Genomic DNA, 144,179 nt, shown 5'->3' on the forward strand with positions numbered 1-144,179 from the left:
GCACGGGGTCCCTTCTGAAGAGGGCGGCCTTCGGATTGCTTTGATCTCGGAAGTTTTGAGCAGGTCAGGCTGATTCTTCTTCAGCTATTTGTCACTTACAAAACCACCCAAAGACATGGAAAGATGATGGGGGTTTCTTCCCCTTCCCTTCTCCTTCCCCTCCCCCTCCTCTTACCATCCCTCTTTCCCTCCCCGTTTCCCCCCAACTCACCCAGACTTCATGCAAATCCCCAATTCTCCAGGGGGGCCTGGATGAGGCCGTTGACAGGAGATTAGAGAGAAATGCCACCTTCTCTTTATGGGTTTATTTAACGGAGAGAGATGGACACTCAACCTAGTCTCAGGCACGGATGGATGGATGGATGGATGGATGGATGGATGGATGGATGGAAGGATGGAGGATGGATGGATGGATGGATGGATGGATGGAGGATGGATGGATGGATGGACAGATGGATAGTAAGGCTCCTCCCCGCCCTCCTCTCGCCTTGCCCAAACTTACAGCCGCCCCTTCCCTGTCCCACTCCCTTTGCATCCGGGGAACGTGGGAACAAGGCAGACCAGCCACACAACCTCCGCTGACTTTGAAGTCCTCATCCGGCGCTGCCAAAATCCCTGGCGGCTTTTTGGAAAGGAGCCGGAGCGCTCAGCCTTCCCCTGAGGTCGCCCCTTCAACCTCCCGCCCGCGGAGGGTTACGGTGAGGGTCAGGGCAGCCAATCCATTGCCCCCCCCCCCATTTCCCCCCCTTCAGGTCTAGAAAAGCAGCCTTTCTCTTAAGCGCCTCCTCAACCCCCAACCTCCTCCGATCAGCGCTTCGGTCTCCGGAGAGTGGTGAAGGCATCTGGAGGGCTGCATCTCTCGTATCTCCCGCAAGGGGGACGAAGCCTCACCTGGCCCAGATGTTGCCCTCGGTAGTTTGGGGGGGGGGGCGAAGACGGGCTGAGCTTCCGCATCTCCCCCCGCAACTTCCCCCACACACAGAGGATCCGGGTATTTTGGGGGGGGGGCCCTCAGCACAGCCCTTGACAGAGGCAGAAGGGGGGATTTTGGGTCCTGGGAGGGTTTGAAGGGTCCTCGGCTGCCCCTCTCCCCCGGGGCTCCTCCCTCCCGCCCTCAGATCCGCAGCCCCGACGTGACCCGGGAGGGAAGAGGCGCAGGGAGAGCCCGCCCGCCACACCTGCAGCCCGGCTGGGAAGAAGCCTGTCCAGCCGCCCCCACCGGCTCCCTGGCGAGGCTCCCGGCCAGCCCCGAGGAGGCTCCTGCGGGGACGAGGCGGCGGGAGGGGAGGCGGCAGGCCGGGGGCTTGAGTGACAGCTGTCTGTTCGGGCGACGGGGGAGGGGAGAAGGGAAGCAGCGTAGAAAGAACCTTTTGTTCTGGGGGGAGAATAAGGGGGGCCAGGAGCGCCCTGGGAGGGGCAGAGATCCAAACTTTCAAATGAAAGCCACATGGGTGACTTTGAGACAATCGTTAGAAGATTGTGAGTTCTAGTCCTGCCTCAGGCATGAAAACCAGCTGGGGGAGTTTGAGCCAAGGTCTCGGAGGCTCTGAGTTCTAATCCTCCCTTAGGCGTGAAAGTTTCCAGAGTGACTTTGGGTTGATCCCTAGGAGACTCCTAAATTCTAATCCCGCCTTAGTCCTTTTTGATTGCGGGTGTGAAAGTTGGAAATGTATTCTCAGATTAATGTGGGAGACCAGAATTGAGGATTCCTAGAGTGTGAGATGGCCGAGTGTCCAATATTGTGTGTTGTGATGGAAGAAAGTGAAATTGTGGGAAAAGACCAGTTCCATGTTGGGCAAAGCCAGAAGTCTCTCTGCCATCTGCTTGTGGGAGAACCAGAGGGATCTGTGTGCTCACTGTGAATCTTAGACTGATCTTGGTCTGATCCATCAGAGCTTTTCTTAGCTCCTTAAAATAGAATTTGCAAATTATTCACAATTAGGAGCCATTCTGAGAACTAAACATTGATTCCCAATTGATCAGCAATCTGTGTGGTTGGAGAGCAGAACAGCTTCCATGGGTGCCTCTCCCTAGAAACCAGGAAGTCCCCCCCCCCTCTATTCACCCCCATCTTGGACCTGGATAAATATTATGCAGCATTGAAGGTTTGTGACCTGGTCAGTGATGCGGCTGCCTTTAGACAGGATCCCCTCAACCTCCTCCTGGGGAGAGTCTCCAGGTCCCCTTTCTCTGGGCATCTTCTCCAGCCCTTCACAGACAAGAAATGCTTTACGTACAAATTGTAAAGTGGAAAATTAAACAGCCTGAAAACTGCTATTTTATTTCTCTGGTTGATGAAAGAAAAAATATACAGCTGAAATTTCTTTACACACTTTAATTTTTTTTATTTACTTTATTTTTTTTATTTTGGTGTAAAGTACCAAACAACAAATAAAAACAACCTCAAACTGAAATCCCAGACAGTTGTTCTGCTGAATTCTTTCTGCAAAGGAGGTTTTTATGAGGAAATCAACAAAGAATTATATAAGAGAGATGAAGATTTCCCTCCTCAGCTGAGAGCCAGTCAAACATGGCATTTCACATCATTCCGGCATTTTCACGGAGAGGATCAGGAAACCAGGCTGGTTCCCACAGCTTCCTCCTGGCCTCTTTTCCTCCTCAGTCTCTCTCACACACACACTTTTAGCTCTAGGAAGAAGTACCCGAATTATTTTTTATAAGGTGTCACATTCAATAGAACAGAAAATTTCTCTGAATGACTCTTACAGAGTTCTCTTTATTGAGCTGAAAGGGAAGAGAGCTAGAAGAATTCCAGTCATTCAACAATTTCCCATTTTGAAACATATAGAAATGATTTTCTTTGATTGCTGCATACTATCTAAATGGAAAGAATATCTCCTTTCAAATAAAGAAAATCTAATAATTCTTCCACTATCATAATGGTGTTATATCTCATGTTTTCACATTTGTTCTGGCTGTGAGCTGCTCCTTTGTGTTGAGGTCCGGCCTCAGAAGGATAATGTAGCACTTGGGGATGAAGATGCAGCCCAGCAGACCAGCACTGGAGGCCAGGATGGAGAAGACCTGCACAGCCACCATGGATTTCCCTTTGGTGCTCAGGTAGGTGGGCACAAAAGTCACCCAGACACTGCAGAAGACCAGCATGCTGAAGGTGATCAGCTTGGCTTCGTTGAAGGCCCCAGGCAGGTTCCTGGCCAGGAAAGCCACCATGAAGCAGATGGCAGCCAGGAAGCCCATGTAGCTGAGGGTGACGTAGAACATGACAACGGCCCCTTCGTTGCATTGCAGGATGATCTCTCCAGGCTGGGAGTGGAGGTCAGAGTCAGGGAAGGGGGCAGAAACTCCCAGCCAGATGGAGCAGATGATAATTTGGACAGCAGAAGAAGAAAGGATGGTGGAGTTGGCCAAGCTTTTCCCCAGCCATCTCTTTGCTCGGTTGCCTGGTTTTGTGGCCAGGAAGGCCAGCACCACCGTGATGGTTTTGGCCAAGAGAGAAGAAACGGCAACTGAGAAGATGATGCTGAAAACCGTTTGTCGGAGAAGGCAGGTGGCTTTCCTTGGTTGACCAATGAAGAGAGAAGGAGACAAGAAGCAAAGCAGGAGGGAGACCAGGAGGATGTAGGAGAGGTCCCGGTTGTTGGCTTTGACAAGGGGAGTTTCTCTGTATTTAATGAAGATGATTAAAACAAGGCCTGAGTTTAGGATCAAGAGTAGAGCAAAAGAAACCAGGATGATGCCCAGATGTTCTTCATAAGACAGGAAGGTTATAACCTTGGGGATACATTGGACTCTGTCCTCATTTGGGTATTTATCATCTGGGCACTTGGTGCATTTTTCTGTATCTGAGAAAAGGAAAAAGCAATATTTCCTCAATATTCCGTCCTTTACATTTCAAGAAATAACTTTTTTGGACAAAACCCGATTCCAGGAATATTTTCCAAGATATGTTGTTTAACCATTCCACAGGAAAAAAAATGATAATATAATTTTCTAATACTTTTATAGCTAAGGAATATGAAATCAGAGGATTTCTAGTGCATTTTGAATAAACAAAAAAAGAGTTGAGCTTCAATGCATGTTTTAATTTGCACTTTTATCAAAATGCTCTGGATAAATCCATTTCCACCCGGCCTTCGTTTCCTCTGGTATGACCCACCTTCCTGAGTGGAGAAGGTCCCCTCCGGACAAGGAACGCAGTCGTAGCAGCAAACTGGGTCTCCTTCTCGAACCCTCTTGTCAAATCCAGGATGACAACTTTCCACACATTTGGACTGAGGCAGGGACTGAGCAGAAAAAATAGGAATGGCAACGAAAATGTGTTAGGACTCTCCATCCATGGAAAATGGGAGGAGAAATGGACATTAGACAAGTAGCCTCTATGCTTCACTGAGGTAAATATGAAATCTCTGACTCCTTCCAAACAGGTGTAGGAGATGTGACCCTGGCAGGTTCTTCCATTAGTTCCTCCCTTTTGCTTCTGGCACAACACGTTGGAATAATAAAGGGCTTTTCTACTTAATAAATTCTCCACTCTTCATTCCTCCACTCTTCATCTATCTATCCATGGTGATGATGATCATAGTAAATTTTTAAATACAGTCATTGTCAAAGATTTATTAAAATATTTTATTTAATAAAGATTTATTTAAGTAGAGTAAAAGGTTATTAAAAAGGAAACTTCTGACCAGTAAGGTCTGAAAAGGTTTCTTCTGGACTAGTTCACTAGTTCCAAACAGTCTCCCCATTAAGAGACAAAGCAAAAATTCCTCATAAATTATAGCTGATGATGTTTCCTAGTTGGGTAATGAAATGTAAGAAAACAAGCAAGCTCAGAGAGCACCAAGGAGCCCTCATATCAACTCTGAGCTACCAATATTCTCCTTTATTAAGACTGAAGGTTTCTGCACAGTTTCTAGAACTGTAGTGAGATTGAGGGGAGATCATGAGGTGTCCCTGAAAAAGGTTAACTCACAAATCTTTGGCTGCAACAGAGGGGACATGAGTGTGAGTCCTGGGTCAGAAGGAGATATTTCTGAGGCCCATCCAGTTATCCAAGAAAAAGTCCTTTGTGTTGAAGAACTCCTATTAAGAGACTCCAACTGGCACGGAAAGACTGACCCACATTTAATAGTAGCCTTTCTCTAAGCAGGACAAGAGGAAGCTTCTTTCCCAATGGGACCCCCAGGAGCTCCATCCAGCCATGATCCAATTTCATCTCATTCAGTCCAAACCTCAGTTTAGGGTCTCTTCAACAGAATCCCCTTCTGCTTTGCTCTTTCAGGACAAGGAACAAGCGAACCTGAGGCTCTTAACAACACAACCTCCAGCACTTGAGGGTTTCTCATCCCAGGTTGGACATGGCTGAACCAGCTACAAAGAGTCTTCAGTATTACAGCAGCTGAAGAACAATTTGGTCTAAAGTACTGAAGGCTCCCAAGTGGCCTATAGAAAGAAAACTATAAGGTTTCTAGTCCCCATGTTCAATTCTCAGTGAAGGTCACGGACCCTGGGAACTAGGCTTAGTCCACATGAAATGGGTCCCAAATCTTTAGAAAAAAGAGGAAAGACCCCAAAATTTCTCCCACCTGGTTGAGCAACTTTAGCTGTGAAAGAGCTCCTTGGTAGATAGTAAGTCTCTGTCTTTCCAAAGTCCCCATTCGAACTTCGATGGGATCCCCCTTGGGGAGAATCAACCAGCTCACAATTGCCAGATCTGCTGCTACATCTCCATTTTGATCCAAGTAGAGTTCTCTCTCAGAAATATTGCAATACTCATTCTTCTGCAGGAAAGGATGGAACTAGAAGGGGAACATCCAGGAAGTTTAACATCTGAAAGCTTTTTTAAAAAATCCCATTTAGCCTTTACACATTTGAATCTTTTTTCTACAGCTGTCTAACATCAAAATATTCTTATTTAGAAAAATAGGTGTTACTATCTTCATAAATAAAACAAAAGTTCAGCAAATTGCTCAACCATATATTGGCAAAATATATATTAACAAAATATAATTGATGCAATTGGTGGGGGGGACATTCTAGAGCAGATGATAAATAAAATGAATCATAGGAAAAAAAAGATTATTCATAAACTTCTGGAAAACATCAGGTTGATTATGAAAAATGGTTCATTTAATGACCATTTCAAAGTTACAATGGCATTGAAAAAAGTGACATGATAGTTTTTCCCAGGATCATGGCAGCATCCCCAGGGTCTCCAGGTGATCAACATCTGAATTCTTGGCATCCACTTATGATGGTTGCAGCGTTTTAGGGTCGCCTGATCTCCTTTTGTGACTTCTGACAAGCAAAATCAACAGGGAAGCCAGATTCACTTAACAACCATGTTGCTGATTTAACAACTGTGATGATTCACTTAAGAAGAAAAGGCAAGAAAGTCATAAAATAGAGCAAAACTTACTTAACGACCGTCTTGCTTAGCAACAGAAATGCTGAGCTCAACTGTGGTCGTAAATCCCATTCTGCCTCTTCCAATAACTGGAAGAAGTTGCCCAGAAACTCCAGATCTCCTCCATGTTGCTCCAGAGGGAGGAGGGGATATGGGGAAATGAGCTCAGTCAGAAGGGAGGAGATTCTGGCTGAAGGAGAGGAGCAAAAGTTTATCAAAGCATCTGCAATTAGCACAGCCCCCCCCCCAAGGCTGTGTGTTCTCCCCACTTCTCTTCTCTCCGTATAACAATGACTGCATCTCTAAGGATCCATCTGTTCAACTACTGAAGTTCGCAGATGACAAAACAGTGATCTGCCTCATTCGAGACAATGATGAATCTGCATGCAGACAGGAGGTTGAACAACTAGCCTCGTGGTGCGACCGGAACAATCTGGAACTGAAGACACTCAAAACCGTAGAAATGGTGGTGGACTTTAGGAGAAACCCTCCCATACTTCCACCTCTCACAATACTAGACAACACAGAATCCACAGTAGAGACCTTCAAAATTCTAGATTCTGCCATATCACAACACTTAATGATAGTCATAGGGTTATAATTATAGTCATTAAGTGTTGTATCTTATGATTCTTGATGAACGTATCTTTTCCTTTTATGTACACTGAGAGCCTATGCACCAAAGACAAATTCCTTGTGTGTCCAATCACACTTGGCCAATAAAAAATTCTATTCTATTCAAATCCACCAGGTGGACCCGGATCAAAGCATGCAAGAGGTTTTATGCCCTTCCTCCTATCACTCAACACTGTCCTTGTCACAAGTAAATGCCTTATTCTCCATTATGTAAATAGTACATGAACAGGGTATCAGGGGTTAACTTATTCTTCACTTCTTAATGTATTCATACTTCACCACTCCCATATCTAGCTCCACCCATTGTATATATAAGGAGCTGCATACATCCCTTCTTCACTTCTATCTGTGAATATTCAGTGAATATAGAATGCCTTATGTAAATAAAGAGAGATATATTTGAACTCTTAATTCTCAAACTATTTATTGAGTCTGATCCTGAAAATATCGCAACAATCTGGTAGCAGAGGATGGTTGAATTGACTCAATAAAAACTTAAATATGTCTAAAAGAGATAGGCCCAACACCAGGGCATACAGCAAAGAAATGGAAACGGATCAAGAAATAATCGATGAGTCCACGAATGCAATTTTGAAAGAATCTGAAGAATACACCACAGAAGACGAAGAAATAATAAATGAAGATGATGACCAAGAGGAAAACGAAATAGAAAACAACGAACTCAGGTCAGAGATACTAAAACTTTTAAAAAGCCAAAAGAGCGATGAAAGTCTCATCGCGAACCTCCAAGATATACTAAAAAACAACGGAGCAGCGAGAGAGAAGCACATCGCTACTGAAAAGCCAAAAGACTCAAAAATAGTGAGTGAAATGCTTACAGACAAAAACGCAGTGAAGAAGAAAAACAACAATCCCGCGCAAAATTTCGAATGGCAGCCATCTTGGTTTCAACAGACCCCCAAGGTGAGCAAAACAGAGCCAATCAGAAAGCATGATTCAAAATTTCTGGCGCGAAAGGCCTTACTCGATAAAGAAAATGAAAAAGAAAAAATATATACTTCAGAAGAATCAGAATCAGAGAACGAAGAAGATTCAACAGACATGCAGATAAAGTCAGCAATGAAAACGCTTTTTGCTGCATTTGGACCGAAACTGAAGATTACTAAAAAATCAACCAAAAAACAAGCAAGCAAGCCAACACCTCAAAATCTACCCGCTCCTATCCAGACGACGAGAGCACCGACACCTGAACCCAGAGAGCCCTGCAGATACCACCCCACGCCACAGACTGATCCAAGGACCAGCGCCTTCAGCAGAAGAAAACGAGCACCTGCTATCACCAGGACTCCCAAAATCGAGCCGGAGACTGATTCATCGGAAGAGGAACAGAGCGAAAGAGCTGCGGCAGCGAGAACCTCTCACGACGACTCCAGGAACGAAATGAGCAATGCGCATGCGCAAGACTACGCAGACAACCCAGGAAGACATGAGATGCGGAGAGAATCATGCAGACTCGTAGCGAGCATTCCCACGCCGTTTTGTAACTTCCAGCATCTACGAGACCACGGACTACCCCCGGTTGTAAGTAATGGACCCAACAATGTTGGGAATTTACCCAGTGACTTCCCAAAGCTGAGAATAGATGGCATTAATTTGCAAGAATGGTATCAGCAGCTCCAGGTTGTCTTTATGAAAGAAAACTTATTGTTTTTTATCACTAACCCCCCAAAAAGACCTTGGACTCTAAAATTAGATTGTCTACACCATAGAGCATTTTACTTATTGATTTCCAGTGTGTCTCCTGCCATGTATCACAGCATTAAGCAAAATCTAACTGTCTCAGAAATTATTCAATGCATGTTCAATTTGTTTCACAGTGAAAGTGTAGCCACTACCACAAGAATGTCTAAAGATTTCTTCTCTTCTAGGATAAAGCCAGGGGTTACCATAAGTGAACATTTAATATCTTTAAACAAAATTAGAGCAGAACTGCATTTAAGGGGGGAGGTGATTTCAGATCAAACGATGAAAAGTGTTATCATCAACTCACTTGACCCATCATGGGATAATTATATGTCACATTTAGACACAATCAATCTAGGATACTTATCCATAGAAAGTCTATCCAATAAGTTAATAGCTGAAGACAATTCAAGGAGGAGTCGCTGTAACAACCACATAGAACACAAACAATATAGAAAGGTAGCATTTCAAGAAAGATATCATGAAACATTTAGATGCCACAATTGTGGGTCCAAAGAACATAATAGGAGAGATTGCCCTAAAATTCCAAGGGAAAGACATAGGTCAGAATATAGAAATAAGTACAACAACAGACAGTCTTCCATTGATAGACATAGGTATAGAAGTCCACCCAATTATAAGAAACATAGAGGGGGCAGAGATAATTCAAGGGATAGAAAATCTGGTTCACTGAATGGACTAAACAAACAAGACAACACTAAAATACAACAACCAGAGAACAATAATTGGCTTATTGATTCTGGAGCAACTAATCACACTACAAATAATAGAAATATATTGTCTTCATTTGTAGAGGATAAATTTGTAATCAAAGTAGCTAATCAAGAAAAAGTCCAAGTAATAGGTAGAGGGAATGTAACCTTACCTGGCCTAGGAAAAATAGAGGGGGTATTACTAATACCTGAAATACCTCATAACATACTTAGTGCCATAAAACTAAGCAGAGATTCTGACATTAACATTGTGTTCTCAAAGGGAAAAGCAACATTAGAGAAAAATAGAATAGATATAGGTACAGTAATAATCAAAGGAGGTCTACCTTATTTAATGACAAAGGAGAAATGGTTACACAACATTGATTCAAATATAGAAGATGGCAATGAAATAGATAATGGAAACAATAGTAACAGTGACAATGATGAATGTGAAGTAACTCATAATCACAAAGATACACACAATGAAAAAAAACCCAAAATAGGTAAGCCAATTCACGATGAGTGTGCTCATGTTTTACATAGGAAGTTAGGACATGCCAGTTTTCCTGTAGTACAAAAGATGACTGAACACGCAGAAGGTGTTAAAATAAAAAATTGTGAAAACTATTTGGAATGCTCAGTATGTAAGTCTACAAAGCTGAAAACTAGTCCCAGACCCAGAAAATCAACAAGGTCAACCAACAAAATTTTTGATTTGGTACACATGGACCTAGTTGGTCCACTAACACCATCAATTACTTATAAAAAACGTTACTTTCTAACCATTGTGGATGATTACAGTCGATATGGATTTGTTTACACATTAAAACATAAAGATGAAACATTTCAGAAATTTAAAGAGTTTTACAAACGTATAGAAACACAGCACAATATTAAAATAAAGCAAATCATGACAGATAGGGGATGTGAATTCATGTCTAAGGAATTCTCCCAATGGCTAAAGGACAAAGGAATGTTACATTACACATCTAGCCCATTTTCCGCATTCCAGAACGGAGTGGTAGAGAGAAAGAACTCAACATTACAAACCATGATTAGATGCACATTAGAAGATGCTGGCTTAGGCAAACAATTCTGGTCAGAAGCCCTACAATATTCTAATTACACACAAAATAGAACTTGGTCCAGCATTGTAAATAAGACACCATATGAAGTAATGTATAATAGGAAACCTAAATTAGCACACATGCACATATTTGGAGTCACTGCAGACGTACACATACCTAAACAATTAAGGCGCAAAGGAGAGAACGTATCCAGAAGACTTAGATTTATGGGATACGAGACAGGCACAAAAGGATACAGATTCATCGATAATAATAATAAATTTATAGTTTCCAGAACAGCTGTGTTCCATGAACAGGCCAACTGGTCTAAAATACATCTTAATGAAATATTCCCAAACACCAACCCACATAACAAACTCCAAAGAAAAAAAACTATAGAAGAACACAATAACAACATGCATAGAAACAAAACCAAAACATGGACAAACAGTCAACACAAAATAAAGACAGACTCATTAACAAAAAAGGAAGCAAGGTATTTACATGACAATGATAGTAAGCCTGAAAGAGCAATCAGAAGTAGCAGAAATCAAATGCCAAACAAATACAAGGATTATGTAATGTATATGGATGGAGAATCAACAACACCTAATACATATTAGGAAGTGTTAAAACTTCCTCCTGAAGAAAAGGAAAAATGGGAATCAGCAATGACTAAAGAGATGGATAGTTTACGAGGACTAAATGTATTTACACCTGCAATTGCACCAAAGGACAAAACCATCATTGGCACTAGATGGATATATAAAATTAAAAATTTAGAGGGAGGCAATACACTATACAAAGCTAGATTAGTTGCACAAGGTTATGCACAGAAATATCCCGAGGATTATACAAACACATACTCTCCCACAGTAAGAACGGAGAGTGTCAAAACAGCTCTAGTTATAGCATCAGCACTCAATCTCGACGTGTTCCAATATGACATACAGACTGTGTATTTACACGCAAAATTAGATAAAGAAATATATGTAAGAGCACCTCACAGTCAATACACAAACAAAAATGAGACTTGGTTATTAAACAAAAGTTTATACGGGTTGAAACAATCTGGTAAACGATGGTATGATTGTTTAGTAAAAGTACTTAAAACTATGGATTTCAGTGCCACCACTGCTGATAATTGTTTCTTTGTAAAAAAGGATGATGATTCCATAGAATTTGTATTAATCTGTGTGGATGATATTTTGTACATAGGTAAACATAAAGAGAGGAGAGAAACATTTGTAACAAAACTAAATGAACATTTTTCACTGAAATCTTTGGGTAAAGTAAATAAGTATCTTGGTGTTCAAATCAGTAAAACCAGAAGGGGATTCAAACTTTCTCAAAGAGATAAAATCATAGAACTCTTGAATAAATGTAATCTAAGTGATGCTAAGCCCTGTGATACTCCCATGCAAACTGATTTTCTAAGGAATGCAGACGAATCATCCCCTGAATTCAAAGACAATACATTTTATAGGTCAATCATAGGTTCCCTTCTTTACATTTCCAATTGGACTAGACCTGATATTGCCTTGCCTCTCAACTTATTGTCCAGACATGTCAGCAAACCAACACTATACCACTGGGAAGCTGTCAAAAGGATATTAAGATATTTGAAGAATAGTTTAGACTTTTGTTTGTTATTGGAACCTAATAATGTCAAAGAGCCCATCCTCACATGTTACGCCGATGCGGATTGGGCTGGCGATACTTCATGTAGAAAAAGCACATCTGGTTATATATTTCTCCTTAACGGTTGTCCAGTTTACTGGTACACTGGCAAACAAGATTTAGTAGCCACTTCAACAACAGAGGCAGAATATGTTTGTCTATCTAAAGCAACAAATAACCTTGTATGGTTTAATGATTTACTTTCTGACATTTGGAAAAAACCCACTTTACCATTTATCATGCATGAAGATAACAAAGCTGCTATCGAAATATCTAGATCTGATGCTATTGGACAAAGGTCCAGACATATAGATATAAAATTTAAACATGTGAGACAGTTATCTCAGGATGGATTTATCAAAGCAGTTCATTGTGAAACATCAGAGCAAATAGCTGACATATTAACAAAGCCTTTGCCGTCTAAGCAACATAAATACTTGACTTCTAAGTTACATGTTTTATATTGTTCTGAATCTGAATGTAACTGGTGTAATATATCGAATCGGCATTTAGAGGGGGATTTGTCACAAGTAAATGCCTTATTCTCCATTATGTAAATAGTACATGAACAGGGTATCAGGGGTTAACTTATTCTTTACTTCTTAATGTATTCATACTTCACCACTCCCATATCTAGCTCCACCCATTGTATATATAAGGAGCTGCATACATCCCTTCTTCGCTTCTATCTGTGAATATTCAGTGAATATAGAATGCCTTATGTAAATAAAGAGAGATATATTTGAACTCTTAATTCTCAAACTATTTATTGAGTCTGATCCTGAAAATATCGCAACAGTCCTGCTTCCCCATTGGCTGGGGACTAGCAAGCTCTCGACCTATCTGAAGCTCATGTTCAACAATATGGCCTTATTTTCCCCAGCAACCCCCTGTCTCCATGGCCTGGTGTGATTCTGCATCAGTAACTTTCCATTGCTCTTTTGCATAAATCGGTTATATTTTGAAATGTGTCCATTAAGCTCTTGCTCAGAAAGCCCCTCCCCCTTTTCTTTCTAGACTTTTCTGAACCACTTTGTTCACTCTAAGAACAATACCATTTTAACTAGTTTTTCAAAAAGTTCCTTAATATTCTAGTTCCTTATTTTCTTTATTTATTATGCAGAAGTGGAAGCTGTAATGAAACATTATTTTAGAAGCAATTCTTCATATCCCACAATATCGGAACCCCCATACCTGCCACGGCTGCAGCCTTGGAGCCCCCAACCTCCCTTTGCCCTCCTTCCTTCCCCTCCTCCATCTGGAGGAATAGGCAGCATTCAAGGCCTGGACCAGAGTCTGAATGATACTGTACACAAGGGGATAATTTGTGATCTTTATTCTGTTCCTTTTCTCCTGGGTCTCCAGTGGGGCTTTCTGGGTGCATCTTCTGCGGCCTTTGACAGAAAAGACGTTCTTTGAAAGAGAACAGCGGAAATAAAAATCTTGAAACTTTTCTTCCACAGAGAAATGGGGTTCAAAGGCTTCATCCATTGGCCTTTTTTTTAACAGATAACCAAAGTTCCAAATACTATGTATGAATTTGAGAAGTCTGTGATTTTCCAATGTTAATGTTCCCAAAGTTGTGAGGATCCAGACTTTCCCTTCAATGGGTCCTGGGAGATGCATAAATGTTAAATGGAAAGGAAGGATTCTCTCCAAAATAGAATCATATTCCGTGAAGTGAACAAAAACGTTGACTTGTCTCCACTTAGAGAGGGAATCCCTGAGAGTTGTTGTGTATCCAGTTGTTGAGAACAGTTGTGATATAACCACACAAATTCCATTCCTGACAAGCATAGGAGGAAAAATCCTCATGAAATTCTCTCCCTTCTCTGTGTCTGAAGCAAAGAGGCCAATCAGGGTCCATCTGAAATGGAGGAGCAGCTGGACAATTCCTGGGTACTGGAATCCTGCTTTGGGGAACATCTGGTGGAAAAAGGGGAATTTCCTTTTATCACTCAGAGCCTCTGAAACAATTGTATGACTGATCTGAAAAAGCAATGAAGAAAGCTGTGTTATATTGGGGGGTCAGATAAAGTCCAAAACTTTATTTTTTAATAAATTCAACTTGGTATTGATGAAGAAATTAAATAGATCATTGTTAATTAGCAATTATGTCATATCAATAAACAGAATATTAAGCACAGTGTTAACAACACTGTATATAAAAATGGAGCCCAAGAAACAAATTAAATAAAAAAGAATAAGAATAAAAAAACATATTTCTGTATCACAATTTATTGCAATCAGACCCACATGTCTATGGAGATTCTCAGTCGTCCAGGTTCTTCAGCTCTGGATGAGAAGCAAAAGGTCTTCAAAGAAAAACCAGAAAGTCCAGTTGCCTCTTGAAAAAAGCACCTTTGGGACCATCAGATCCAGATGTGCAGGTGTCAAGTGAGCGTTTCGTTCCAATAAAGGGCCGAATTATAACTTTAATTCTGACTGAACAGCAAATGTGTTGCTTTAACACAAGTTTCCCAATAGATTGTTTGTCTAATGTGCAGTCCAAGACTCTCATCTCTCTCTTTCTTATGCAGTTGACATTCAATATTCCAGATTCTTGGTGAAGCAATATTTGTTTATTTATTTATCTACCACTTTGATCATTTTTGGCCTTTTCTCTAGTTACACAAGAGATAAGGAGACCACAGCTCCTAATATAATTTGTCAGATTTATAATCCTAGAGAGCTTTATTTGAAATTCTGCATCTTCTAACCCAGAGAACTTGGGGACTCTGTCAGGTTCCAGAGGTTTAATTGTACACTAAGAAATTCAGCCCTGTGGAAAAGGAAGGAGACCCTCTGTGAGTTCCCTGGTTTCATGTATCAGGACACAGTAAAAAGCATCTGGTCTTCAGCAGTTCTTAAAAGGAGGTCAATGCAACCTCAGGTGAACAGCAACACAGGAGATATAACACCCTGTCCTCCTTTATTTTACAGAAAGAGAGCCGAAATGGAGGAGCCAGGTGTGAAAGGCTAAGGACACCCTGACTGCTTCCATAGGTGTGAAGAGGCTGAGAGGAAGCCTGGTGCTGCTGATCAAGGGACCTGGATTAATCAATCATCACAAGTGTGACAACCTCTTTAAAAGCCAAAGTTTCAGGAGTTTGCTGGTCTCCAGCACTGAGGTCTGTGTTAACACAATGCCAAAGGGCAAAGACTCCAGCAGCGATCTGAGAGGAGCCATTGTTGCTGCCTATCAATCTGGGAAGGGTTACAAGGCCATTTCCAAACAATTTAACGTCCATCATTCTATAGCAAAGAAGATTATTCAGAAGGGGAAAACATTCGAGGCAGCTGCCAATCTTCCCAGGAGGGACCATCCCAGCAAGTTCACCCAAGGTCAGACTGTGCAATGCTCAGAGACATGGCAAAAAAAGACCAAGAGTTCCACCTGAGACTCTACAGGCCTCAGTGAGCCTGGTAAATGTTCCAGTTCCTGACAGCAGAATCAGAAAAAGACTGAAGAAGTTTGGTTTGTTTGGAAGGGTTGCCAGGAGGAAACTTCTCTCTAAAAAGAACATGGCAGCACAGCTGAGGTTTCCCAAGTTGCACCTGAAGAGACCACAAGACTTCTGGAACATTCTCCTTTGGACAGACGAGACTTTAAAGGATAATGGTGTGAATGCATGGTTGCTCAGGTTCTCAGGGAAACTAGTAAAGAAAACATCTTCACACTTGTGTTTGAACTATCATGTTTCAAGAGTCTTTACTTTCTTAAATTGGAAGGAGAGACAATCCTTACACCTGCTCTCTATGTATCATTCTGTATGTGTGTCTCTCTATGTCTTTCTATGTCTCTGTATGTGTGTGTGTGTGTCTCCCCCACTCCCTTCGGGCCACCGTGCTCCTCCTCCCCCTCTCCTCTCATAACTCCCTGGCCGGGAGCAAAGGACAGCAAAGGGGTGTGTGGGGTGGGCTGCCGCTCGCTTAAGGAGGGTCTTAACAGGACACGGCTTCTCTCCTGCACTAATGCTCCAGTCATCGCCTGGCCATGTCATCGCCCACCCCTGGCAGCTCTTCAGCCGTGCGCGGAGGGAGCGTCTTTCCTGAGGGAGGAACTTGAACTCTGTTGAGGCCATTGAAAAGTTCAGGCAGATGTGTCATAGTTGCATATTAGGAAGTCATGGGAATTGCCAAAGCAATGTGTTCCTCTCTCTCTTGTCCAACATGGATAGGAATTACCTTGGGGATTTGTGTTGCCATTTCAAAGTGAGGCGGTTTCCTTCCTCTCCCATCCCTGGTTGGCCCCGCCCCTCTTATTTCGTTTTTTGGACTCCATCCCAAAGCGGCAGGAAGCGAAGGCTGCCTTAGGTGCAAATGTGGGACGAAAGCAGGTCCAGGGCAGCTTCGCTCCTGCACTCTCCAGGGACCCTCCTCCCCCTCCTCCTCTCGTAACCCCCTGGCCAGCTGTGGCTGAGCTGGGAGCATGCACACGCATGGGGAGGCCCTCCTTAAGCGAGCTGCTGCCCTCCCCGTGCCCACCTTTCCTGAGCTTTGGCGCTTGCTTGAGGAGAGGAGGGTCTCCCTGTGCCTGTGCACAGTCCCAGCTCAGCCACAGCCAGCCAGGGGGCCACAAGAGGAGGAGGAGGGGAGGAGAGTGCAGGAGCGAACCTGCCACATTTGCGCATAAGGCTGCCTTCACTTCCTGCCGCTTCGGGCTGGAGTCCAAAGAAGAAATGAGGGACGGGGCCAACCAGTGATGGGACAGAGAGCCGTGGCAGAGGGCCCAAAGAGCCACTTGTAGCTCCGGAGCCGTGGGTTGCCGACCCCTGGTCTACGCAATCTAACCCACAGGATAATTGTCTTGTACTATCAGTTTAAACCAACGTGTATTTAGCAAGTAGGAGCCTCAGTGGCTTGAAGACACTGGATCTGTTCCAGCAGTTTGAGTTCTACCACTGCATGGCGGGGTGAGCTCCCATCACTTGTCTCAGCTTCTGCCCACCTACCCAGTACGGTCGGAACGAAACAAGGGTTAAAAAATTGTGGATAGCTGCTGCTACAGTACCCTTTGGACGGCCGGCACAAGGCACATGGGATGCATCGCTTGGCCTCCTGCTGCAGAAGTGGTCCCAATCCATGGCAAAAACAGCCGTGCTTGCTGGAGCTGCCGGCCGGAGCGGCACCCATGAGGCAGCTGTTCCATGAACAGAACTGCCTGCTGTAACTCTCACTATTAGGTAAGGAGGGTGTGAGGCATAAAGGGTGCATCGCTTGGCCTCCGGCTCCTTTTCCAGCTGCAATTGGCTGCAAAAGGGGCTGCGCTTGCTGGAGGCAGCGGCCTGAGCAGCACCCGAGAATCAGCTGTGAATGGCGGCCTGAGCTGCTCAGCTGATCCGATTAAGGGGCCGAGAAGCCCTGAGGTGACCGGGGAAGGGAAGGGCTGTCTCCTGTGCTGGCCATGCCCTCCCCGTCACTAGGGCTTATTTTGGGGGGAGGGCATATATTTATGCCACCCCAAAAATCAGGCTTGCCCTTATTTTCGGGACATTTCCTATTTTCATGGAAACACGGTAGCAGTTGAAAAGCATGTGACAACACTAGTGGATAAATAGGTACCGCTTTGGTGGGAAACGTGGCATGTTTGGTACAGATGTCAGGCCCCTAACAATGCTGGACTTGCTTGGATGTGACACCCAACTGTGAGGCACCATCAGTGGTGAGAAAAGGCCCAGATGATGCCACAGGACACCTCTCGTCTTTCTGGTGCGGAACTGGTTCACCCCCTGTGGTGAACCCTGGAGAAGCTCATGGGCACAAACTGAATGGACTCGCACTCTTTGGCAGCGAAACAAATACTATGTACTAACATTGTAGACTCCTGGCTAATTATACCTTTGCCATATGCTAAATAAGTAAATATTTTAGCACTTTAGCCATATACATGAGAATCCTTCCTTAGTCCTGGTAAGTCATTATTATCCAGACTGAAAAACAAGGGTTCAAATATTCATTCTTCTGCGTTACCCCTTGGTAAGTATCGATCCTTTTTCTCATGGCTCCATTGAGCCCCAACCTCCCTCTCAAACAAGGGCTTGGATCAGGGCCAACAGGCTAGTTACATTTTCCGGGCAATCAATTTCCTCCATCATATTGATCTGCTCTTTGTGTCAAATGCTGCACTAACATCTATAAAAGCTAGAAAACTGTGGACTGACATATTGTGTAATTAGATACTTCAAAATTAATCTGTTGACAATATTAGATTATTAATGGATTGATTACTATACAACTTTATGAAACTTTTTACTTTACTTAAACCTTTTTGTTCTTCTGCAAGGAATTTACTTTTGTTCCACCCAATCTCAAATTGTTTCCTGCCTTATGCACAAATCCTTCGGGATGGAGTCCAAAAAATGAAATAAGAGGGACGGGGCCAACCAGGGATGGGACAGGGAGCCGCAGCAGAGAGCCCAAAGAGCCACTTGTAGCTCTGGAGCCGTGGGTTGCTGACCCCTGGTTTACGCAATCTAACCCACAGGATAATTGTCCTGTACTATCAGTTTAAACCAACGTGTATTTAGCAAGTAGGAGCCTCAGTGGCTTGAAGACACTGGATCTGTTCCGGCAGTTCGAGTTCTACCACTGCATGGCGGGGTGAGCTCCCATCACTTGTCTCAGCTTCTGCCCACCTACTGTGTTTCCCCCAAAATAAGACCCTGTCTTATTTTTTTTGAACCCCGAAATAAGGACTTAATGGGGGGGTTATTATTTTGGGGGTGCAGGAGGCGGCGAGCATGGCCACCTCATGGCTGCTGCTGTATTGGGGTGCTGTGGCAATGCTCATCAGCTGTTTGCTGGGGCAACCAAAGGTGGGAATCTCCCCAGTGTTCTTGGCACTCGCCCGCTTTCCATCCATCCATCCATCTCTCACCTGCAAACTCCTGCCACGCTCCTGCCTCTCTGCTGTGCGATTCCCGGCAGCCCCAGACGCCCAAATTCTGTGCCCACCCGGCTCTCTTTTCCACAGCACCCAGCTCTTTATTGAGGGAGGTGGCATGTGGGGCAGGGGAGAAACAAGACACGTGGAGCAAGATGTGGCTTGCTCCTCTTTCCATCTCTTCTCCCCCCCTCACCAGGGACCGGAGAGACCCAAGACGTGCATCTTACCTGCCTTGCAGCTCAGTCGTGTGTCTCTCTCTTGTCTGCAGGCAAACATTTTGTAGGGTAAAAAAAAACCTTGTGAGTTCAATCAAACTTCTTGAACTCGTGAGAAGTTTGGTTTTACCCTACAACGTGTTTGCCTGCAGACAAGAGCGAGACATACGACAGAGCTGCAAGGCAGTTAAGATGCAAGTATCGTGATTGATTGATTAATTGATTGATTATTATACAACTTTGTGAAACTTTTTTTTTTTTTATTGCAAAAGTTTTACAATTACATTTTCACCCCTTTTTTTTCCACCCCCCCACCTCCCTCCCCAGACTTCCCATCCTCCCTAACCCTCCCTAACCCTCCCCCCCCAGACTTCCCTATTACATACTCATAACTAATAACACTAATATATAAACCTGAACCCATCCCTCCCCCTCTATAATTTTTCCTCTTTATCTCTTTACATTAAAATATTTCTAATACATTATTTTCAAATAAAAGCTATTTGATACTTTCTAGTTTGGTATTTGTTCTGAACATATTCTATCCACCTTTTCCATTCCCATTCATAAGTCTCTTGTGAACAATCTTTTAAATACGCTGAAATCTTCGCCATCTCTGCAAAACTGGCCATCTTCAAAGTCCATTCCTCGATAGTAGGCAAAACTTCGTTCTTCCAATATTTACCTATCAACAATCTTGCTGCTGTTATCATATACAATATTAGTTTTATTTCACCCCGTGTAAAACCCTTAACTATACCCAATAAAAACAATTGTGGAGAAAATTGAATTTTTTTCTTCAAAACATTCTGCATGACCCACCAAATTTTTATCCAAAAAGCCTTAACTTTCCTACAGGTCCACCATACATGATAATACGTAGCATCCGAACATTCACATCTCCAACATTTTGGCTGAACATTAGGGTACATGCATGACAACTTTTTAGGATCCAAATGCCATCTATAAAACATTTTATAAAAATTTTCCCTCAAATTCTGCGACTGTGTGAACTTAACATTCTGAACCCAAATTTTTTCCCATGTTTCCAACATCACTGGTTCCTCAAAATTTTGTGCCCACTTAATCATACAGTCTTTAACCAATTCAGTTTCTGAATCCCTTTGTGAAACTTTTTACTTTACTTAAACCTTTTTGTTCTTCTGCAAGGAATTCACTTTTGTTCCACCCAATTCCAAATTTACTTAAGAGGAACAAGCAATATATTTCAGCCACAATATTTATTAGTCTAACTGGCTTGTAATTGCTAGAGTCCTTTTATTCCAGGTGTTGCATTTATGTGAAAATCAACATGCCAATAGTTTATCCACAAATAGGATATATTTTGAATAGCTGGGAGAAAATCCTCTTCAATGACCTTATTGCTTTTCAGGCCTTGTATGAGAAATTTGAACAAGAACGCAAGAGAAAAAAACATAACTGACATGTTTGCTAATATGGAGAAAAGCAACTCTTGAATTCCATGGAGAAGACATGATTGCATCTATTGCTCACCCACCACTCACTTTACCAGAGAGAGAAAAAACACACACAAACCTGTGGGACTTTGTAAGGTGCTGCTAATGTTGACGCCTGGATGGAGATGTCCCTGTCAGCTGCATCAAGAAGAGACAGAAGGTTCTCCTTCCTTCCACAACCATAGTTGGGGACATTGGCTTCTCCAGTGGAGAGCATGTCCAGCAAGGCATCTGAAGTGCGTAAAGTGTTCAAATAGTTGTCATGGAGGTTGTAGCCCAGTGTGAGGTTGTGCAGGAGCTGGGAGTTCTTGTTGACCTCTTGAATGTTGAAAATGAATGGTAGGGTGTATATAAAAGTAGAAGAAAACGTACTGTAGAAAAATGTTCAAGTTATTATCAACAGTAACAACAAACTTTTTAAAAGAATTTATTCCTTTTTGCCTCCACAAGCCTACTGAGTCTTAAGCCAATATTGATCCAAAACCAATAATCGGTTATAGAAATCTGGGAATGGGCTGGGCAGAGGCAACTACAACTGTTTCAATCCCTCCTTTACACAAAATGAATTCAAGTGAAGAATTCAGGAGTGAACGGGGAGAACGGAAAATAATCTGCATTGCCTTCAGGTTTTTTAACCCCATCTTTGGATTTGAGTCTCTTCTTCAAAATAAAAAAGGAGGCAAGTTATAGAAATCAAAATCAATCAGGACATTAGACAAGTCCTATAATATAAAAGTAAGTGAAATAAGACAAAAAAGAAGGAAGGTGTTAGGACTGCAGATGGAGGGGATGCTACTCCATCACCCTGAATGACTTACGCATGAGAAGGTATAGAAGGAGGACTGTGGAAAGGCAACATTATAGGTGATACTTGTGTTTCAGTTGAGACTATACCAATGAGATGGTCTCCTGGCCTATAAAAGTTCCATGGTTGTTCTCCATCCTGGTACTCCAAACTCAGAGGGCATTTCCTTCTTAGCTTCCCAGAGACTGACTGGGACACAAACAGCATCAGAAGATAAAGCAGGAGGTCCATAATTCATGGAGCATTATTAATCCCCTTCCTGTTTCTAATACCCACAGCAGGAACAGTTGGGAGAATTCAAAGCACCCTCAGAAGATGGAAATGCCAGTGACTTTCCTGATATAAACAGAGAAACACTCAGCTTCACCTGGAAAGGAGAAAAAGGTACAATCAAGAGCACAGATCCTGCCTGTCCCAAAACTTGTTCCCACAGAGCTTGACAAATTTATCCTTTTCTGATACAAGATCCTTTGCTTATGGCTTCAATCTGCTCTCTCTATCACAGGTATGGAGATCTCCAAGGCCCAGATAATCATTATTAATTACAGGGAGAAGCAACTTCTCCTCTTGGGATCCTGAGCTTCTTCTGGGCTCCATACGTGCAGAGGGGAGGTTGGAGAAAAGCTTCTTTGTGAAAAGCCACAACTACACTCCTGGGGTCAATTCCTGTCATGGTTGTGGTCCTTCCTGTCAGGACATGTCAGGAAAGTGATGCTGGAGGAAAATAGTTCAATAACAAGGGAATTGACCTCTGCTGTCCTTCAACAGGGTCTCTTGTCTCCAGAGTCTGCTGGAGAAGGTCACCCAGAAGTATGGAGTTTGGTGCCACTCCAGGTTGGTGACCCTTAACTCTTGTGCTGCCTTTTTTCTTAATGCCAAGGAAGCAATCAGTCCCCTTGGATTCTGCTTAAGGTGAAGAGTGGGGCCTGTTTGGGCTTTTCTTTCATATCAGAACTTCATAAATTGGAGCTGATTTTAAAAAGGGGGACCCCTATGACGTTCCCATCTCTGAAGCTGTGGGCTGAAGCCCCCTTCCCTAAAAAGCCTCCGAGTGCTTTGAAGCTGAGGATTGTGTCTCTTCTCTGGATGAGGAAGACGGAGAGGTTCCCCTTTGCCCAGGGGGGAGAACTGGGGAGGGGGCTGATCTGAAGGGAGAGGAGGGTCCCCATCCCAGGTTCTCCTCTCAGGGCCTGGCTAGGAGGTCCTGGGGGGCTCTGGGTGGAAGGCCAGGCGGAGGCCTGGGAAGGGGCTCCTCTCCTCCTGGAGGGTATCTGCCGTGTCTCCCTGGAGCCTGGAGGGGCCCAGAGGGGAGGGAGCCAGAGAGAGACGGGGGCCCAGGAGAGGCCCAGGGGAGGGGGGCAGGGGTGGCTGGGGCCGCTTTCCTCTCAGGGAGGCCGGGGGGGACCTTTCCCCACACTGGGCAGAGGAGAGTCTGGGCTGAAGAGGAGCCTCGCAGGAGGAAGAGCCTCTCCAGCTTCTCTCCCATGGTCTCCATCCAGGCTCCCACCTTCCTCCCCCCCTGGATCCAGAGGCTTCGGGGCCCCCAAAGAGCTTCCTGGGCCGATCGGCCAGCAGGTCCCCCCTGAGGAGAGAAGCCAGGATGGAGGCTCTGAGGGGGGAAGGGAGGCCTGGCCCTTCCTCTCCCCTTGGCTCCCCCAGCTCTGCCTCGGCCTCTGCCCAGCCACAGAACCAGAATAATGAAGGTGGAGGCTTTCGATCCTCTGCTGATGGAGGAGGAAAATAAATAATTTATATATATGTTAAAAAAGAGGGAAAAATCCTTCATTCCCTGGTTGCCCTCCAGTGTCCCATATCCCCCTCCTGCCCCCGTGTCCGAGTGTCCAGTGCAGGGCCTCCCAGGGCAGGTGGCTCAACCTCAGCAAAGGCCTCTGGACTTCAACTCCCAGAATCCCCTGTCCAGCACTCGGGGTCCTCTTTCCACGCTTTAGCTGTCCCTCACGCTGCCTGTAGGGGGCAGCCTACAGTCCGGCCTTTCAGCCCCAGCTGGCCCCCACAGGCAGTGAGCAGGACAGCTAAAGCGGGCAAAGACCCCGCAGCGTCCTCCATTTTGTGGCCTCTTTTTTCCTGAGTCGATTCTCCCTCCCTCCATTTTGAGGGGAGAAAAAAGCTGTGGGGAGATTTTCTCTCCTCTCCAGCCAGGAGTCAGGAAGGTTCCCCAAAGCGGGGGAGGGAGGTTGGGGGAGGGGAGATCAACATACCCTCCTGATTCTTTCGGGGGAGCCCCAGAAGATCCCAGGGCCGGAAGGGTCCCCAGAGGTCATCCAGACGGACCCCCGGCCCAAGCAGGAGCCCTTCCACCCTCCTGGAGGTTTCCCTCCAGGGCCTCTGAGCTGCCTGTGGGCCCTTTGAGGGCGGCCTGTGTGGGTGGGTGTGGAGGAGGCCTGCCAGAGCGGAGGACCAGGGGCTTCTTCCTGGGTCAGCCGTGGAGGCCCTGAAAACAGGGACTGAGATTCCGAAATAGGCTCCCTCTGTTTCCCTCATTCTGGTGGGGGGGAACCTTCCTCCCTTGAAGGCTCTGCTTCCAAGTGGGGCCTCCGAAACCTTGGCCAGGCCTGTCCTTGGAGGCTGCCTGGAGTCCTGGCTGTCTTTCGGAGGCCGAGGCCTTAGAGAGGCTCCAGAGCAGGGGTGAAATGCTCCTGGTTCAGACTGGATCACCCGATCCGGTAGCAATGGGTGGTTCGGAGAACCGGTAGCAAAAATCCATGCACCTCCCCCCCCATGCCCAAGTGAACCGCGCAATCATCATAGGCTTTTTTTTTTAACTTTTAAAAGCATTTTTTCTACAACCTCTTTGGCTGAAAAAATGCTTTGAAAAGTTAAAAAAAAAAGCCTATGATGATCGCGTGGCTCAGCTGGGATCATCAGAGGTTTTTAAAAGCATTTTTTCTACAACCTCTTTGGCCGAAGAGATTGTAGAGAAAATGGTTTTAAAAGTAAAAGAAAAAGAAAAAGTTGGCCACACCCACTCAATCATATTACCCCACCACCACCACCAAGCCACGCCCACAGAACCGGTAGTAACAAATTTTACATTTCACCACTGGTCCAGAGTCATTTTGCTCACCATGAAATCCCTTATAGCCCCAGACGTGAAAGCTTAGACCTGGATAGCTTTGAACTAGGCAGCCTCCGTCCTGACCTCAGCTTAGTACACAAGATCATCTACCATAATATCCTACCTGTTAATGCCCACTTTAACTTCAACTGCAATATCACAAGGGCTATCCATCCCTTCAAACCACATGCAATCCATCCCCTCTAATCTTGACTGCAGAAAATACTTCAGCCCTAAGAATAGGAAACATCTGGAACACTCTACCTGATCCTCTCATCTTTGACCTTCAACTGTCTACCATGGACTTTACACGCTTCTTAAGAGGTCCCTAAGGGAGCAGGCAAAAGTGCACCAGCCTCCCTCCCCTCCCTGTCCGACTTTCCCCACTTGACAAACATACCTTTTCTTTTATGTACCCTGAGAGCTTTTGCACCAAAGACAAATTCCTTGTGTCTCCAATCACACTTGGCCAATAAAGAATTCTACTCTATTCCAGGGTGAAGCCTGCTGCCTTTTCCTCCAGGACAACCCCGGATCCCCCTTGGAAGACCCAGCCCTGCATGTCTTCTCCCCCACAGGAGCCTCTCCTGGAAAAACACGGAGCCCAAGGAAACCTGGAGAAACCCCGGGGGCTGTGTCCCCCCAACATTCAACCCTGGGACCCATAAACCAGGTTTGTCTATTCCCAGTGTGGGAAGCCCCCCCTCCCCCCAAAGAATGAAATATTTTGGGAAATATTAAAAAGGCAGAATATTATATATCCCTAAAGGAGAAATGGAGAAAGAGGCTTTTAAAGACAGAAAGCAGACTCGGTCTTTCTTAATAGACCCCAGCAAATATTTTGTGCCCATTAAGAAACAAAAGACATTCGCCTCCAACGATGGGACTGAAAATTTGCCTTCTCCTCCCAAATTCTAAGAACAGGACAGGACCATTTAGAATTAACCCACCACCATTTAGCAGAAGACACAGAGCTCACTACATGGCTCAATTTCCTAAGGGCATTTCAGGGATTGCACAACCCCTCACCCCTCACCACCCCCCAGCAGCATTTCAGGACCTGCACAAAATCCTGGCCTTCGTCCAGCTAGTTGTTCAGCTGGTCCAGAGCCCTGGTGGTTCTGCTTGATCAACAAATGGACCTTCTTCCCAAGGAGCCTCCATTTTATTTCCAGCGTCTTTCTCCGGATTGGAACTGAACCAAATGGATTTTCCCTTCCAACACCAGGAATGGGGGGTGGAGGGTGGGGAGTTGCCCCAGATCCCCTCCTCCTTCCTGGCCATCCTGGGCCTTCTCTATGGGTCTGGGCTTTGCTTTCCCCTGAGTGCCCCATACATGGAAAGAAGTGGCAGTGGAACATGGGATATGGTTTCTCCCGTTTCCAGGACTCAGAAGATGGAACCTGGAGGGAGATTTTGCTCTGCTCTCCTTCCCCAACACGAGGCTCCCCAGCTTCCTTCTCCCAAGAGGGGCTCCCCACTCATCCAGGCAGAGTCCTGCCTGGCATCCCTGCAAGAGCCCCCTTGCCTGGCCTGGGCATGGGAAAGGGAGGCAGGGGAACATGGGATATGGGCTTCCTCATTCCCTGGTCTCAGAGAATGGAAGTTTGAAGGGGATTTTGCATAACTGCTTTCCATATCCCTCCCTCCCTCCCTCCCTTCCAGAGGTGAATTGCTTCCTTTATTTCTCCATCTCTGTTCACTTGGTTTTCTCTCACTTCTCCCTCTCTCTGTTTGTGTGTGCATGTGGTTTTTTTTTCCAACTATGTAAAGTTCTGATAAGTAGTTTTCACTATTTTTTCATTTAGTTCTTGGAGTCAGGTCACACTATTACATCAGCCCTTTTGTAATTGAGCATCAGCTTTCAAAGTAAAGTAAAGTTTGGCTCCAACTCAACAAGCAGATCCGTGACATGCTCGGGCATTAACTGTCCCCTGAGCTTTTCTCTTTAACTGCTATGCAAACAAATGTCATATTTCTTTTTATCTTCAGCCACAGGTGCCGTGAATTCCCTCTGGGGCCAATTTCAAGGCTGTAGATCCCAAAGCTCTCAATTCTAGATGACAGATTTAATTCCATCTCTGCTCTACCATTATGAACCACATGGGGATTATTTCCCTCTCACTTCCCTCCACAGAAATGCCCAACAATCTCGGAGTTCAAGAACTCGTTGAATTATCCAGGGATCCCTCCTGAGAGGGAGAATTATTACCCTCTGAGTTTCTGCTCTGCTGTTTGGCTGAATCTTCTGGGGGAGACTTTGGGCAGAGACCCAGGGACTTGTAGGTAGCTTCTGTCTTCTTCCCCTGACCCTGAAGGCCCCGAATGGAAACTTTTCCTGCCAGAGAACTTGGCTTCAGGCAAAAAGTTTCACTGAACAATTTCAGACTCTGGACTTCCCTCCCACTGAAGATCAGGGCTGCCTGGATCCCTTCCCATCAAAGGGGGCTAATCTTGAGAAAAGAAGAGCTGAGGGCAAAGGGAGCCCTCTTTCTACTGCCCAGGATCACCCCCCAAAAGATCCCCCTTTTCCATCTTCCCAAAAGAGAGCTCTGCTTTCTTCCAACAGGTGCAAGTTTCTTGTTGAGCCCCTTGTATTGTCCCCCTTCAACGCCCCCACTGCAAGCCCCTCTTTATCATGTAGAAGGGTTGGGGATCCTGGGCCCTCCAGATGTGGTGGGGTAAGAACTTTCCCCTTCTTCCACTGGGGAGTTGGCTGGGAATGGGACCTTTGGGGCTCCTCCAGATGTGGAAGAGAGATGTCACTTTGCTGGGCTGGGTAGTTATTAATAATTCTTCTCTGTCATTTGTGATAGTTTGTGTCTGTGTGAGAGGGGGGGAGGGGAAAAAGAGAGAAACACTAGAACATCCCCAGAACTCCACCCTCCAACAGATATCCTGGACCAAAAAGCCATAATTCCCTCTTAATACCAGATTTGTCCCCCCTCCCCCATGGGATAATCCACTGCTCCTTTCCCATGGGGAGGGGCACCCAGGCCCTTTTAGCAGCACCCGCCAAGAGTCCCTCCTCCCCGCCTACTCTGCCAAAGGGGGGACCCAGAAAGGCCCCTTGTAGCCCCCCCACAGGCCCCTTAAACCCCCGACGGCGCCCATCCGAACACTTCAACGCAGGGAAAAGGGAGGGGCCAAGTTCCCCTGGCCCTGCCTCCTTGTGGGGGGGGGCAGAGTTGAGCCGGATAACCTCCTTCCCCCCCTAACTCCCCAGCTTGAGGGAAGCCTCCGAGCCTCACGCGCAGAACGCCTGGGAGAAGTGGCCTTGGCAGCTTCAGAGGACAAACGGAGCATGCGCAAGGGAGTGTTGTCCACAGTCACTCCCGGATGGAGGAGGAGAATTCCATGTGGGAGGATCTTTTGCAAGGAAGCCGGAACTCCTTTCTGCTCTAGGACTCAACACCTCTTTGGCCTTAACCCTTGCGCTGCGCCTCAATCAGACCGACATAGATGCTGTGGCCTATGTATGCAGACTACAGGCAGTCAGTTGGTGTTGGGCCTTTTCTCCTCTGTGTCCCGTCATCCACTCCCCCCACCCGTCAGATCTCAACACCGCTTGGATGGCGGCACGAAGGAGGCAAAGACACGTCTCCTGCAAGCGGAGCTACTGTGGCCGGCGGGGACCACCAGGGGGCTCCCTCCGCAGGCGGCGAACTCCTGGCAGCCTGTGAGCCTCAGAAGGGAACTGAGCATGTGTCTCTGCCCTTTGCCCATCTCTGCTTCTCTCGCTCCCTCAACTGATGGAAAAACACGGGGGTCCCCTCACCCCCACCCTTTGCACCCAGACACCCACCCAGCCCCCCCCTCCGGGGCCAAGAGGCTGCAAGGGGTCTTGGCAGGGAGGGAGGGGCTGGGAGGAGCATCCCCAGGAAGGGGGTCCCACCAGATGGAAGGCTGCAGTGGGGGGGGGTCTTGCAAGGAGGGGGGTTTCCTATCTCCTCCCAGCCACAATCGCAGCCAACGCAGGAATTTCTCTCCTTTTAGGCTTTTTTTCCTCTCCATGCCAGGAAAGTTTGGATGCTCTCTGGGAGCCCCAGGAAGGAATCCCTCCTGCCCTTCGGGGGTCTCCCCAGCATTGCCAAGTAAAAGGTGGGCAGCCACTGTTCCCCCCCACTAGGCCCCCGGACAATCCAGGATTTCCCTGCAGGAAAGGAGCTGCTGGCAGCGTTGCTGGGGGTTCCATTCAGGGGGCTGGGAGGCGGGCATTTTGGGACCCCTCCTTGGAGAGACAGCGAGACAAACTTTCCCCTCCCTCTGTCTGTGTTTGTCTGTGTGTCTGTCTGGGGCCCTTATGGATCTCCAACAGAAAGTTGGGAGGGTCAATCCAAGACTCAGATGGGGGGAGGTTGGGGGACCCTCGTGGGAGGGAGTTGGATCTAAGCCCCCTACTGTTACATCTGTCAAAATGTCTGCCTGGCTGGCCCCTTATGGCCCCTCAGCTGGACTGTGAGGTTGGAGGGCTAATCCCGTCCAAGACTCAGCCTGGCTGGATCCCCCTCCCCTCCGCAGATGGGAGGCCAAAAGGGAGGGAGAAGGTTGGGAAGGGCCGTTTCTGTCCAACTCCAAGGAAGGGAGCCCTGGGCAGACTCCCTCCAGCCACTTAGGGGACCCACTTGGGACCCCAGAGAGGGATGCTTGCTTGGTCCTGAAGAGCCAGCCTGGAGGGACCAGAGATCCCAGGCACTTTGGATGCCCTTCTCAACCAGAGACCCTGGAAGAACCGCTGGTGCTGGCCCAAAGGGACGGAGGTGGATTCTGTGCCTGGAGCAGGTGGGCAGAGGCCCCAGAATGTGCTGCTGGCTGCCCCGAACCCTTTCAGATCAAGAGAAATGAGAAAAGTCCCCCTTTGCAAAGCCAAAGGAGAAAACAGCCTAGCCAGAACTGTGTTGGGGAAAATGCTGGTTATTTGGGGGAGAAGAGGGGCAGCTGCATCCCATCGGATTGCACCCCCCAAATTACTCCTTAATCTGGAGGTGTTTTCCTAACAAGATCCAGATCCATAGGATCGGTTGGAGAGAGGAAAGGATCTCTTGTGAGAAGGGAAACTTCTCCCTGTCTGGAGGGGGTAAAGAGCTCCTGGAACAGGCCGAGGGAATTCCTGGTCTCCAGAAACCACTTTCCTCTTGGCAGGTCCAGGAGGTTCCATGTCAGCCCCATGGAAAAGGGGGTTTGCAGGGCAGCAGAGGTGGGGAAACTCACCCACCCCGTCCTTATGGGAAATGGGGCTCTTGGGAAGCTCTGGCCAAGCCTCAGGACAGACAATCCACAGGAAGGAACCACACAAGTTTTGGTCTACAACATCCCCACTTCAAGAGTTGTGTTACCCGGAGGGGCCCTGGGAAAACAGCGGCTGCCTCCACCATCCTGTGTGGCTGAAGCAGGAAGACCCCAGAAGCTCAGAGGGGGCACCTGGGGGTCCCGGAGCAGCTTTGGCCATCCTGTCCCTGGAGACCAGAGCTGGATTTGGGATGGGGAAGGGGAGACCTTTCCCCAGCAGAAGGCTTCTTCCTCAGCCCGGAAGAGGAGGAGGAGCCGCAGGGGGAGGATTCCCAACAGGGGATAAGAGATGATCCGTTTTCCTGCATCTTCCATGCCTCCCTGCTGGTCTTTACTGGGACGGAGGCCGGAAAGAAAAAATCTCTCTTCCCCTTTGCTTTGCCCAGATTGTTTCCCTTCTCCCGGCTGGCTCAGAGCTGGCAAAATGGGAGCAGAGAGTTTGAATTCAGCCCTTCTTGGCTGCTACCTTTGACTCCCCCTTTTCTTGGCCTCCAGGTGAAGAGGCTGTCATGGAGGGGACCCCTCCCAGGCAAGAGGGAACCTGCACAGCCCCCCCCCCCCAATAGCCACACTCTGTGTGTGTGTGTGTGTGTGTGTGTGTGTGTGTGATCCCCCTGGGGGATCTAACTCGGGACTCATCCCAGGGGAGGAAGGGCTCCGTCTGAAGGCAGCCAAATCCCAGGACTTCCCACCTGCCTCCATTCATCCCCTTCTGTCACAGTTGCACTCTGGTCCTTTGTGCGCAATTGTGTGTCTTTGTGTCGAATGTCACCATTTGGGAAGGAGGCTTACAAATAAGTCTATAGACGGTCCTCATCTAATGACCACAATGGAGCCCAGAATTTTATGTTGCTAAATAAGGCAGTCGTTAAGTGAGTTTTGCCCCATTTTACAACCTTTCTTGCCACAGTTGTTAAGTGAATCACCGCAGTTGTTAAGTTAGCAACACGGTCATTAAGCGAATCTGGCTTCCCATTGACTTTGCTTGCCAGGAGGTCCCAAAGGCCATCACCTGAGTCCGAGACACTACGACCGTCATAAATTTGAGACAGTTACCAAGCATCTGAGTTTTGAGCCCATGACCATGGGGATACTGCAATAATTGTAAGCGTGAAAAACGGTCATAAGTACTTTTTTAGTGTCCTCCTAACTTTGAACCATCACTAAAAGAACCGTTGTAAGTCGAGGTCCCTTTGTTCTTTGTCCAGCATTGTTTCAGCAGAGACACAACTGTCCTCGCAGCTGCCTTCTGCCTCAGTCGGAGTCCCCGGATGCTCTCCAAGGGCAGCCCCACAGAGAGAGCTCTGCAGTAGTCCATCCTTGGGGTGAGCAGGGCGTGAGTGGCCATGAAGGGAGCCAGGTGGCCCAGGAAAGGGAGCGACTGGGGCAAAACCCAAAACTCTGCCATGGCCCCTCCTAACTACGGCTGCCCCCGATCCTCAGGCAGGAGTTGGGCTCCAGAAGGACCCCCAGATCAGGCCCTGGGGGGGTGCCCCCCATTCATCCATCCTCAGAGGTGCCCCCCATTCATCCATCCTCAGAGGTGATAAAGTCCCAGAACCAAAAGGAGAAAACAACTGAGTGTCCTCTCGCTGCTGCGTTAGCAACGAACGTGAAGAAAACGCCCCCGCCCCTTTCACTCCTGCCAGGTTCAGCTGAAGGTTTTGTCCCCCATCCAAAGCGCTGGGACCTTCAGGCACCTGGAGGAGGACCCTGGTCTCTCTTCCCGGGACCCCTTTGTCTTCCCAAAGAAAGGAAAGGAAAGTTGTGGGTGCTCCAAGAAGCAAAGTCTCCCCTTGTGGAGGGGCAGAAACAAGGGCGAGGAGGGGGCTTTATAGAAGCAGGAGGGGCTCCTGGAGGAAAAACTCCTTCAGGCCGCATTTCACTCCCTCTGCAGGAGATGTAAGAAAAGGTTTATGGTTTCTTAGAGGTGACTTTTTCCTCTTTAGTCCGGTCTTTCCTGCCACTCCCTCATTCTCTGAGTCTAACGGAAGTGGGACCCACTTAGGAATAGAGACAAATCAGTTTCTCTTGTGACCGACAGGAAAGGCCCAGCAAGGAGGCCTTAAATTGTCTGGGATGGAGTCAGAAGGAAAACAACCTCAGGGTCCTCCAATTATAAGCAGAGAGGAAAAATATATTGGTGGTGGTAAAAGAAGACACACAAAGTAGGTAGACGGATCTCTTGTTCTTGTATTTTAATGGGATTTTCTTTATTTGTGTCTAGGAGTGGATGAGCCAAATCTTGCAAGGAACTGGATGTAACCCAGGAGGAGAATCCCATCCATCTCAGTGAGGACCTCAAAAGGCTGGAGGAAAAGCAGCCAGAGAGCCAAGAAGAGAAACCATTTCAACCCTTGAAGGGTGGAAAGAGTCTCAGGAAGAGGAGATCCCTCCTTTCCCATCAAAGGATCCCCTCAGGAGGAAACCAGATACATGCACGGAATGTGGAAAGTGTTAAGTTTGGGTTGAGTGAAGAGGCAGGACTCTCGGCTAAGACAACAGCTTGTTTATTTGGTAGACTGTTACAAGAAGAAGTGAATGAGCTGTCCGGCAGCTCCTCCTTTTAAAGGGAGCTGTCTGACAGCTCAGCCACTGAGATCTCTTGAATTTCCCACCTGTAGTGTGAACCAATCAATTTAAAACACCTGTCAGATCCCTAAGAGTGATACTGCCAATCAATTGGGAGAAGGGGGAGACTTGGATTCAATTTACTAGCATTGCCTGTGTCAACAGATATTTTACAACTTATATCCTAGCACCAAAGAGCCCTGAGATCCTCTTAATGTGGAGGAATGTTTATGATAGCCATGTGGGTTGTTTCACTTTAAAGGATAACGGTGAGAATGCATGTTTGTTTCAGTTCTCAGGGAAACTAGTAAAGAAAACATCTTCACACTTGTGTATTGGCTGCATTCTGACTTAAAGGGAGGGGTCTCTACTGCTTTAATCCTACTTGTTTTGCCTAAGGGTATTCAGCTCTTTCTTTAACTGGGTTGCTATCACTTCTGCTTAATAAAAGGATCCTTTTGAACTATCATGTTTCAAGAGTCTTTACTTTCTTAAATTGGAAGGAGAGGCGGTTGCCTGGGAGCTTCTCTGCCCTCAGCCTGATGGAGAAGAGGCTGAAGATAAAGAGCAAAATTCAAAGCTTTGGGGGGGATGAGAAGGAGGCAAAAGCTCCCAGAATTGCAGAGGGAGGGGGGCTTAAGCCCCTTCCCCAGCAAAGGTTCTGAAGAGGGTCTCCTCAGCTGGGGGCTCTGGAGGGGCCACAGGAGACCCCCATCTTCCTCAGAGTCACAGAGGGTCCCCTCCAGGGTGAGGCTGGCTGTCTTTTCCCTCAGGGCAACCCCGGATCCCCCTCGGAAGACCCAGCCCTGCATGGCTTCTCCCCACAGGAGCCTCTCCTGGAAAGACACGGAGCCCAAACAAAGCTGGAGAATCTCCAGGGGCTGCATCCCCACCCCAATATTCAACCCTGGGACCCATAAACCAGGAATGCCCCAGATCCCCTCCTCCTTTCTGCCCATCCTGGGCTTTCTCCGTGGGTCTGGGCTTTGCTTTCCCCTGAGTGCCCCATGCATGGAAAGAGGTGGCTGAGCAACATGGGATATGATCTCATCTGTTTCCAGGACTCAGAAGATGGAACCTGGAGGGAGATTTTGCAGATCTGCTTCCCTTCCCCACTATGAGGCTCCCCAGCTTCCTCCTCCCAAGAGGGGCTCCCCACTCAGCCGGGCAGAGTCCTGTCTGGCATCCCTGCAAGAGCCCCCTTGCCTGGCCTCTGCATGGGAAAGGGTGGCAGGGGAACATGGGACATGGGCTTCTGTATTCACAGGTCTCTGAAGATGGAAGTTGGATTTTGAAGATCAGCTTTCCATCTGCAACACGAGGGTCCTGAGCTCCCCCTCCCCCTCCCCTCCCTCCCCTCCCCACATGGGCTGAGAGGCAGCCTTGATTTCTCCATCTCTTTTCACTTGGTTTTTTTCTAATGCCCCCCCCCCCTCTCTCTCCATCTCTCTTTTTAATTCTGCAAAGTTCTAAAAACTAGTTTTTCACTAAAGTTGATTTTGCTCTTAGAGACTGGCTGCACTATTGCATCAGCCCTTTTCTGTGATGCCCTTGAGCATTAGCTTTCAAAATAAAGTAAATTTTGGCTCCAACTCAGCTGGCAGCTATTTCAGATCTGTGACATGCTCCAGCATTAACTGCCCCCCCCCAGTTTTGTCTTTCATCACTATGCAAACAAATGTCAGATTTATTTGTTATTTCAGCCACAGGTGCCATGTATTCCCTGCATGGAGCTCCCAAAACTCTCAATTCTAGATAATGGATTTAATTCCATCTCTGCTCCTGTTGTTTTGAATCACTTAGGGATTATTTCCCTTTCATTTCCCTCCAGAGAATTTCCCAACCATCTTTGACTGCAAGAACTACTTGAATTATCCAGGGATCCCTCCTGAGAGGGAGAACTGTGATAAAAGTTTCAGCTCTGCTCTTTGGCCCAATCCTCCAGGGGAGACTTTGGGCAGAGAAATATGGAGGTTTGGGACAGGCAGAGTCGGTGCTCTTGAATCTACGTCTCCCTCCTTTCCAGATGAAGCTGAGTGTTTCTCTGTGTTTGAATCAGGAAAGCATCTGGATATTCCATCTTGTGAGAGTCCTTTGACTCTTCCAATTCTTCTTTAGAAACAGGAAAGGGATTCATTGATTCATGCCATGAATGATGGACCTCCTGCTTCTGCTTCTGCTGCTGCTTTTGTCCCATCCAGTCTCTGGGAAGCTGAAAATGAAATGCCCACTGAGTTTGGAGAACCAGGATGGGAAACCATGGAGCTACTACAGACCAGGAGACCATCTAATCAGTATAGTCACCAATGGAAAGGAAATCTTGCATACAAAGTTGCTTTTCAATGTGGCTCCTTCTCTTCAGTTTGTTTTCCATGATCCGTAAGTCATTCAGGGTGATGGAGTTGCAGTCCCTCCAGTCTAACACTCTCCTTCTTTTCAGTTTTTTATTTCTTCATTTATTCCTATATTGGGTAATATGTCTAATTTCCTGAATGATTTTGATTTCCATGGCTTCTCTCTTTGGACTGATTTTGTGAAAGAGACTCAAAAGGGGGTCTGAAAAAAAGGTGAAAGGACTGCAGATTATTTTCCTCCCTCAATTCAATCCTTAATTTATCACTTGAATAATGAATTTTATTTAAAGTAGTGGTGGAACCAGTTGTAGTTGCTGTACCTCAGCCCATTTCCATATTGTTTAACTGATCTTTGCTTTTGGATCAATGTTGGTTTAAGGCTCAATAGGCTTCTGGAGGATTATATATATTATATAAAACAAAAGTATTTGTTTTGGCTGTTGAATATAATAACTTTTTTTTTCAATAGGACTTCTTACGATTTTTCTTATTGCTTACGATACATTTTCAACATTCAACTGGCCAACAAAAATTCCCATCTCTTGCACAATCTCACACTTGGCTACAACATCCATAACAACTATGTGAGCGCTTTCCACACTTCAGATGCCTTGCTGGACATTCTCTCCACTGGAGAATCCAATGTCCCCAACTACGGCTGTGGAAGGAAGGAGAACCTCCTGGCTCTTCTTGATGGAGCTGAGAGGGACATCTCCATCCAGATGTCAACATTAGGAGGCACCTACAAAGTCCCACAGGTTTGTGTGTGTGTTTCTCCTTCTGGTAGTGAGGGGTGGGTGGTGGTGGGTGAGCAATAGATGCAATCATGTCTTCTCCATGGAATTCAAGAGCTGCTTTTCTCCATATTAGCAAAAATCTCAATATTTTACCCCATTATGTTCATCTTGAGATTAATCATAAAAGGCCTGAAATGCAAGCAATACAATCCCTGGAGAAGACATTCTACCAACTATTTAATTGATAAAAAAAGGTTCCATTTTAGGCCCAGTACTCTTCAACATCTTCATCAATGATTTGGATGAGGGAAGAAATCATCAAATTTGAAGACAACACTAAAGTGTAATGGCTTAATGGGTGTTTTAAATTACTTGAACTATTTTAATTTAAATTTTAAATTGGTTTTATCAGGATTTTAACGCTGGCCAAGTTTATATAATTCTCTTAATTTGGTTTTAAAGGTGTTGATTTGTTTTTGTATTGTTTTAACATGGCTGTACACCGCCCTGAGTCCTTCGGGAGAAGGGCAGTATAGAAATCTAAACAAGAAAGAAAGAAAGAAAGAAAGAAAGAAAGAAAGAAAGAAAGAAAGAAAGAAAGAAAGAAAGAAAGAAAGAAAGAAAGAAGAAAGTAAGTAAGTAAGTTGCAAGAATAGCCAACAACCCAGATGGATGAAGATCCAGATGGATCTAGATATACTTGAACCCTGGGCCTATCTAACAAAATGAAATTTTGGTCTACGAACCCTGTTATTAACACAGCTGCCTGCAATTTACTGCTGGTTCAAATCTCTCCAAGGCTTAAGGTTGACTCAGCCTTCCATCCTTTCTAAGGTAGGTGAAATGAGGACCCAGTTTGTGGGGGCAATAAGCTGACTTTGTACAAATATACAAAAGTATGAAGGCTATTGCTTAACGCATTGTAAGCTGCCCTGAGTCTCCGGAGAAGGGCGGCATATAAATCAATTTTTTTTAAAAAATAATAATGTAGAGAAAAGTAAGGTTTTATACTTAGGCTAGAAAAACCAAATGTCCACTTACAGATGTGGTAAAATCTGGCTCAATAAGTGTAACTGTGAGAGGGATCTTGGAGTCCGAGTGGACAATCACTTAAATATGAGCCAGCAGCAGCTAAAAAAGCTAATTCAGTCCTAGGTTCTATTAACAGAGGGATAAAATCAAGATCACATGAAGTATTGGTATCGCTTTATAATGCCTTGGCAAGACCACACTCGGAATAGGGCATCCAGTTTTGGTCACCATATTATAAAAAAGATGGAGAGACTCTGGAAAGAGTGCAGAAAAGATGAACTAAGATGATTAAGAACCTGGAGACTAAAACATATGAGGAACAGTTTTAGGAATTCAGGATGTCTAGTCTAGTGAAAAGGACTAAGGGTGACATCATAGCAATGTACCAATATTTGGGGGGGCTGCCACAGAGAAGAGGAGGTCCACCTATTTTCCAAAGTACTAGAAGGCAAGAAAAGAAACAATGGATGGAAACTAATCAAGGAGAGAAACAACCTAGAACTAAGGAGAAATTTCCTAATGGTGAGGAATGGAACGTCTCCCCTTCAGAAATTGTGGATGGTCCATCACTGGAGGCTTTGAAGAAGAGACTGGACAGCCACTTGTCTGGAATAGTATAGACAGATACAGATTAACAGAGTTGGAAGGGACCTTGTAGGTCATCTAGTCCAAGCAGACCCTACAGCATTTCTGACAGATGACGGTCCAGTCTCTTCTTGAAAGCTTCCAGTGATGAAGCTCCCACAACTTCTGAAGGCAACTTTATCTCTTTATTTCCAGGTTGAATCTCTCCTTGTTCAGTTTCCATCCATTATTCCTTGTCCGGCCTTTGGGTGCTTTGGAAAACAGCTTGACCCCATTGGAATAGTTAAAGGAGTAAGACAGGGATGTCCCCTATCACCCCTACTTTTTATTTTAACCTTGGAAAATTTGCTAATTAGAATCAGGACAAACAAAGAAATACAAGGACTAAAGATTAAGAGAGAGGAGTACAAGGTCCAAGCTTTTGCCGATGACCTTGTCTTCTTTATAGAAAACCCATTGGAAACAACCCCGAAATTATTAGAAGAGATTGGAGAATTCGGAAAAGTAGCAGGTCTAAAAGTCAACAAGGAAAAGACAAATATGATAACAAAAAACATGACAACAAAACAAGTAGAGAAATTAGTAAAAGTTTCAGGATTACAGGCAGTTAAAAAAGTGAAATATCTGGGGATACAGTTGACGGCTAGAACCATAACAATAAAACAAGATAATTATGAACCTTTAGTTCAAAAAATAAAAGAAGACTTAGAGAAATGGGGGAAATTAAGACTATCTTTGCTGGGGAGGATAGCAACAATAAAATCAAACATACTGCCAAGGCTCCTTTATCTATTCCAAACAATACCGATAAAATTGGACAAGAAATTTTTCGATAATTTGGATAAAATAACCACAAAATTTGTCTGGGAAGGGAAAAAAATCAAGAATAAAATTAAATATACTACAAGATGATAAAACCAGAGGGGGATTTGGCTTGCCGGCATGGCAAAAATACTATAAGGCTGCAAGTCTACTTTGGATTAAGGAATGGATAACTTTGGATAACCAAAGGTTGTTAAATTTGGAGGGACACGATTTGATGAAGGGTTGGCATGCCTTTATTTGGAATACAGGGAATAAAATATTTAAATATTTTATTTAAATAAATATTAAAATATTTAACTTTAATAATCATACCATCAGAAAATCTCTAATTAATATATGGCAACAAATTCGGCACAAACACTACATGAAAATCCCCGGCTGGCTATCAACGATAGAAGCAATAACCTATCCCAATATACTATCTAAACAAAAAATACTAAGATACAGAGAAATACTAGATAGACAGGGGAATCTGAAAACTAGAGAAGAATTAATGGAACAAGGAATAGCAATAGACTGGTGGCCATACTCACAAATAAAAACAAGATATAGGAAGGTTCAGGAGGACGGAGGAATAGAGATAAAACAAAACCGATTAGACAAATTATTAGAATCCAAAGAAGGAAAGTTAATTTCGAAAATTTACAAATATCTACTTGAATATGATTTGGCAGAAGAATTGGTTAAAGGGCAGATGATAGCCTGGCGAGGAACATTGGTCACAGCATACAATTAGAAGAATGGGAAAGAGTGTGGGAAAATAATTACTCCATGACAAAATCGGTGGCCTACAAAGAAAATCACTATAAAATGTGGTATCGATGGTATCTGGCCCCCGCACGATTAGCAAAAATGTACCCAAATGTAAATCCGACTTGCTGGAAGTGTAAAAAAGCACAGGGAACTTTTTATCATGCTTGGTGGCTCTGCCCAGAAATTAAGAAATATTGGAACAAGATTAAAACATGGATAGCAGAAATAACAGATTGCGAAATTGAATTAGAACCCGAAATTTTTCTATTAGGTATGATCAAAAAGAACATTAGGAATGATACAAAATACTTAATACTTCACATAATAACGGCGGCCAGACTAGCAGTAGCACAACTTTGGAAAACAAATAGATTGCCAACTGATCAGGAGCTAATACAAAAGATATATACATGCGCAGAAATGGACAAATTAACTTTAGAATTACAAGATAAGGAGGACTCAAAATATTTTAGAATTTGGAATAGATGGTACCAGTGGATAAATCAAAGGAGACCAAATGGGTAGAGATGAAAATTAGATGAAATTACTATAAGTAAAATGTCAGATAGATAGAAAATGAAATATATCACTGTAGGTTTGTATATCTGTATATATATAATTAGTTAGTAGTTGAAGTTGATTATTGTATATGTATATGCAAATTTGTTTCTTGATAAGTTAACGTTTAACTTAATCAAGGCTTTGTATGTTTTAAATGTTTTTCTTTTAAGAATGAATACAGTTTTGCTTTTTAAAATTAAAAAAAAAAAAAGGAAAACAGCTTGACCCCCTCCTCTCTGTGGCAGCCCGTCAAATACTGGAAGACTGCTATCATGTCTCCCCTGGTCCTTCTCTTCACTAGACCAGCCAAGCCCAGTTCCTGCAACCGTTCATTGTATTTTTTAGCCTCCAGTCCCCTAATCCTCTTGGTTGCTCTTCTCTGCACTTTTTCTAGAGTCTCAACATCTTTTCTATAGCGTGGTGACCAAAACTGGATGCAGGATTCTAGGTGTGGTCTTACTAAGGCTTTATAGGGTGGTATTAGTACCTCTCTTGATCTTGATTGTATCCCTCCGTTAATGCGATTTAGGATTGAATTGGCTTTTTTGGCTGCCACTGCACAGTCTTGACTGATATTTAATTGGTTGTCCACTAAGACTCCAGGATCCCTCTCACAGTTACTGCTATTATGCCTGGTTTACTGCTTGAACAGGGGGATGGACTAGAAGACCTCCAAGGTCCCTTCCAACCCTTTTATTATGTTATAAGTTCTGTTATAGGTACACATGTTTAGCCTGCTAAATTGCTATTGGAATACACTGATTTATACAGATAATGTCATATTATCATACTTAGACATTGGATTGTATAGACTTGGATTGTTTTGTCTTAATAATTATCTAATAATTTATAAAGCAAGTTCAAAAGTTATGGTCTTTGGGAAATGACATCCTAGCCATGGATGGTCAGCCATTAGAGCAAGTAACACCTTTCCTTACCTGGGGTTGTTTTCTCTGAGACTGAATCTTGGCTCCCTCATCATCCAAGGAGCTCAGTTAGAGAAAGGGCAGGAGTGCAAGTGGTACTTAAATGAAAACCTCTTAGCTCTCCAGCTTCCTCAGCCCCAATGATTAAAGTATCGGAGGCCCAGTTTTCCCCCATGTTCTTACATCAATCTGATGTTTGGGGCTTCAGAGAGAAACCACCAGCAGAACCAACCCAACCTCAGCCTCTGAGGAGGATCTTGGGGTGGGTAAAAGGACTCCAGCTGCTGCCCTCAGAGCTGATTTGGGAATTTCCACCATTTCTGCTTTGTCTAAATTCAGAAAATATGGGTATTATTGGCATAAAATATAATCTATGGAAACTGACAGACTCTGAAAATTGTGGCTGTTGGAACAGACAAAACTTCAATTAAAGACCAAACTCGGATTATGCAACTGACAAATCTTATTAGGCTTTGAGGTCTGCCTGTTTCTTGTATGGAGAAAGAAGTTAAAAACATTTCCTCCAGAAAGAATCTGGGATAGAGAAGCAAAAAAAGATGCAGCAATCCTCGAAAATTATAATAGGCCCTTTATTGGAATAGAATACTCCAGTTGGCATTTGCACGTGTTAATCTAATTGTGATAAATTGTAGGGGTGATACAGTAATATGATTTACATTTTTATTGTTTTTTAATTTGCTTATTATTTTCCATTATTATGATACAATCTTGCTAATATTCTGTCTTTAATATTTTAAACAATGTCTGATTAACAATCTATTCTAATACATTTATGAGAACCAGGTTGGATTTATTAAAATCTAATATTTTGGACTTGATCTGTCCCCAAATATAACACAGCATTCTTCATCGCTTTTTCAGATCAGTCTTAAATCTGCTTCAGAGGCTCTGAGTGATAAAAGTCAATTCCCCTTTTTCCACCAGATGTTCCCCAAAGAAGGATTCCACTACCCAGCAATTGTCCAACTGCTCCTCCATTTCAGATGGACCCTGATTAGCCTCTTTGCTTCAGACACAGAAAATGGAGAGAATTTCATGAGGATTTTTCCTCCTATGCTTGTCAGGAGTGGAATTTGTGTGGTTATATCACAACGATTCTCAACAACTGGATACACAACAGCCCTCAGGGATTCCCTCTCTAAGTGGAGACAAATCAACGTCTTTGTTCACTTCATGGAATTTGATTACGTTTGGGAGAGAATTCTTCCTTTCCATTTAACATTTATGCGTCTGCCAGGACCCATTGAAGAGAAAATCTGGATCCTCACAAATTTTGCAGGGTATGAAATGAACAAGCATAGACTTTACAAATACATCCATAGTATTTGGAACTTTGGTTATCTGTTAAAAAAAAGGCCAATTGATTCTGCCTTTGAACCCCATTTCTTTGTGGAAGAAAAGTTTCAAGATCCTTATTTCTGCTGTTCTCTTTCAAAGAACGTCTTTTCTGTCAAAGGCCACAGATGATGCACCCAGAAAGCCCCACTGGAGACCCAGGAGAAAAGGGACAGGATCCAGGCCCCAAATTTCTATGAATATTACAGTATCATTCAGACTCTGGCCCAGGCCTTGAATGCCGCTTATTCCTCCAGATCGAGGAGGAGGAGAAGGAAGGAGGGAGAAAAGATCTTGGGGTCTCCAAGGCTGCAGCCATGGCAGGTATGGGGTTCCGATATGGATCCATTAATCTTAGATCCTTTGGAGGAGGAATCCAGAGGAGAAGGAGGGGAACCAACTCAACAGATCTGGCCAATTCAATTGCTCAGGGAATAATGGTTCCAAAGAGTAGATACCATGGCATTTTAATATTAAATTCTGATCATTTGAAAATGCTTTATTCTTTCTTAAATGAATTCTTGTATTTGTGGGTGTGTGATGAGCATGGTGGAATTTCCCCTTTGTTCCGTCCCCACTGCAGGTGGGTCTGTGTGCAGCTCAACAGGCAGCTAAACCCCCCTATTCTCCTCCAGTGAAAGGGAGCCTGGGGTGGATCTGGGTGTTTCATTGGGAGAAAAAGGCACAGAGAAACTGAGGAGATGCAAAGAGTGAGAATCAAATATGAATAGGAGATAGGCAGCATTAACTAACAGCCAATAAAGAAGCAGCTGGAACCTCTCCAGAGATGCTCCGTGTGAGGGATGGAGGCCTCCGGATGACCATGTGTCTCGGTCAAACCGGCTGCTTCCGTCTCCTCCAAAGGCTGAGAGAAAAGGGAGTCTGGCTTCAGACCATACAGTTAGGCTTATCTGCCCCTGGCCACTCGGGACAATGTAACAGCACAATAGTTGCATGTTGTAGGCATGACAACCTTCATACATTTGGAGGAGACCCTGAGACCATCTAGCCCAACCCCTCCTCTCTGCAGGAATCCCAGTTAAAGCTTCTCTGACTGATGGCTGCTCCATCTTTGCAATCAGACAATCCATGAAGAAGAGACTGAACTTCTCTGGTTAACTGGCTCAGCTCTAAAACAGCTCATCCTTTTATCATATTTTTTTCTCTCCTTCAGCTAAAATCTCCCCTTTTGTAACTGAATTCATTTTTCCATGTCTGACACTCTGGAATAACAGTAAGCAGATCTTACACTCGTGTGTAACGTGTGTCAGTGATTGGAAGAGGGCTGCATCCTCCCTTCTCCAACCGAGAGATTGTGTCAGTTGGAAAAGGGGCTCCCAGACTCCTCCTGATCTTCAGCTCTTCTCCTTGTTCTCTTTCCTCAAGGCTAAGAGCAGCTCCTTTGATCTCTTCCTTGGCTTATTTCTTCTTCCCTGAAGTTTACGTAGATTTTGTGCAAATTCTCCTCCAAGCGTGGTGCCTGCAAGGGGACCTGGTCCTTGAGTTGGAGTCTCCCCAAACCAGAACGTTCACTTCCTGAGATTCTTATTGAAGTGGTTCGGGAATAACGAGAGGCACAACCAAGCAAGTGACAACAGCTCTTTAATATACAGTGAGACTTCAGCAAAAACTCAGAGGCTGCAGCCCTCCTTATATACAATCCAGGAGGGACTGTCAGCCAATCAGAAACGATAGCAGGTTTGAAACTCTCGCTCAAAAGTATCAATACATAACACTTATGGCTGCATTTTCCTTCTTTCCATGAACATCTCCCTGCTGACTCAGATTCTGTTTCCAGTTAACTGCGATTTTGAGATCATTTGCACAAACATGCATATCAAGTTTGATATCCCTCATCCTTCTTCCAGTACATCATTCGTGTTCTTATATGAGACTCTATTGTTAGTCAAGTCCTAGTTGCTAAAATTCAGATATTTTTCTATTGCTTTTTACTCATGTACCCTTCTTTGTGTGCTAATCATAAATATTGGTTCTGGAAACTTGATATTTCTCTTATTAAATTTTATTTTATTCAAAAAGGTAAAATACAAATTTTGGAAAATAAAACTATTACAAAGACAAAACAAAACGAGACAAAATATATTTTTTTAAGTTGTGCATTAAAAACAGACAAAAACATGCATATTGTCCCCCCAGTTGAATAAAATACAGCAATAATAGTTTCTCCCCCTTGCAAAATTGGCCCACAATTATAAACTACACATCTATCATCTATCTGCTGTATATAAAAATGTTTTTAACAGGCAATCCAACAATAAAGTTAAATTTCAAAACTTCAAAATGGTCTATTATCTGCTATTCTATTTAACTCAGAGAAAATTTGCAGGGGCTTATTATCTACCACAGACCACCACAATCATCATCTCTGATTCATCCAGAATCTGTCCAGGTTTAAACACCTTTGCTTGATTCTTAATAATAATGCATTTCCTTAAATTTTTAATTAGGATCTTTCCCAACAACTGCTTTCCATTCCCCAAAGTCACAGGACCTCCTGTAAATTGAAACACAACAACTCTTAAGACTTGTTTTCCAGTTAAGTATGACAAGTCCATTCCCTCAATCTTCTTGAAAGAATCCATTTCTTCAGTCATCCGTTCTGTCCACTTTGAGTCTTCAGGGTCCATGGCCTCTCCAGCCATCTCCAAGCAGCCTGCCTTCAAACCAGACTCCTCCTTCAGGGATGCCAGCAGCAAATTCAGTTCCAGTCCATCCATCCATTCAATCCATCCGATTCAACAATTGTAGATTGCTTCTGATTATCGCCTTTAAGTTGATTTAAAACCATTGTTATTTCATCAAACGTTTTAAATGAAGTTTCAAATAAGGCTTGTCAGTTGAAAGACTTTATATTCTTTAAATCACATCAAATTAGCTTATTCTAAGATTGTATTAATTACTGTATTAATGACAACTTAGACAAATTGATAACCAATGGCAAATTGTTACCCATCACCTTCAGGTTTCATAGGAAAGATTTAAAAAGGTTAAAAATTATTTGTGTATCATTTTGAAGACAGTTTTTATCCACTTAGTTATCATACCATCCCTCAGGTTTCCAATCACATCACACAATTGTTTGAGTCTGGCAGATCCATGAATCTGCCTTTCTTTGGGGGAAGGAGGGGACCCCGGATTACATTTATACTTTACCTTCTACCCCTTTCCTCCCCCCATGTATCTTGTATCCTGCAGCCCATTGATTTATAACCTTTAGCCTGGCACCTAAGCGGCCTGGCATTTTCTCAACTTTTGGGGAGTGTAAGGGGAGGGAGGGCCATGTGTCGGAAGAGGAGCCTGGGAAAGTTCCCTTATCACTTTCTCAGAGCCGCGGATACAATAACATCTTCACACCTGCGGATTGGCTGAATCCCCACTGGACTGTTGGGAGGGTTTCTACTTTCCTTTATTCTAACTGTATTGCCTGAGGGCCCTCAGAGCCTCCTTTGATTCCGTCCTTCCACCACTCCTTCCCAATAAAAGCTTCCTTTTGAAAGGCCAAGTTTCAAGAGTCTGCACTTTCCTGAATGAGGAGGAGAGGCCGGACCTTACAGAGTCCTTCACTGAAATCCAGTGATGTCACCAGAGTTCCCATAATCTATTTAGGAAGTGTAATGATGTGTGAGGATGACTTTTGGGATGAGGGGAAGAGAGGCTGCCTAGGGAAGGATCAGAGAAGAGGGGAGAATCCTGCAGCTGCATAATGGGAGAGAAAGAAACTCAGAAAGGATCCTGGCTAACTTTTCAGGCTGAGAAAAGAGTTGGTGGGAGATTTCTTCTTTCAGATCTGCAAAATGTTGTTAATGTCACAGTACAATTAAGTAGAATTAGCACATCTGGAGGTGTTTTCCATCGGTATGACCAGGGAGAAGATTAGCCTGACAACTTTCTTCTGGATAATCCCATGTTTCTGGGAATCAACCTGTTGTTTTCAAAGAGTTTATGAATCATCTTTTTTCTTTCCCTGTTCATTTTATTTGTCATCTGCTCTAAAATGTTCCCTATAATTGACCAATTGTGTCAATTATATTTTCTCCATATTTTGTCAGTATATGATCGACAAATTTTTCTCCAACTTTTTCATTCACTTTTGAAGATAATGGCAGCATTTATATCCTAATTAAGCATATTTGGAGATTACACAATTGTAGAAGAAAGATTCAATGTGGGATAAAAAACAAGGTTCTCTGTTTTTCAAATTCCTGGATGTTCCCATTCTAGTTTCATCCCTTTCTGGAGAAGAATGAATTTTGGAATATTTCTGATAGCAAACTGTACTTGGACCAAAATGGAGAGATAATAGCAGATCTGGGCATTGAAGGCTTCTTGGTTCTCCCCAAGGAGGATCCCAGGCTAGAGACTCTGGCGAATTTTGAAAGAAAGAAACTTTTTATCGACCAAGATGCTCTTTCACGGCTAAAGTTGCTCAATAAGGTGAGAGAAATTTTTGTGACTTTTCTCTGTTTTCCAAAGCCTGAGGTCCCATTTCAAGTGGGGAAAGCCTAGAGTCTCCAGGGTGGTTGGCCTTCCATGCCAGGTGATGTCATCTAATGGAAGCTCTTCAAGAGACGGGACCTAAGTGGAGTGGCTTTGTCATGTTTTATGGAAGCCTTTCATGATCTTACTGGTCAGAGGGTTCTTTCTTCATCATAGTTTTACTCTACATTAAAAAATGTAATGGAATTCTAATGGAAGTAGAAAAGTACTTCATTGTACTTCATTGTTTAATTCCAAAAGAAAAAGGGAGGAACTAAAGGAAGAATCTGCCAGTTGTTTTACCTCCTGCATCTGTTTAGAAGTAGTCAGAGATTTCATATTTACCCCAATGAAGACCAGAGGCTACTTGTCTCCATCCATTTCTACCTCTATTTTCCATGGACGGAGAGTCCTAATCTCTTTTCTCTGGCATTCCTTGTTTGTCTGCTCAGTCCCTGCCTCAGTCCAAATGTGTGGAAAGTTGTCATCCTGGATTTGTCAAGAGGGCTCGAGAAGGAGAGCCAGTTTGCTGCTATGACTGCGTTCCTTGTCCGGAGGGGACTTTCTCCACTCAGGAAGGTGGGTCACACTGAGGAAAATGGGAGGCTTTGTGGACTTGGATCCATCCAGAACCTTTTCATGAAAGTGCAAGTTAAAAGACAGATTGAAGCTCACGTGGTTTTTTATTTTGAACTTGGATAATTTCTTATCTAAACGGAAGTAAATCAAAAAGACTTGGAAGGAGGGGCTGGGAAGAGATGGGAGGATGGGTGGCAGACTGGGCAAGCTTTACTAACAGCAAAGGAAATATCTCTTCTGCTTTTTAGTTTGGATTTCAGGGCTGGGTTCTGCTTACCTTTACCACCAGTTCACAATGGGAGCGTGTGCACTTCTACACATGTGCAGATCGCCTATGATGACGTCCGGGTCGGTGGGCGGAGCCTCCTACCGGTTTTACTACTGGTCCTTGCGAACTGGTCCAAACCACGGGAAACCCACCACTATTGCATATGTGCTGCTATATTTATCTTTTTAGGAACATCTGAGTTCTCTGAAACTTGATGAATTGTTTTAGGTCCACTTTCTGAAAGATCTTTCAATCCACTGTATATTGGATCCTCTCCTTGAGGATCACTGAGAGGGTGTCACTGGGCCATAATCTGGTGCTGTGGATAGTTATGGGGGGAACTCATTACACAAATATTCTGTCAGTCATGTAGATCAATCAATCAATCAATTAATCAATCAATCAATCAATCAATCAGAATAGAATAGAGCTGGAAGGGAGCTTGGAGGTCTCTTAGTCTGTTGTGACCCAGGCCCAAGTAAGTAGTAGGAAAATCAGTCAGTGAAAAAACAAACAAACTTTATTCGAACAGCTGAGAATTACTTCATTCCCAGCGTTGTTCAACTAAATTAAAGCAAATTCCTCCCAACACAAATTCCTGTCAATCACAAACCTTTGTCCAATTGGGCAAAGTGCCAAAGGCCTTGGCAAACGTTCAGAAGTCGCAGATAGAAAAATAAATGCAAGACATAGACGAAGAAGAAGACAAAGCTACCAACGTTTTCCAGCAAAGCCCAAACGCCGTTGCTGGTCTGTTTTAAGCCTTATGGGAGGGGCCAACCATCTCTTGGCCCTACTCCCAACTTGTCCTCTTTGCCGGAGCTGCTCTTGCCTTCTGGCAGCTCTTCTCATGCGGGCATTAGGAACAGGCTCCTCCTGTTCCTCTGGCTCATTCCTATCAGTCTCTGGAGGCTCTGGAGTCCGCACCTCACTCCCCGATGGCCCTGGCCCCATCTCTGCCTCTGATGCAGAGCCCTCATCCGGGCCTTCCCCAGCCTCCAGGACTGACCCCTGTTCTTCCTCAGCCTCCGCTTCCAGCTCCGCAGGCTGCTGGCGAACCACAACATAGTCCACCCCCTATACCCTATACCACTTCAGACAAGTGTGCAGTCTCTTCTTAAAAACCTCCAATGTTGAAGCACCCACAACTTCTGAAGGCCAGCTGTTCCACTGGTTAATTGCTCTCAGTGATAGGAAGTTTCTCCTTAATTCCAGGTTGCTTCCAGATGTTACAGGATACTGTATGTATCCTCCAAGTCCAGGATATTAACTGCCATGTGGCAGGACTCAAGATGTTTGCCTAAAACGATTATATGATGCAGTATTTACCTCTAATAATGCAGATTCCTATGAAGATTCTACACATTACACAGGAAATAATTAACACCCTAGGACTTCCTCCAACTTCATACCCCTAGCTACATTTTTTAATTAAAAAAAGTATCCTTCTTATGTTCTTTTTAATGAAATAGCTAAGAAATACTTCTTGGAAAATGCCCCTGGTAACAGCTGTCATCCAAAAAGGGTATTTCTTGAAATGTAAAAAACCCAGTATATTAAAGAAATATTGCTTTTTGGCTTTCTCAGATACACAAAAATGCACCAAGTGTCCAAATGATAAATATCCAAATGAGGACCGAGTCCAATGTATCCCCAAAATTATAAACTTCCTGTCTTATGAAGAACATCTGGGCATCATCCTGGTCTCTTTTGCCCTACTCTTGTTCTTAATCACATGCCTTGTTTTAATCATCTTTATTAAATACCGAGAAACTCCCATTGTCAAAGCCAACAACCGGGACCTCTCCTATATCCTCCTGGTCTCCCTCCTGCTTTGCTTCTTGTCACCTTCTCTCTTCATTGGTCAACCAAGGAAAGCCACCTGCCTTCTCCGACAAACAGCCTTCAGCCTCATCTTCTCAGTTGCCGTTTCTTCTCTCTTGGCCAAAACCATCACAGTTGTGTTGGCTTTCCTGGCCACAAAACCAGGAAACCGGGTGAAGAGATGGTTGGGAAAGAGCTTGGCCAACTCCATCATCCTTTCTTCTTCTGCTGTCCAAGTTATCATCTGCTCCATCTGGCTGGGAGTTTCTGCCCCCTTCCCTGACTTTGACCTCCACTCTCAGCCTGGAGAGATCATCCTGCAATGCAACGAAGGGGCCGTTGTCATGTTCTACGTCACCCTCAGCTACATGGGCTTCCTGGCTGCCATCTGCTTCACGGTGGCTTTCCTGGCCAGGAACCTGCCTGGGGCCTTCAACGAAGCCAAGCTGATCACCTTCAGCATGCTGGTCTTCTGCAGTGTCTGGGTGACTTTTGTGCCCACCTACCTGAGCACCAAAGGGAAATCCATGGTGGCTGTGCAGGTCTTCTCCATCCTGGCCTCCAGTGCTGGTCTGCTGGGCTGCATCTTCATCCCCAAGTGCTACATTATCCTTCTGAGGCCAGAGCTCAACACAAAGGAGCAGCTCACAGCCAGAACAAATGTAAAAACATGAGATATAACACCATTGTGATATTGGAAGAATTGTTAATGGTTTATTTATTTGAAAGGAGATATTCTTTCCATTTAGATAGTATGCAGGAGTCAAAGAAAATCATATGTATATGTTTCAAATTTGGAAATTATTGAATCCTTCACAAAAGAACAGCTTACAGCCAGAAGAAATGTGTAAATGTGAGACTGAGGAATTTCAACTTTTAACATGTTCCACACTCCAAACATAGAAAATGGTCCAAGCTGTTCTGCATGCATGAGTGGCCCAACTATTTTTCTTGAAATAAATAAAGGGTGTGTGGAAGATTGTGAGGAGACCAATTTCTTGGAGAAATGAGAGCATGTTAGCAAGACAGAAATAGAGAAGGATTGTATGGAGCAACGTTGATACCCTCATTTCTCAGTACATTTCACCCAAACTGCTGTGGCAACTGAGAAGTTTCTTTTTGTTTACACAATAACTCTTTCTTGAGGGTAGCAACAATACAAGGGTGGGGAGATAACTTGTGTCTTGCTAATTCTGAATATTCATGCTCACATCATCTGTTAAATGAAATATGCATATGTATGATTATCATTTTCTCCTCCTTTCCTGGAATGTTTAAATATGAGTGCATCCTTTTGTCTCTAAATATTTCCTCCCACTATTTTATGGAGCAAAATTCCTCCAGTGGACACTGAATAAATAACAACTGCAGTGAACCTGGATTATTGGTTTTTTAGCTCCTGTGTTTGATTCCACAGAAATTGGTGTTAGTAGTGGGATTCACAATCTTCCATCTGCCACCAGGGACAACAGATGGGGCAGCCCTATAGGGTGAGTGTTTATTGTGAGATTGATCCCATAACCCTTCCCACTCCCACATAAAGGCACCATAGGAGCTTCTGTCAGACCACAGTCTGTGTCCAAGTGTCTCTTGTGGCTGGAAAGGTTTGTAGTCCCTTCGGTCCCAATTTCCCAGCCGTCCTGGCCCTGCTGTGAGCTCAGCCGAGCGATGTGTGGAGGTAGCCAAGAATTGAGGGAGAATTTGGCTACATGGAGTGAGTGGATCCCTCTGTGTTGAAGAATGGAGACTGACCCAGAGGCTCTGTGCAAACTCCCTTTCTCCTATTGTCTGAATGGAGGAATTCAGCTGATCTGAGGCAGGGAGGGAAGTGGATGATGGGGCTCAAGCAGACTCTGCTTGGGGAAGGAATCTTTCCCAAAGAAACAGAGAAACCTGCTGTGTCCCAGGGCTGGGAGGGGGTCCGATGCCCCCACTGGTGCCCCCAAAGGCTGCAAAAAAAGGGGAGTGAAATTGGAAGGGATGATGGAAAAAAAAACTCTTCCTCCTTGTGAGAAGAGAAATTCCTGTATCTGCACAAGGCTAGGAGAGATTCCATGCAAACAGAAGCAAGAAAGCCGGTTTTTATTTTTGTTAGATTTTTCCCCATTGTTTTTATTATTTTTTCAAATAACTAAAGGAGGTGAACATGTCCAACTCTTCTTCCTCTTCCTCTTTTCCCCACAACAATCACCCTGTGAGGTGGGCTTGTCTGAAAGAGACTGTCTCTCCCGAGGTCAGCAAACAGGCTTTCGGGGCTAAGGCAGGACTTGAACTCAGGATCTCTTGCTTCCTAGTGTAGGTCCGGCTATACGCTTAAGCCCTCAGTGAACCAGAAAGAAGGATTTAAACGGAGGCTTGAATAAGAATCAACATTTAATCTTTGATCAAAAACAAAAGGCTGGGTAAAACCATTCCAAACACATACAAAGAGATATGTATATGGGAGGGCTCGCACCTTCAGAGAAGATGTAACCTCTTTTTATATCTTTAAAACACCAGTTAAATCCCCAACTCTGGCCCCCTAATTTATGTTTGTGTATTCTTTGTTGCCCTGCAAGGGAATCTAAACTTCCCAATTAGTCTTATCTTAAGGATTCCTTTGTTTACTTAATTGGCTACTAAGCCCCTGGCTCTGGAAGACCAGATCTTATCCAGATCAAACATAAATTAGGGCTGAAGTGTAAATTATCCCTTTGTTGATGGCTGTAGTTCCAACTGAGATCGTACCATGCTTTTAGATAGATTGATATGAGTTCAGGTCAAATGGCAGGGACATACATTTGACAAATACCAGATACATTACAGAGGCCTAATAACAATATGTTTGTAACAGGAGATACAAATAGAAAGGAATAATATACGTAATACAAATACAAAGGTACAATATATATGTTACAGGAACCTAATGGTTACAGAATAACAAGCTTTTACTAAATCTAGTATATCAGTATTTTATATTCTATCTTTATTATTGTTTCCCTACATTTCACTCTTTTTATTTAAACGATGGAATGCTTTCCATCATGCTGTAAGAGGGGGACATATTTAGTAGGGATCGTTTTAAGAATCATGAGATTTGCAGGCTTTTGACGAGGAGTGGTCGACACTGAGGATGCTATGACTGTAATCCCAGAAACAGTCGATGTGACTATTCTTTGGATTAAAGGGATGAGGCAAGGGAGACAAAAGAGACTCCCAAAGGCCAATAGCACTGTTGGAAGAAACATCCTTCTAGGTTCTGCTCCAAGTGGGGAAAAAGACACTGGAAACATGGAGACTGCTTGGAAAGATGGTTTAATGGTGGACAGGATCACATGGCTTGAGTTCCTGAACAGAAAAAGGGCAGATACAGTAGATCCTCGGGTTTTTATGCTCTCTCTGGCTCTGCATTTCTTGGGCCCCCGAAAGAGTATCCTGATTGGTTGTCAGACTCCCAAGGGGTGGGGGCCTTGCTGGCTGATGGTCACATGTGCTTCCCAGGTCACATGTGGTGAGTTTCTGCTGCTATTGTGTAGAAGGCTAATCCTATCTTTGTTGGATCTTTGGCAATTCCTACTTTGGCTCTGCCTGAAGGAGGTAGATCTTTGTTATGTAGAATAGACTGGCCCAGGCCTTAATGGCCCATTGACAAAGGGTGGGGGGCAGGAAGGTGGGAGCTGCTTCAAAACATGCTTATCCCAGGGAAATATAATATTCTGCCTTTTTCATATTTCCTAAAATATTTCACTCTTCCAGGAAAGGGGTGGGTGCTAACTTCCTACAATCCCTACTTTTTTTTCCAAAACGTGAGTTTTGAAACAAGTTCTTGGCAAAAGATTAAAATTGATCAGATCAGGGAGGCTTGATTGGTGCTTTTAATTTTCTAATGCAAAGGGGAAGGCATTGATAGGGGCAACAGAAAAGGATTCCTTCAGTGGCTCCTGAAAGCTTTCAACCATGAAGGTCTAGCAGCCAGGAAAAAATTTCTGGTAAGAATTTTACAGTATCCAATTTTCCATGCCAATTAATTTCAGACTTCAGATATTACTTTCTGTGAGCTTCCAGTCAGGTTTCAAGCAAGCACATGTCCCAAAAATTTTCACAGCCATAGTTTTCCTTTAAATTACAGGCTGCCCATTTCATGGGTTGGTTACTAAACCTGCCCTAGCTCTTAGTTTAGTGCATCCAGGATTTGTGAGTCCAAATTGAGGTTAGCCAGTGTACAATATCCATTCTTTTTTTTCTTTTTTTTTCTTTTTTTTTTTGGTGTTACACATAATGAGCCCTGGGATTTCTACTCATGAGACCACCAGTGCAATATATCTTCCTTTACTGGGGAACTGGGCAGTATCATTTGTGAGTCACAGTCAGGGCTTGGGTTTTGGATATCACTTTTCTGCTATCTCTTCAAGTGAGGGAATTGCCTGAGGGGGATTGCCCCCTCCCCATGGAATTAGCAGGGAGATATGACTCCTTGGGCTTTTAGTGCCACAGAGCAAAAATCAATCTAGGAGAAGCTTTGTGTGGAGGTAAGTGAAGGAAATAGTTTCAATCTAATTCTGAATAGTGTGTCTCTCTGTGTGTGCATGTGTATGCAGACAATACAGACAATACAAATATTTTGGACATATTTCTCCTCCCCACCAGACAGAAATCTAGAGTGTACTTAACTTGCTGTGGCAACCACTCCCAAATACAATTCTTACAATAAACTGATTACAATATAAATGAGACAAGAAAAAAAAACTTTACAATGAATTTCCACCCTCCCCCATAGTCTTTTCAGCTGTCTTCTGGGAATTGAAAAGAGTCTTTTGGTCTTTACTTGTACATCTCAGGGTCTTTTCTTTCATGTCTGCTGGTAAAATACTTGGTGGTAAGGCTGGTCAGTCAGGCTTGGGAAGGTCTGCTCCACTCTGGTTGCTGTGCTGACTTTCAGTGGAGACTGGATTCAAACCCAATTTCTGGTTCAAACCGATGGAAGTTCTCTTTTGGAGGCAGCATCTGGATCCATGGGCTCTGCTTCCACAGTTGCAGAGTCATCTGTGCAGGGTTGAAAGACATTAGAACAGGGTCCCCTCCCCTCTTTGTAGGTAATCTTCCCAGGAAAGGCATTGTAACAGGATTACAGATGGGGGGTGGTAGATAGCTTGCAGGCAGAGTTTGAAAAGAACCAACAGAACAGTATTGCAGTTACTAAACAGATAATGCAGTTTCAACAAAATGGAGACACAACAGATAAGAAAAACTGGATTCACATGCTTCAGGAAAGAGATGAACAGGTAAACCTATTTAAACACATACAGTAAATGCAAGACTGATTTTTTTCCTTGTAAATAAACTTAAAACATTTCCTCATAAACTTGAGTTGTTACTTTAAGATACAGAGAGGGAAGGAGAGAAAAAAAAACAGAAATAAAATGTCTCCTTACTCTGTCTTTGTTGGCCAGACAAACACAGGGCAAAGGCTCTTTCTTTCTTTTTCTCTCTCTCTCTCCCATTTTTCATTGCTTCAACTTTTTTTTTCCTAACAATTTAAAATTCTTGTCTCTAGAGATCAGATACATTTTACAGTTATGATTACCTCGAGGACGCACAAAGACTTAGACACACACACATAAAACAAGGAAGACAAAGAGAAGAAAACAGAACTCTGAGATTTCACACACACTGATCATTCCCACGTAAATCTCAGTTAAATTAGGGAAGGCACAAATCTTAAGAAACATACCACGTGGTTACATAGAAGACAGAGAAAGAGACAAAGAAACAAACCAAACAAAAAACCCAACATTCCTATTTATATATTTCCCTTTTCTTTTAAGTACCTTTATTTAGCCAAATTTGTCTCCCGGTGTTATCTCTTAGCAGAGCCCACTTTTGACACAATTTTCCCGCTCGTTTCCGATCCATGCCATTTAAAATGGGCATCCGCCTGGCGTCCCAGGCCTCGAGCACTTCTTCCAGTCGGGGTTCCTGCCACCTTTGAACTACTGCTACCCATGACCCTGTCTTTTCACCTGAAGTATCACTTCGGCTTAGCCGGGTGGCCCGCCTCAAGTTTGCAGAGAAAAAGCTCTGGGAAGGATTCGATTCCCTTGCGAAGTATGGGCCCCTTCCTCCAGGGAATCACCACAACTTTTCGGATCCAAAAAGGGGATCCACGAGGACCTGCTGACCCCTGGAGCCAGGTGTGGGCACCTCCTCTTACACACACACACTCGCCCGTGTCTGGGCTGGACAAAACCGGGTTTCCCTTTCACAATTTATTCCCCCCCTTCACACGCTTGGCTTTCGCTCGGCTTCCATTCCTTTTAAACACAAAGTTCCACATTTGGCAACCCCCCCTTGTTTTCTCTATCCTACTGGTCATGGCTTGGTGGAGCTAGCAGTAGGCAGAGGTGCGGCTAGAAGTCACTCAAAGAGGTGAAATCAGACTGTTTTCCAGGTGGAATCCCACACACACACTTCCTCCTTCCCTAACAGAAGGTCCTGTGCTCTGGCAAAACCCCCATGCTCTCCAGACTGTTAGTCTTTCTGCGGTTAGGAAATGCACAGAGGAAGCAAGATCCAGCTGTGATTGGGAGAAGGGCCTTCACTCACACACATGCAGGCATACACACATTTCCCATGTTTTCCCCCATGCTTTAAATTAAAATTTAGAGGTTCTCACCTTCTTTCCAAGCAGCCTTTGAGCTCAAACTCAAAACCCCTTTAAAACCTAGTTCCAAATGGCCAAGGTCCAGGAAAACATGCCCACAGACTCAATGGGTCTGTTGCTAGCAAGGGAGGCTTACCTGGGCCTGGTCCATTGGTTATGTTAGCTTGGAGTCCCACTGGCTCGCCAATTGTTGGAAGAAACATCCTTCTAGGTTCTGCTCCAAGTGGGGAAAAAGACACTGGACACATGGAGACTATGCTTCTCCACTTCTCATATGCTTCTCCATTTCTCATCCAGGGAAATATAATATTCTGCCTTTTTCATATTTCCTAAAATATTTCACTCTTCCAGGAAAGGGGTGGGTGCTAACTTCCTACAGCACCATGAACCCAATTTGTTTCCAGTCAGAGAAGATACTGCCGAACCAGTTAAAATTATCGCCCCGTCCATTTCTGGACAGGGACGTGTCCGAGTTTTCTCATCCTGGCAGTAAGCTCCTCTATGACCTTACCATTATCATCAATTTCTAAACAACGGTTGGTGAGATTGAATTTTCCACAAACTCCTCCTTCTTGAGCAAGTAAATAATCGAGGGCAAGACGATTCTGATAGACAGCAGTGCGAATCTTGGTGTTAGTTTGAGCAAGCAGGGTAAGGGAAGTGCTTGTAGTATTGGTAATGAGTTCAACAATCGCTTGCAAACGGATTAAACGATTGAGTAAATAAATTGGTGTGCGGTAACCCCACATCCCATCCTCAGCCCACGTGGCTGGGCCATATACCTGAATAATCCTTTCAGGAGGCCAGTCTTCATCGTGCCAAGTTCTCTGATCCGTGATCTTGAGATCCCCAAATGTAAGGGATCCCTGTGTCCTACTTCATCATAAACTGGGACACCAAGTCTCTCTTCTTGAGTGAGGGTAAAAGAAAGAAACTAGGTTTAACCGTCCCTAAGGCACAAGTACCACTCCATTTACGTGGAAGGGACACATAAGCTTTTCTTCCACAAATCCAAAAGAGTCCATCTGGGGCAGGCCAAGATGAAGAGGCATCATGGAGACTATCCCAGAGGGAGGAGAGCTGTTTGTACTCACTTGTTGGTTGAGTAGCATTCACACCAGACCACCAAGTGGTGCTTGCATTAGCAGCTACAATAAGGTTTTGACAGACTAAATCCCCTAAAGGGATTGTAAAAAGTCGGGAAACAGGTCTTTGAAAACATATATCTCCAATAATGGAAGTTTGTAGGATCCATTCTCGGGGTCGGTCTAGAGAGGACCATGTGAGGTTCAGTTGGGGAAGAGTGTTCAGGTTTATTTCCCTGGACTCCCATGGCCATCGTTCCCCCATATTTGTGCCTCCACAGACGTAGCAATTAGTCATATTGAGGGATAATGCAATCCTCTCAGCTAAGTCTATGAAAAGGTTTTTTGTTATTGGAGGATTTCTACTTTCTTCTCCATTTCCTCTTAAAAGGAATGGAAAATTGTGAAGCGCTCAGGCTGATGCACTGTTCTGGTAACCTTAATTTCAATCTGGCCAAAGGGGTCAGTTCCCTGTCTGTTTATCCCAAGACCCACATTTAATGTGCCTGGAGGGGGAGCATTGAAAAGTAGGCACATAGGGTTGCATTTATAAAGATGACAAGTTGATGTGGCCTCCCCCCGGGAGATATTAAAGAAGCTAGAACCATAACAACCACTTAGGGGTGGACCTGGTCGAGGTTGGGATTTCTTAGTGTGCCAGTATGTATAAGACTGAGAAGAAACACCATATGAGATAGCAGGAAGGTTGTAACAGAACTCATAGAGGTATTTTTCTAAGGTACGATATGACTGGTGCCAATCTAAAGAACCACATTCGATAGCATAACAGGCATCAAAACAGATTTGAACCTGAGGATTCTGAGAAGTACTCTGATTCCTCCCGAGATAGACGCTAGATTTTTTACTACCTCAATAACCTCAATGTTCAGGATGAAACGGGAACCCTGGGGGTTAAAACATATGGGGTTTCCGTTATTAGGACAGATCTCATAGGTAGTAGTGTTGTGGACACAAAATGTGTTATTGCTGTCCTGACAATCATAATGAGAGTGATAGACAAGAGTTCTGGTAACTTGATTGCCGTGGCGAGTGGTAACCAAACATTGTTCACACTGGGACTGGAAGAGTTTGGCTGAGGGTATAAAAGTCCCGAGGATCAAAAACATTGAGACAAGTTGTGGAACCAAAATAAAGATCAGAGCCATTGTCACCTTTTCCAAAGAATGTGCGGGGAAACCAGCAGCAACAGAGCAGAAAAACAGCAAAGACAACAAAACCAGCAAACCAAATATATTCAATGGGTGTCCAGTCTATCCAGTTCATCAGTGAACAGGTCAGCAGGCGATGCTGGGGAGCGATGAAGCTTCAGCTTGAGTCCTTCCAGCTGTTGGACTTGCCACTGCTCAGGGGGCTCGGGGACGGGCTTGACTCATGATGCATGGACCCACGCTTTGACGCCGTCCACTTTCACAGCCATGGGGGTGCTCACAAGAACCTGATGGGGTGTAGACCACTTGGGCTGAGTGCAGGTGGGAGAGAGTTCTTTGATCCTTACCCACTGGCCCGGTTCAGCCAATGGTGGCACGTCAGCAGCTGGAGGTAAAGTGGACTGGACCTGTTTAGAGATAGAGGACAAAACCTGCGCCAGATTATGCAAATATGAGGTGATATTTCTTTCCCCTTCACTAGAATCTGGCAGGGCAGAAGCAACAAAGGGTCTCCCATACATCATTTCAAAGGGTGACAATCCCAATTTCCCTGAAGGCAGGGCTCTAATTCTTGCTAAGGCTAGTGGTAGTACCTTAGGCCAGGGGAGTTAGGTTTCTTGGCATAATTTGGACAAGTGTGTTTTCAGGGTTCTGTTCAAACGTTCCACTTTTGATGAAGCCTGTGGTCTGTAAACAGAGTGGAGGTGCCAAGGGAAGCCTAAAAACTTACTGACATCCTGAGTAACCTGTGAGGTGAAATGCCTGCCATTGTCAGACTCAAGACCCTTAGGGACCCCAAATCTTGGGATAATGTGATCAACTAAGGCATTCACCACCTCTCTGGCTTTTTGGGTGGAGGTAGGGATGGCTTCTGGCCATCCAGTGAATAAATCCACAAATACAAGAAGGTTAGATTTTGCTCCCCTTTTGGGGAGTTCAGTAAAGTCTACTTGCCAAGCCTCCCCTGGGTATCGGGCAGTTCGAAGACGACCGAGAGGAAGCGGACTGCCCCCTCGGGGGTTGTTCCTTTGGCAGATGTCACATTGAGAAACAACAGTCTTGCAAAGGCCACGCAAGTTTGGATTGCAATAACGGGATGTGAGCCACTTCTGGAGTGGGCGAGGACCACTGTGAGACATGCAATGAGCTCGTTGAACAAGTTTCCACACCATTTGTTGAGGGAGCTGGATTCTGTTCTGAACGACCCACCACCCATCGCACCACTTGCTATCAGGGTGTAGCTGGTCCCTAGTATCATATAGGGCAGGAAGGTGTTGCATGGGGTCACAGGGAAGCAAAGCTGAGAGATTCTTGGGATTGACAGCAGGGCCTGATTCAGCAGCTTGGCGGGCCCAATAGTCAGCAGCCCGGTTCCCACGAGAGATTTCACTGTGGTCTGTCTGGTGTCCTCGACAATGAATGATAGCTAGCTGGGATGGCTGTCTGACAGCTGTGACAAGTTTTTCTAGCAAGGGCTTCATCTTTAGGCTTTTCCCATCTGCACCAGTAAAGCCACGAGCCTTCCATAGAGCAGCATGAGTGTGTGCAGCCAAAAATGCATAACGACTGTCAGTATAGATATTAGTGCGCAGTCCAGCTGACAGATGGCATGCCTCGATCAGGGCTAAAAGCTCGGCTGCTTGAGCGGACCAGTGAGAGGGGAGTTGTCGTAGGAGGAGGGGGCCATCTCTGCAAACTACAGCCAGTCCTGTGTATCTTTTCCCATTTTTTACAAAAGAAGAGCCATCAGTCCAGAGTTGGGACTCGGGATTGTCAAAAGGTTCAGTCCTAAGATCTGCACGAATGCCTACCACAGATTCCAAGACAGCTAAACAGTCATGCTGTGGACCATCCTCGGGGGGGCAAGGCAAAAGGGTAGCTGGATTCAGCCTTTCACATCTATGAAGCTGAACAGAGTCTGATTCTAAAATCTGGCTTGCATACTTAGAAATCCGGCATGAGGTGGCCCATGCTGGGAGTTTCTGTTCGAGGAGAGCTTGAACAGAATGAGGCGTATAAACGTTAAGGGGAGCCCCCAAAGTTATTTTATGAGTCTCCTGGATGAGGATGGCTGTGGCTGCAACAGATCGGAGACAGGCTGGCCAGCCTCTGGCCACTGGATCCAGGATTTTTTAAAGGTAAGCCACAGGAACTCTTTCGGGGCCCAGTTTTTGCAATAAAACGCCCAGGGCACAACCCTTCATTTCAGAAACAAAGAGTTCAAAGCCTTTCATTTGATCGGGTAAAGCCAAGGCAGAGGCATGGCCCAATGCATCTTTCAAGTCCTGCCATGCTTTCTGATGTTCCCCTGTCCACTCCCAGGCCATGTCCTTTTGAGTTAATTGATAAAGGGGTTTAGCAATGACAGAATACATTGGAATCCACAGCTGGGCATAGCCAGTGATGCCTAAAAAGGTCTGTAGCTGTTTAACGTTAGTGGGTGTAGGTAAGGCTGAAATAGCCTGTAGGCAGCTTTCATGTAGGAGCTGACAGCCTTTGCGCAGAACAAAACCCAGATACTGTACTTCCTGAGTGGCCCATTGGACTTTCTTCCTAGATACTGTGTAGCCCTTTTCAGCCAAGTGATTGAGGAGGGCGATTGAAGTATCCTCAACATCTTTCTGGTCTTTGCCAGCTATCAAGAAATCATTCACATATTGTAAGAGGGAAGTTTGTTGGGTGTCAAAGTCTTTGAGATCCTGGGCAAGGGCTGCAGCGAAAGCAGTTGGACTGTTACGGTAGCCCTGTGGTAGGTGAGTCCAAGTCAGCTGGCACTTGGAACCATCGGAAGGATCTTCCCACTCAAAAGCAAATTAGGACTGACACTCTTTAGCCAGAGGGATACAGAAGAAGGCGTCTTTTAAATCTATGACCGTATACCAATTCTGGTCACTAGAGAGTGTAGTCAGTACCGTATATGGATTGGACACTACGGAATGAAGTGGGCGGAGCCTACGGTTCGCCTCCTGCACAAATCTCCAAGTCCCATCAGGCTTAGGAACGGGAAAAATTGGCGTTGACCAATATGATTGTGTATGGACAAGGAGCCCAGTTTTCAGAAAAAGTTCAATCTGTGCTTTAATGCCAAGCCGGGCTTCCCGTTTGATAGGGTATTGGCGGATAGAGATAGGTTGGGCATCTGGGAGGAGCTGAGCCATGTGGGGGTGTAGCAAATTTTGCAAACCCAGGGATTCCTTGATACCAAACCTGGGGATTTATTTTATTTGAATCAGGTCCTCTAAGGATTGTTTCTTTCTCTAGGAAGCAAAGATAAGCTCTTTCTGGGGGAACTTCAAGGGAAACTCCCTGCTGGGAGCATTGTATAACTGCCCCCAATTTTCCTAGCAGATCCCTCCCCAAAAGATTGATAGGACATTGTAGCAATATTAGAAAGGAATGCTGGAGTGATGGTCCCTTGGTTGGTTCAACCTCCATTGGGTGACTGATCGGGGCATTCTCTTCTATCCCGGTTGCTCCAACAATGGGGGTGGTTTTAGAAGAGAGGCAAGGGATTGATTTATCGTTCAGGACGCTAAAGGTAGCTCCTGTATCAATCAAAAAGGAATAAGATTTGTTCCCCACTTTGAGCTCCATCAGAGGGTCTGGGGAAGCAATTGGCCCTCCAGAGCTCCTTCAGTAGGTTTCTGGATAAAACTCAGGAGCCTGAGCTGACATGAGGGGGGCTTGCGGGGGATCAGGTCTGTATCCCCCCCTTCCCCTCATTTGTCCGCGTCCCCTATTGGGCCGTTGTGGTTCGTTGAGGCATTCTCTCCACCAATGGCCAGTTTGATGACACCAGGCACATTGATTTTTCTGGAGGAGTCTCCCCCTGCCTTTATTTTGGGGGCTCAAAGCCGCTGCTAAAAGAGCAACTTGCTTTCTCATTTTCCTATCTTCTTTCTTTTCTTCCTCTTCCTCCCTTTGGGAATAAACAGTAAAAGCTGTCTGAATGAGGGCCTCTAAGTCCTTAGCAGTAGGGGTCTCTAGTTTTTGCAATTTCCTTCTTATATCGGGAGCACTTTGTCCCACAAAGGTCATTTTCAGCAAAACATCATTAGCTGGACTATCAGGGTCGAGGTCAGTAAACCTCCGAAATCCATCTTTCAAACGGTTCAAAAAGATCAGTGGGGGATTCCTTTGGATTTTGAAGGATCTGATGAACTCGGTGAAAGTTCACCGTTTTTGGAACACCGAGCCTCAGTCCTTGAAGGATAGCATCCCTGGCTCTCTGGAGGATGAGGGCACCCTGATCCGTGTTGGGATCAACCTCATAGCTGGGGCTAAAAAGAATCAGGGGTTCAGGCCATAAGGCTGGGGCATCGTGATTAGTTTGAATGCCATGTTCTCTAGCAGCTTTGTAGTGTGCTGTGGTGGCTTTAAGAACTTGTTGTTTTTCCTCAGTAGACAGGAGTGCCGATAAGAGAGTAAAAATATCAGGCACATTAGGTCTATGAGTGGCCATCACACGTTGAACAAGTTCAACATAACTTTGGGGGGATTCCCTGTAAGAGGGAAGTCCTGCTTTCCAATTGAAAAGATCGTTGGTAGTAAAAGGTGTGTGAACAAACACCAATTCATCTTTCATAGGAACTTGTCGAAGGCGGGCTAGGACTGAGGGACCCGGTTGATCAGCAGGTGCGTAAGTCTGTCCCGTCCTAGTGTGAGGAGGACTTAAAGCCGTCAGATCTGGATACAGAGCTTGGGCTGCTTGGGATGTTGAACTTTGTGGATTAGCCTGGGATGGCTGTGATGTTGTTGGGAGCACCTGAGCTTGTGGATTAATCTGAGGGGCAGTTGGACGCACCTGATCCCGCACAGCAGTTTGTGCTGTTGCCTGAGGTACCTGAGCCATTAAAGGCACAGCGTTTACATCAGGGGAAGGGGGAGCAACATAATATGGTGGGGGAAACTCCTCTTCTTCTTCAGTCACTTTGGGTAGCTTTTTCTTTTTTGCAAAAGTGACAATGGGGCAAATTTTAGAAGAGGGTGTTGGAGTGAGCCCACATGCTTTCTGGATGTCTGGGCGACAAAGGAGATTGGAGAAGAAGCTAATGTAGAGCTTCTCTTCAGTTCATCCGATGACAGCCAGAAATTCAGCAAATTTGTTGACAAAATCTAAATCAAGGCTGCCTTCTGGAGGCCAGGTTCCTACGTTAGGACCAATTAAGTAGGTTGGCCAGATGGATATGCAGAGGGCTTTCAGCTTTTTTTTTTAAGAACAATCTTTTTTCCTGCAATAGGCTTTACTGTGTCCCAATGGGCTAACATGCAGTCCAGAGGGGAACACGGCTCTGTTTTTCTTACAAAGGTACTTATTCCGAATGGGCTACCAGCATGGTTGCCCATTTTCTAGGGGATTCCTTTCTGTCAGCTCAAAGCCTGACTAGACTTTCTCTGTCTCCTGAGGAGATTTCCCACACCTTTCCATCGGTGTGAAGCATTATTTTATTTTATTTTATTTATTGACTTTATATACCGCCCTACTCCTGAAGGACTCAGGGCAGTGAATTTGATTTATATGCCGTCCTTCTCTGAAGACTCAGGGCGGCTTACAATGCGTTAAGCAATAGCCTTCATACTTTTGTATATATGCCGTCCTTCTCTGGAGACTCAGGGTGGCTTACAATGCGTTAAGCAATAGCCTTCATACTTTTGTATATTTATACAAAGTCAGCTTATTGCCCCCACAAACTGGGTCCTCAATTTACCTACCTTAGAAAGGATGGAGGCTGAGTCAAACTTGAGCCTGGTGAGATTCGAACTTACAGTAATTGCAGACAGATGGTGTTAATCACAATGCTATTAGTCTGCTGAGCCACCAGCATGACCAAACTCTAAGAGATTTCCTAGACCTCCCATGCCGGTCTGAAGTTTGAGCCCTCTCCTACACTACACACTTTTAATATTCCACCAGACACATGCCTTTCAAAGTGTTCGTCTCTGGCTGATCTCCTCTTGGATAATTAGAAATGCAGATTGGATCTCCGCATGTTGCTTCGAGGGCAAACCTCTGAGGAATTTCCCTCGTCTCATTCACACACTCACAAAGCAACACTCCCGACCCTACCCAAAAGAAAAAGTCTCTACTGACCTAGCAGAGTACAATCTTCCCCAATACCCAGTTCAAGCCTCAATTAGGGTGTTCAGGTTCAGCTGGAAACAGAATCTGCTGACGTCCGACCAGGTCGAAGTCACCAGTTTAAACTTGCCGGGAGTGCTCTTGACGTCATCCCTGGTCCTTGCCGGTTTTTTCTGTCCGCGTTGGTGAAGGCCGCCAAACCACAAGGGGGTTGGCTGTAGGGGGAGCCAAATGTAGCAACCTTGAAGGAAAATGGTGCCTTCAAGCCCCATGTTGGGCACCAGAAATGAAAGGTCCGGCTGTACGCTTAAGCCCACAGTGAGCCAAAAAGAAGGACTTAAATGGAGGCTTGAATAAGAATCAGCATTTAATTTTTGATCAAAAGCAAAAGGCTGGGTAAAACCATTCCAAACACATACAAAGAGACATGTATATGGAAGGGCCAACAACTTCAGAGAAGATGTGACCTCTTTTTATACCCTTAAAACACCAGTTTAATCCCCAATTCTGCCCCCCTAATTTATGTTTGTGTATTCCTTGTTGCCCTGCAAGGGAATAGAAACTTCCCAATTAGTCTTATCTCGTCCTTGAGCATTCCTTTGTTTTCTCAATTGTCCATTTGACCCCGTGGTTCTGCAAGGCACGAGCTTATCCAGATCAAAGGTATAAATTAGGGCTGAGGTGTAAATTACCCCTTGGTTGATGTTTGCAGTTCCAACTGAGATAGGTACCATGCTCTTAAATGGCACAAGAAAAACAGGAAGAATATTGATATGAGTTCAGGTCAAATGGTAGGGACATATGTTTGACAAATACCAGATATATTACAGAGGCCTAATAACAATATGTTTGTAACAGGAGATACAAATATAAAGGAATAATATATGTGATACAAATATGAAGGCACAATATATATGTTACAGGAACCTAATGGTTACAGAATAACAAGTTTTTACTAAATCTAGTATATCAATATTTTATATTCTATCCTTATTATTGTTTCCCTCCACAGCCAATGACTTGTGGTCTCTTCAGGTCTGTTAGTTGTTTTCCAAAATGGAGGCAACATGTGGAGAGTTGTTGGCATGCATCAGTGTTTTTCAAACTTTAATATGAATGGAGGGGGACAGAAATGAAGCTTTGTGGATGGATGGAGGGGGGTCAGGGATTTCCCACAATCTCTGGACAAAGCTTGATAGACACTGGCAGAAATATCTCTCTCTCTCTCCCTCTCTCTCCCTCCCTCCCTCTCTCTCCTCTCTCTCTCTCTCTCTCTCTCTCCCTCTCTCTCTCTCTCCCTCTCTCTCTCCCTCTCTCTCTCTCTGTTTTTTTGTAACTGCTAAATTCTTGTAACTAGTTTTGAACTAAACTTGATTTTTTTCATAGAGAATGGCTGTACTTTTGTGGTGATGCCCTTGAACATTAACTTTCAAAATAAAGTAAATTTTGCCTCCAACTCAGCAGGCAGCTATGTGACATGTTAATGTCACAGGCATTAACTGGCCCCTGGGATTTTCTCTTTAACCACAATGTCAACAAATGTCACATTTCCTTTTATTTTCAGCCACAAATGCTGTATATTGTCTCTGAGACCAATTTCAAGGATGGAGCTCCCAAACCTCTCGATTCTAGATGACAGATTTAATTCAATCTCTGCCCCTCTCATTATGTGCCATATGGGGATTATTTCCCTTTCACTTCTCTCCAGAGAATTTCCCAACAATCTTTGCATCCAAGAACTAGTTGAATTATCCAGGGATCCCTCCTGAGAGGGAGAATTATGATAAATGTTTCAGCTCTACTCTTTTGTTGAATCCTCCAGGAGAGGCTTTGGGCAAAGAAATATGAAATTTTGGGACAGGCAGAGTCTCAGCTCTTGAATGTCCATCTCTCTCCTTTCCAGATGAAACTGAGTGTGTCTCTGTGTTTGAAGAAGAAAAGCAACTGGAGATTCCACCTAGTGAGAGTCCTTTGAATTCTTCTAATTCTTCTTTAGAAACAGGAAAAGGATTGATTGATTCACCCCATGAATTATGGATCTCCTGCTTCTGATTCTGATGCTGCTTTTGTCCCATCCAGTCTCTGGGAAGCTGAGAAAGAAATGCCCGCTGAGTTCAGAGCACCAGAATGGAAAACAACCACAGAGCTTTTACAGGCCAGGAGACCATCTTGTTAGTATAATCACCACTGGAAATAAAATATTGTATATAAAGTTGCTTTTCAACATGGCTCCTTCTCTTCAGTTTGTTTTCTATGATCCGTAAGTCATTCAGGGTGATGGAGTTGCACTCCCTCCATTCTAACACTCTCCTTCTTTTCTGCTTTTTTTCATTTATTCCTATATTGGGGAATATGTCTAATTTCCTGGATGATTTAGATTTCCATGGCTTCTCTCTTTTCTCTGATTTTGTGAAAGAGACTCACATCCAAAAATGGGTCTGAAAAAAAGCTGAAAGGGTTGCAGATTGTTTTCATTTCTCAGTCTAATCCTTAATTTATCATTTGAATGAATTGTATTTAAAGTAGTGGTGGAATAAGTTGTAGTTGCTGTACCTCAGCCCATTCCCATATTTGTGTAACTGATCTTTGCTTTTGGATCAATGTTGTCTTAAGGCTCAGTAGGCTTCTGGAGGATTATATATTAAAAATATTATTTGTTGTTGCTGTTGATTATAATATTTTTTTTACAATAGGAATTCTTATGGTTTTTTATATGGCTTAGGATTAATTTTCGCCATTCAAATGGCCAACAAGAATTCCCATCTCCTGCACAATCTCACGCTTGGCTACAACATCTATAACAACTATTGGAGCACTTTCTGCACTTCAGATGCCTTGCTGGACATTCTCTCCATTGGAGAAGCCAATGTCCCCAACTATGCTTGTGGAAGGAAGGAGAACCTCCTGGTTCTTCTTGATGGAACTAGAAGGGGCATCTCCATCCAGATGTCAACTTTAGGAGGCACCTACAAAGTCCCACAGGTTTGTGTGTGTCTTTCTCCTTCTGGTAAAGTGAGGGGTGGGTGGTGGTGGGTGAGCAATAGATGCAATCATGTCTTCTTCATGGAATTCAAGAGCTGCTTTTCTTAGCAAAAACATCAATATTTTACCCAATTATGTTCATGTTGAGATTAATCATAAAAGGCCTGAAATGTAAGCAATACATTCCCTGGAGAAGACTTTCTGCCAACTATTTAACTGATCAAAAAGCATGGGTTGTTGGGGCCTCTATTGGCATCTTCGTTTTCACACATAAACGATGCCTGCCCTATCCAGTCAGACTGAAGTTGGCAATAGAAGCATTTTATCCATCTAAAAAGTGGAATGAAAAGGACTTTAGCCATTATAGTCCAAATAGACTAGCAGATATTGTGGCTAAAATTTATGCCATGATCCTCTTAGTTAAATTTGAGGAAAATGCATTCCTTGCAGAAGACCCAGAAGGTTTTAGGTAGAGTGAAAAGTTATAAAGATTTTAAAAGAAATAATGCATAAATTAATAATCTAATATTAGTAACAAATTTGTCTTGAAATATCTAATCTATATCAGTGAAGTAAAACAAGGTTTGCAGGCTTTCTAGAAGTTAGTGCGGCATTTGTCACAATTAACAGAGCAATATTATATGGAAAATGGATGGCCCTCAAAATGGAGCTCAGCCTGTTGGCCCTGATCCAAGCCCTTGTTTGAGAGGGAGGTTTGGGCTCAATGGAGCCTTGAGAAGAAGGATCTATGCTTACCAAGGGGAAAGGGAAAGGTGCATATTTGAACCCTTATTATTAGGTCTAGATATGAATGACTTACTTCAACTAATGAAGGATCCAAAATCAGATCATAAATAAACGTTATTTCATTCTTTGACAAAACTGACTAAATTAGTGGACCAGTGAAATGCAGTGCATGTAGTATACAGTACTTGGATTTCAGAAAGGCTTTGACAAAGTAAACCACAACCAATTTCTCGGGAAGCTGAAAATATGTGGGAGAGACAGCATCACCCCCAGATGGAGTCAGTCTGTGGTCCTCAATGGAACTAGGTCTGCATTGAGGGAAACAAGCAGTTGGCAACACCAAGGTTCCATTTTAGGCCCAGTTCTCTTCAACATTTTCATGAATGATTTGGATAATAGATGGGGAGATCATCAAATTTGCAGATGACACAAGTGACAGGAATAGCCAACATCAAAATAGGCTCAAGATCGAGATAGATCTAGATAGACTTGAACACTGGAAAATGAAATTTAATGTAGACAAAAGTAAAAGCTTAGCCTTAAGCAGAAAAAACCAAATGTACACTTCCAGATTAAGTGAAACCTGGCTCCATAGCAGTAACTGTGAGAGGGATCTTGGAGTCTTAGTGGACAATCTCTTAAATGTGAGCCATCAATGTGTGGCAGCAGCCAAAACAACAACAACAAAAAAAACAAAAACAAAAACAGTGCAATCCTAGGCTGAAGGATAGTGGTCCTTAAATGAAAACCTCATTGCTCTCCAGCTTCCACAGCCCCAGTTATTAAAGTATATGAGGCCCAGTTTCCCCCATGTTCTTCTTTCAATCTGATGTTTGGGGCTTCAGAGAGAAACCACCAGCAGAACCAACCAATCTCAGCCTCTGAGGAGGATCTTGGGGTGGGCAAAAGGACTTCAGCTGCTGCCGTCACAGTTGTATTAGGAATTTACACAATTTCTGCTTTGTATAAATTCAGAAAATATGGATATTGGCCTATAATGTAATCTATGGAAACTGACAGACTCTGAAAATTGTGTCAAACAAAATTTCAATTAAAGACCAATCTTGGATTACATAACTGACAAATCAAATTAGGCTCTGAGGTCTCCCTCTTTCTTGTATAACTTGAGAAGAAGCTAAAAAGATTTCTCCTCAAAGAATCTGGAATATAGAAGCAGAAAAAGATGCAACAACTCCCAAAAATTATAATAGGCCCTTTATTGAAATAGAATCATGGCATTTGCACATGTTAATCTAATTGCGGTAAATTATAGGGGTGATACAGCAATATGGTTTACATTGCTTATTGTTTTTTAATTTGCTTATTATTTTCCACTTTTATTATACAATCTTGCTAATATTCTGTCTTTAATATTTTAAACAATGTCTGATTAACAGAGTATTCTAATACATTCTGAGATTTAGGTTGGATTTATTAAAATCTAATATTTTGGATTTGATTTGACCCCAAATGTAACACAGCATTCCTCATTGCTTTTTCAGCTCAATCTTGAAACTGCTTCAGAGGCTCTGAGTGACAAAAGTAAATTCCCCTTTTTCTACCGGATGGTCCCCAAAGAAGGGATCCTGTACCCAGCAATTGTTCAACTGCTCCTCCATTTCAGATGGACCCTGATTGGCCTCTTTACTTCAGACACAGAGGAGGGAGAGAATTTCATGAGGACTTTTACTCCGTTGCTTGTCAGGAGTGGAATTTGTGTTGTTATATCACAAAGATTCTTAACAACTGAACATGCAGCAGCCCCCAGAGAGGCCCTCTCTAAGTGGAGACAAGTCAATGTCTTTGTTCACTTCATAGAATATGCATCCATTTGGGAGCGAATCCTTCCTTTCCATGAAACACTTATGCTTTTTCCAGGAACCGTTGAAGGGAAAGTCTGGATCCTCACAAATTTTTTAGGGTACACACTAAACAAGCACAGACTTCTCAAATATATCCATAGTATTTGGAACTTTGCTTTTTTGGCAAAAAATAGGCCAAAAGATGATGCTTTTGAACCCCATTTCTTTGTGGAGGAAAAGTTTCAAGATCATTATTTTCTCTGTTCTCTTTCAAAGAACGTCTTTTCTGTCAAAGGCCGCAGAAGATGCACCCAGAAAGCCCCACTGGAGACCCAGGAGAAAAGGAACACAAGACGGATCCCAAATCACTATCAATATTACAGTCTCATAAAGACTCTGGCCCAGGCCTTGCATGCCGCTTATTCCTCCAGATTGAGGATGAGAAGGAAAGAGAGCGAAAAGACGTTGCGGTCTCCAAGGCTGCATCCGTGGCAGGTAAGGTTTCTCGATATAAATCCATTAATCTTACATCCTTTGGAGAAGGAATTCAGAGGAGAAGGGGGGAAACCATCTCAATAGATCTGGCAAACTTAATTACTCAGGGAATAAGGGTTCCAAAGAATAGATACCATGGCATTTTAATACTACACACTGCTAATTTGAAAATGCTGTATTCTTTTTTAAATGAATTCCTGTATTTGTGGGTTTGTGATGAGCATGGTGGAATTTCCCCTTTGTTTCGTCCCCACTGCAGGTGGGTCTGTGTGCAGCTCAACAGGCAGCTAAACCCCCCTATTCTCCTCCAGTGAAAGGGAGCCTGGGGTGGATCTGGGTGTTTCATTGGGAGAAAAGGGCACGGAGCAACTGAGGAAATGCAAAGAGTGAGAATCAAATATAAATAGGAGATAGGCAGCATTAACTAACAGCCAACAAAGAAGCAGCTGGAACCTCTCCAGGGATGCTCTGTGTGAGGGACGGAGGCCTCCGGATGACCATGTGTCTCGGTCAAACCGGCTACTTCCGTCTCCTCCAAAGGCTGAGAGAAAAGGGAGTCTGGCTTCAGACCATATAGTTCAGCTTATTTACCTCTGGCCAGCAGTGGGGCTAGAGCAACAACAGCACAATATTTACATGTTGTGACATGACAACTTTTATAAATGTGAAGGAGACCTTGAGGCCATCTAGCCCAACCTCTCCTCTCTGCAAGAATCCCAGTCTCTGATTGATGGCTGCTCAGTCTTTGCATTCAGACAATCCATGAAGAGGAGACTAAATTTCTCTGCTTTACTGGCTCAGCTCATCCTTTTATCATATTTTTTCTCTCCTTCAGCTAAAATCTCCTCTCTTGTAACTGAATTCATATTTCCATGTCTGACACTCTGGAATAATAGTGAACAGTTCTTACACTCGTGTGTAACCTGTGTCAGTGATTGGAAGAGGGCTGCATCCTCCCTTCTCCAACCGAGAGATTGTGTCAGTTGGAAAAGGGGCTTCCAGACTCCTCCTGATCTTCAGCTCTTCTCCTTGTTCTCTTTCCTCAAGGCTAAGAGCAGCTCCTTTGATCTCTTCCTTGGCTTCATTGTCCTTCCCTGAAGTTTACGTAGATTTTTTGCGAATTCTCCTTCAATTGCAAGGCAGGGGTGGGATTCAGCCAGTTTGGACTGATTCAGGAGAACCGGTTGTTAAGATTTTGCGCAGTTGGGAGAATTGGCAAATTCCACCACTGGCTGGCCTCGCTCACCCAGAGGAAACGCCACAAGATGTGGGTGTGGCCTACTGATGAAAGCAAACGAGCTGGAAATAGATCTATATAGGTCTCCCACCTAGCAGGAAGAGCTTGCTGGCTGCTAGAAAAGAAAAAAGCCCAGAATCGAGTGGATGTGATTCTACTGAGCTGGGGCTGCAGAAAAACCTTGGTTACGTAGGGAAAACCTGGCTAGAGGAAAAACATATATGTTTGGTTATATATATATAACCAAAAATTTATATGCCGCCCTTCTCCCTAAGTGCTCAGGGCGGCGAACACAAGTTAAAAACATACAATGATAAAAGATCAAAATGATTAAAACCCAGTTAAAAGAACGATAATCAAAATAAGAAAAACCCAAGGATCATGGTCAACCCATTTGTTGAAACAGCCAGGTCTTTAAGTCCCGATGGAAGGAGCAGAGATCAGGCACCATCCGAAGCTCGGTGGGTAACTCGTTCCAGAAGACAGGGGTACCCACAGAGAACGCTCTACCCCTGGGCATTGCCAGCCGATATTGTCTGGCCGACGGTACCCTGAGGAGGGCAGCCCTGTGAGAGCAGACAGGACGGTGGGAGGTGGGTAGGAGATGGTCCTGCAAAGACCTAAGGGAGTAACGGGGAGCTCCCATAACCACTGGCGCGGCCGTATTCTGAACCAGTTGGAGCCTCCAGGTGCACCTCAAGGGCAGCCCCATGTAGAGGGAGTTGCAGTAATCCAAACGAGAAGTAACCAGGGCATGAGTGACCATACGGAGGGCATCTCTGTCTAGGAAGGGGCACAATTAGTGCACCAGGCAAACCTGGGTGAAGGCCCCCCCTGGTCACGGCCGTAAGATGGTCTTCCAAAGACAGCCGGGAATCCAGGAGGACACCCAAGTTGCGGGCCCTCTCGACGGGAGGAAGCACTCAACCCCCCCCCCATCAAAAGTGATGGAACTTCTAGAACATGAAACGCCGGCATCCATAGCCACTCAGTCTATTATCTCCCTTTCGCCATGTGGCCCAGCTAATCTCCATGCCTTGCCTCAATGCCTCACCCGCTCTGCTCACCAAATTAAGCATGCTGCCCACTCACCCTTTGCCTCGGGTTGGGGCTCAGGGATGCACCATTTCCCAGCTCCAGCCTGGTCCTGGAGCCTCCGGCCGCTCACCCTTCACATTGGCCAGGTCAGGGAACGTGCCATTCCCTGGCTTCAGACTTGCTTTGGAGCCTCCGCCCACTGACCCTTCACCTCAGCTGAGTTAGGGAAAGTGTGATTCCTTGGCTCCGGCCTTACCCCAGAGCCTCCACCCATTTGTCCTTTGCCTCAGCCGGGTTGGGGAATGCACCAATCCCCAGCTCCAGTCTTGCCCCAGAGCCTCTGCCTGCATGCTGCCCCCCCGGCCTCAAACTATGGCCCCTCAGGCCAAAGCACCGGACCTGGACAGTTCTTCTTACCTGTAAGAAGTCCCATCCGGAAAGTGCTGCAGCAGAGATCTTGCAGCCGTCCCTTGCTGAGCCTTAGTCACTCGCGGAGATGTTCCATGTGCTCTTTGGGTTGGCAGCTTTTTCTCTTCGCTACTGCTCTTGCTGGGAGAGAGAGTATCTTGTATAATTTTGCAGCTGTGAGCCACTGCTTTCCTCTAAGTCCCATCCGGAAAGCGCTGCAGCTGAGAGAAACAGCATTCAACAGTGCTTCCGGTGATGTCGCTGTGAGATTGACGCAGGGGAGTGGGTCTCCGCACCCCCATGCTGAATCCTCTTCATTGGAGAGCACCCAATGGGCTAATGTCGCCCTGTAGGGGCACGAAGGGGCACCCTGCAGGTCACAGAGAGCGTCAGCTCTACTACTGGACCCAGGGTTTCTTCCCTCTCTGCCGAAGACGTGGCAGCCATCATGGCTGCTGTGAATCAGGGGCAGCCAAAGAAACTAAGCTTGTGCTGGAGCGGTGAGAGTGGACAGTGATTTAGAGCTGGGTAAGGTGAATTTTAATTTTTGCTTAGGATTTGACCCAGGGGTGAAATGCTCCCGGTTCCGACTGGATCGCCTGATCCGGTAGCGATGGCGGGTGGTGGTTCAGAGAAGGGGTTGTAGAAAAAAATGGTTTTAAAAGTAAAAAAAAAAAAAGGTGGCCATGCCCACCCAGTCACATTACCACCCCCCACCAAGCCTTGCCCACAGAACTGGTAGTAACAAATCTTACATTTCACCACTGATTTGACTCAAAAAGAAAATCAATCTGGGAAAAGAGGCTCTCTGGAATGTTTTTAAGCTGCAATTAAGGAGAGGCAGAGAGAAATTGCACCCTAACAGGAAATAAGCAAAAGATATAAAATACAAAAAGACTCGATGTATAAATCTTACTGGCATGACTTTGATCAGGCCTTTTAAAATGCTGAACATCTGACTGTTTATTGAATATTCTGTTTGAATCAACTTGAAATGTATAACTGGCAGAATAGTTTTAAAGTGGATTTTTAACGTTGATTTTTAAGATGAAGTCACCATCTACTGGTGAATGGATATATACTATGTCATACTCCTAGAATAATAAAACAACCTTGGAAAATTTTGATAAGAGAAGAACAACACCTGGAGGTCTCCTGTATTATCTACTGTTCTATACTTATCTACTTTATGGTTACTAGAGGATCAACCTTGAAAACCTGGAGGATATCTAATGGAATGACTTTGAATACTGGAACTAACTAGCAACTGCTCTAGAATGTTCCCTATAATTGACCAATTGTGTCAATTATATTTTCTCTATATTTTGTCAGTGTATGATTGACAATTTTTTCTCATTTTTTCATTCACTTATGAAGCTGATGGCAGTATTTGTATCCTATTTAACCATATTTGGAGATTAGACAATTGTAGAAGAAAAATTCAATGTGAGATAAGAAAGTTTTCTGTTTTTCAAATTCCTGGATGTTCCCATTCTAGTTTCATCCCTTTCTGAAGAAGAACGGGTTTTTCAATATTTCTCGAAGAAAACTGTACTTGGACCAAAATGGAGAGATAATGGCAGATATGGGCATTTGGGGCTTCTTGGTTCTCCCCAAGGAGGATGTCAGGAGAGAGCCTCTGGCGTATTTTCAAAGACAGAGACTTACTATCAAACAAGATGCTCTTTCACGGCTAAAGTCGCTCAATAAGGTGGGACAAATTTTGGTGTCCTTTCTCTGTTTTCCAAACTCTGAGGTCCCATTTCAAGTGGGTTAAACCTATCGTCTCCAGGGTAATTAAAAAATTGAATGGAATAAAAGTTTCCTAAAATTTTACATCAAACTTTATTCTCAATTTTAATTTGAATATATTATCATACTTAAATCTTTTTTCAATTCCATCCCTCAAGACTTTAAGTAGAAAAGTACTTTATTGTAACATTAAATTCCAAAATCAAAAGAGAGGAACAAAATGAAGAATCTGCGAGTTGTTACATCTCCTGCATCTGTTTAGAAGTAGTCAGAGATTTCACATTTAACTCAATGAAGACCAGAGGCTACTTGTCTCCATTCATTTCTACTTCCATTTTCCATAGATGGAGAGTCCTAACACCTTTTCCTTGGCATTCCTTTTCTTCTGCTTAGTCTCTGCCTCAGTCCAAATGTGTGGAAAGTTGTCATCCTGGATTTGTCAAGAGGGCTCGAGAAGGAGAGCCAGTTTGCTGCTATGATTGTGTTCCTTGTCCGGAGGGGACCTTCTCCACTCAGGAAGGTGGGTCACACTGAGGAAAATGGGAGGCTTTGTGGAACTGGATCCATCCAGAAACTTTTCATGAAAGTGCAAGTTAAAAGACACATTTAAGCTCACCTACATTTTTTTTTATTTTTAACCTGTACAATTTCTTATCTAAAAGGAAGTAAATCAAAAAGACTTGGAAGGAGGGGCTGGGAAGAGATGGGAAGAGGGGGTAGCAGACTGGGCAAGCTTTACTAACAGCAGAGGAAACATCTCTTCTGCTTTTTAGTTTGGATATGTGCTGCTAAGTTTACCTTTCTAGGAACATCTGAGATCTTTGAAACTTGATGAATTGTTTCAGGTCCACCTTCTGAAAGACCTTGCAATCCACTGTATATTGGATCCTCCCCTTGAGGATTCTGCTAGTCATGTACAATCAATCAATCAGAATACAGCTGGAAGGAACCTTAGAGGTCTTTTAGTCCTACCCCCTGCTCTAGCAGGAGACCTATACCATTTCAGAGAAGTGACTGTTTAAGGAAATTATTAAGAAATATTTCTTGGTAAATGCATGTAATTTGCATGTAAATTCCTATAAGGAATAAAGAATAGAAATGAATCTTCTTATATCCTTCTTATATCCTTATATCTCATATATCCTTATATATACCCTTATATCCTTATATCTTCTTATATCCTTCTATAAGGAATATAAATGAATGTTATTTCTAGTAAGATAAAAGGACAGATTATTAAAAAAAGTTGCTTTTTGGTTTCTCAGATACGAAAAAATGCACCAAGTGTCCAGGTGATAAATATCCAAATGAGGACAGAGTCCAATGTATCCCCAAAATCGTAACCTTCCTATCTTATGAGGAACATCTGGGCATTATCCTGGTCTCTTTTGCCCTACTCTTGTTCTTAATCACATGCCTTGTTTTAATCATCTTCATTAAATACCGAGAAACTCCCCTTGTCAAAGCCAACAACCGGGACCTCTCCTACATCCTCCTGGTCTCCCTCCTGCTTTGCTTCTTGTCTTCTTCTCTCTTCATTGGTCAACCAAGGAAAGCCACCTGCCTTCTCCGACAAACAGTTTTCAGCATCATCTTCTCAGTTGCCGTTTCTTCTCTCTTGGCCAAAACCATTACGGTGGTGCTGGCCTTCCTGGCCACAAAACCAGGAAACCGAGTGAAGAGATGGTTGGGGAAGAGCTTGGCCAACTCCATCATCCTTTCTTGTTCTGCTGTCCAAATTATCATCTGCTCCATCTGGCTGGGAGTTTCTGCCCCCTTCCCTGACTCTGACCTCCACTCCCAGCCTGGAGAGATCATCCTGCAATGCAACGAAGGGGCCGTTGTCATGTTCTACATCACCCTCAGCTACATGGGCTTCCTGGCTGCCATCTGCTTCACGGTGGCTTTCCTGGCCAGGAACCTGCCTGGGGCCTTCAACGAAGCCAAGCTGATCACCTTCAGCATGCTGGTCTTCTGCAGTGTCTGGGTGACTTTTGTGCCCACCTACCTGAGCACCAAAGGGAAATCCATGGTGGCTGTGCAGGTCTTCTCCATCCTGGCCTCCAGTGCTGGTCTGCTGGGCTGCATCTTCATCCCCAAGTGCTACATTATCCTTCTGAGGCCAGACCTCAACACAAAGGAGCAGCTCACAGCCAGAACAAATGTAAAAACATGAGATATAACACCATTATGATACTGGAAGAATTGTTAAAGGTTTATTTTATTTGAAAGGAGATATTCTTTCCATTTAGATAGTATGCAGCAATCAAAGAAAATCATTTCTATTTGGTTCAGAATGGGAAACTGTTGAACGACCGGAATTCTTGTAGTTCCCTTTCCTTTCAGCTCAATACATTTTGCTAAAGAGAACTCTGTAAAAGTGATTCAGAGGAATTTGCTGATCAGCAACAGCTATTGAATGTGACACCTTATAGAAAAGAATTCAGGCACTTGTTCCCACTGACAGCAGCTAAAAGTGTGAGAGAGAGAGAGAGAGGAGGAAAAGAGGCCAGGAGGAAGCTGTGAGAACCAAACACCAGCCTAGTTGCCTGATCCTCTCCGTGAGAATGCCGGAATGATGTGAAATGCCGTGTTTTAGCGGCTTTCAGCTGGGGAGGGAAATTTTCATCCCTCTTATATAGTTCTTTCTTGATTTCCTCATAAAAACCTCCTTTGCAGAAAGTGTTCAGCAGCTGTCTGGGATTTTAGTTTGGGATTGTTTTTATTTTGGAGTGTACTTCATACCAAAATTTAAAAAAGGTAAATGAGAAAATGAAAAGTGTAAAGAAATTTCCACTGTATTTTTTTTCTTTCATCAACCACAGAAATAAAATAGCAGTTTTCAGACCCTTTAATTTTCCATTCTACAATTTCTACCTAAAGCAATTTCTCTGCTCGTCTTCCAAGCTTGTCTTGTCTGTGAAGGGCTGGAGAAGATGTCCAGAGAAAGGGGACCTTGAGATTCTCCCCAGGAGGAGGTTGAGGGGATCCTGTCTAAAGGCAGCCGCATCACTGACCAGATCACAAATGTTCAATGCTGCATAATATTCATCCAGGTCCTAGAAGGGAGTGAATAGAGGGGGGGGGGGGACTTCCAGGTTTCTAGGAAGAGGCACCCATGGAAGATGTTCTGCTCTCCAACCACACAGATTGCTCTTCAATTGGGAATCTGTTTAGGCCTCAGAATGGCTCTTAATTGTGAATGGAATCCCTCTGAAAATTCTATTTTAAAGATAATAAGAAAAGCTCTGATGGATCAGACCAAGATCAGTCTAAGATTCACAGTGACCACACAAATCCCTCTGGTTCTCCCACAAGCAGAAGGCAGAGAGACTTATGGCTTTTCCCAACATGGAACTGGTGTTTTCCCACAATTTCACTTTCCTCTATCACACCACACAATATTGAATACTCAGCCATCTCATACTCTAGGAATCCCCAATTCTGATATCCCACATCAATCTCAGAACATTTTTCCAAGTTTCACACCCCCAATCAAAAAGGACTAAGGCACGACTAGAACAGAGGTGGGTTTCAGCAGGTTCTGACCAGTTCTGGAGAACCAGTAGCGGAAATTTTGAGTAGTTTGGGGAACCAGTAAATTGCACCTCTGACTGGCGCCGCCCCCAACTATTCTTTCCCTCCAGAGTCCCAGCTGATCGGGAGGAAATGGAGATTTTGCAGTAACCTTCCTCTGCCCCGCCCACCAAGCCAAGCAACCTCTAGTTCTTGCATCTTGTAGCATTTTAATGTTAAGTCTTGCTCTTTCCTTGCCACACATATTTCCATGTTATTTTCTTCAGCTCTTCAAAGTATTTTTTTCTCCAGTTTTATTGGTATAGTTTGAAATAAAAATAATATTTTTGGTGATACATTCATTTTTATTAATGCTATTCTACTCATTAGTGGTAATTGCAAGTTTCTCCATTTCTCCAGGTCTGTTTCGATTTGTTTTTTCAGTTTATAATAATTGTCTTCCTTGAGCATTGCACGTCTTGATGTCAGATGGATGCCCAAATATTTCACTTTCTTCACAATTTGGATGTTCAGTTTCTCCATCATCTCCTTTTTTTGATTTTCTCTCATATTTTAACTAATATTTCTCTTTGTTGATTTTCAGTCCTGCTATTTTCCCATATTTTTCTATTTGCTCTAATAGGTTTGGCGCTGTCTCTATTGGAGCTTCCATGATAAACACCAAATCATCTGCAAATGCTTGTAGTTTATATTCTTCTTTTTTAATTCTCATTCTTTTTATTTCCTTTTCCTGTCTCACTTTTCTATTTAAAACCTCTAATGTCAATATAAATAATAATGGAGATGAAGGGGATCCTTGTCTTGTTCCTTTTCTGATTTCTATTTTCTTTGTCATTTCACCTTTGCCATTTGGTCTCTCTATATAGTTTGGATCCTATTTATGAATCTGTCTCCAAAATCCATCATTTTCAACTGTTTTATCATAAATTGCCAAAATTCACGTTATCAAACGCCTTTTGTGCATCTGAAAACAGCAGCGCTATTTGCTTCTCTGAGGATAATTCATAATATTCTAATTCTGGGGAGCCAGGAGGGGATCGAGGAGAGAAGCTCTGGCCTTGGGACTCAGGGGCTCAGTTGGCCTGAGGGGGAGACAGGGAGGCCCTGAGGAAACTCCGGGGCTTAAACCAAGATGGACTTTATTCAAGGAGCCAAAAGAAGAGATTAAGTTCCACACACAGAACAGAGTCTGAAAAGGGATGAAAAAAGCCACGAAGACAATTCTAGCTACATCCATTTTCCTCCTTTCCCTCTTTCTACTAGAGGTTCCCGCCACAAAATGGACTATACGCTTTAGCTGTCCCTCTCACTGCCTGTAGGGGGCAATCTGCGGTCTGGCCTTTAAGCCACACCTGGCCTCCGCAGGCAGTGAGAGGGACAGCTAAAGCTGGAAAAGACCCCGCATCCTCCATTTTGTTGCCCAAGTCCCTTTTTGGAGAGGATTCTTTTGCCCTCCGTAAAGAGTGGAGGAGTTAGAATAATGGACAAATGGAGTCGAAAGAGACCTCAGAGGTCATCCTTCCAACTGCCCAGTGAAGGGTTTACTAGAGCGTCTTTCTCAGCCTTAGCAAACTGAAGAGGTGTGGACTTCAACTCCCAGAATTCCAGTCAGCACTCAGGGTCCTTCCTCCACCGGGTCCTTCCATGAGTTAGCGGTCCCTCTCACTGCCTGTAGGGGGCAGCCTATACTCTGGTCTTTTAAGCCATACTTGGCCTCTGCAGGCAGCGAGGAGGACACCTAAAGCTGGCAAAGACCCCTGTGTTCCTTTAGGTACATTTTCACAAGGCCTTTTGGATACGAATAATATTTAATCTTTTGTGGTGTTTCCCTCTCAGCTCCCCTTCATCATCTGGGCCTGGAGAGGAAATCCTGGACTCTCTGGAGCTTTCATTCCAGATCCAAGGGGCGACATTTCAATCTGGGCTCCATCCCCACAGAAGAATTCAACTCCCAGAATTCTCCTGGCAGCTTCAAGACTTGTGGACTTCAAGCATGGCTGGCTGGAGAATTCTGGGAGTTGAAGTCCACAAGTCTTAAAGCTGCCAAGTTTGGGGTCCCCTGGACTACAAGGCCTCCAAAGTCCCTTTAAGCTCTGTTATTCTTAAACTAAATAGCTGAGACCAGAGGTGGGTTGCTCCCGGTTCTCCCCAGTTCAGGGAGATGGCAGGCAAAGCGCATGGACGAAGGGAACCGGTGGTAATAGCGGTTAGAACCCACCACTGGCTAAGACCCTCACTGGGACCCTCCCTCTTTTGCTCCCTCTGGACTGAGGAGTTCGAGAGCTGCCTCCAGACATTCCTTTTCAGGAGTTTTAGAATCCTGCAGTTGAAAGTTCTTCATGTCTCCTTTTCCTGAAGACCCCATTTCATTTGGACTTTAATCCCAAACTGATTGTCCTTTTGGCATTTCTCTTGACGCTTCTCCAAAATGCACCCCCAAGAAGCCCCATCTCTCTCCTCCCCTCCCCCTCCCTCTCCCTCTCTCTCCCTCCTTTTCCCTCTCCCTCCCTCTCCCCCTCCCTCCCCCTCTCCTTCTCCCACACAGAGGTTGGATTGGGTCTCTCTCTCCCACCCTCCTTCCCTTCTGCTTTAGGCTTGGAGAGTCTGCCAGGGCTGCTCCTCATGTGGCAAGGCTGAAGGGGAATCGGGGGCTGGAGCAGGTGACGGTCTCATCTCTGCCACAGGTGAGGCTCTCAGAGAGACTTTCTGGCAGGCAGCCAAGCCTTCTCCTCAGCCTCTCCGCACTCAGGAGAGATGCAGCTCTACTGCCCAGCGGAGGCAAAGCTTCTCATTTTTTTTACAAACCATTTGCAGGGTTTTTGTTTTTTAAAAAATATTTTCCCTAGGAAGTGGGGGGGGGGGGCTACCGAAATGGGCAGGGTGCCTCTGCCTAGGGGGAGACTCTCCACCCCACAAAAGCCAATGGCTTGAAAGCGGCTCCTCTGCCCCCACCCCATTCCCCCCGCTGCCTTCCCCAAACACCTCCCCCCATTGCAAAAGCGGCGTGCCCTTCGGGTGGGAAATGCCTGGAACGCAATGGAGCCCCCCAACTCCCCTCCGGCTGGCAGGCTGGCTAACAGGGGGAGAGGAGAGGCGGGGAGCCGATCGGAGGGAAAGCGCAGGTGCTCCAGGATGCTGCGGCTGCCCTCGCTCGCCCTTTGCCTGCCTTCCCTCCTCAGGGCTCGCTCCTGCTCCCCCCTCCCCAGTCCAGCTTGCTTGCAGGCGGAGCCCCGTTGCCTTGTGCGAGGCCGCTGTCGGAGAAGCCGGTGAGGGCTCTTTGCATCCTTTTGTCCGGCTGTCCGGCGAGCATGGCTTCCTCCCCAGGACCCCGTCCGTTCCCCCCCCCCCACAGCCGGACAAAGCCAGGCAAAAAGCCAGCCCTCATCGGCGCCCAGCTTCATCGACAGCAGGCTTGGAAAGGGCAACGGGAGCTTCTGCCTGCATCACCCGAGGCTGGGGAGGGAGGGCGAGAGGGAGCCAGAGGCCCTTCCCTCCGGCCTTTGCCCAAAGCCCTGCACCGCACCGGGAGGCCAAAGTTTGAATTACTTCCCCCCCCTCCAACCCACGCATACCTTGGCAACGGGACCCTTTTCCTTCACCCCCTTTCCCAGCTGCTGCATCCGCTTTGCTGCCCATTGCAGCCAGGAACCTCAAAGCCCCGGATCGGCCTCCTGCCACCTCTGCCTCTCCAGGAGCCCGGCCGGACTTTCGCGCACCACTCGCTGAGGCGGAGGCTGGGCTGGAGCTCCTGGGTGCCCAAAGGACCCGTCCCGTCATCGGGAGTCCCGGAGCCTCCGCAGGTGAAACTTCGGCCGGGCTCCTCGGAAGACCCCGGAGCTTGCAGTCTCCTGCCTGGCTAGCGCCCAGATTGGCGGCTGCAACACCAGGATTCCTTCCGGGCGTTATGTGAGGTTCCCAGCCAAGCCAAGCCGCCTTTCCCACCCAGGAGCCTCTGCTGACCGGGAGAGAAGGCGCCGCCTCCCCCTGTGCAAGAGCGGAGGCAGGAGGGCAGAGCCAAGGATACTTCTGAAGAGCCGGCTGGCCTCTTTCTTCCCCCTCGCTCCCCAGGCAGCCGGGAAGCACAACACGAGGCCGCAGAGGCTGTGCAGCGTTGCTGGGACGACGGAGCTGCTGCTGCTGCCCTTCCAGAGGGCGAGGGGGGGGCAGCCAACCTGACCGTGGGGGAGGGCGATCATTCCTTCCCTCGTGGGTTTGGGCTGGGCTGACTGGCTGGCTAGCTTGCATGATGGTGGCAGGGATCACCGTTCGGGTAGGGGGTGGGGGGGGTGCCCTCACCCGGGTGGCTCCAAAATTAAACGCGGGAGGCGGCATACCATGGGAGGGAGACCCGCTCCAGACCTGCCCATTCGGCCAAAGGCTCAGCTCGGGGGCAACATGGCAAAGCCATTGTCAGACATATCAGCCTCATCCGAGGAGAGTGGCTGGGAGGGGCAAGGGGCGTGGCTGGGCGTGGTTAGCTACCGGTTTGGGTGAACAGATGTGAACTGACTGAATCCCACCACTGGCTTTGAGTCAATCACCTGGAGGCCCCCATTTCAATTCCCACGGCCCAGCTAGGACTTCAGGGCCAGACTCTATGCTGCCCCCTACAGGCAGTGAGTCTTAGCTGAACCTTGGGAAGAGGGAGGGGCTGTGATGGGGGAGGGGCTCTCTGTGTCCAGGAGTTTCTCTCCTTTGCTCTCGGATGGGGCTGCTCTACCCCAGAAAGACCCGGGGGAGAAGGGGACTTGGGGTCCTGCTGGAAGACGAGGCGGCAGTGGGGACCAGCAGGGCCTTTGCCCAAAATCCGCCCTGCCTTAACAGTGACAATGGTTAAGGCATCAGGTCAAGTTGCAAGAGATCCTGAGTTCAAGTCCTGCCTTAGCCCTGAAAGCCGGCTGGGTGACCTCGGGACAGACACTCTCTTTCAGACAAGCCCACCTCACAGGGTGATTGTTGTGGGGAAAAGAGGAAGAGGAAGGACATGTTCACCTCCTTTAGTTATTTGAAAAAAATAATAAAACCCTGGGGGAAAATCTAACAAAAATAAAACTGACTTTCCTGCTTCTGTTTGCATGGATTCTGTCACAGCCTTGTGCAGATACAGGAATTTCTCCTCTCACAAGGAAGAAGAGGGTTTTTTTTTAAAATCATCCCTTCTAATTTCACACTCTCCCTTTTTTCACAGCCTTTGGGGGCAGCAGTGGGGCATTGGATCCTCTTCCAGCCCTGGGACACAGCAGGTTTACCTGTTTCTTTGGGAAAGATTCCTTCCCCACTCAGAGTCTCCTGGAGCCCCATCATCCACTTCCCTCCCTGCCTAGGATCAGCTGAATTCCTCCATTCAGACAACAGGAAAAAGGGAGTTTGAACCAAGCCTCAGAGTCTCCTGTCAAGTTTCGATGCTATCTTTTCTACACAGAGGGTCCCACTCACTTCTCAAAGCCAAATTCCCCCTCAGTTCCTGGATACCTCCAGACATCGCTCGGCTGAGCTCACAGCAGGGCCAGGGCGGCTGAGAAATTGGGACGGAAGGGACCACAAACCTTTCCAGCCACAAGAGACACTTAAACACAGATTGTGGCCTCACACACACTCCTCAATGGTCAATATGGGTTCAACACTCACCCTATAGGACTGCCCCATCTGTTGTCCCTGGTGGTTCCCTCTAGCCATCAGCTGGGACTCAGGAGGCAGCAATAGATTGGGGGTGGGACCAAATAAAAGGTAAGAATAATGTAGGTGGGGTGGGTGGGAGGGCGGGGGGGGGGGAGAACCAGTTCGGTGACATCATATCGTCACCGCTACCGGCACAGCCGAACCGGACCGAACCGGGAGGAACCCACCACTGCCTCACCCTATAGGGCTGCCCCATCGGTTGTCCCTGGTGGCAGATGGAAGATTGTGAATCCCACTCCTGACACCAGTTTCTGTGGAATCAAACACAGGAGCCAAAAAACCAATAATCCAGGCTCACTGCAGTTGTTATTTATTCAGTGTCCACTGGAGGAATTTCCCTCCAGAAAATAGTGGGAGGAAATATTTACAGACAAAAGGATGCACTCATATTTATACATTCCAGGAAAGGAGGAGAAAAGGACAATCATACATATGCATATTACTTTTAATAGATGATGTAAGCATGAATATTCAGAATTAGCGAGACTCAAGTTACCTCCCCAGCCTTGTATTGTTGCTACCTTCAAGAAAGAGTTATTGTGTAAACAAAAAGAAACATCTCAGTTGCGTTGCCACAGCAGTTTGGGTGAAATGTACTGAGAAATGAGGGCATAAATGTTGCTCCATACGTTCCTTCTATATTTTTCTCTTGCTAACATGCTCCCATTTCTCCAAGAAATTTGTCTCCTCACAATCTTCCACACATCCTTTATTTATTTCAAGAAAAATAGTTGGCTCACTCATACATGGAGAAGAGCTTGGACCATTTTCTATGTTTGGACTGTGGAAAATGTTAAAAGTTGAAATTCCTCAGTCTCACATTTACACATTTCTTCTGGCTGTAAGCTGCTCCTTTGTGAAGAATTCAAAAATTTCCAAATTTGAAACATATACATATGATTTTCTTTGACTCCTGCGTACTATCTAAATGGAAAGAATATCTTTCAAATTCTTCCAATATCACAATGGTGTTATATCTCATGTTTTTACATTTATTCTGCCCGTAAGATGCTCCTTTGTGTTGAGGTCTGGCCTCACAAGGATAATGTAGCACTTGGGGATGAAGATGCAGCCCAGCAGACCAGCACTGGAGGCCAGGATGGAGAAGACCTGCACAGCCACCATGGATTTCCCTTTGGTGCTCAGGTAGGTGGGCACAAAAGTCACCCAGACACTGCAGAAGACCAGCATGCTGAAGGTGATCAGCTTGGCTTCGTTGAAGGCCCCAGGCAGGTTCCTGGCCAGGAAAGCCACCGTGAAGCAGATGGCAGCCAGGAAGCCCATGTAGCTGAGGGTGATGTAGAACATGACAACGGCCCCTTCGTTGCATTGCAGGATGATCTCTCCAGGCTGGGAGTGGAGGTCAGAGTCAGGGAAGGGGGGAGAAACTCCCAGCCAGGTGGAGGAGATGATAATTTGGAGAGCAGAAGAAGAAAGGATGATGGAGTTGGCCAAGCTCTTCCCCAACCATCTCTTCACTCGGTTTCCTGGTTTTGTGGCCAGAAAAGCCAGCACCACCATGATGGTTTTGGCCAAGAGAGAAGAAACGGCAACTGAGAAGATGAGGCTGAAAACCATTTGTCGGAGAAGGCAGGTGGCTTTCCTTGGTTGACCAATGAAGAGAGAAGGAGACAAGAAGCAAAGCAGGAGGGAGACCAGGAGGATGTAGGAGAGGTCCCGGTTGTTGGCTTTGACAAGGGGAGTTTCTAAGTATTGAATGAAGAGGATCAAAACAAGGCCTGTGATTAAGAACAAGAACAGGGCAAAAGAGACCAGGATGATGCCCAGATATTCTTCATAAGACAGGAAGGTTATGACTTTGGGGACACATTGGACTCTGGCCTCATTTGGGTATTTATTGTCTGGACACTTGGTGCATTTTTCTGTATCTGAGAAAGCAAAAAAGCAATATATCTTTAATATTATGTCCTTTTCTCTTGCAAGAAAAACCTTCTTGGATAACAGCTGATACCACCAGGCATTTTCCAAGAAGTATTTCTTAGCTATTTCATTAAAAAGAGCATAATAATGATATTTTTTTAATTAAAAAATGTAGCTAGGTATATGAAGTTGAGGGAGGTTCTACGATGTTAATTATTTCCTGTGTAATGTGTAGAATCTTCATAGGAACCTACATTCTTAGAGGTTAATAATGAATCATATAAACTTTTTAGACAAACATCCTGAGTCCTGCCTCATGGCAGTCAATATCCTGGACTTGGAGGAAACCTACAGCATCTTGTAACACCTAGAAGCAACCTGGAATTAAGGAGGAACTTACTATCAGTGAGAACAATTAACCAGTGGAACAGCTGGCCTCCAGAAGTTTTGGGTGCTTCAACATTGGAGGTTTTTAAGAAGATAATGGACAGTCACTTGTCTGAAATGGTAGAGGGTCTCCTGCTTGAACAGGGGGTAGGACTAAAAGACCTCTAAGGTTCCTTCTAGCTCTATTCTGATTGATTGATTGATTGATTGATTGATTGATTGATTGATCTACATGACTGGCAGACTATTTGTGTAATGAGATCCCCCCCATAACTATCCACAGCACCCCATTATGGCCCAGTGACACCTTCTCAGTGATCCTCAAGGGAGGCCAATAAACAATGAATTGCAACGTCTTTCAGAAGGTGGACCTGAAACAATTCATCTAGTTTCAAAGATCTCAGAGGTTCCTAGAAAGGTAAACTTAGCAGCACATATCCAGACTAAAAAGCAGGAGAGATATTTCCTCTGCGGTTAGTAAAGCTTGCCCAGTCTGCCACCCCCTCCTCCCATCTCTTTCCCAGCCCCTCCTTTCATCTCTTCCCAGCCCCTCCTTCCAAGTCTTTTTGATTTACTTCCGTTTAGATAAGAAATTGTGCAGGTTAAAAACAAAAAACCCAGGTGAGCTTCAATCTGTCTTTTAACTTGCACTTTCATGAAAATGTTCTGAAGGGATCCAGTTCCACAAAGCCTCCCATTTTCCTCAGTGTCACCCACCTTCCTGAGTGGAGAAGGTCCCCTCCGGACAAGGAACGCAGTCATAGCAGCAAACTGGCTCTCCTTCTCGAGCCCTCTTGACAAATCCAGGATGACAACTATCCACACATTTGGACTGAGGCAGGGACTGAGCAGAAAAACAAGGAATGCCAAAGAAAATATGTTAGGACTCTCCATCCATGGAAAATGGAGGTAGAAATAGATGGAGACAAGTAGCCTCTGGTCTTCACTGAGGTAAATATGAAATCTCTGACTACTTCTAAAGAGATGCAGGAGGTAAAACAACTGGCAGATTCTTCCTTTAGTTCCTCCCTTTTGCTTTTGGAATTTAACATTACAATAAAGTACTTTTCTATTTAATAAAGTCTTGAGGGATGGAATAGAAAAAAATATTTAAGCATGATGACATGTTCTTATTAAAATTGAGAATAAAGTATACTGTAAAAATTTTAGGAAACTTTTATTCCATTAGATTTTTTAATGTAGAATAAAACTATGATGAAGAAAAAACCCTCTGACCAGTAAGATCTTGAAAGGTTTCCATAAAACATGGCAAAGCTACTCCACTTAAGTCCCGTCTCTTGAAGAGCTTCCATGAGATGACACCACCTGGCATGGGAGGCCAACCACCCTGGAGACTCTCGGCTTTGCCCACTTGAAATGGTACCTCTGGCTTTGGAAAACGGAGAAAAGACACCAAAATTTCTCTCACCTTATTGAGCAACTTTAGCCGTGAAAGAACATCTTGGTTGATAAAAAATCTCTGTCTTACAAAATACCCCAGAGTCCCTAGCTTGGGACCCTCAGGGAGAACGAAGATGCTGTCAAACATCAGATCTGCTGTTATCTCTCCATTTTGGTCCAAGTACAGTTTTCTCTCAGAAATATTGAAAAACTCGTTCTTCTCCAGAAATGGATGAAACTAGAATGGGAACATCCAGGAATTTGAACAGCAGAAAACTTTTTTTCTTATGCCACATTGAATCTTTCTTCTACAATTGACTAATCTCCAAATATGCTTAATTAGGACACAAATACTGCCATTATCTTCAGAAGTGAATGAAAAAGTTTGAGAAAGATTTGTCAATCATACTGACAAAATATAGAGATAATTGACAAAATTTGTCAATTATAAGCAACATTCTAGAGCAGATGACAAATAAAATGATCAGAGAGAAAAGAAGTTGATTCATAAACTCTTTGAACACAAGAGGTTGATTCCCAGAAAGCATGGGTTGATCAAGAAGAAAGTTGTCAGGCTAATCTTCTCCCTGGTCATCCGGATGGAGAACACCTCCAGATGTCCTAATTCTACTTGATTGTAATGCGACATTAACAAAATTTTGCAGATCTGAAAGAACAAATCTCCCACCAACTTTTTTCTCAGCTTGAAGAGTTACCCAGGATCCTTTCTGAGTTTCTTTCTCTCCCATTATGCAACTGCAGGATTCTCCCTCTTCTCTGATCCTTCCCTAGGCAACCTCTGTTCCCCTCATCCCAAAAGTCATTCTCACACATTTGCACTTTCTAAATAGATTATGGGAACTCTGGTGATATAACTGGATTTCAGTAAAGGACTCACAAACAATCGTGTGATGTGATTAGAAACCTGATGGGTGGATTGTATGATAACTAAGTGAATAAAAACGTCTTCAAAATGATACTCAAATAATTGTTAACCCTTTTTCATCTTTCCTATGAAACCTGAAGGTGATGGATAACAATTTGCCATTGGTCATCAATTTTTCTATGTTGACATTAATACAGTAATTAAAACGATCTTCGAGTAAGCTAATTTGATGTGATTTTTAGTATAGTATAGTTTATTGAATAGCCCGAAGGCCTTTTCAAACAAAACAGAAAAGAAAAAGGGAAAAAGAGTAAGCTAATTTGATGTGATTTAAAGACTATAAAGTCTTTCAATTTACAAGCCTTAATTGAAACTTCATTTAAAAAGTTTGATAAAATAACAATAGTTTTAAATCAACTTAAAGACGATAATCAGAAGCAAGCAACAATTGTTGAATTGGATTGGATTGGATGGATGGACTGGAACCTAATTTGCTGCTGGCATCCCGAATGGAGGAGTCTGGTTTGAAGGCAGGCTGCTTGGAGATGGCTGGAGAGGCCATGGACCCTGAAGACTCAAAGTGGGCAGAACGGATGACTGAAGAAATGGATTCTTTCAAGAAGATTGAGGGAGATTGGAGAATGGACTTGTCATATTTAACAGGAAAACAAGTCTTAAGAGTCATTGATTTTCAATTTACAGGAGGTCCTGTGACTTTGGGAAATGGAAAGCAGTTGTTGGAAAAGATCCTAATTAAAATTTTAAAGAAATGCATTATTATTAAGACTCAAACAAAGGTGTTTAACCCTGGACAGATTCTGGATGGATCAGAGATAATGATTGTGGTGGTCTGGGGTAGATAAGAAGCCCCTGTAAATTGTCTGTGAGTTAAATATAATAGCAGATAACAGACAATTTTGAAGTTTTTAAATTTAACTTTATTGTTGGATTGCCTGTTAAATATGTTTTTTATATACAGCAGATAGCTGACAAGTCAAGTGGTTGCGAATATGTGTGTAGAAGTTTATAATTTTGGGCCTATTTTGCAAGGGGGAGAAACTATTATTGCTGTATTGTATTCAACTGGGGGGACAATATGCATGTTTTTGTCTGTTTTTAATGCACAATTTTTAAAAAATGTTTTGTCTAGTTTTTTTTTTTGTCTTTGTAATAGTTTTATTTTCCAAAACTTGCATTTTACCTTTTGAATAAAATAAAATTTAATAAGAGGAATATCAAGTTTCCAGAAAAATGTTTATGATTTCCACACAGAGAAAAGTGCATGAGTAAAAAGCAGTAGAAAAATATCTAGTTTTCAGCAACTAGGACTTGACTAACAATAGAGTCTCATATAAGAACATGAATGATGGACTGGAAGAAGGAGGAGGGATACCAAACTTGTTATGCATGTTTGTGAAAATGATCTGAAAACTGGAAACAGAATCTGAGTCAGCCGGGAGATGTTCATGGAAAGAAGGCAAATGTAGCCATAAGAATCTCAGGAAGTGAATGTTCTGGTTTAGGGAGACCCCAACTCAAGGACCAGGTCCCCTTGCAGGCACCACGAGTGGAGGAGAATTTGCTGTTTTAGAGCTGAGCCAGTGAAGCAGAGAAGTTCAATCTCCTCTTCATGGATTGTCTGAATGCAAAGACTGAGCAGTCATCAGTCAGAGAAGCTTTAACTGGGATTCCTGCGGAGAGGAGGGGTTGGGCTAGATGGTCTCAGGGTCTCCTCCAAATGTATGAAGGTTGTCATGCCATAACATGTATCTATTGTGCTGTTGTTGCTGTAGCCCCACATTATATTTGATTCTCACTCTTCGCACTTCCTCAGTTTCTCCGTGCCCTTTTCTCCCAATGAAACATCCAGACGCACCCCAGGCTCCCTTTCACTGGAGGAGAATAGGGGGGTTTAGCTGCCTGTTGAGCTGCAAACAGACCCACCTGCAGTGGGGACGGAACAAAGGGGAAATTCCACCATCCTCATCACAAACCCACAAATACAAGAATTTATTTAAGAAAAAATACAGCATTTTCAAATGAGCAGAGTTTAATATTAAAATGCCATGGTATCTACTCTTTAGAACCATTATTCCCTGAGCAATTGAATTGGACAGATCTGTTGAGTTGGTTCCCCTTCCTTCTCCTCTGAATTCCTCATCCAAAGGATCTAAGATCAATGGATCCATATAGGGATCCCATACCTGCCATGGCTGCAGCCTTCGAGACCCCAAACTCTTTTCTCCCTCCTTCCTTCCCCATCTCGATCTGGAGGAATAAGCAGCTTTCAAGGCCTGGACCAGAGTCTGAATGATACTGTAAAAGTAATAGTGATTTGGGGCCCGGATCCTGGTCCTTTTCTCCTGGGTCTCCTGTGGGGCTTTCTGGGTGCATCTTCTGCGGCCTTTGACAGAAAAGACGTTCTTTGAAAGAGAACAGCGGAAATAAAGATCTTGAAACTTTTCTTCCACAAAGAAATGGGGTTCAAAGGCAGAATCCTTTGGCCTTTCTTTTAACAGATAACGAAAGTTCAAAATATTATGGATGTTTTTGAGAAGTCTATGCTTGTTTAATGTATAATCTACAAAACTTGTGAGGATCCAGACTTTCCCTTCAATGGGTCCTGGCAGACGCATAAATGTTAAATGGAAAGGAAGAATTCTGTCCCAAATGGAAACATTTTCTATGAAGTGAACAAAGACGTTGACTTGTCTCCACTTAGAGAGGGAATCCCTGAGGAATGCTGTGTATCCAGTTGTTGAGAACAGTTGTGATATAACAACACAAATTCCACTCCTGACAAGCACAGGAGGAAAAATCCTCATGAATTTCTCTCCATTTTCTGTGTCTGAAGCAAAGAGGCCAATCAGGGTCCATCTGAAATGGAGGAGCAGGTGGACAATTGCTGGGTACTGGATCCCTTCTTTGGGATTCATCCGGTGGAAAAAGGGGAATTTGCTTTTATCACTCAGAGCCTCTGAAGCAATTGTATGACTGATCTGAAAAAGCAATGAAGAATGCTGTGTTATATTTGGGGTCAGATCAAATCCAAAATATTAGATTTTAATAAATCCAACCTGGTTCTCCTGAATGTGTTAGAATAGTTTGTTAATCAGACATTGTTTAAAATATTAAAGACAGAATATTAGCAAGATTGTATCATAATAATGGAAAATAATAAGCAAATTAAAAAACAATAAAAATGTAAATCATATTACTGTATCACCTCTACAATTTATCAGGGGGATAAATTGGGAGCCCCAGCCCTGTGGAACGAACTGCGCCCGGAAATTCGTAAGATTTCTGACCTCCGGGTATTTCACTGCGCACTCAAGACCCTATTGTTCCGCCAGGCTGGGTTAGCAACATAATTTTAAATTGGATGTTTTAAATTTTTGGGGTTTTAAATTAAGCCAAATTTATTTAATACTTTTAAATTATTTTAAATTGATGTTTATTCTGTTTTTAAATAGGCTGTACACCGCCCTGAGTCCTTCGGGAGAAGGGCGGTATAGAAATAAAATTATTATTATTATTATTAATATCACAATTAGATTAACACGTGCAAACTGGAGTATTCTATTCCAATAAAGGGCCTATTGTAATTTTCCAGAATTGCTGCATCTTTTTTTGCTTCTATATCCCAGATTCTTTCTGGAGGAAATTTTTTAACTTCTTTCTCCAGTTTTCTACAAGAAACAGGCAGACCTCAAAGCCTAATAAGATTTGTCAGTTGCATAATCCAAGTTTGGTCTTTAATTGAAGTTTTGTCTGTTCCAACAGCCACAATTTTCAGAGTCTGCCAGTTTCCATAGATTACATTTTATGCCAATAATACCCATATTTTCTGAATTTAGACAAAGCAGAAATTGTGTAAACTCCCAAATCAGCTCTGAGGGCAGCAGCTGGAGCTCTTTTGTCCACCCCAAGATCCTCCTCAGAGGCTGAGATTGGGTTGGTTCTGCTGGTGGTTTCTCTCTGAAGCCCCAAACATCAGATTGATGTAAGAACATGGGGGAAAACTGGGCCTCAGATACTTTAATCATTGGGGCTGAGGAAGCTGGAGAGCTATGAGGTTTTCATTTAAGCACCACTTTCACTCCTGCCCTTTCTCTAACTGAGCTCCTTGGATGATGAGGGAGCCACGATTCAGGCTCAGAGAAAACAACCCCAGGTAAGGAAAGGTGTTACTTGCTCTAATGGCTGACCATCTATGGCTATGATGTCATTTCACAAAGACCATAACTTTTGAACTTGATTTATTAATTATCAGATAATTATTATGACAAAACAATTCAAGTCTTCTTCACAGGGTATACAATCCAATGTGTAAATAGTATAATATCACATTATCAGTGTAAACCAGGATATTCCAATAGGAATTTAGCAGGCCAAACATGTGTACCTATAACAGAACTTATAACAAAATAAAAGGGTTGGAAGGGACCTTGGAGGCCCTCTAGTCCACCCCCTGTTCAAGCAGTAAACCAGGCATAATAGCAGTAACTGTGAGAGGGATCCTGGAGTCTTAGAGGACAACCAATTAAATATGAGTCAAGAGTTTGCAGCAGCAGCCAAAAAAGCCAATGCAATCCTAAATTGCATTAACAGAGGGATACAATCAAGATCAAGAGAGGTACTAATACCACCCTATAAAGCCTCAGTAAGACCACACCTAGAATCCTGCATCCAGTTTTGGTCACCACACTATAAAAAAGATGTTGAGACTCTAGAAAAAGTGCAGAGAAGAGCAACCAAGAGGATTAGGGGACTGGAGGCTAAAAGATACAATGAACGGTTGCAGGAACTGGGCATGGCTGGTCTAGTGAAGAGAAGGACCAGGGGAGACATGATAGCAGTCTTCCAATATTTGAGGGGCTGCCACAGAGAGGAGGGGGTCAAGCTGTTTTCCAAAGCACCCAAAGTCCAGACAAAGGCTGGACAAGGAATAATGGATGGAAACTGAACAAGGAGAGATTCAACCTGGAAATAAAGAGATAAAGTTGCCTTCAGAAGTTGTGGGAGCTTCATCACTGGAAGCTTTCAAGAAGAGACTGGACCGTCATCTGTCAGAAATGGTGTAGGGTCTGCTTGGACTAGATGACCTACAAGGTCCCTTCCAACTCTGTTAATCTGTATCTATCTATACTATTCCAGACAAGTGGCTCTCCAGTCTCTTCTTAAAAGCCTCCAGTGATGGATCACCCACAGTTTCTGAAGGGGAGACGTTCCATTCCTCACCATTAGGAAATTTCTCCTTAGTTCTAGGTTGTTTCTCTCCTTGTGTAAGGATCGCCTCTCCTTCTAACTTCAGAAAGTAAGAACTCTTGAAACGTGTTTGTTCAAAAGGATTTCTTTTATTAAGAAGAAGTGACAGCCATCCAGATAAAGCACGATCTGAATACCCTTAGGCAAGACAAGTAGGATTAAAGCAGTAGAGACCCCTCCCTTTAAGTCAGAATGTAGATTTTAGCCAATACACAAGTGTAAAAATGTTTTCTTTGCTAGCTTCTCTGAGAACTTGAACAAACATGCATTCCCACCATTTACTTTAAAGTGAGACAACCCACATGGCTATCATAAAAATTCCTCCAGGTGAAGGGGATCTCAGGGATCTTTGGCGCCAGGATATTGGTTGTAAAATATCTGATGACACAGGCCATGCTAGTAAATTGAATCCAAGTCTCCCCCTTCTTCCAATTGAATGGCAGTATCACTTTTAGGGATCTGACATGCTACCCTCCTTAGAAACCAAAAGGATCCACCTGTAAAACAAATATACACAATATTTCATGATAGTATATTAACAAGGGTTGTTAGGATATTGGGAGTGAAATTTTCTCAGTAAAATTGGAGCCCTAACATGGTGTTTAGTGACCCATTCATTGTGTGCTGATGGCAAATGTTTCCAAGCAACTTAAGTATTGGATTTTCCCTCTGTGGATCCTAGAATCAGGGATTCCCTTGATCTCAAAGTGTTGTTCATGTTCAATCATGATGGGAACAGGTGGTGTAGATGCAGGTGGTCTGAGGGATGAGGTTACTTTTCATTTGAGTAAACTGATATGGAATACTGGGTGGATCTGCCTGAGTGTCTTTGGAAGAAGTAGCTCAACTGCTACTGGATTGATGATTCTAGTGATGGGGAAAGGTCCAATGAACTTTGGCCCTAGTTTCTTCGAAGGTTGTAATGATTTCAAGAATTTTGTAGATAAGTATACTGTGTCTCCAATGTGAAAAGGTTTGGGTTCCATCCTTTTCTTGTCAGCTTGAATCTTAAAAGCTTCTCTAGCTTCCTGTAAGGCTAATCTAACCACTGGCCACGTGTTTTGCAAATTATCCATACACTCCTTAAGTGATGGGATGGTTGGTTCTTCCGTGGGTTGTTTAATTTAATTTAATTTAATTTAATTTAATTTAATTTAATTTAATTTAATTTAATTTAATTTAATTTAATTTAATTAATTTAATTTAATTTAATTTAATTTAATTTAATTTAATTTAATTAATTTAATTTAATTTAATTTAATTTAATTTAATTTAATTATTTAATTTAATTTAATTTAATTTAATTTAATTTAATTTAATAATTTAATTTAATTTAATTTAATTTAATTTAATTTAATAATTTAATTTAATTTAATTTAAATACCGCCCTTCTCCCAAAGGACTCAGGGCGGTGTACAGCCAATCTAATAAAAACAAAACAATATGAATATTAAAAACAATATTAAAATAGATTAAATTCATTTTGGCCTAAAACAATTTAAAATCATATATAAAATCCCCCAGAACAAGACAAATTGAAATAAAAATTAAAATCAATTCAAAATTGAGGAAGTTAGGCTAGCCCGGCTTGATGGAAAAACAGCGTCTTGAGGGCCCGCCGGAATGTGCGCAGGTCCGGAATCCTCTGGATCTCTGGGGGTAGCTCATTCCACAGGGCTGGTGCTCCCACAGAGAAGGCTCTCCCCCTGGGGGTCACCAGCCGGCACTGCCTGGCCGACGGCACCCTGAGGAGTCCCTCTCTGTGGGAGCGTACTGGCCGGTGGAAGGCAATTGGCGGCAGTAGGCGGTCTCAAAGGTATCCTGGTCCTATGCCATGGAGCGCTTTAAAGGTGGTCACCAACACCTTGAATCGTACCCGGAAGACCACCGCAGCCAGTGCAGCTCGCACAGGAGGGGGGTCACTTGGGAGTGCCACCTCGCTCCCATAACCACCCGCGCGACTGCATTCTGGACCAGTTGGAGCTTCCGGGTACTCTTCAAGGGGAGCCCCATGTAGAGAGCATTACAGTAGTCCAGGCGGGATGTAACAAGGGCTTGAGTGAATGTGCATAAGGAGTCCCGATCCAGGAAGGGATGCAACTGGCGTATCAGGTGAACCTGATAAAAAGCCCCCCTGGCCACGGCCATCACATGGTCTTCTAAGAACAGCCTAGTGTCCAGGAGGACTCCCAAGTTGCGAGCCCTCTCCTTGGGGGACAGATGTTCACCCCCCAATAGTCAGTGATGGTGTCATCTGACTATATCGGGACGCCGGAAACCACAGCCACTCGGTCTTGGGAGGGGTTGAGCCTGAGCCTGTTGCTCCCCATCCAGACCCGTACAGCTTCCAGACACCGGGACATCACTTCCAAGGCATCACTGGGATGGTCCGGGGTGGAAATGTACAGCTGAGTATCATCAGCGTACTGATGGAAGCTCACCCCAAAACCATGGATGATCTCACCCAGCGGCTTCATATATATGTTGAACAGGAGTGGCGAGAGGACTGACCCTTGTGGCACCCCACAAGTGAGGCGCCTTGAAGTCGACCTCTGCCCTCCTGTCAACACAAACTGTGACCGGTCAGAGAGGTAGGAGGAGAACCACCATAAAACGGTGCCTCCAACCCCCAACTCCCCCAGTCGGCGCAGTAAGATACCATGGTTGATGGTATCAAAAGCCGCTGAGAGATCTAATAGGACTAGGACAGAGGAGCAACCTCTGTCCCGAGCCCTCCAGAGATCATCCACCAGCGCGACCAATGCCGTTTCCGTGCTGTACCCAGGTCTGAAACACGACTGAAACGGGTCTAGATAGACAGTTTCATCCAGGTACCGAGGGAGCTGTCGCCCCACCACACTCTCAACAACCTTCGCCACAAAGCGAAAGTTGGAGACTGGACGGTAGTTTGCCAAAACAACTGGGTCCAGAGAGGGCTTCTTGAGGAGAGGCCTCACCACCGCCACTTTCAAGGTGGCAGGAAAAGAGCCCTCACTCAAAGAAGCGTTAGTAATCCCCTGGAGCCAGCCTCGTGTAACCTCCCGGGAGGCCAGTACCAGCGAGGAGGGACACGGGTCCAACAAACATGTAGCGGTGCTAAACCCACTCAGAACCCTGTCCATGTCCTCGGGAGCAACAGAGTCAAACTCCTCCCAGATAACGTTCTCAAGACCGCCCTCCCACACCCCGTCTGAAACCACCCAGTCGGAGTCCAGGCCATCCCTAATCTGAGTGATTTTATCGTGCAGATATTGCACAAAATCCTCGGCCCTGCCCTGCAAGGGGTCTTTCCGAGTTCCCTGTTGGAGTAGGAAGTGGGTCACCCTGTTTCCTTGAACAGAGAAAGGCAACTTATAGGGAGAACCACTACAAAATATTTCACAGATGGTATTTAGCTCCATCTAGATTAGCAAAAATATTTCCTAACGCCTCAGGAATTTGTTGGAAGTGTGGAAAGGAGGTTGGCACCTTCTTTCATATGTGGTGGTCCTGCTCAGAGACAAAAAAGTTCTGGACAAAAATACGAACTTGGCTGCGGGAAATAGTGGAAGAAGATATAAAATTATCTCCAGAAATTTTCTTACTAGGAATGATGGGAGATGGACTCTCTAAGGACAAGATACAATTAATTATACATATTATAACAGCGGCCAGATTAATTTTTGCAAAATACTGGAAAGAAAAACAAATACCTCCAGAGATGACAATAATAAATAAAATATTGGAATGTGCAGAAATGGCAAAATTAACCAGTATGCTCAAAGATGATGAGAATTCAAAATTTAAGGCAGTATGGGAAAGGTGGTATAAATGGTGGAATAATAGAACAAGACTATAAGGATATGCCTATTTCTAATAATGATAGATTTGAAGATACTTGTTGTGTATATACTGTATATATGTAATCGCACGATACCTCAGATGTTACCTGAGATTTGATATTTTCTTTTTTAAAAAAAACCTTTTTTAAAAAATCAATAAAGTATATATTAAAAAAAAGGAAGTGGGTCACCCTGAACAGGGTGGCCAGGCGGTTATCTGCTGATGCAATCAGAGTGGAGAAGTACCTAGACTTTGCCACCCTGATCGCCACTAGGTAGGTCTTGATATAAGACCTCACCTGTGTCCGGTTGGATTCGGAACGGCTGGTCCTCCAACCACTCTCTAGGCGTCTTTTCCGGCGCTTCATCTCCCTCAGCTCCTCAGTAAACCAAGGAGCTAAGTGAGCGCGACACCAAATCAGCGGCCGCAAAGGCACGATGCAGTCCAAAGCCCCAGCCACCTCCCTATCCCAGGAGGCTACCAGGTCTTCAGCCGAGTCATGTGCCATCACCTCCAGGAATGGCCCAAGCTCCATCTGGAATCCATCTGGATCCATCAGGCGCCTGGGGCAGAACCATTTCATTGGTTCTGCCTCCCTGCGGCAGGGTGTAGCAGTATGAAAATCAAGCCAAAGGAGAGAATGATCCGACCATGACAAGGGTTCTATTCCTATTTCCCCTATATCTAGGTCATTCAACCACTGATCAGAGATAAAAATCAGATGCAGAGTGTTTCCCCCGTGTGAGTGGGGCCATGACTTACTTGAGTTAAGTCCATGGCCGTCATGGAAGCCATGAACTCCTGAGCCACTGCAGACGTCTCGCCGACAGATGGCAGATTGAAGTCTCCCATCACCATCAACTGGGAGTCTCCACCGCCACCCCGGCTATTACGTCGAGCAGCTCAGGCAGGGTCGCTGCCATGTGGCAGGGAGCCAGGTACGTAAGCAGCAGACCCAATTGCCCACCACAGCCCCACTTCACAAGGAGGGACTAACAACCGGCTATCTGAGGTACAGTGGCCTCCCTTGGAACAAGATCCTCTTTTATAATAACCGCTACTCCCCCACCCCTTCCACCCCTTCCCTGAGCCCTTGGCTGGTGGAAAGCCCAGAAACCTGGTGGTCACATCTCAACGAGGGGGAACCCCCTCTCCGGGCCCAACCAGGTCTCCGTGACACCTGCCAGGTCTGCACCCCCTCCCGAACCAGATCACAAATGAGGGGGGCTTTATTGGTCACGGACCTGGCAATACACAACAACAGCCTCAGGCCTGGGTCCCGGGGATCCGTGCAACCCAGATCCTGAGAGGAGCACTGGGGGTCGGGTTGCACCACCGCTTGTAACCAGCAAGTGAGCGCCTCTGAGACACAATGTGGCCCCCTACTCCCACCATACCTGCCCCTCCCACTCACAGTACCGATGGTCAAGCCCTCATTAGTCCCCAATTTCGCACCTCCCGCATCGCCCTCCGCCCGGTCACCGCCCCCCTCCTGTGGGGTTTCCCCCAACCCCACATAACCACCCCCCCTTAAAATTCCCCCTAAAAATCTCCTCATGAGACTCCTCAACCCCTTTGTTGCATCATGCCACCTCTCAGGGTTCCAAAACCTGTCCTTAAGGTGGGCCCTCGATAGCGAGGAGGGCCAGGCCTGCGAGAGGGGGGAGTCTCGCAGTGCCAAGAGTTCAGCTGCGGTATATGTCATTCAGTTGGGCGGTAAGTGAAGGATGGCAAGGGGACCGATGATCTATGGTAGTGTAACAGTCCATTATTTCCAGTGGACTCCACTGCCCTCTCACAGCAGTAGGAGGAGTCTCCAGGCAGTTCCACATAGTCCTGAGGGCAATGTCCAAGCCGTCCTCTCATGGCGGCTGCCTGGCTGATGTAAAAAATTGATGACCTGGCCCATCTGACATGGCTATTCCCTCACTGATCTCATAACGGCTGTCCTACATCTTCTCCCACTAGGGGTCAAGTTGTAAAAAGATATGCCATTCAGCAGGTACCACTCCCCCGGGGGAGAAAGACAGATTGTCCGGAGGCAGGGGGGTGGATGACAGTCCTTTTTTTTTCTCCCAGAGGCCAGGTCGATGATACACCCGTCACACGCTGCCACATAATCAGGGCGGGAGAGGGAGAGGGGGAGGGCAAGGGGGGGAACATCCAAGGGGACCAGAAACCGGTCGACCTCCAGCCCCCCCGACCCCATATCTCTTCCACCCTCCAACCTTCATGGCTTCAATCTCAGGTCTCCAGAGTCAATGCAGGACCGGTGTTAAAGTCCTGTTTCCCAGCCCAAACCTTCTGAGGTAGAGTTCCCACACAGACTTCCTCTGTCAGCCTCTATCAGCCTCTGTTGGCCTCTGCCTCCACCACGAGCCTCCACCTCCAGTTCCTCCTATCGACATCACAGTTGCGGCCGCCATTGCCCACCGCCGCTGGCCACCGCGCCAGCCACACCAGGATCCCAGGAGAATCTTTTCCCCCCATCCACATCCCCAAGTCTCCAAAATGTTTGGGGGGGATCCGAGGGGGTCGCCAGATCCCTGCGCTGCCATCGCAGCCGCCATCGCAGCCGCCGCCCTGGCCGCCACTTCCTCCGACACCGGGAGGCTCCTGTTGATCCGGAGGCTAGGCCGTCTCTCCCCCGGTGCTCCCGGCACTCCCGGAGCTCCGCATACCCAGCCACAGGTGTTTCGGGGGAAGAAAAAGATCTTCCCCGTCTGGGTGGGGTCCCCTAACTGGGGCTGGGGGTGGCGATGTTCATGCCATCCCCCAAAGGCCCCCCCATTGTCCGATCTTCAGCTTACTTGCAACGCGATCTTCTTACCGCTGCCATCTTGGCGCATGCGCAGATGGTTCAGTTCAGGCATGGGGCTGAAATCCTGGCCTGTTGCTACTCTTAAAGGGGGTAAAACCAGTGCTTGAATGGACAGCATTATTAAACGCAACTTCAGCAAAAGGCAAAAGTTTGGTCCAGTTATCCTGTTGAAAATTAATGAAACATCTTAAATATTGTTCTAGCACCAAGTTCAAAATTTCAGAATTACCATTAGTACACGGATGAAAAGATGTGCTCAACCCCTGGCCAGTACCAAGTAAGCCCAAAAATGTCCTCCAAAAGTTGGAGGTGAATTGAACCCCTCTGTCAGAGATGATCCTTTGTGGAGCCCCATGAAGTCGATAAATGTGCATTAGGAATAATTTGGCTAAACTTTTAGCAGTTGGGATCTTTTGGCAGGGTATAAAATGTGCCTGTTTTGAAAATAGGTCTGTCACCACCCAAATGACCGTATTTCCCTCACTGTTTGGCAATTCTACAATGAAATCCATAGCGATCTCTCTCCAAGGTGCTGCAGGTTCAGCTACCTTCTGCAATAGACCTGGGGATTTCCCCTGACGTCTTTTTGCTGCTGCACAAATGGGGCAGCTAGCTACATAGCTTTCTATGTCCTTTTTTAGCGATGGCCACCAAAATTGTCTTTTAATCAGGTGTAAAGTTTTCACAAACCCAAAATGTCCAGCTAATTTGGAGTCATGGCACCGTACCATTAAGCATAGTCTTTGGCTTGCAGGGACATACAACTTCCCCCCCACCCAAGCCAAGTCTTCTTTCATCAGACAGCTGGATTTGTTGTTCAAAAACCATTCATCAGTGGCCAATGCTTGTTTAAAATTTTGGGTGATGTCATTGTCTGTCACTGTTTCTTGTTTTTCCTGGGATGTGGTGACTACTTTAGTGGCTAGTTGACTGTTTTGTACTATAGGTTTGATTACGTCTGACCTTGCACGAATGTATTGCGGTTTTCTGGATAGCGCATCCGCCAGAAAGTCCCCCCCCCCGGGAGGTATTTTAGAGTAAAATCAAACCGTTTAAAGTACTGAGCCCATCGTACTTGTTTTGGGGAGAGTTTCCTTGGGGTCTTTAGGGCTTCTAGATTTTTATGATCAGTCCAGACTTCAAAAGGGGTCTTACTGACTTCTAGGAAGTGCCGCCAGGTTAACAATGCCCAACGAACTGCATACGCCTCTTTCTCCCAAATGGCCCACCTTTGCTCAGTCTCATTCAACTTTTTGGATGTGTAAGCGCAGGGTTGTAGTTGGTCTTGCTCATTCTTCTGAAGCAGGACCGCTCCTATTGCCACATCGCTGGCATCTGCTTGTATGACAAATGGTTTCTCCGTGTCTGGGTGTTTTAGAATTGGTTCTGCTGAGAACAGCCGTTTAAGTTTTTCAAATGCTGCCTGGCATTCCATAGTCCAGTTCAATGGCTGCTTTGGTTTAGGATTGTCCTCCCCCTTTGTTTTTAAGAGCTTGGTGATGGGGAGGGCAATCTGAGTGAAAGCAGGGATAAACTGGCGGTAAAAGTTGGCAAAACCCAAGAAGCTCTGTAGCTGTTTATGCATGCATGGAGGCTCCCAATCAAGTACAGCCTGCACTTTTAGAGGATCCATCTCAACCCCCTGGTGTGAAATGCAGTATCCCAAATAGTCAATCTTCTCTTGGTGGAATTCACATTTGGAAAGTTTGGCATAAAGTTTGGCAGCGCGGAGTTTGTTTAAAACCACCCTGACTAGTTTTACATGTTCTGCTTTGGTCTCGGTATAGATTAAAATGTCGTCCAAATAGACCAGGACCCCTTTATATAAATGCTGATGCAGCACTTCATTTATTAACTGCATAAACACTGCAGGAGCTCCTTGCAACCCAAAGGGGAGCACCTTGAATTGGTAGCAGCCGAGGGGGGTGTTAAATGCTGTTTTCCACTCATCCCCCTCCTTAATTCTGACATGGTAGTAAGCCTCCCTTAAGTCCAGCTTTGAAAAAAATTTCCCTTTAGCGAGGTGTGCTAGCATATCTTTCATAAAGGGGAGGGGATACATGTTCTCCACACTGATCACATTTAGGGTCCGAAAGTCAACGCAGAGACGTTTTGAGCCATCTTTTTTCTCTCTAAAGAGCACTGGAGCTGCAATTTTTGGCTGGGCTGGCTTGATGAAATCCCTTGCTAGGTTTTTCTCAATAAATGTTCTCAGCTCTTCCAACTCCCTCGGTGACATGCTGTACATCTTGGGTTTAGGGAGTTTTGCGCCAGGTAAGATTTCTATTGCAGTCAGTGGTGCAGTGGGGGGGGGGAGCTCATCTGAGGCTTTTTCGCTAAAAACCTCAGCCAAATCCTTGTATTCTATGGGTATGCCCTCAGTTGGTATGGCGTGACCAGGCATGGCTGTTTCTCAGTTCTCTGCCCCCTCAGTTCCTTTATGTGGATTCTCAGCAAAAGTCACATTCCTCTGAAATTTTATGATGCCTTGTTTCCAATTGATTTTTGGGTTCCATTTTTTCAGCCATGCAAGGCCCAGAACCAACGGCCATTCCATGCCAGGTGCCACTATAAAAGTAAGCATTTCCTTGTGGCTTCTGATGCCTATATGTAGAGGCTCGGTAGCAAAAGAAGCTGGCTCCCCTCCTGCTATTGACCCATCTAGTTGGCAGAAAGCGATGGGTTTTTTCAGCTTTTTTACATTAATCCCTAACTTCCCTACTAGGGATGGGCTGATCAAACAACGGGTGCACCCTGAGTCCACTAGGGTGGGGATATTTATCTCCCTGTTCTGGTTTGGGATAAATAGTCTTAAGGGGAGGGTAAGCGGTTTAATTGGTTTGCTTACCAGTGGTTGATCATCTGGATCGCTTCCGAACGAGTGTGATTCCTCCTGTTCAGATGCCAGGGTTTCCTCCCCAAAGAGGGGAGGGGATGGGAATTCTACGGTCTCCTTGCTCCTCAGGACAGTCTCCTTCCCACGCCGACCCGGTTTTGCAGGGCTCTCCCCAGTGGGTGGTTCCGGGCTGGTGTTTGTGAACGGCACTCTGCAGCTCGGTGCCCCTCTTTTCCACACTTGAAACAGGCTGAAGATCTCGGAAAAAATGCGGTTTGTGATTTATGGGGATCTTGCTTCCATTGGGGTGGGGATTTCTTCCATGCTCTCCCCCCTCAATACTGGTTTCTGGCCATATCGATCTCAGCTTCTTTGGAGGTGACATACCATTCATGTAGGTGATTCAGTGCACCTCGGGCCACGCAGGCATTGTATAGATCATCACTCAGCCTGTCCTTGAAGCAGCTCACCAAAATATCTTCCGGCCAGTGCACACGACACGCGAGGTCCCGGAATTCTTCAGTATACTCTGCTACTGGCCGTCGCCCCTGCCTCACCACCTTAATGCGGTCGCGTGCTTTGCAATCTGCCAGTGGGTCCTCGAACCGACTCACAGGGCCATCATGAAACGGTCGAAATTCCGCAGTTCTGGTGCGTTGGCATTATGTAGGGTCACCATCCATCTGGCGGCAGCACCCTCTAGGGCTAGGGTCACAACTTGCACTCGGGATCCTTGGGTTTGGAAATCACACCCGTACTCTTGCATGTAAGTTAGCACATGTGCCACAAAGAATCCTAATTGTTGCGGTTCCCATCAAACTTCACTCCAAGGTGGGGGGAGTTTCTCTTTCCAGTTGCGGGAGTCGGGGCTGGTTGGGAATGGGCGCTGGTGTGCGTGCTGCCTGGGGGGGAGGGTTTTCTGGGTTTTCTCCCACTGTTGCTGCGCCATGTGCTCGATAGGTAGGCTCCAGGAGAGGGGTGCCTCCTGTGGCATCATCCGCGACTGCTGCCCTTTCCGCGCCCTTTGGTTGTTCTTCTGGCCCCCTTCGGATATTGAGATTTTCCAAAGTTTCCATCACCAATTGGGTTATATGCCTCTTCAGATAGTCCTCCCTTAGTGGAGTTTTGGTCAGTCCCCCCTGGTCAGCAAGGGCTTCTAGTTCCAGTTTCCACCCCGGTTTTCGGTTGCCATGGTTGAGGGTGACTCCTCTGGTTCTCTCATCCCAGCCATCTTTCTTCCTGATGCCAATTGACCAGCGGGGCTTTTCAGGATTCTCCAGGGTTATCTCATCCTCTCTGATGGGGTGCACGAAACAGGCATCTGACTGGGTGGCAGTTTCTGTCTCTCCCCAGCAATCGGTTTCTCCCAGCTCTCTGCTTCGTTCAGACATGGTTTGCAAGGTCCCCTCAGTAAAGCGAAGTGTCAGGCTGCCGATGTTGTCTCAACATCGCCGATCTCGCCTGGCTCCTTGGTTCACTGAGGAGCTGAGGGAGATGAAGTGCCGGAAAAGACGCCTAGAGAGCAGTTGGAGGGCTAGTCGTTCTGAATCGGACCGGACACTGGTAAGATCTCATATTAGGAATTACCTAGTGGCGATAAAAGCAGCAAAATCAAGCTGGCCTGGCCTAAATCTTCTCCCTTTTAAGTGTAAATTTTAATTTGTTTTAAATTACTGGGTATTTTAAATTCAGCCAAATTATTTAATTCATTTTATTCGATTTTAAATTTTTTGTATTTATGTGTTTTACTTCATTGCTGTTCACCGCCCTGAGTCCTTCGGGAGTAGGGCGGTATAGAAATTTAATTAAATAAATAAATAAATAAATAAATAAATCGCATTTCAAATGTACAATCTTTGATAAAAATCATCATTTATTGAGCACAACGATCTTTCCCTAACTCATTTGGTGCCAAGACTAATTTCCTGGCGCGAAACCCTCCCTTTCCTTTTTCCCCGTCTGTGCTTTCCATTGGCCATCTTCCAAGTCACTCTGTCAGTGCTCTACTATCTCAGCTCAAAGGAATGTCCCCTCTCCCTCTCGTCTCCCAGGAGATGTTGCCTCTAGAGAAAATAAGTAGGTGAAAAGTCAAATGCCCCCTTCTTCTCCTCCTATGGCAGCATTGAAGCAAATGCAGTTTGCAATGCTGACAATTTATATCTAAGACCTATAATCTTTTACTATCAAGCTTTATAGCCAAGGAGATAGTAAAGGATACGATGATAGCCTGGGGGAGAAACTTAGGAAAACCGATGCAACTTGAAGAATGGCAGGGAATATGGAATAGATCAATGAAATTGACACTATCAGCGGCATTTAAGGAGAACTTTTACAAAATGATTTATAGGTGGTACCTCCCACCAGCTGGAATAGCTAAAATGTTCCCTGGATCTTCGGACAAATATTGGAAGTGTAATTCGGCCAGGGGTACTTTTTTTCACCAGTGGTGGACCTGCCCTCAGATCAGGAAATTTTGGGAAAAGATTCAAAAATGGATGAATGAGATTACAGGTGCAAAGTTTCCCCTAACTCCAGATGCTTACTTACTCGGAATCAAACAAAAAGACATGGACAAACAAGATTGGCACTTATTTATCCATATTACAACAGCAGCGAGAATGGCACTTGCCCAGCAATTGAAAAATACAAACACACTATCAGATCAACTTATAATAAATAAGATATTGAATTGTGCCTAATTGAACAAATTAACGTATTTAATTTGAGAGAGAAAAAAGAATCCATATATTACAGTAATTGGGAACGCTGGTATACATGGTTAAAGAAGAGGACAAACAGAGTAAACAATAGAGTATTAAATACTTAGTTATAATTTGATAGCATCTGGTATTCAAAATAGTCAATGTTATCTGAACAAAAAGATTTACCAGGATGTAACTATGAATAGGTATCTGGGGGATGTTATGACCCCCAGTCAGTCCTTTTTTGTGGTTGTCTCTATGTATTGTGTTGTTTATATGTTTTTTTATTTGTAAATAATTAATAAAGATTATTAAAAAAAAAAAGATTTTGGCTTGGGCCCTGTCTTCCCCACTGCTGCCTTTGGCGCCCCCTTGTGGAATGAGGAGAATGGCTGATCCCAAGTGCGGCCACCACGGATCCGGCTTCGGGCCAGGTCGATCTCCACATCTGCTGCTGCCACGTACGAGCTCTGCAGATCTTCGGGGACCCCCCACGCCCGGCAATCTTTGTAGATGTCCTCATTCAACCCATCTTTATAACTCTCTAATAGGGCCACTTCTGACCACCCTCTCATGAAGGGTGCCAGCTCGCGGAACTCCTGGGTGTACTCCGCCACCGATCTCCGGCCCTGGCGAATGCCCTTCATTCTGATTCTCACCTTTCGCTCGGCCAAGGGGTCCTCAAAACGCGTTCTGAGGGCTCCCATAAATTGGTTGTAATTTCTCAGCAGGGGGGAGTTGTCATTGTGAAGGTCCACCATCCATTCAGCTGCTACTCCCTCTAGGGCTTTGGTAACGCACCTCACTCGTGCCGCATCCGACAAGAAGTCCTCCCCCCAGTCCTGAATATGGTTCCACACTTGGGTCAGGAAAAAAACCCAAGGTCTTCGGATCTCCTCCGAACTTTTCTGAGATGGGGGGAATCTTGGGCTTTCTCTGCCTCTGGGGTGGAGCCTGTACTGCTGGGGCCCCTTGGGCTGCTGCATCTCTCTCCTGACCTCTGGAGGCTTGAGATGTTCCTTCCCAACTTGCTCTTCCTCTCCCCCACAAGCAGTGGTCTCTGGTTCATCCCCGGGGTGGTCTCCCCCCTTCCCAGTTGGGTAAACATACCTGTCCCAGCTTCGGCGGTTTTCATCCGCATCTCTTGGAAGTTGCATAGCCTGGGCGATCATAAGGCTTTCTTTCTGCTCCTGCATCCATGAAGGTTTCCCCCGCCCCCAATCCCCCTCCCCTCTGCCTCAGATCTTGCTTAATGTCAGGCAGGTTTCACCTCATCTGTAAGTGGACATTTGGTTTTTCTAGCCTAAGTATAAAACCTTACTTTTCTCTACATTCAATTTCGTTTTGTTAGATAGGCCCAGGGTTCAAGTCTACCTAGATCCATCTGGATCTTCAGCCTATCTTCTGGGGAGTTGGCTATTCCTGCCACTTTAGTGTTGTCTTCAAATTTGATGATTTCCCCATTTCTCCCCTCATCCAAATCATTCATGAAGGTCTTGAAGAGAACTGGGCCTAAAATGGAACCTTGGGGTCCCCACTTCTCGTTTCCCTCCATGCAGACGTAGTTCCATTGAGGACCACAGGCTGAGCCCATCTGGGGCTGATGCTGTCCATCCCACATATTTTCAGCTTCCTGAGAAATAGGTTGTGGTTTACTTTGTCAAAGCCTTTCTGAAATCCAAGTACTGTATACTACATGCACTGCATTTTCACTGGTTCACTAATTTAGTCATTTTTGTCAAAGAATGAAATAACATTTATTTATGATCTGTTTTTTTTATCCTTCATTACTCCTAGTAAGTCATTCATATCTACACTGAATAATAAGGGTTCAAATATGCATCTTTCCCTTCCCCCTTGGTAAGCATAGATCCTTCTTCTCATGGCTCCATTGAGCCCAAACCTCCCTCTCAAACAAGGGCTTGGATCAGGGTGTCAAGTATTTACAAGCCATTGGCACATGTGTCGTACAGACACTAGTGGAGGCAGAAAGTGCCCCCACCCCTATGTGGAAAGGAGGGGCTTACACTGAGTATAAAACCCCCTCTAACCTTTCCACCATGCTCTCTTTTTATGTTTGTTCTCCATGAGACATGATCTTTGATCAGGGTAGTCACACACGCTGTGTGCCCCCTATCCTAATGAATATTAAGACAGCCTTTGTATATAGTTAATATGCTTTGTTATATGAATAAATACATTTATCACATTTATTCATGCATCTGCCTTTGGACTCTTCTATGCTCCTGGGTGTTTCTACGATCCCAATTTTCACAGAATGGTAGCAGAGGGAATGGTAGCAGAACTCCACTCCAGGAGCTGCTGAAAAGGCAAGATGCCCTCCAAAATAACCTGTGAGAGAAGCTCCCCTGTTGTGACCAGAGGCCTTCAACGGAGGAGAACTTCACAGCAGCCCCAGTCTGAATCAATGATGGAAAACATTGAAGGGGGTTTCCATCCAGCTACATCCTGGCAGCCAGAAGCCACCCAGATGCAGCACAAGATCCCAGGGGCTGAGCCAGGCAATGTTGGAAAAGGCTTCTTCAGCACTGATGAAGAGGGGGCAGAAGGACAAGATGAAAGCATGGACAGGCAAGTGGCGGAGATGTCAGAAGAGGAGTGCCGAGCAGAGCTCACCTTCCTCCTGAAGACAAGGGCAGCAGCCAGAAAGAGGCCTGAGAAGGCAGCACCAGAGATGCCTGCCATCCCAGTAAGGACTCCCCTGCCTGATCTCTCCAAGATGGCGCCTGCCACCAGAGAGACTCCCCCCCGTTTCCCGCCAAACAAAATGGCCGCCAGGCCACTTCCGTAGGCAACTTCCTCCAAGATGGCGGCTCTCCTGGGCACTTTGCCAGAACCATGAGCCAGGCCATCCCCAGCTCCACAGCCCAGGCCTACAACGCCAGCCAGTCAGTTCAGCATTCCAGCGGCCCAGAGGACCACTTCGAACCCACAAGCCCCTTGCCAGGCCCCGCCTGCCACGGCAAACATCAAAGAGGCCATAGAGGCCCTGGTTGCTGCCCTGGAACTTATGGAGCATGCTCCATTTCCTGCACGTGCCCAGTTGCTTCAAACTACGGAAGGACTACAAGAAGGAGCCAGACCTAAGCAATCGATCCCAGGCTTAGGGATCCCAATGCCATTCACAACAGGCTCTTTTCAGCCATTTGAACGACTCCCCATGCAGTTTAATGGCAATAATTTTGTAACTTTGCCAAATAATTTTGAAAAATTACATTTAAGTGGTCAGAATTTTAAAAAATGGTGTAAAGAGATTCAGATAATTCTCTTAAGAGAAAATACTCTGGACATGATCAAAAGACCACCCCCTTTACCTTGGAGCCCTGAAATTGAGTTCCTGCATAAAAGAGCTTACACAACCCTGTTAAGTTCTATAGACACAGCTTTGTATGCCAGTCTTTCAGACGGCCTCACAGCTCAGGAAGTTTGGACTGCCCTATATAATTTGTTCCATAGTGACAATATGGCTGCAACCAGCAGATTGTCAAGAATTTTCCACAACTATAAACTCAAACCTGGTGTCAAAATGGGGGAACATTTGGCAACGCTTAAAGCCATGAGGGATGAGCTTATACAGAGGGGGGAGCCTGTTTCTGAATCCACTCTAATTAGTGTGATGTTGAACTCCCTAGACAAATCCTGGAGTCCCTTTATTATTTCTCTAGAAGGGGTTTCTAGGGAACAAAGAAATATAGAATACTTTTCTGTCCGCTTTATTGAGGAAGATTTAAGGCGCAGAGATGAGGAACAACAAGAAATGAAGGAGGCATACCACAGGCCTAGGCCTCAGAGGAGGCACCAGGACACAAGTGAAAGGATTAATACCCTTCCCACCTGCTTTGACTGTGGCATACAAGGTCACTTTAAAGGGGAGTGCCCTTGCTCTAGGGCCCACACAGCTGGACTTAAGAACAATAAAAATAAAAGAGGCCGTGGAAGAGGGGGAGGTGGTCATAAAGGATACCAATTCTGTAGTGTCACAGGTGACAATCCCACCTCCCAGGTACAGGATGCTGAGGGGCTGTGGCTTCTTGATTCAGGTGCATCAACGCATATAGCCAACACAAAGCAATGATTTAAGGTTTTACACCCACTCAAGTCCTCAGTAAAAGTTGCCACTGGGAACAAGGCAGAGGTAACTGGGGAAGGCGTGATCAATGTGCCTGGTATAGGAGATGCCACAGGGGCACTGTATGTTCCCTCAATCAAGAACAACCTTTTAAGCATCTTAAAATTGACTGAGGATAAAAAAGTAAAACTGGTTTTTGAGAAGGGTGGAGGTTATGTTTTCGAAAATGGGGGTGTTGTTGGCGATATTGTAAAAATCAACAATTTGCCTTATTTCTCCCCAAAAGCAAAGGTCAAAAGGCACAAGACACCTAACAAGAGGGCTCAGGGGGCTAACGCCCAGATAGAGCAGAAAGCTTCTGTGCCAGCCCCCAGGTTGTCCAAACTCAAGGACCCTGGACCTAAAACCAATAAAGCTTTTAAAACAGCTCCTAGGACATCCAAAGCCATTAAGGCTGAGCCCATTAAGGTCACAACTCCTCAGCCAACCCTGAGGAACTCTAAGGTGACCATTAATCCAGTGCCTACTCTCATTACTGAACAGACCAAGGCTTGTAATGGTAAGATACATAAGGTTGACAAAGTATGCATGGGTAAACCTTTACATTTGGATTGTGCTCATATATTACACCGCAGGCTCGGCCATGCCAGCTTCCCGGTTATTAAGAAAATGCAAGATTTTTCTGATGGGCTTAAAATAAAGAATTGTAATACCTATTTGGAATGTGCCATCTGTAAGGCAGCAAAATCTAAAACTGCTGCTATACCTAAGGTCTCTTCCCGTCGTGCAAGGTACCCTTATCAGCTGGTACACATGGATTTGGTTGGTCCTCCCTTGGTAGGGGGCGTTATTTTTTAACAGTAGTAGATGATTACTCTCGTTATGGCCATGTATTTATTTTAAAGGACAAAACTGAAGTCTTTACCAACTTCAAATATCTTTACAACCAGATCCAAATGCAACACAAGATGTGCATCGCTCAGGTGCAGAGCGATAGGGGGACTGAGTTTACATCCAAGACTTTTGAAAAGTGGATGAAGGAGAGAGGTATCCTCCATTTTAAATCATCGCCTCAAATGCCTTCGGAGAATGGCATTGTAGAAAGGAGAAATGGCGTGCTGCAGAATGTCATGAACTGCCTACTTGCAGATGCTGACATGAGCCAAGTTTTTTGGGCAGAAGCGGTCAAAATGGCTAATTATCTAGTCAACAGGATGTGGAGTAGTGCCATTGACCAAACCCCATACTTCCTAGTCCATGGAAGGAAACCTAGCCTCTCACACTGAGAATTTTTGATTCCTATGCCTGGGTCCATATTCCCAAGCACCTCAGAAGAAAGGGGGGTAAGGCATCAAGGAGGCTCAGATTTATAGGTTATGCAACCAGCAGCAAGGCCTCTAGGTTTGTACACAAAAATAACCTTGTCATTGTCTCTAGATCAGCTTCCTTTGAGGAGGGGTCAAATTGGTCAAAAATTCATTCCAATGAACCTGGTTATTCCCCTATTAGAAGCGACACTGAACAACCAGCACCACCTGAAGAGGATGAACCAACAAACTCCAAACAACAGACCAGCGAAGATCCGGATGGTGATGAATCCCTACCTGACTCTGACGATTCAGAAAAGGACTCCCTAGGTGACTTCACACCTCCTGCCTCACCTAAACGACCATATCTTCGCAGCGCCTGGGACAGAGGCCCGCCCCATTTTGATTGGAAAGATACCTCCGGCAGCTCCAATTCTGACACTGATGCTCTGGATGACAATGATGATGGTGAGTGGCAATTTCCCAGATGATCAAAACGCTCCAATAAAGGGGTGCCACCCAAAAGGTTGGACATTGGCTGTGTTGCGTCAGTCAACAGCGTTACCATGGCCCCTAAAATGTACATAGATGTCCTCCAGCTTCCCGAGGAAGAACAGCACAGGTGGAGGGTGGCAATGGAGCGGGAAATGGACAGTCTCAAAAAATTAAAAGTTTTCATCCCCATGGAAGTCCCCAAAAAGAGGAAAGCAATTGGCACCCGTTGGGTCTACAAGGTCAAGCCAATGCCCAACAACAAACTCCTCTATAAGGCCCGGCTGGTAGCACAAGGCTACGCACAGCGCTACTTGCAGGACTTTGATGAAACATACTCCCCCACCGTGAGAGCGGAAAGTGTGAGGACTGCTTTGGTCACCGCAGCAGCACATGGGGAACACATTTTTCAATTCAATGTGCAAACTGCTTATTTACATGCACATCTAAAACAAGAAATTTACGTCAGAGGTGCCCCCGGATTCCAGCAGCAGGAAGGCCACACCTGGCTTCTGAAGAAAAGTTTGTACGGCCTCAAACCATCAGGCAGACTGTGGTACAAATGCCTGACTAAAACTCTCAAATCACTGGGTTTCCATCCATCTCCAGCTGATAAATGTACCTTCACAAGGGATACTGAAGGGGGGCTCGAGAAAGTCCTAGTGTATGTTGATGACCTTTTATATATAGGGCCTGACAAGGGGGGATGTATTATATTTGCCAGGACCCTACAAAAAAAGTTCACTCTAAAGTCTTTAGGATATGTGGACAAGTACCTAGGCATACAAATCATCACTACACCAAAAGGTTTTGCTCTCTCCCAAAAGGAGAAGATAGAGGAACTCTTGGTGAAATGTAAAATGGAAGATAGCAAGCCAACGGCTATCCCAATGCAGACCGACTATTATGGATTGGCACACAAGGATAGCCCAGAGTTCCAAAATAATACTCTATTTAGGTCAGTGGTCGGCTCATTACTATATATAAGTAACTGGAGCCGTCCAGATATTGCCCTGGCTGTAAACCTGCTATCCAGACAATCCTACCCAGTTCCACTGGTTGGCCATTAAAAAGCTATTAAGGTATCTCAAGACCACAGCAGATTACGTGCTTCGCTTGGAACCTGAGAATAGAGACAAGGCCCAATTAAAATGCTTCGTGGATGCGGACTGGGCCGTAGATACCAAGACACATAGGAGTACTTCAGGCTTCTTGGTACTATTAAATGAGGCACCCATCCATTGGCATGTGGGGCAACAGAAATTTGTTTCGGGGTCCACCACTGAGGCCGAATATGCATGCCTATCAGAGGCAGAGAACGATCTGATATGGTTTGATGCCTTAATTTCTAGAATCTGGACACCATCGACTTTGCCCATCCAAATTATAGAAGACAACACCGGGGCCATAGGCATTGCCAAAGCCTATGCAGTGGGGAAAAGGTCCAGACATATTGATATCCGCTATCAAAATGTTAGGCAACTAGTAGAGATGGGGTTTATATCTTTATCACATTGTCAGACCAAATATCAAACAGCTGATTTTTTCACAAAACCTCTACCAGCGGATAGGCACAAAGATCTGTGTAAAAAGTTATGTCTCACAGGGTAAAATCTGTTGTGCATTGCATTTGTATGTTTGCATGCCATTGGCTCGCAAGGAGGGGAACTGTCAAGTATTTACAAGCCATTGGCACATGTATCATACAGACACTAGTGGAGGCAGAAAGTGCCTCCACCCCTATGTGGAAAGGAGGGGCTTACACTGAGTATAAAACCCCCTCTAACCTTTCCACCATGCTCTCTTTTTACGTTTGTTCTCCATGAGACATGATCTTTGATAGGGGTGGTCACACACGCTGTGTGCCCCCTATCCTAATGGATATTAAGACAGCCTTTGTATATAGTTAATATGCTTTGTTATATGAATAAATACATTTATCACATTTATTCATGCATCTGCCTTTGGACTCTTCTATGCTCCTGGGTGTTTCTACGATCCCAATTTCCACACAGGGCCTACAGGCTGAGCTCCATTTTGAGGGCCATCCATTTTCTCCATCATAATTTTCTGTTTATTGAGTCAAATGCTGCACTAAAATCTTGAAAGCCTGCAAACCTTGTTTTACCTCACTGATATAGATTAGATATTTCAAGACAAACTTGTTGCCAATATTAGTTTATTAACATGCATTATTTCTTACAAAATCTATATAGCATTTAACTCTACCTAAAACCTTCTGCAAGGAATGAATTTTTCTCAGCTTTAACTAAGAGGATCATGGCATAAATTTTAGCCACAATATCTATTTGGCCTATAGTTGCTAGAGTAATTTTTATTCCACATTTTAGATGGATAAAATGCTACTATTGCCAACTTCAATCCAACTGGAGAGCAGGGATTATTTATCAGTGAAACTGAAGATGCCAACAGAGGCCCCAACAACCAGGGATATTTTTTGATCAGTTAAATAGTTGGTAGAATGTCTTCTCCAGGGAATGTATTGCTTGCATTTCAGGCCTTTTATGATTAATCTCAACATGAACATAATGGGGTAAAATATTGACATGTTCACTAATATTCTGAAAAGCAGCAGATGAATTCCATGGAGAAGATATTGGATCTATTGCTCATCCACCACCACCCACCCCTCACTTTACCAGAAGGAGAAACACACACACAAACCTGTGGGACTTTGTAGGTGCCTCCTAATGTTGATATCTGGATGGAGATCTCCCTGTCAGCTGCATCAAGAAGAGCCAGAAGGTTCTCCTTCCTTCCACAGCCGTAGTTGGGGACATTGGCTTCTCCAGTGGAGAGAATGTCCAGCAAGGCCTCTGAAGTGTGGAAAGGGCTCAAATAGTTGTTATGGATGTTGTAGCCAAGTGTGAGGTTGTGGAAGAGATGAGAGTTCTTGTTGGCCAGTTAAATGTTGAAAATGAATAGTAAGCAATAAAAAAAATTGTCAGAAGTCCTATTGGAAAAAAAAAGTTATTATAATCAACAGCCACAACAAATACTTTTGTTATATATAATATATATAATCCTCCACAAGCCTACTGAGCCTTCAACCAACATTGATCCAAAAGCAAAGATCAGTTACACAAATATGGAAATGGGCTGAAATACAGCAACTACAACTGATTCCACCACTACTTTAAATTCATTATTCAAGTGATAAATTAAGGATTGAACAGAGAGGAAAATAATCTGCAGCCTTTTCAGCTTTTTTTCAGACCCCTTTTTGAGTCTCTTTCACAAAATCAGACAAAAGAGAGAGGCCATGGAAATCAAAATCATTCAGGAAATTAGACATATTCCCCAATATAGGAATAAATGAAAAATAAAAAAGAGAAAAGAAGGAGAGGGTTAGAATGGAGGGAGTGCAACTCCATCACCCTGAATGACTTACGGATCATGGAAAACAAACTGAAGAGAAGGAGCCACGTTGAAAAGCAACTTTGCATGCAATCTTTCCTTTCCATTGGTGACTATACTGATCAGATGGTCTCCTGGTCTGTAGTAGCTCCATGGTTTTCCATCCTGGTTCTCCAAACTCAGCGGGCATTTCATTCTCAGCTTCCCAGAGACTGGATGGGACAAAAGCAGCATCAGAAGCAGAAGCAGGAGGTCCATAATTCATGGGATGAATCAATGAATCCATTTCCTGTTTCTAAAGAAGAATTAGAAGAATCAAAAAAACTCTCACAAGGTGGAACATCCAGTTGCTTTTTCTCAACACAGAGAAACACTCAGCTTCACCTGGAAAGGAGAGAGACATAGATTCAAGAGGACAGACTCTGCCTGTCCCAAACCTCCATATTTCTCTGCCCAAAGTCTCCCCTGGAGGATAAGGCCAAACATCAGAGCTGAAACTTTTATCATAATTCTCCCTCTCAGGAGGGATCCCTGGATAATTCAAGTAGTTCTTGGACTTGGAGATTGTCAAGAAATTCTCTGGAGGGAAATGAAAGGGAAATAATCTCCATGTGATTCATAATAACAGGGGCAGAGATGGAATTAAATCGGTCATCTAGAATTGAGAGGTTTGGAGTCTCCATGCTTCAAATTGGCCCCAGAGGGAATACACGGCACCTGTGGCTGAAGAAACAAATAAATCTGAGATTTGTTTGCATAGTGATGAAAGAGAAAATCCCAGAGGCCAGTTAATGCCGGAGCATGTCACAGATCTGAAATAGCTGCCAGCTGAGTTGGAACCAAAATTTACTTTATTTGAAAGTTAATGCTCAAGGGCATCGCACAAAAGAGCTGATGCAATTGTGTGACCAGACTCCTAGAACAAAATCGACTTTAGGGAAAAAAAACTAACTAGGGAAAAAAAAATGAAAAGAGATGAAGAGACTAAACTTTAATGAAAAAGTAGTTATCGGAACTCTGTATAGTTGAAAAAACACACAGAGAGACAGAAACACAGAGAGGTTAGAAAAAATAGCCAAGTGAAAAGAGATGGAGAAATCAAGGCTGCCTCTCACCCCATGTGGGGAGGGAGGGAGGGAGGGAAGGGGAGCTCAGGACCCTCGTGTTGCAGATGGAAAGATGATCTGCAAAATCCAACTTCCATCTTCAGAGACCTGGGAAGGCAGAAGCCCATATCCCATGTTGCTCAGCCACCTCTTTCCATGCATGGGGCACTCAGGGGGGAAACCAAAGCCCAGACCCACAGAGAAAGCCCAGGATGGCCAGGAAGGAGGAGGGGATCTGGGGCATTCCTGGGAGACGTCAATGCGGAGAAGCAGCCAAAGATTCTTACTTACTTACTTACAACGACAACAACTGCTTTGATGCCAGGAAAATCTCACTCTGGAAAGACACCCATATTTTGGGGCAGCTGGGGTGGCGGAGGGGCTGCACTCCCTGCCCAAAAGGTTCGCCATCACAGTCCTCAAACATCAACTGTCATTTTATGTAAATCTTCATCCATTGTGTTGTAGGAAAGACAGGACCAGGCCAAGCTCTTCAATGTAGGAAAGCTTTATTTGTGCAGGTTCAAACAGCAAAAGCATATCAAAATGTTTGAACCCCGAAGGATTCGCAAGAACAAGCATTTATACTTCTGAATATGTGTACATAAGCAAGGGTGTTACCTTTGACATATATGGTAAGATAGGGAACTAGAAAACGCTTGCTACAGACCTTTGGTATTGATAATTAGGAGAAGGGAGTAACATATGATATCACAGTATTACATGGGCAGGATGTTAAGATGAATAACAGGATACGTCTGTCTGGGTCAGCTAGATAAAAATACTTTCTTGTCAATACAGCTGTTTTTACCAACCAGAGAAGAGGAACTACTTGTCTTGACCAAACTTATATTTGCTAACAATGGTACAGACCAAAGTTTGGCCTATCTCAATTGGAATTGATAGTATATGTACGAATATGGGTAATTTTGTGCCTAAGAACAACAACAGTAATAATATACATACTAAGGGTTTTTTCTTCTTCTTTTGGAACTTTATTTTACAAAATTAGGGATTTTATTGTAGTACAATAAATTTTAGTAGTAAGCTTTCTAATCTTCTAATTTTCAGCTCTTCTTCCATCCCTTAAGGGCAGATTCTTCATCCTGGAATCATGTTTTGGCTCTAATGTTATTTTATCTTGCTCGATCAAAGAAATGAAGTTTTGAATGTAAGTAGAGATCAGGAAATCTCTGCTTTCTCCGTCTCTGCCATGGATGGTCTGAGAAAGTCCGTCTCTCACCTCCTCAGTCGCTCCGTGAAGTCCTTTCTGATATTCTCCTTTTCTTCGATCAAAGCCCTTTTCTCACTTACGAGGCTCTCAATTTTACGCTGGAGTTCCAGGCTCTCGTTCCCCATCACACCTATGATTGTTTCTGTTCTGTAAGTTTAGAAGACCGGAGAGAAATTAGCCTTCTAAGTTTTTTTGCTTCCATCACCAAGCATAATTAAGTTCTTAATTATTTTTACCCTGCATTTGCTTCTATCTTATATATATAAACATATACACACACACATATACACCTATTTCCTTTTGACCCCCCCAAAAAATGGCTAGGGCTTCTTTTTTGGGGGGGGGTCTTATTCCCCCCCCCAGTACTGGGAGGCAGGGATGAGTTGCCCCCCACACCTCCTTGCCTAACTGTCTTACCAGCAGCTTACTCTGTGAAGCAGCTGATCTGCAGGTGGGTTGCTACCAGCAGCTCCAAGGAGCACGGCCACTTTTGCAGCCTCAATCTACAGGCTCCGGGCATACAGCTACGCTGAGCCTGGCGGTCTTTGGGCCCAGCAGCCTCCACTACCTTCCACTGGAGCTACTCCATGCAGAGATGAGAAGAGAGCTACAGCTCCCATCAGGGCCCGAAGTGAGCCAGGCTCAGCATGGCTGTAAGCCCGATGCCTGCAGCACCAAATAGGCAGGCAGGACAGCATTCAGCAGCCCAAAGGCAGCAGTGGGCGAGGCAACAAAGGCAGCACAGCTCCACCGGCTGCTGCTCCAAAAGGGACCCTGGCAGACTGGCAGCCCAGCAGGGCTGCTGAGAGCAGAGCTGCCAGGAGGGCGAAGAGGCCCCGTGACACCAGCAGCAACAGGGGCAGCTGCTTGGCGGCCAGTACGGGGCATGCCGCAGCCGAGATGTGCTCAGCAGTAGCTGGGCCTGTAGGCAGGATGAGTGAGAAGTGCCCCACCGGCCAGCCACTGAAGCTCCGCCATTGCAAGAGAGAAGGAGAGAGGGAGAGAGACCGATCTGATCCAACCTTGGAGGGCTGGTGGTGATGTTCTCTCTCTCTCTCTCTCTCTCTCTCTCTCTCTCTCTCTCTCTCTCTCTCTCTCTCTCACACACACACACACACACACACACACACACACACACACACACGGGTCCCTCACCCCGCATCCCCCCAAGGCAGCGACATCCCTTCACTAACCTGCTTTCCAGCTCCGTTCTCCGCTGAGCATCCTGTGCTGGCCACGCCCATCCCTTCACTTACATTAGGCCCACCCCAAAAAATCAGGCTAGGACTTATTTTCGGGGAAGGTCGTATTTTCTGGGAAACACAGTATTTCTTCCCTCTCCAGTTGTTCCCGCAACTCTTGGTTCTCCCCGAGGAGCTCCTGGCTCTTCCCAACTTCCTTCAGGACCCTGCAGTGGAGATGGAGGTTTTGGAGTTCCAACATCTGGATTCTGTAAAATAGGAAGACAAGAGGGAAATGAGCCCCCTCAGGTCTTCCCTTGAATCATCAAACCCTTTTAAAATGAAAACTAACTAAAATGCCTGGCACTTCCTTTGTTTTACCCAGCCTTACTTTTTAATTACTTGAGTTTTGCCATTTCTGTTGCCACAGCTACAGTGCCAAGTTCTTCTCACAGGAACCAAAGCAGGAATTATGTCAATGATTTATTAGGCACTTCAGAAATGCTCAGGAAAACTGACAAATCGGTAGATCCTGTCTACATCGCCACCATATTCTGAAGGGATTTGATTCACTTCTTCAGTCTTCACAACATTATTTAAGTGCAAATGAATGCATTTTTACTTTCAGTATTTAGCATTTCATAATCTATAAGTACCACAAAGGAATCTTCAGATCTTAAAACCTTTTTTTTCCCCCTTTTTTTGGCTTTCATACCAGAAAAGGCACCAACCAATTCAAAACAATTTCCAAACTTTCTAATGGGGACAGAAGGGGGAGAAGACTGAACTGGGGAGAGCCGAGGGGGAGCCGAGAACTGAGGTCAGGGAGCAGCAGAGGAGGAGATCAAAGCAGGGACCTCCTAAATTCAGAGGATTTGGCCAGGAAAAGTCCCCGTCAAGAGATTCATGATGTCTCCTACCCATCCAGGCAGCGTAATTCAACGCAGAACGTTGTGTAATGTGTGTCCAGGGTAGGGAGCTAAGGAGAATTGAAGAGGAAATCCTGGAAGAGAAAGTCAGGGTTTCTCACCTCCGCAGTTTCTCCTCCATCTCCCTGCAGAGTTCTGCGTTCTTCTTTGAAAGCTGGGCATTTTGACGCAGGAGCTCCTCATTCAGGGAGAACGACTTCTGCTTTCTGTTGCTGTAAATAGGAAAACCAGAGAGAAATTAGACCCTTAAGTTTTTTACTTGACTCATCAAACATTTTCTTCCATTGAAAAATATTAAAAATACCTTTATGTTTGTGTCGGTGTATAAATTCAGTCTTGCTATTTCTACTAACAATCCTTTCACCATTTATTGGGTCTTTTATAAAGGCTCCGTAAAAATGGCCAATGGGTACAGTTTGAGGGACTTTAGATACACCTCCAGGGTAGTCTTAAGGGATTTGATTAGTGACTTAAATATTAAGGTTTAATGTGTTGTTCATGAGAGTTGCATTACTTAAGTTTTTACTTCAGTATTTAGCAAAGAAAGTCTACACACCCCTATTAAAAGGCCAGGTTTTGGAAATGTAAAATAAAAAATCTGTCAGGAATAAATGCCTTGCCTCTGACCCAGAGCTAGAGGCAGGGGGGCTGGGCAAGCCAACCCCTAAGGTCCACCCTAATCCAATAACCCCTCCTTACCTTAGCCACGCCCAGGGGGTACTTAAGGGTCAGCCATGCGGCCCTGCTTCCACTCCAGCCTTGTACCTGTAATGATAAGATGCCTTGTTAATAAACAGTGTCTGATTTGATGAATACCTGCTTGTGGAGTTATTGGGCGCGATCCTTGAACACATTTAACAATATGGTAGCAGAGGATGGTTTAACAGCCCAATCCTAATACTCCATAATATGCAAAGGACCACGACAGATAGGGTGAATACCAGGGCATTCACCAAGAAGATGGCAGAACGGCCTACCCAACCCGAAGCCACACAAGGAGAGGCGCCCGAGACGAGCGGCCTACTCCACCACCCATGCACCCTGGCCAGATGCAATGAGGGGTGGAAGGAACACGAAAGCCCGAAAGGGGAAATGCATGACCTGAAAGGAAAAGTTCTGAAACTGATAGATTCGTCACAAAGCAACACCGACCTCATTGTGGAACTCCGAAGCCTGATCAAAGACTGCGAAGTAGCGAGTGAGGAAGATGAAGACGAATTCGACTACAGCGACGAAGATGCAGTAAGAGAGGACTGCCCCACCAGAAACCCACCGAAAAGGCCGAAGGAGACTTCGCGCCCTTTTTGCAGCAGCCATCTTGGGAGGTGACGTCACCAAAGATGGCCGGCCAACCACCAATAGATTCCCGAGATTTAAATCTCATGGTGGGAATCGGGGCCTACTCCAAAGTATCCGCCCAAAACTACCGTGACAAACAGGAAAGTCCAAAGCCAAAACCTACAGGCCTGCCTACCGAGCCTGAGGTCAACAAAGCCATCGAACTAATCACCGCGGCCCTAGGGGACAAGATGAAGTTACCGGACATGCACCCTGGTGCCAGGCCAAAGCGCAAAGGGGACCCTAACGCGAGGATGGCCAGCACCGGTACCCACCCAGGGGAGCAGATCGCCACCGCGCAGGCCCAGGGCTACCCAGGACTCCCAAGGAGCCCTCCCATAGGAACGGGGCACCGAAGGCGATGGGACTACTCACCAGACCGACGACCGGGACCAGATCCATGGCCCACGGGGCCATCCGCAGGCAGGGGATGTCCATCGGCGGGCAGGGGACTCGGCCCGACATCCGGAGGCGACACCCACACAAGGCCGGGCCATCCGGGATCATTCGTGGCCCCAGCGGGACTTCCGACCTTCCTCAGCGATCCTCACCGCTTCCCGGAGCTCCAGACGGCGATCCGTGACAATTTCGACCAAGCGAGGCCGAACAAGGAAGAACCGAAGGCCCGTCTGGAAGATTGGGGCCTTCACCCGGGAGCTGCAGAGACGAGCTCCTCACTCCACGGCGGCTGGACAGGAATGAACCCCACGCATGCGCAATGCTTCCCTGCAAGAGAAATGGAGCGAGACATAGAGCTATACTGACGCAAGCACATAGAAGCAAGTCAGTTCAGACTCGCCACAGTCGTTCCTCTGCCTTATTGTGAGTATCAGTATGTGAGGAACCATGGACAGCGACACAATGTAAGTAATTTAACTTACAATTCAGGGACTTTACCAAGTGACTTTCCCAAACTAAAAGTAGATGGGGAGAATTTCCTGGACTGGAACCAGCAGCTCCAAGTCACCCTGCTGAAGGAAGACCTATTATCCCTAGTCACTGACCCCCCAGAAAAACCCTGGACTTTTGAATTAGATTGCACCCACCATAAAGCATACTGTATTATTATTGCCAGCATTACCCACAGCATTTACCCTAGCATTAGCCACTACTTGACTGCTCTAGAGGTAATACAGAGGATGCACAAACTATTCTACTGCCAAAGCGTAGCAAGCACCACTAGATTATCCAGAGAGTTCTATGCCACCAAACTTAAAGCAGGGACCCCAATGAGCGAGCATTTATTGTCCCTAAATGCCACCAGGGCCCAGCTGACACAAAGGGGGGAGGTCATAAGTGAGAGAACCATGATAAGCATCATTGTAAATTCCCTGGACCCCAGCTGGGACACCTTCATCACGCAGATAGACAGCCTAGGGTCAGGAAAACTCTCACTGGAATCACTAACAAGCAAACTCATAGCTGAAGACAGCATCAGGAAAGACCGCTCTCTAAGCCGCAGGGAGCAAAGACCCAGCAGGAAGGCTGAGCCACAGGGTAGGAACCACAGTAACACAGAGTGCTACATATGCGGGTCAAGAAACCACTACAAAAGGGACTGCCCTAGAAACACAGGGGACAGGGACAGGTCACACCAAAGGGACAGACCAGAACAAAGGGCAAGATACACTAGCAGACCCTCGCCAGAGGACAGACACAGGCGCAGGGACTCCCCTAGCCCCAGGGACAGGAGAAACCACAGGGACAGCTCCAGGGAGAGCCAGACTGGGTCACTGTATGGACTAGGAGACCAAGAACAACACAAAGGCCAGGACAGGAAGGAAGGCACATGGCTACTGGACTCAGGGGCCACAAACCACACCACATATGACCGTAACTTACTAACCTCATTTACAGAAGAAAGTTTTATAATAAAAGTGGCTAACCAGAACAATGTGCAAGTGACAGGGTAAGGTAACGCATACGTGCCAGGGGTAGGAGTCATACAAGGAGTGCTATTAGTGCCAAATATACCCTATAACATCCTTGCCACACTAAAACTAAGCAAGGACAACAATGTCGAGGTGACATTCAAAGAAGGAAAGGCACAGGTAACTAGAGGGGGCAAAAGCATAGGGAAAATAGTGATCAGTGGGGGCCTGCCATTCCTCCACCCAGTCAGGGACATGCAGCCCAAGGTAAACAATCACCAGAAGGTAAAACCCGACAACCCAGACAACACAAGTGAGGAAGTAGAAGGGGTTAGCCACACACACACCACTGGTGACTCAAGTGAGCAGGGGACACCCAGGAAAGAAAAACCAGCGATAGGAAAGTTAATGCATGACAACTGTGCACACCTGTTACACAGAAGACTGGGACACATTAGCTTCCCCGTGGTGCAGAAAATGTTGGAATGCTCCGAAGGTGTAAAAATAAAGAATTGTGAGAACTATCTCGAGTGTTCTGTTTGTAAAAGCTCCAAATTAAAAACCAAACCCAGGCCCAAAAAGTCAGTACGCACAACCAATTCGATGTTCCAACTCATACATATGGACCTAGTGGGCCACTAAGGCCCTCCATCAAATACAGGAAGAGGTATTTCCTGACCATAGTGGATGATTTCAGCCGCTATGGCTTCGTGTACACCCTAAAACACAAGAACGAGTTATTCCAAAAATTTAAGGAGTTCTATGCAAGGGTGGAGACACAACATAACACCAAGATCAGACAAATAATGAAGACAGGGGGTCTGAATTTTTGTCAAGCGACTTCTCGCGATGGCTGAAGACACGCAGGATAGTCCACTACACGACTTCTCCGTTCTCCGCCTTTCAAAATGGCATTGTAGAACGAAAAAACAGAACACTGCAGACTATGATGAGGTGCGCACTAGAGGATGCCGGTTTAGGGCAGCATTTCTGGTCAGAAGCACTCATTTATTCGAACTACACTTTGAACAGGCTATGGTCCAGCGTACTGAATAAGACTCCATACGAGTTGATGTACCAAAGGAAACCACAGGTGTCACACTTACACATATTTGGGGTCACAGCAGATGTGCACATCCCCAAGCAATTGAGACATAAGGGAGACAGGGTATCCAGAAGGTTGAGGTTCATGGGGTATGAACCAGGGACGAAGGGATACAGATTCATAGACAGCAACAACAGGTTTGTGATATCATGAACAGCTGTTCCATGAAAATACCAACTGGTCCAAGATACACCTCAACGAGGTATCCCTTAGCAAGGACGGACCAGGGGATGGCCAAAGGGAGATAAAGCACAACGCAGGAAAGGACACAGAGCAGGAAAGGGGCAAACCCAAGAGACAGGGAATACTAGTGAAGGAGTGGAAGGAGAACCACCCATGTATCAAAGTGGACTCACTCACAGAGAGAGAAGCTAGGCACATGCATGACACTGAGACACTCCCTGCCAGGCCAATCAGGCCAAACAGGGGCAAAGCGCCAGAAAGGTTAGGGGACTACGTGTTATCCCTCCACACTAACCAATTAACCCCCAACACATATGAGGATGTACTGAAGTTACCAGATGGGGAAAGAGCAAAATGGGAACAAGCCATGGAAAGGGAAATGAACAGCCTGAGGGAACTAAACGTATACACTCCCTCTGAAGTCCCAGCAGGCAAAACGCCCATAGGCACCAGGTGGATCTACAAAGTTAAAACACTAGAGGGAAACAAAGTCCTCTACAAGGCTAGACTGGTGGCACAGGGGTTCGCCCAAAAATACCCTGATGATTACACTGAAACATACTCCCCCACAGTCAGGGCCGAGAGCTTAAAATGTGCGTTGGTAATTGCATCACTACTTGGGCTAGAAGTGCACCAATTCGATGTGCAAACCGCTTATCTGCATGCTGAGCTCGATAAGGAGATATACGTGAGAGCGCCACCTAGCCAAAGCACCAGGAAGGGGGAAACCTGGGTCCTGAACAGAAGCTTGTATGGACTCAAACAATCAGGGAAACGCTGGTATGAATGCTTATCCAAGACACTGAAGTCCATGGGGTTCTCAGCCACCTCAGCTGACAACTGCTTCTTCACCAAGAAGTCAGGCAACCCTCTCGAATATGTCTTGATATACATGGACGACATGCTGTATATCGGTGACCAGGCTAGCAAATGCAATGACTTCGCCAATGAGCTGGGAAAACACTTTTCACTGAAAATATTGGGTAAGGTAGATAAATACTTGGGGTGCAAATCACAAAAACAGACAAAGGTTTCCAACTATCACAGAAAGACAAAATTTTGGAACTGATACATAAATGCAATATGACAAATGCCAAAGGGTGTGAAACGCCAATGCAACCAGACTTCATAAAGGACATGTACAATGAGGCTGAGGCGTTCAAAGACAACACATTATACAGATCAACCATAGGCTCTCTATTATACATTGCGAACTGGACAAGGCCCGACATCGCCCTGCCAGTTAATTTGCTATCTCAACATGTAGGTAAACCCACTGTATACCACTGGGAAGCCATCAAAAGGATATTGAGATATCTAAAGCATAGCGCCGATGCCTGCCTATCACTAGAGCCCGAGAATACCACAACACCCACACTCACATGCTACGCAGATGCTGACTGGGCTGGGGACGTGAAAAGCAGGAAGAGCACTTCAGGTTACGTATTCTTCCTCAACAACAGCCCAGTACATTGGTACATGGGCAAACAGGACCTGGTAGCTACATCCACAACAGAGGCCGAATACATATGTTTGTCCAAAGCTGCCAACAACCTGGTCTGGTTTGATGACCTGCTCGCGGACATATGGGCCGAACCCAACTATCCAATTACCATACACGAAGACAATAAAGCCACTGTGGAAATATCAAAGGCTGAAGCAGTTGGTCAAAGGTCGAGGCATATTGACATAAAATACAAGCACGTTAGGCAGTTCGCAAGCATAGGATTCATAAGAGTTATACATTGTGACACCGAAGAACAAACAGCGGACATTCTAACAAAACCATTACAAAACAAACAGCACACATATTTAAGATCAAAATTGGGTGTCCTCCCAAAAATGACACCTCAGGTACGCACCGCCCAAGAACACCTCGGCCAGGCATTTAGAGGGGTTTTTGTCAGGAATAAATGCCTTGCCTCTGACCCAGGGCTAGAGGCAGGGGGGCTGGGCAAGCCAACCCCTAAGGTCCACCCTAACCCAATAACCCCTCCTTACCTTAGCCACGCCCAGGGGGTACTTAAGGGTCAGCCATGCGGCCCTGCTTCCACTCCAGCCTTGTACCTGTAATGATAAGATGCCTTGTTAATAAACAGTGTCTGATTTGATGAATACCTGCTTGTGGAGTTATTGGGCGCGATCCTTGAACACATTTAACAAAATCAGACCAAGATAAATCACTTCAGAGTACTTCCTCCTTTAACATAACATATAAGATGTACAATTCAAGTCGAAAAACAAACAGAAGTTGTGAGAGAAAACTTCTCTCATGGTTTGCTGTGCCTATTGATTGGCTTTGATTGGTTTCTGGTTTGAATGTTTGAATGAGCCAATCAGAGCGCAGCTGTTGACTCTGAGTTTCCCGGGCTTTGTAACTGACACTCACTCGGTCTATAAGGAGCTGCTCTGGCTGCTGAGAGCACACATTGCACATTGCACATTGCTTTCTTACTACTCTCCCGGGTCCCACACAAGAGCTGCAGTCACTTAGCCTCCTTCTCAAGAAGGAAGATCCTGGGCTCCAACCGCATGGAGCAACTGCAAAGAGAGCTGAATGGACATGGCTGAGAGGGAGATGGCTGCTGATGTTCTTTGTAGATTTTGTTTTCTTTGCTTTTATTAAACTAGTTTGTTTTAAACTCTTCTGGCTCGCCTGTTTGGTGCATTTGTAAGCGGATAAGTCTGCGGTCTATAAAACCTCCACAACAGAAATCTTTGAAGGGAAAAAACTGATGTTAAATAGTAGTCATTAAATATGTGAAAAATCCATTAAGGGGACTCTGCTCAAGCCCCCATGGAGTTCAGCTGTTGAGTAGGGGGTTTCTGACATTTCTTCAGGTGCCTCTTACAGCAACAGCCTCGGTCTCCACATCTTCTAAGCCACCAAAGTCACCAGGCTCACAGGGAAGCATTATTTGCTCTGTGAGAGAATTGATCTCTCAGCCCAGGGGTGAAATCTAACAGATTCTGGAGAACCGGGAGCAGAAAGTTTGAGCAGTTTGGAGAACCAGCAAATATCATCTCTGGCTGGCCCCAGGAGTGAGGAGGGAATGGGGATTTTGCAGTATCCAACCCATGCCACGCCCACCAAGCCATACCCACGGAACTTGTAGTAAAAAAATTTGGATTTCACCACTGTCTCAGCCTGATTCGTTCACATAATAAAAGGATAATGTGAAAATTTGCCATCCTTAGTAACGGACACTTAGACCATTCCCCAGAAGATTTAGACTGCTTACCTGAGGGGGGCGGGGGGTGATGGACCGCTGAGGAGGAGGCCCTTGTTGGATGGGGGGCAGCTGGCCGGCACCTGAAGCCTTCTGCTGAAAAGCCTTGGAGGTCATGAGGACGTTGGGCCTGGACACAAGGGAGACCCCCAAGCCCAGTTAACACAGGCACCCTGGGTCCTATAGATGGGTTGGAACTATATAGTACATACCTCCGTGTGCCTCCATAAGCCCAAGTCCAGTGTCTCTTCTGGTACCACTAGGGAAAAAATAGACTTCTTTAAATACACAAACTTATTGACTGCGATTAAAGACATTCATTTTTTCAGCCACAGTTTGATCTGGGTTCTTTATTCCCCAATATTAGGAGCCAGCTGATACTTCTGGCATCTAAACTCTTCACCCTTCCTGCTCAAGTTAAGGAGAGAGTGTTGTTTTTTAATTGTATTCTACCTCTATTTGTAGACTTTCCCTTCCTTTTCATTACAGGGTTGGGTAATTACTATTCTAACTGCTAAAGTCAAGTGTTATAATAAGTCTCTCTTTAATTTCATCCTACCTCTATTTGAGAACTTCCTCTTCATTCTCATCCGTTGTAGGAAATTGCCTGCCATTCTCAGTGAGGAAATGCTCTTTCCTTCAGCACTCAATCCCTTGGGTGACCCAGAGCAGCCCAGGAGACCTTCTATGACACAGGCTACGATGTCACAATCTTTGGCCCAGCTGTGGGGAGAGGCCAGGGGTGCCCCTTGGGCAGCTCTGGGCCTCACAGGAGGAAGGGGTTGCAAGCCCAGGTAGAGATCCTGGGAGGTCTCAGGCAAAGTCTGTGGAATAAAAAAAGAAAATGAAAGACGGAGGGAAGCCCCCCAAGGCTCCCAGGGGAACTGAGCACACAGAATCTTCTCAAAGTGCTAAATGACTTGGGGGGGGGATAAGAGGGGGGGTGTTGGTAGGAGGGAAGGATGAAGAGAGGGAGGGAAGGAGAGAGGGAAGGAGGGAGACAGGGAGGAGAAAACAAAGGGAAGGGAAGGGATGCTTAGCTGGCTTCCTATCTGAGCACCATGAAGACTGAAGAAGTTTGCTGCAGGCACTAGAGGTGACCTTTGACTATCTCTCTGTCCAAGATTAAAGGGATCAAGTGGATCACTCAGCTCCCTCTCAACCCACCATCTCCCCTCCCTCTCTTCTCTATCCTGGATGCTCTGGCCCACTCCTTTCATAAAACTGACTGGCTTCCCTTCATTTCCTGGGAGGTTTATTTTGGGAGGTGGGACATCGGAGGCAGACGGGGCAGCTGGGAAGGAGAGAGGCTGTTCGGTACAGAATTTATGGAAATATCAGATACCAAAGTCTCTTTGGTCCAGAGGAGGAAAACCTCTTTCCCCCAAAGTGCCTGACTTTATTTATTTATTTATTGGTTCGATTTATATACCGCCCTTTTCCGGAGACTCAGAGTGGCTTACAATCCGTTAAGCAATAGCCTTCATACTTTTGTATATACCTGCTTAGTAGGGCTTTGCCCCCCCCCACAAGCAGTGTTCTTTTTTATACAAAGTCAGCTTATTGCCCCCACAAACTGGGTCCTCGTTTTACCTACCTGGAAAGAATGGAAGGCTGAGTCAACCTTGAGCCTGGTGAGATTCGAACTTGCAGTAATTGCAGGCAGCTGGTGTTACTTAACAGTGCTTTAGTCTACTGCGCCACCAAGGCTCTTATAAATAAATAAATTTATTTATTTATTAATTCAATTTGTATGCCGCCCCTCTCCGAAGACTCAGGACTGATGGGGAGAAGGAAGGAAGGTAGAAAGAAGGCCATGGGGGGGTGTATTCCTTGGGGGGGGGTGTCCATGGCCCCTGCAGACCTCCCCATTCACCCCAATAGACCCCAACGCCCTCTGTGGCCCTTTGGAATTTCTTCCCCCCAGAACCCAGATTGGAGCATGTTAAGAGTTGAACTTCCTCTGTCCCACATGCTCCATTTCTTCTGCTTGGAGGCTGCTGCTTCCTATTCAGGTCTGGCCTCAGAGCGACAATGCAGCCCTTTAAAGGCAAAGGAAAGAATTCTGTCCCAAGTGGAAATATAACTTCCATGAAGTGAAGAAAGGCACTGACTGGGTCTCCCTGAGGGGGGCTGCACCTCCAGCTGTGGAGAATCCTTGTGGGAAACTTTAGCATTAGGTATTTTAATAAACGAGAAGAAGAAAGCTGGATAGATATGGTTTTTTTTAAGCTTAAACAGCAAATGCAATAGCTGAAAGCATTTTATTTATTTCTATATTTTTTTCTTTAATTTCCTGCAGAAACTTGACTCAAATAACATATAAAGCGTAACTATTAAAACTAAATCGGAGGCCTTGAAAGTTGCCTTAGATTGGCACCCTGGTTTGAAATTTTATTCACCTTTGATTAGATTGCGTAAAGGCTGGGAATTGTATTTATGGTTTTGATGATGCTGAGAATCATATATAAATTGAGCAAAACAATGAGCTCCTTACAGCCAGAACTTGGACAAAGGCAGGAGCCTTAAAAGGTTTTATTTTCCCCACCCAGGTCAGTAACAGGCAGTCCTCGACTTATGGCTGTATCTTTAATAATGCTTCAAAATTACAACGGCCTCGGATAAAGTCACTTACGACTGTCGCAACATTCCTGGGTCATGTGATCACAATTTCTGACCTTTTTTTTTTTTTTGCCAATTTCAGGCATTGGGGAAGCCGGAGTTGCTTAATCACAGCCTGATTCGCTTAATAACTGTATGATTTGCTTAATGACAGTGGTGATTCACTCAACAACCTTGGAGATGTTGCCCCTTTGAGACCTCTATGCAATGAAATTTCATTTTAATGTGTGCCTATTAGTTTACATTTAAAGTGACAATAAAGTTTATTCTATTCTATTCTATTCTATTCTATTCTATTCTATTCTATTCTATTCTATTCTATTCTATTCTATTCTATTCTATTCTATTCTATTCTATTCCTGTTTCTACTCTATTCTATCCTATTCTAATTCTATTCTATTTCTAAGGATCAGGAATTGTGTATTAATGAGTGGTTATAAAAATATGGGGCTGGGCTGGGCAGGGGCCACTACAACCGTTTTAATCACTACTTTAAACAAAAGTTAGCATTCAAGTGATGAGCTCAAGTTTGGATGGAGAGAGGAAAATAATCTGGAGTTGTTACGGTTTTTATTCTGTCCCATCTTTGGATTCCAGCGACTTCCAGAAAATAAGAGAAAAAGAGAGAAGCTTTGGAAATCCAGACCATTCAGGAAATTAGACAGGTCCGTTAATACAGGAGTAAGTGAAATAAAAAGGAAAGAAGGAAAGTGTTAGGAATGCAAACAGAGGAAACAAAACTCCAGCAGAGGGAATGACTCAGGAATGAAACTGACAAGGAGGAGCCTGGTTGGAAGTCCTTGTTCTATGCGATCTTCTTGTTCAACTGAGGATTCTCCCCATGAGATGGTCTCCTGGCCTGGAAGAGCTTCCCCTTCACCCTCTCCCGTCTCGGAAGGCCCAGGAGAAGCTCCGGGTATTTGGGAGGCCATTCCCTGGAGGGGATGAGATCTCCCCGGACCAAATTCCTCACCCCCCCCCCACCTACTGCCAATGCTCTTTTCCTTTGCACTGGGAGCACCTAGAGATCTCCTGGAGCAATCCCACCTCTGCCACCAATTGTTGCCAGTATATATATTTTTTAAACCACCAAAGACCAGATTGGCCCACACTCTATACTCACAAAGCACTAGAAACTTGAATTTAATTTGGGTTTTTTTGTCTCTCCCTTCAATGGCTGGGGTGAGATTTTTATTTCACAAATAGGAAAGCTTACACATTTTTTTATCAAAATAAAGAAAAATTCTAAATTCTACATCCTTTCAACCTGTGCAAAAAGTAATGTTAACATTATAACTATTTTAGCTATTTTCTATAAGCTGTTTGATGACATTATTTTTTTAAACGTCCAATTTCACTTCATCTTCCGATCTTTCTGCTCTGCGTCTCCAATAGATTTGCTTAAGGCTGACTTTTATCATTCTTTCCTTTAATTGCTGTACATCTCACGGATCACACTCTACAGAGCTAAAGAACTTTTTCTACAGAGTTTGATAATTTCTCTTTTTTTCGTGTTCGCTTTTTATTTTTCTTCTGTCAAAGTCTAAGTTTTCCTTTGTTTTGTAAAATATATTTTTAAATATTCCTTCATTTTCTCTGATCTTTCCCTCCTTCTGATTCTGGCCTGCATCTGAACAGAAGAAATCAGATTTCACATTCAAATCCTCCAGTTCTTTTTTTTTTAAACAAATGTTTTATTAGATTATAGAATAAAATACAAAAATTAAAAAAAAAACAAAGAGGAAGAAATGGGGGGAGGAGAAAGAGAAATGGGGGGGTGGGAGAAAAGAAAAAAAAGTGCTGACTTCAGACTTCCTCCGTTGCAGTAAAATAAAGCATTAAAATCGAATCTCAACTTTTTACTTTTCCATAATAATATAAATGGTTTTGTAAAAGAAAGCAGATTTCGCAATCAAATCCTCCAGTTCTCAGGGACGAAAAAAGTCCTGCCTCTCTTTCTCTCTATTGGCTGCTTCTATTCCTGGCCCACCCCCTTTGTCATGACAATGATGTAGCCAATCAAAGAGGGGGAAGAGACGGTTTCCTGGGAGCTTCCCTGCCCTCAGCCTGATGGAGAAGAGGCTGAAGAAGCCAAGCCAAAGGGGGGGGGGTCAGATAAAGAGCAAAATTCAGAGCTTTGAGGGGGATGAGAAGGAGGCAAAAGCTCCCAGAATTGCAGAGGGAGGGGGGCTTAAGCCCCTTCCCCAGAAAAGGCTGCAATGAAGAAGGTCTCCTTAGCTGGGGGCTCTGGAAGGTCTGGAGGGGCCACGGGGGACCCCCATCTTCCTCAGAATCATGGAGGGTCCCTCAACCTCTAGGGTGAGGCCGACCCCCTTTTCCTACTGGGCAACCCCAGATCCCCCCGGAAGACCCAGCCCTGCATGCCTTCTCCCCAACAGGAACCTCAGCTTCCTCCTCCCAAAAGGGGCTCCCCACTCAGCCAGGCAGAGTCCTGTCTGACATCCCTGCAAGAGCCCCCTTGCCTGGCATCTGCATGGGAAAGGGTGGCAGGGGAACATGGGACATGGGCTTCCGCATTCCCTGGTCTCAGAGAATGGAAGTTTGAAGGGGATTTTGCATAACAGCTTTCCATCTGCAACACGAGGGTCCTGAGCTCCCTTCCCCTCCTTCCCTCCCTCCCCTCCCCACATGGGCTGAGAGGCAGTCTTGTTTACTCTATTTCTTTTCACTCTTATTTTCTAAGTTCTCTCTCTCTCTCTCTCTCTCTCTCTCTCTCTCTCTCTCCCTCCCTCCCTCCCTCCCTCCCTCCCTCTCTCTCTCTCTCTCTCTCTCTGATTTTTTTAACTCCGCAAAGTTCAAAAAACTAGTTTTTCATTAAAGTTTATTTTGTTCTTGGAGTCTGGCCACACTATTGCATCAGTCCTTTTGTGTGGTGCCCTTGAGCATTAGCTTTCAAAATAAAGTAAATTTTGGTTCCAACTCAGCTGGCAGCTATTTCAGATCTGTGGCAGGCTCTGGCATTAACTGGCCCCCGGAGTTTTGTCTTTCATCACTATGCAAATAAAAATCAGGTATATTTGTTTCTTCAGCCACAGGTGCCATGTATTCCCTCTGGGGCCACTTTCAAGCATGGAGCTCCCAAACTTCTTAATTCTAGATGACCGATTTAATTCCATCTCTGCCCCTGTTATTATGAATCACATGAGGATTATTTCCCTTTCATTTCCCTCCAGAGAATTTCCCAACAATCTCTGACTGCAAGAACTAACTGAATTATCCAGGGATCCCTCTTGACAAGTACAATTATGATAATAGTTTCAGCTCTGCTGTTTGGCCGAATCCTTCAGGGGAGGCAGAGAAATATGGAGTTTTGGGACAGGCAGAGTCTGTGCTCTTGAATGTACGTCTCTCTCCTTTCCAGATGAAGCTGAGTGTTTCTCTGTGTTTGAAGAAGGAAAGCATCTAGATATTCCACTTTGTGAGAGTCCTTTGATTCTTCTAATTCTTCTTTAGAAACAGGAAAGGGATTCATTGATTCACGCCATGAATGATGGACCTCCTGCTTCTGCTTCTGATGCTGCTTTTGTCCCATTCAGTCTCTGGGAAGCTGAGAATGAAATGCCCGCTGAGTTTGGAGAACCAGGATGGAAACCAACCACAGAGCTACTACAGCCCAGGAGACCATCTCATTGATTTAGTCATCAGTGGAATGGAAAGATTGCATACAAAGTTGCTTTTCAACGTGGTTCCTTCTCTTCAGTTTGTTTTCCGTGATCCGTAAGTCATTCAGGGTGATGGAGTTGCACTCCCTCCATTCTAACACTTTCCTTCCTTTCAGTTTTTTATTTTTCATTTATTTTTTATTTTTCATTTATTCCTATATTGGGGGATATGTCTAATTTCCTGAATGATTTTAATTTCCGTGGCTTCTCTCTTTGGTCTGATTTTGTGAAAGAGACGCAAAAAGGAGTCTGAAAAAAAACTGAACAGACTCCAGATTATTTTCCTCTCTCTGTTCAATTCTTAATTTATCACTTGAATAATGAATTTTATTTAAAATTCATGGAATCAGTTGTAGTTGCCGTACCTCAGCCCATTCCCATATTGTCATAAGTAAATGCCTTATTCTATAACAAGAGATATGTATATATGTACAGGATCTTAAGAGTTAATTTATTCCTCCTCCTTTAATGTATTCATGTGTAATCACCCCCTTCCTTGACTCCTCCCCTTTGATATAAATAGAGAGCGCATTCACCTCACGTTTGCTTCTCACTGTAAATCTGACAGAATAAGTAGAATGCCTATTATGAATAAACTCTCCTTTAACTGAAGAAATTGCTTCTGAATTCATCATTGAGTCTGATCCTCAAAATATCATAACAAACTGGTAGCAGTCGATGGTTGAACTGACTCAATAAAATCCAACATGCCTAAGAAAGAAAACCTCAAGAATAAAAAAGAAAGACCCAATACCAGGGCAAATGATAAAGAAACAAAAACAGATCAAGAAATGATCGACGAACCAATAAATACAACAATCAAAGAATCTGAAGATAACACCACAGACATCGAAGAAACAGCAGATGAAACCGACAACCAAGAAGAAAACGAAATAAAAGACAAAGACCTCAGATCGGAGATACTGAGGCTAATAAAAAGTCAAAAAGATGACCACAAACTCATCGCGGAACTCCGAGGCTTCTTGGAAGAAAACGGAGCAGCGAGAGAAAAAGAAATTGAAAAAGCCAAACCCGAAAATACAAAAATGGTGAGCGAACCTACAACGAAAAAAAAAATAACCAGAAGCAAGACCAGAGGTCCCGCTCAAAATTTTGAAAGGCAGCCATCTTCTCTTCAACCGGCCACAGAAATGAACACAGCTGAACCAATCAGAATGCACCATTCAAAAACTCTGGTGCGAAAAAACACAAAAAATAGCAAAAATTATATTTATTCTTCTGAAGAGTCAGAAACAGATACAGAAGAATCATCCACCGAACAAGAAATCGAAACACCCATGAGAAAACTATTTAAAACATTTGGCACAAGTCTAACAATTTCAAAAGAATCAATAAAAGCCGATAATGCAAAAATACAAAAGAGACGAAGAAATAAACAAACACCTCAAAGCCTGCACGACTCGATCTGGACAACGATGATGACGACGCCTGAACCCAGAGGGCCCTGCGAAATTTCCCCCACACCACAAACGATCCAAAGAACAAAATACCCCAAGCAAGAAAGCTCCAAAGAAAAGAGACGAACCACAGCTGCCAGCAGAACACCCAAGATCGAGCCGGAGACCGAATCATCAGAAGGAGAACACTACGAGGGAGCTACAGCAAAGAGAACCTCTCCCAGCGGCTTCAGCAGAGAAATGACCAACGCGCATGCGCAGATGAACACAGAGAACTACAATGAACTTTATGAAAAAGAAGAACCTTTCAAGCTCATCAGCAGAATACCCACACCATTCTGCAATTTTCAACATCTACAAGACCATGGACTACCCACAGTTGTAAGTAGTGGGAATAATAATATTGGGAATCTACCTAGTGATTTCCCAAAACTTAGAATTGATGGCATCAATTTACAGGAATGGTGTCAACAAATTCAGATTGTCTTTATGAGAGAAAATTTATTATTTTTTATAACCAATCCTCCCAAAAGTCCTTGGACTCTAAAAATGGACTGCCTGCATCACAGAGCATTCTATTTAATAATTTCTAGCATATCACCTGCCATGTACTACAGTATTAAGCATAATCTTACTGTTTCTGAAATAATTCAATGCATGTTTAAATTATTTCATAGTGAAAGTGTAGCAACAACCACTAGAATGTCTAAAGATTTCTTTTCAGCCAAATTAAGATCTGGAACCACCATAAGTGAACATTTAATATCCTTAAACAAAACCAGAGCAGAATTACATCTAAGAGGAGAAATAATATCAGAACAGACAATGAAAAGCGTTATCCTTAACTCATTAGATTCATCATGGGATAACTACATATCACATTTAGACTCAATCAATCTAGGATACTTATCCATAGAAAGTCTGTCAAATAAGTTAATATTTTTATTTATTTATTAATTTAATTTGTATACCGCCCTTCTCCCAGAAGGGACTCAGGGCGGTGAACAGCCAAAATTAAAAAACATACAAATGCAAAAGTTAAGATAATTAAAAGAATTAAATCATTGGCTACCAAATTTAAAACCCCAAATCCATAAAATTTAAAATCCCAATTAAAAACCATTTAGGCTAGGCCGGCTTGATGGAATAAAAATGTCTTCAGGGCTTTACGGAAGGTCCGGAGGTCCGGGATCAATCGTATTCCAGGAGGCAGCTCATTCCACAGGGCGGGTGCACCCACAGAGAAGGCTCGCCCCCTGGGGGCCGCCAGCCGACATTCCCTGACCGACGGCACCCCAAGGAGGCCCTGTCTGTGAGAGCGTATTGGCCGGTGGGAGGTTATCGGTAGCAGCAGGCGGTCTCGCAAATACCCTGGCCCTAAGCCATGGAGCGCTTTAAAGATGAGAACCAACACCTTAAAGCGCACCCGGAAGACCACCGGGAGCCAATGCAGCTCGCGCAGGAGAGGTGTTACATGGGAGCGCCACGTCGCTCCCATAATCACCTGCGCGGCCGCATTCTGCACCAGCTGGAGCCTCCGGGTGCTCCTCAGGGGGAGCCCCATGTAGAGAGCGTTACAGTAGTCCAGGCGTGACGTAACCAAGGCATGAGTGACTGTGCACAAGGAGTCCCGATCCAGAAAGGGGCGCAACTGGCGTATCAGGTGAACCTGATAAAAAGCCCCCCTGGCCACGGCCGTCATATGCTCTTCTAAAGACAGCCGTGTGTCCAGGAGGACGCCCAAGTTGCGAGTCCCCTCTGTGGGGGTCAAAGACTCGCCCCCAATAGCCAGCGATGGCACCAGCTGGCTATACCGGGACGCCGGCATCCACAGCCACTCGGTCTTGGAAGGGTTGAGCCGAAGCCTGTTCCTCCCCATCCAGACCCGCACGGCCTCCAGACACTGGGACATCACTTCGAGGGCATCATTGGGGTGGTCTGGGGTGGAAATGTACAGCTGAGTGTCATCAGCGTACAGATGGCATCGCACCCCAAAACCATGGATGATCTCACCCAGCGGCTTCACATAAATGTTGAACAGGAGCGGCGAGAGGACCGACCCTTGCGGCACCCCGCAAGCAAGGCGCCTCAAGGTCGACCTCTGCCCCCCTGCCAACACAGACTGCGACCGGTCAGAGAGATAGGAGGAGAACCACCGCAACACGGTGCCTCCCACCCCCAGTCCCTCCAGCCGGCGCAGCATGATACCATGGTCGATGGTATCAAAAGCCGCTGAGAGGTCTAACAGGACCAGAACAGAGGAATAACCCCTGTCCCGAGCCCTCCAGAGATCATCCACCAATGCGACCAATGCCATCTCTGTGCTGTACCCAGGCCTGAAGCCGGACTGGCACGGATCTAGATAGACGGTTTCATCCAGGAACTGTGGGAGCTGTCGCGCAACCACACTCTCCACAACCTTCACAACAAAGCAAAGGTTGGAGACCGGACGATAGTTTGCCAAAACAGCCGGGTCCAGAGAAGGCTTCTTGAGGAGGGGCCTCACCACCGCCTCTTTCAAGGCGGGAGGCAAGAAACCCTCTCTCAGAGAAGCATTTATGATCCTCTGGAGCCAGCCTCGTGTTACCCCCCGGGTGGCCAGTACCAGCCAGGAGGGGCACGGGTCCAATAAACATGTGGTTGCGTTTAACCTCCCCAGGATCCTGTCCACGTCCTCAGGAGTCACAGGGTCGAACTCATCCCAGGTAACATTCTCAAGACCAGCCTCAGTCACCCGGCCGGGATCTACCCAGTCAGAGTCCAAGCCTTCCCGAATCTGAGCAATTTTATCGTGCAGATACTGTGCAAAATCCTCAGCCTGCCCTTGCAAGGGGTCTTCCCGCGCTCCCTGATATAGGAGGGAGCGGGTCACCCTAAACAAGGCGGCTGGGCGGTTATCTGCCGATGCAATAAGAGCGGAAAAGTGGTTACGCTTTGCCGCTTTTATCACCACTAGATAGGTCTTAATATGAGACCTAACTAGTGTTCGGTCGGATTCGGAGTGACTAGCCCTCCAACCACTCTCTAGGCGTCTTTTCCGGCGCTTCATCTCCCTCAGCTCCTCGGAAAACCAAGGGGCCGGGCAGGTTCGGTGTCGGGTCAGAGGCCGCAAAGGCACGACTCGGTCCAGAGCACCGGCGGCTGTCCTATCCCAGGCAGCCACCAGATCTTCAGCCGAGTCGTGAGCCAGAGTTTCAGGAACTGGCCCAAGCTCCCTCTGGAACCTATCAGGATCCATCAGGCACCTGGGGCGGAACCACCTGGTCGGTTCCGCCTCCCTGCAGTGGGGTGCAGCGGTCAAAAGGTCCAGTCTCAGGAGAGAATGGTCCGACCATGACAGGGGTTCAATAACTATATCCCCTATATCCAGACCACTCCGCCACTGACCAGAGATAAAAACCAAGTCCAGAGTGTGTCCTCCCACGTGAGTGGGGCCATGAATTAATTGTGTAAGGTCCATGGCTGTCATGGAAGCCATAAACTCCTGAGCCATCCCAGACGCCCCACCGGTAGATGGCAGGTTGAAATCCCCCATGACCAAAAGTCTGGGGGTATCAACCGCCACCCCGGCAATAACATTGAGAAGCTCGGGCAGGGCTGCTGTCACGTGGCAGGGAGCCAGGTACGCGATCAGCAGGCCCACCTGCATCCCATGGCCCCACTTCACCAGGAGAGACTCACATCCGGCTATCTGAGGTACAGTGGCCTCCCTCGGATCAAGACCTTCCTTTATAACGACCGCCACCCCCCCACCCCTGCCCTGGGCCCTTGGCTGATGGAATGCGCGGAAACCTGGTGGGCACATCTCTACGAGGGGGACTCCCCCCTCTTGGCCCAACCAAGCTGAAGCTAATAGCTGAAGATAATTTGAGGAAAAGTAGATACAATGCATACACAGAACACAGACAGGCAAAAAGAGTAGCCTTCCAAGAGAATCACCAAAAAACAATTGAATGTTACAATTGTGGATCCAGAAAACACTCTAAGGGAGATTGCCCCATGTTTCATAGGGAAAGACAAAACCGTGATTATAGGGGTAGATATCAAGACAGGCAATCATCTATTGATAGATACAGATATAGAGACTCCCCAAACTACAGAGAACGCAGAAAGGATAGGGATAATTCAAGGGACAGAAAATCAGGATCATTAAATGGATTAGATAAACGTAACGATGTCATCACACAAAAATCAAAAAACAATACTTGGCTCATAGATTCAGGGGCGACTAATCACACAACAAATAACAAGAAAATACTGTCTTCATTCACAAATGATAAATTTATGATAAGAGTAGCCAATCAAGAAAATGTTCAAGTCATAGGGAAAGGAGATGTAAATATACCTGGTTTAGGTAAAGTAGAGGGGGTATTGTTGATACCAGAAATATCACATAACATACTTAGTGCAGTGAAATTAAGCCAAGATTTCAACATAAATATAATCTTCTCTGGGGGAAAAGCAATACTAGAAAAGGATGGGACTAAATTGAATAGTGTAATTATCGAAGGGGGCCTACCCTTCCTTGTAACAGAAGATAAATGGTTGCATAACATCAATACAAACACTGATGACGACATTAACATAGACAGTGAACATAGTAACAACAATGACAATGAAGGACCCAATACACACTGTAACCACAAAGACACACCCACTAGTGATACACACAATAACAAAAGGCCCAATATAGGCAAACCAATTCATGATGAATGCGCACACATGTTGCATAGAAAATTGGGACATGCAAGTTTCCCTGTAATACAAAAAATGATTGAACATGCTGATGGCGTCAAAATAAAGGATTGTAAAAACTATTTGGAATGCTCAGTATGTAAATCCTCAAAACTCAGAACAAACCCAAAACCAAAGAGGGCAACAAGGACCTCTAACCAAATTTTTGATCTGGTACATATGGATCTGGTTGGTCCATTAACACCATCCATCACTTACAAAAAAAGATATTTCCTAACTATTGTAGACGACTATAGCCGTTATGGATTTGTTTATACTTTAAAACACAAAGATGAAACTTTCCAAAAATTCAAAGAATTTTACAAACGTGTAGAAACACAACACAACATCAAAATAAAACAAATCATGACAGATAGGGGATCCAAATTCATGTCAAAAGAATTCTCACAATGGTTAAAAGACAAAGGAATGCTACACTTCACGACTAGCCCATTTTCTGCTTTTCAGAATGGTACAGTAGAACGAAAGAACTCGACACTGCAAACCATGATTAGATGTACATTAGAAGATGCTGGTTTAGGAAAACAATTCTGGTCAGAGGCATTACTATATTCAAACTATACCCAAAATAGGACCTGGTCTAGCATCCTAAATAAAACACCATACGAAGTAATGTACAATAGGAAACCAAAAATATCACACATGCACATATTTGGAGTTACAGCAGACGTACACATACCAAAACAATTAAGACGTAAGGGAGATAATGTATCCAGAAGGCTCAGATTCATGGGATACGAAACAGGCACAAAAGGATATAGATTCATTGACAGTAATAACAAATTCATAGTCTCAAGAACAGCAGTGTTTCATGAACAGGCCAACTGGTCTAAGATACATTTTAACGAGATAATCCAAAATACAAAACCCAACATTAAACAACAAGACAGAATAGAAAGAGAGAAACATGAACATAACTCACATGATGACAAAAACAAAACACGGACAGGTAACCATACCAGGATAAAAACAGATTCATTAACCAAAAAGGACGCAAGGTATCTACACGATAATGAGAGCATTCCAATAAGAACAACAAGGTGTAACAGAAAACAATTACCTAATAAGTATAAGGATTATATAATGTGTGTGAATGACGAAACACCAACACCCAACACATACGAGGAAGTGTTAAAACTTTCCATGGATGAAAGAGAAAAATGGGAATTAGCCATAACAAAAGAAATGAACAGCTTGCGTGAATTAGGTGTATTTACACCAGTCCCTGCCCCTAAGAACAAGACAATTATAGGCACCAGGTGGATATTCAAAATCAAAGATTTAGAAGAGGGTAATAAACTATATAAAGCTAGATTAGTCGCACAAGGTTATGCTCAAAAATATCCTGAGGATTACACTGACACATACTCTCCCACTGTAAGAACTGAAAGTGTTAAGACAGCTTTAGTCATAACGGCTATACTCAATCTTGATGTCTTTCAATATGATGTGCAGACTGCATACTTACATGCAAAGCTCGACAAAGAGATATATGTAAAGGCACCTCATAGCCAATGTACAAATAGAAATGAGACCTGGTTACTTAACAAAAGCTTGTACGGATTAAAACAATCTGGCAAGCGTTGGTATGAATGTCTAGTCAGCGTGCTTAAAAATATGAATTTCAAAGCCACAACTGCAGACAATTGCTTTTTTGTTAGAAAGGAAGGTGAATCATTAGAATTTGTGTTAATCTATGTGGATGATATTTTGTATATGGGCAAACATAAAGAAAAGAAAGACTTATTTGTATCCAAGCTAAGTGAACATTTCTCTTTAAAGTCGCTAGGAAGGGTAAACAAATACCTTGGAGTTCAAATCAATAAGACAAGAAAGGGATTCAAACTATCCCAGAGAGATAAAATTATAGAACTTCTGGAAAAATGCAATTTAAGAGATGCCAAGCCTTGCGATACTCCTATGCAGACTGATTTTCTAAGGAATATGGATGAATCTTCACCTGAGTTCGAGAACAATACATTGTATAGATCAATTATTGGTTCTCTCTTGTATATATCTAATTGGACCAGGCCTGATATAGCTCTGCCACTTAATTTATTATCTAGACATGTAAGTAAGCCACTTATGTATCATTGGGAAGCAGTTAAACGAATACTAAGATATCTAAAACACAGCATAGATTTCTGCCTACTCTTAGAACCCAATAATATTAAAGAACCTATTATCACCAGTTACGCTGATGCAGACTTGGCAGGTGATATCAAATGTAGAAAGAGCACCTCAGGTTATGTATTATTTTTAAATGATTGCCCAATATTCTGGTACACTGGGAAGCAAGATTTAGTAGCGACTTCCACAACAGAGACAGAATACGTCTGTTTATCTAAAGCCTCAAATAATTTAGTGTGGTTTAATGATTTATTATCTGATATTTGGAAAAATCCAATACTACCATTTGTCATACATGAAGATAATAAGGCAGCTATAGAAATATCAAGATCTGATGCCATTGGTCAAAGGTCCAGACATATAGATATCAAATTTAAACATGTGAGACAATTATCTCAGGATGGATTCATTAAAGCAATCCACTGCGAAACCTCAGAACAAATAGCTGATATATTAACTAAACCTTTACCTTCTAAACAACACAAATATTTGACATCAAAATTACAAGTACTATATAGTTCTGAATCCGAATGCAATCATTGTCATATGTCGAATCGGCATTTAGAGGGGGATTTGTCATAAGTAAATGCCTTATTCTATAACAAGAGATATGTATATATGTACAGGATCTTAAGAGTTAATTTATTCCTCCTCCTTTAATGTATTCATGTGTAATCACCCCCTTCCTTGACTCCTCCCCTTTGATATAAATAGAGAGCGCATTCACCTCACGTTTGCTTCTCACTGTAAATCTGACAGAATAAGTAGAATGCCTATTATGAATAAACTCTCCTTTAACTGAAGAAATTGCTTCTGAATTCATCATTGAGTCTGATCCTCAAAATATCATAACACATATTTGTGTAACTGATCATTGCTTTTGGATCAATGTTGGTTTAAGGCTCAGTAGGAGCCGTGTGGAGGATTATATATATTATATATAACAAGTATTTGTTGTGGCTGTTGATTATAATAACTTTTTTTTCAATAGGACTTCTTACGATTTTTATTTTTGCTTACTATACATTTTCACCATTCAAATGGTCAACAAGAATTCCCAGCTCCTGCACAATCTCACACTAGGCTACAACATCCATGACAACTATTGGAGCACTTTCCGGACTTCAGATGCCTTGCTGGACATTCTCTCCACTGGAGAAGCCAATGTCCCCAATTACGGCTGTGGAAGGAGGGAGAACCTCCTGTCTCTTCTTGATGCAACTTACAGGGACATCTCCATCCAGATGTCAACATTAGGAGGCACCTACAAAGTCCCACAGGTTTGTGTGTGTGTTTCTCCCTCTGGTAAAGTGAGGGGTGGGTGGTGGTGGGTGAGCAATAGATGCAATCATGTCTTCTCCATGGAATCCAAGAGCTGCTTTTCTCCATATTATCAAAAATTTCAATATTTTACCCCATTATGTTCATGTTGAGATTAATTATAAAAGGCCTGAAATGCAAGCAATACATTCCCTGGAGAAAATATTCTACCAACTATTTAACTGATCAAAAAATATCCCTGGTTGTTGGGGCCTCTATTGGCATCTTCATTTTCACTGATAAATAATGCCTGCCCTATCCAGTCGGATTGAAGTTGGCAATAATAGCATTTTATCCATCTAAAATGTGGAATGAAAATTACTCTAGCAATTATAGGCCAAATAGTCCAGCAGATATTGTGGCTAAAACTTATGCCATGATCCTCTTAGTTAAACTTGAGAAAAATGCATTCCTTGCAGAAGGTTTTAGGTAGAATTAAATGCTATATAGATATTATAATAAATAATGCACAATTTAATAATCTGATATTGGGAACAAATTTGTCCTGAAATATCATATTTCATATTGACTCATATTTAATTGGTTGTCCACTAAGACTCCAGGATTCCTCTCACAGTTACTGCTATTATGCCTGGTTTACTGCTTGAACAGGGGGTGGACTAGAGGACCTCCAAGGTCCCTTCCAACCCTTTTATTCTGTTATAGGTACACATGTTTAGCCTGCTAAATTCCTATTGGAATACACTGATTTATACAGATAATGTGATCGGGGTGAAATCTAAAAATTTTTGCTACCAGTTCTGTGGGTGGGGCTTACTTAGTGGGCAGGGCTTCGAGTTAAGGTGACTTTGAGGGCGTGGCTTGTTGGTCAGGTGGGCGTGGCCAACTCAATGTCACTTCTTTGCCCTTTTTTAACCTACAAAACACAACACAACACAACACAACTGGCTCACCCACAATATAAAAGCAACTGTGCTAGACCCAAAATGGCCCCTGCAACAAGCAGGAACCTCACACAGCCACAAAAAGCCCAAAAAAAATCAACTTTCACACTTTACACACATAAAATTCCACATACAGCTTTGTGAAATTTTGTGTGTTTGTGTAGTTAGAATGAAACACTACAGAAACACACTAAATCATAAAATTCAATCTATGGAAACTGACAGACTCTGAAAATTGTGGCTGTTGGAACAGACAAAACTTCAATTAAAGACCAAACTTGGATTATGCAACTGACAAATCTTATTAGGCTTTGAGGTCTGCCTGTTTCTTGTATGACTGGAGAAAGAAGTTAAAAAATTTCCTCCAGAAAGAATCTGGGATATAGAAGCAAAAAAAGATGCAGCAATCCTCAAAAATTATAATAGGCCCTTTATTG

General features: G+C 44.7%; 2 protein-coding genes and 1 pseudogene across 2 annotated transcripts; 2 read left to right on the top strand and 1 right to left on the bottom strand.

Annotated features, from left to right (window-relative positions):
• Positions 1-2,913: 2,913 nt before the first annotated feature.
• LOC139317791 (vomeronasal type-2 receptor 26-like) lies at positions 2,914-114,990 on the bottom strand (annotated as a pseudogene).
• Positions 46,599-49,440, top strand: LOC139318817 (vomeronasal type-2 receptor 26-like; the record flags this gene model as incomplete). Its single annotated transcript, XM_070946441.1, has 2 exons — positions 46,599-46,719; positions 48,575-49,440. Coding segments are annotated over 2 exons (987 nt in total), but the record flags the coding sequence as incomplete, so codon positions are not given.
• LOC139318235 (vomeronasal type-2 receptor 26-like) lies at positions 69,621-82,008 on the top strand. Its single transcript, XM_070945580.1, has 8 exons — positions 69,621-69,810; positions 72,847-72,950; positions 73,992-74,204; positions 74,645-74,765; positions 75,511-76,376; positions 80,376-80,466; positions 81,394-81,582; positions 81,851-82,008. Exons 1-8 carry the CDS (start codon positions 69,621-69,623, stop codon positions 82,006-82,008), a joined length of 1,932 nt encoding a protein of 643 aa, XP_070801681.1.
• Positions 114,991-144,179: the final 29,189 nt, after the last annotated feature.

The sequence above is a fragment of the Pituophis catenifer genome, unplaced genomic scaffold (genome assembly GCF_029215685.1).
Source record: "Pituophis catenifer annectens isolate HBS135680 unplaced genomic scaffold, rPitCat1.0.hap2 SCAF_6, whole genome shotgun sequence".
Classification (NCBI taxonomy): Eukaryota; Metazoa; Chordata; class Lepidosauria; order Squamata; family Colubridae; genus Pituophis; species Pituophis catenifer.

Bases quoted from the DNA above. Each gene is read 5' to 3' on its own strand.
- LOC139318235 (XM_070945580.1), top strand. From the start codon at position 69,621: ATGCACCCAGAAAGCCCCACTGGAGACCCAGGAGAAAAGGAACACAAG. The intron at 74,766-75,510 runs GTGGGTCACACT...TTGGTTTCTCAG, and splicing joins GACCTTCTCCACTCAGGAAG to ATACGAAAAAATGCACCAAG. The intron at 76,377-80,375 runs AACACAAAGGAG...CTTCTGCTTTAG, and splicing joins TCCTTCTGAGGCCAGACCTC to GCTTGGAGAGTCTGCCAGGG.